The 144,179-nt window shown below is 38.8% G+C and overlaps 7 protein-coding genes across 10 annotated transcripts; 3 read left to right on the top strand and 4 right to left on the bottom strand.

Moving 5' to 3' along the window:
* Positions 1–14,443: 14,443 nt before the first annotated feature.
* On the bottom strand, positions 14,444–20,723 carry LOC103708512 (prefoldin subunit 3-like). Of its 2 annotated transcripts, none has more exons than XM_008793472.5 (6): positions 20,461–20,723; positions 18,026–18,083; positions 17,563–17,634; positions 15,081–15,200; positions 14,870–14,971; positions 14,444–14,715 (listed from the first exon to the last, which is right to left on the bottom strand). In XM_008793472.5, exons 1-6 carry the CDS (start codon positions 20,601–20,603, stop codon positions 14,644–14,646), a joined length of 567 nt encoding a protein of 188 aa, XP_008791694.2. In that variant the 5' UTR covers positions 20,604–20,723; the 3' UTR covers positions 14,444–14,643. The 2 variants fall into 2 exon arrangements, with proteins under 2 accessions (XP_008791694.2, XP_088573147.2); XM_088717021.2 differs by having other exon boundaries at positions 18,026–18,117; positions 20,461–20,691.
* Positions 20,724–30,877: 10,154 nt separating this feature from the next.
* Positions 30,878–32,122, bottom strand: LOC103708514 (transcription factor bHLH148-like). The gene is made up of 2 exons (XM_039124241.3): positions 31,992–32,122; positions 30,878–31,738 (listed from the first exon to the last, which is right to left on the bottom strand). Exon 2 carries the CDS (start codon positions 31,714–31,716, stop codon positions 31,132–31,134), a length of 585 nt encoding a protein of 194 aa, XP_038980169.1. The 5' UTR covers positions 31,717–31,738; positions 31,992–32,122; the 3' UTR covers positions 30,878–31,131.
* Positions 32,123–40,374: 8,252 nt separating this feature from the next.
* On the top strand, positions 40,375–53,293 carry SLD5 (DNA replication protein-like protein). Its single transcript, XM_008793474.4, has 7 exons — positions 40,375–40,628; positions 49,800–49,922; positions 50,015–50,094; positions 50,169–50,278; positions 51,416–51,491; positions 51,570–51,690; positions 53,129–53,293. The coding sequence occupies exons 1-6, from the start codon at positions 40,422–40,424 to the stop codon at positions 51,667–51,669; spliced, it is 696 nt and encodes a 231-aa protein (XP_008791696.3). The 5' UTR covers positions 40,375–40,421; the 3' UTR covers positions 51,670–51,690; positions 53,129–53,293.
* Positions 53,294–53,779: 486 nt separating this feature from the next.
* LOC103708516 (Protein phosphatase 2C family protein) lies at positions 53,780–62,696 on the bottom strand. Its single transcript, XM_008793475.6, has 4 exons — positions 62,223–62,696; positions 61,221–61,588; positions 57,789–58,025; positions 53,780–54,398 (listed from the first exon to the last, which is right to left on the bottom strand). The coding sequence occupies exons 1-4, from the start codon at positions 62,500–62,502 to the stop codon at positions 54,186–54,188; spliced, it is 1,098 nt and encodes a 365-aa protein (XP_008791697.3). The 5' UTR covers positions 62,503–62,696; the 3' UTR covers positions 53,780–54,185.
* Positions 62,697–73,817: 11,121 nt separating this feature from the next.
* LOC103721027 (uncharacterized) lies at positions 73,818–95,290 on the top strand. The gene is made up of 14 exons (XM_039124251.3): positions 73,818–74,237; positions 74,343–74,391; positions 74,501–74,650; positions 76,010–76,146; positions 76,229–76,298; positions 76,565–76,655; positions 76,784–76,853; positions 78,442–78,537; positions 80,079–80,178; positions 80,269–80,355; positions 80,808–80,899; positions 82,194–82,362; positions 87,244–87,299; positions 95,224–95,290. The coding sequence occupies exons 1-12, from the start codon at positions 74,037–74,039 to the stop codon at positions 82,359–82,361; spliced, it is 1,311 nt and encodes a 436-aa protein (XP_038980179.2). The 5' UTR covers positions 73,818–74,036; the 3' UTR covers position 82,362; positions 87,244–87,299; positions 95,224–95,290.
* LOC103721019 (uncharacterized) lies at positions 86,246–95,653 on the top strand. Its single transcript, XM_008811042.6, has 4 exons — positions 86,246–86,517; positions 87,244–87,299; positions 95,224–95,290; positions 95,365–95,653. The coding sequence occupies exons 1-4, from the start codon at positions 86,365–86,367 to the stop codon at positions 95,443–95,445; spliced, it is 357 nt and encodes a 118-aa protein (XP_008809264.1). The 5' UTR covers positions 86,246–86,364; the 3' UTR covers positions 95,446–95,653.
* A 1,525-nt stretch (positions 95,654–97,178) lies between these two features.
* Positions 97,179–142,196, bottom strand: LOC103721017 (uncharacterized). Of its 3 annotated transcripts, XM_008811041.6 has the most exons (14): positions 142,056–142,196; positions 141,542–141,959; positions 110,372–110,789; positions 109,545–110,202; positions 106,935–106,975; positions 104,309–104,377; positions 102,868–102,968; positions 99,701–99,779; positions 99,250–99,348; positions 99,098–99,166; positions 98,911–98,960; positions 98,721–98,802; positions 97,886–97,980; positions 97,179–97,795 (listed from the first exon to the last, which is right to left on the bottom strand). In XM_008811041.6, exons 2-14 carry the CDS (start codon positions 141,946–141,948, stop codon positions 97,651–97,653), a joined length of 2,313 nt encoding a protein of 770 aa, XP_008809263.3. In that variant the 5' UTR covers positions 141,949–141,959; positions 142,056–142,196; the 3' UTR covers positions 97,179–97,650. The 3 variants fall into 3 exon arrangements, with proteins under 3 accessions (XP_008809263.3, XP_088573146.2, XP_026665790.2); XM_088717020.2 differs by lacking the exon at positions 142,056–142,196 and having other exon boundaries at positions 141,535–141,670; XM_026809989.4 differs by lacking the exons at positions 141,542–141,959; positions 142,056–142,196 and adding an exon at positions 111,471–111,641.
* Between the last annotated feature and the right edge of the window lie 1,983 nt (positions 142,197–144,179).

The raw sequence follows: 144,179 nt of genomic DNA, 5'->3' as shown, positions 1-144,179 counted from the left end.
TGAGCATAATAAAAATGTTGTTTGCATGATATACATATATATGATACACAAGATTAATTCTTTATTCTGCTCTTTCATGTAAATTACTTGAGAATAACAAAAAGAGAGAGAGATAAAGAAAAGAAAATGAATATTATTCAAGAGGTGTAGAATCTAAGCAAAGGCAAATACTCCAATCTTAAGGAAAAGTAAAACAAGCATAATATATTTGGCACATTTGGAAGGGATAAAATCCATAATTAATTACACTTAAACAGGGAGAATTCGAAGCAAACATTTTAATCCTTCTATATTGCTCATCATAGGGATGGTGCCAATGGGGAGGCTAGTGGTAGTACCCGGCACTATTTGACCCAACTATTCGGTGTAGGGCATATTAGGGACGGCACAAGAGGGAGGCTAGTGGTAGTACCTCGTGCCCCTTCCCAACTCCACCGGATAGGGAGCAAATAGAATATAAAGCATAAGAAAGTTGAAAATGAAAGACAAAGTAAATGAAAATATATAAGAAGAATCAAGTCTAATTATTAGTCACTTGGAAACACACCATAAGGATGAAGTCAATGCAAGATGATATTTAAATAGGGGGAGTGTATTTGAAAAGAATTGACTTTGATCCTTGACATGCTTGTTATTATTATTTTAATGCATGACTTAACACTTAATATATTTTGCATATAGTATGATGTCTTGATTTATGGGTTCTCAATATTTTGTAATGTTTCATACTTGGACAATTTGATTGAATGCATGAATTGCTACATAACATCTTTTGTTTAGTTTTATTGAAAAGAAATTTCAGATTTGTCATTCACAATCATTGTTAAAATCTGAAAGCTAAATAAAATTGTAGAAAGGAGAAGAGAAGAATATCTCTATTTAGGAAAAATAAATTGATTTTGATCTATCTTTCTACTCGCCTAACTTTGATACATAATGTCCTAATACTTGTTAAAATATCCTTTATTTTGTATCGAAACTCAAAATTAAACACAAAGATTCTGAAAGTGCTTTAATGGTATTGAAATATGTATTTTTCAATCATAATAATTTAAGATGAGCCACAATGTGAAAGATACATATCTCAAATTATGACTTAAAAGGCCTCTATTGAAAATCTTTATGAAATTCAGAATTTGATTTTGTATAAAAGCTTAAACTCCATATGATTACTAAATAAAATGTTAATGTAAGAAAAACAGAATTTATTTTGATTGCTCCGATACGCATCCGAAACATATCTTTTCTTATCATTAAAATGTACCAATATTGGTCTAAATGATGTGTCTTTCAATGATCTTGATTGCAAGTAAATATTTTTAAAATATATGACTTTATTTTAATATTTAAAAATTTATTGAGTTTCATGTATACATTGCTGAAAAATTGTGATTAAGAAATTGAGTTCTATAAATACATATACTTCCATGATCATCTATATGTTTTTTCTCTCCTATATCATTAAAGACTTTCATCAATAGAGTGAATGATCTAAAAGAAAGAAAATGTAAATGCTTTTGAAAGAAACTAAGCTTCAAATGAATTACTTTTGATTAATATTTTCATACATTTTCTCTAAGATTAGGAGAAAGCATAACTTGTTCTTAAAAGATTAAAAAGAGTGATTACTATAAATTGTGAATATTTCTAGATCACTCTACATTCTTGATATCATAAAGTTTCAGCTCTATTCACGTTTATCATTAAAATCTGAAATTCGACAAAAGAAAAGAAAGATTAAAGAAGAATGCATCTTTTAAGGGGGAGCTTTAGATATTCAGTATCTTATCCTAAAGTCACTTCAATTTGATGCATACCTTACACTTTATGGATTGATTTTGATGAACCTCCTTATATTGCAAGACATGCTTTAATTACCTTGAGATGAGTTCTATAAAGGTTGTCTTATCTCAAACTTTGAGTCTTGTGAAAATAAGCTGAAACTTATAGAAAATATATTTTTGAGATTGACGATTTTATTGAACATTATCTTCAAATTTTAAAACTCTTAGATGGAATGATCAATTGAGGGGGAGAAAGAAAATTTCAGAAGGAGAGGTCTGATGGAACTTAATTGCATAAATTTATAAAGGAGAGAGAAAGAATACTAAATGAAAAGTGATCCTAATACTCTCCAATATGTATCATCTGAAATTTAAATCTGAAAACCTTTATGATACACCTTGAGGCGTGTTATTTGGTTAGTATATCTTATGCATAAATCATGAACCAAATTGCAAGTTGATCTTAAGAGCCTTTAACTTAATGACAAAGGGGGAGAATAACGTGTTGAATGGTCTTGAGTATCTCTTAGAAAATTTATTTTGAAATTCACTAATAAGTCCTAATTAGCTTGCTCTTTAGAACGTCAATTCTGTGCCAATTCATATTTTTATATATGTATCAAATTGTGCTTATTTTCTAAAGGAATAAAAGAACTTTGAAGACATTAAAAATTAATGATCCAACATGATGATATGTCTCTCAAATATATAAGTTTTGATCTTTTACTCTGAAAATTAACTAAAATTGCTCTCATGTTTGATAAAATACTTAATAGATTGGGCAAAAGGTCTTAAATGAACAAGCTTTCATACTTATTATTGAAGAGAGGTTAGATTTCCACTCGTGTTTTCTTTGAATATCATTTGTAGTACTTCTTGGATTAACCTAAGGAAGATTCCACCTACACTTGAATAGAAAACTATCTGTGGTATCAAATTAGAAAACTTCTTGAAATCACATTTAATGTGTTCTGTTCTGAAATTATCTTAATTGGCTCTGATCTGTGCTCATTAATCTGATTCCAATATTATTGCCTTGAGTTATATGATTCATATCCTTGCAATAATTTAACATTCAAATCAGAGTACAATAAGGAAAAGAAATATATGAGTATTCTGATCTTTGTGCTTAATGTTTCCCTATCTTTTTGATGTTGTCAAAAAGGGGGAGAAATATCTAAATATATGCTCATAATGCTTTATGTTTTGAATTGAATACAAATCAGCTGGAATTGACATATATTGATTATCTTAAGTGAGCATAATGCTTTATGTTTTGAATTGAATACAAATCAGCTGGAATTGACATATATTGATTATCTTAAGTTGATTAAATCTAAAGCATTATCATGAAGTATGTTTTTTAAATATATATGTTTTCTACTTCATGCAACTTTGCTATGTATTACTTCTAGAAACCAATATCTTTTATATTGCATATACTCCAAGTTTTGTCATCATCAAAAAGGGAGAGACTGATGACCCAAAGATTGATTCAAAGATTGATTTTGATGATCACAAAACCTTGAAGTATAAATACTAATGTTTGTGTTGCAAGGAGAAAGATATTTATTTTGCAAGGAACATAGCAAGTTGGAAGAATACAAGAAGGCCTCCAAAGTTCTCAAGAAAAGTTGGAAGAAAGCTACAATTCATTGGCCCAAGCTTCAAGTTCAAAGAATTCAAGTTGAAGGAGCAAATTCAAAGAAAAATTCAAAAGAATAGTCCTCGAGTCGACTCCTGGAAGTTTCGAGTCGACTCTGGCACTCTAGAGTTTCAAGGAACAGTGCTCGAGTCGACTCCGGGACTCTACGAGTCGACTCCGACTGAGAACAAACAAAAAGACAGAGAGTTGATTTTCTGCGCTACAGTGATCTCGAGTCGACTCCCAACTTCAGGAGTCGACTCCCAGCTACAGTGCCGGCAGACTACTATTCACAGATCAACTCCTGTTTCAGCCGAGTCGACTCCTACTTCAGCCGAGTCGACTCGAGCACGCTGGGAGGCATAACGGCTAGTTTTTTCTTGATTCCAACGGCTCTATTTTTGTCTCTAACGGCTAGATTTTTGTTGGGACTCCCTCTAAAACTATAAAATCAAGAGAAGAGCTAGGGGAGAAGGTATGGAAGTGGGAGAAAACATTTAGGGAAGAGATTTGAAAGAGATTACAAGGAAAATCTTCCATAAGCACAAAAGGGCCATTCAAAGTAAAATAGAGAGAAGAAGAGCATCCAAGTGAATCCCAAAGCTTCCTCTCCATCCGTGTGCTGCCTCGGAGATCCTCTACTTCGTGCAAAATCAGAAGAGGGGGCAAGTGAAGAAGAAGCCGAGTTCCTCCATCTACAAATTAGTTTGAGGGCTTCTTCTCTTTTCTTTACTTATTTACATTTGCTATATTTGCTTATTTGAGAAGCTTGTATTTGATTTAAACTCTTGTTCTAATATCTTGTAACTTGATTCAATCAAGGGATTGAATCAAGGGGTTAAGGTTTGTTGGTGAGCCAAAGGAAAAAACCAACGTTGTAAGGTTGTGGTTGGTGAGCCTTTGGGGAAAACCAACCGGGTTGATTGTGAACCCGGAAAACAATCATTGTAAGGTTGTGGTTGGTGAGCCTTTGGGAAAACCAACTGGGTTGGATTGTGAGCCCGTGAAAACAATCGGTTGGTTCTAGTCGGTGAGCCTGTGAAAACCGACCGAGTTCGTTGTGATCTCGCAAAACAACAAGTTGGGTTGTGAGCTTGTAAAACAACCGACTGTAATCTAAGGGATTATAGTGAAATTCTCAAGAGGTCTTGGGGAGTGGATGTAGGTGCTGGGGTGCACCGAACCACTATACATCTTTGTGTTTGTGATGCTTTATCTCTTGTATTTCATGCCTTCCATTCATGCTTGATTGTGTAATATCTCTAGATTTGTTTCTATAGAGTTATAAGTGATTTGCTTAGCTTCCACTCCATTCTTACCATACACATAGATTAAAATTGATCATACAACTATAAGTTAATGTTAGATCAATTGCACCCTAAAGCCATAGTATAATTGCTCTAGCTTAATCTTCCACTGCTTTACTTGTAATTGCCTAGAGCTTAAGTAAATAACATCTTATTATTCCGCTGCATTCTATTCAAAGTAAAAATTAGGGAACATAATTTTTAGAAAACCCAATTCACCCCCCCTCTTGGGTTGTCACCTTGGGCAACAGTTTCTACACCAAGAACACCATAAATAAAATAGGGTTGATAGAATCCTTGAAGAAATGAAAAAGACAATGTTGTATGATAGTCATCTACTTAAATGATTTCTGTTAAAAGCTATCATCATTGCTTGTCATACATATGGTTTCTATTAGAAAACTCCTTTTGATCTTCTGAAAAATAGAAAATAATATATTGTATATCTTTTATATTTTTCAGTCATACATGTCATGCTTGATATGTTCTTATGAAAATAATGTCAAATCTGATAAAACAAATATTTCTTTGGATATTATTCTTCAAGCAATGCATATAGAATATTCAATGAAAAGATACTAGTTGTAGAAATATCAATTCATACTATTCTTATTAAAACTAGATCCTTTATTGAGAATATAGTTTATCATTTTGATTCTATGTAACAATCTGAATTTTGATAGAAACAACTGTTTAAGATAATTTGATGAAAACTTAGCTAGCATGTCTTATTGATAGTTATCTTAAGCAAATAGAATCTAAACTAAATTGATTCTGAAAACAAGAAATTGATTTGACCTTGATGAATCTTCCTATTGCCTCACATGCTTGTTCTTGAACCATCTTGGTTAATGAAACTATCTCTTTAGTTCAAGTGACATGTGCTTGCTTATATTTAGGCAATCTCTTGAGTAAAGTAACTCAATATTCAATTATTGTCATATCTTATGTTGAGTCATGTTGTATGAATGTTTTGTATCTTGAAGCAACTAATGACTTTCTTTCAAGAAAGAAAAGGAGTTTGTTAATAATGCAGGATCCTTAAGCAAGAAAATGAGAGATTTCAACTTGAAGGACACCTCCACATAAGATACAATAAACATTCACATGCAAACAAGAGAAAGGACCTTCTTCAGCCAAACGTTCACACATAAGAAATCTAGTTTGATTTGAAGAATATAGAATGAATTGGTAATTTTAGATACCTCTCTGATAAATTAGCTGAGCAAAGTCAATAACTTAAATCTTATTGTGGCATGGTTAAAATCTTTAATTATTAATTTCTTGATATCATGTCTATATATGTATTAATTAACTTATGCTTTTAGAAATTGATTCATGGTTTGCTCAAACTAAAATGTTCCTTTGCCTATATCATAACCATGAAATACACAAGTATATGCTTAAAATGCTGATTTGAATTGACTTGTGAGAAGCTATGAATTCTTGAGCATAATGAAAATATTGTTTGCATGATATACATCTATATGATACATAAGATTATTTCTTTATTCTGCTCTTTCATGTAAATTACTTGAGAATAATAAAAAGAAAGAGAGATAAAGAAAAGAAAATGAACAATTATTCAAGGGAAGTAAAATCTAAGTAAAGGCAAATACTCCAATCTTTAGGAAAAGCAAAACAAGCATAATATATTTGGCACATTTATGAGACTAATATGAACATTCCTTTTGGAAGAGATAAAATCCGTAATTAATTACAGAAAAAATTTGAAGTGAACATTTTAACCCTTCTATATTGCTCATCATAGGGATGGTGCCAATGGGGAGGCTAGTGGTAGTACCCGGCACTATTTGACCCAACTATTCGGTGTAGGGCATATTAGGGACTGCACAAGAGGGAGGCTAGTGGTAGTACCTCGTGCCCCTTCCAACTCCACCGAATAGGGAGCAAATAGAGTATAGAGCATAGAAAAGTAAAACCAAAAGAAATGAAGATTAGAATATTCACTGAGTGGTTAAAGGAAGAAATTCAAAAATGAGGAAATGAATGACAAGATAAATGAAAGTATATAAAAAGCTTGTGAAAAGCCAAATGAAGTTTCGATCACTTGAAAACACACCTTAAGGATAAAAGCTTAAACTTAATTTAAAAATGCTTCTATCGTTGCATTTTTGTAACTTTCATTATATACTTCAATGATTGCATCATTTTGGAGAATAACTCAATATGATTTCTAGATAAAAACTACGGTTTAAGAAAAATAGAATTACTTTGGATACCTTGGTTGTTTGCTCCGATACGCATCTGAAACATATCATTTTTTTTATCTTATAAGTGTACTGAAATTGGTCTAAATGATGTGTTTTTCAATGATCTTGATTGCAAATAAATGGTTCTAAACATATGATATTATTTTGATATTAAAAAGATTTATGGTGCTTCATATATACATTGCTGAAAAACTATGACTAAGAAATTAATATTTTGAATATACACTCCTACATAATTAAATGCTTCTATCATTAAAAAGAAAAGCTATTTTTAAAAAGAGAGTTAATGATCCTAAAGCTTAGAATATTTTAACTCACTTCAATAATTCTTGTAGGAAAGAAAATGTAATTACTTTTGAAAGAAATTTGAGCTTCAAAAGAATTATTTTCTAATTAATATTTCCATACATATTCAAAAAAAAAATAAGAAGAAATATAATTTATTCTTGAAAGATTAAAAAGAGTGATTGCTATAAATTTTGAAAAATTCTAGATCACTCTACATTCTTGATATTATAGAAGAACAAAAAAAAAGGTTTGAAAGAAAATGCATCTTTTGAGGGGAAGCTTTAAATACTCAATCTCTTTATTGAAAATTATCTTCAAACTCTAAACTCTCAAATGGAATGATTAATTAAGGGGGAGAAAGAAAATTTCAGAGTGAGAGATCATATAGAACTTAATCGTATAAATTCGCATCTAAAGATGAGACAAAGAATACTAAATGTAAAGTGGTATTAAACTTTGTGCTTCATTGAATATCTTTTGAAAGTTGGATTTCCATCTGTATTCATCGGTAATCATTTATTTCTGAAAATTTAATTGAAAAGGATTCCATCTGTCTTAGTTTCGAAAATTTATCTTGGAATCTACTTATGAGTTCTTATTGGCTTGCACTTTAGTGTTTCAATCCTGAGCCAATTCATTTTAATTGATTTTGATGCTATGATCTTTAAAGGAGTAAAAGAAAGTTTTTAAGAGAGCTCTAAAAGAACTTTCAAAGCCTTGAATTTTATGTATCCTACACTGCATAAATTCATGTTTTGGTATCTATGCCCCAATACTTTTATATCATGAAAGAACTTTGAAGTCATTAAGAATTAAGGATTCAACATAATCTTATATTTTTCGAGTATATAAGTTTTGATCTTTATTTGCTCTTATACTATACTCTGAAAATTAATTAGATTGCTCTCATCTTGCTATATACTTAATATATATATATATATAAAGGTGTTGAATTTTCATTCGTGCCTTCTTTGAATATTATTCTTGATACTCCTTGAAATAATTTGAAAAAGATTCCATCTACACTTGATTTGAAAAAAAAAAAATCTTTGGAATCTACATTTAGAGATTTCTTTTGGCTCACATCTTAAATGTCTCATTTCTAAAGCCAAACACATAGAAATAAGAAATCATTTTATTAGGGATCATGTGCAAAATGGAAACATATGTATTGAGCATATATGTACTGAAAAAGAATTAGCTCACATATTCACAAAACTCTTAAGTGAAGATAGAGTCTGCAAGCTAAGGAGGAAATTAGGTATATGTGATCCTTTTTATTGAAGAGATATAAAAGGGAGCAAGCAGTCTCATGATACATTCCCCCCCATTTCTAAAAACCCATGAAACATGAGTCAAACTTGTAATCTATAGATTCCTTACTCATGTATCATTGTCCCAGAAAGAATTTGTAAGGATTGGAAGCAAGAAAAATTATTTGAGGCGAAAAGGAAGAGAAAGGAAAAATTTCTGAACTTGGGTCGACCCAACCCAAAATAGGGTCGACCCAACGTTGAGTCGACCCAACGTTGGGACCCTACTGTTAAAAGGGGGACCCGTGAGCTTTTTTAGGACACTGTTTACCCTTTGTCCTCTTCCGAAAACCTTATTCCCCACTCTCCAATCTCCTCCAATCATCTCCAAACACTAGATTACTTCACGATCTTGGAGAAATGGGACCCAAGAGAGCCGTAGCCAAGCGATCCGGGAGAGTCTCACGGATCCAACGTGCGGAAAGAGAAGCTACAGAGCCGACCTCCCCTCGCCATGTACACTAGGAGGATGAGGACTAGATCACAGCCATTAGATACTCCCTAGGCTGATATTAGCATTTCTGTTTAGAGCCTAGGATATGTATCTAGTTCTCATATGAATTTTGTGTTGATCATATATTTTGAACTTTGATTGAGGAACATTGCATTTGTTTTTGTTTTGGCATTATTTTACTAAAATGTTCCTATTTTGATCAATGAAGTTGAAATGGTTGTTAATTATTGTGTCTTTTCCCATGCACCTATTTGATGATAACAAAAAGGGGGAGAAGTAAAGAAAGAGTAATAAGAAGTTGAAGTAAAGAAAGAGAAATAACAAGGAGAAATAAGAAATTGTGAGAAAAGAGAAATTACTTGTAAAACAAATTGAAAATCATATAGGAAAGCATATACATTTAAGAGGGAGCAATTTGTAACAATGAAAATGATCAAATCTCAGAATTTGGCACATAGAATTTCAGAATTTGGCACGCACCTTTCACACCTCGATACATAACCTGAAACTCATGTTTTATCTCAAATTTTTGGAGTTTCATCTTTAATGAATTATAAATGAAAGGGGGAGCAATTCAAAAAGTCAAATTGGCAACATTTGAATGATATAGGGGGAGACTTCACTCTTATATTTTGAAAAGCTGAATTTCAGCAAGTTAAGCCCTTTTAAAACTAATTTTAAGATAAGTATCAATAGGCTCATACTCTATATTTTGTAATCATCAAAAAGGGGGAGATTGAGAATGATAGTGTTATTTTGATGATTAACAAGCAATAATCAAGAGTATGTTACAAGTTAATTCGATATTTCATTTATAAGTCTGTTACTCTCAGTATATTTGTATAAATGCATTTCATTGTTTATTTGGATGAATCTAACCTTGAGTTGCAGCAAAGTGTGGATTGAGTCGACCCCAAGGTTGATTGGGTCGACCCCGGCACATCAAGAAAGCATTTGGCACACTTCTGCAAAAATGGCACAGATGAACAGTAAGTTGGGTCGACCCAAGGAAAGCATGAGTCGACCCAAACCTTAAGCCTCTCAAAGACTCAGAAAAATGGTTCTCTGGAAATACTGAGAGGGTCGACCCAAAATGAAGTTGAGTCGACCCAAGCTTGAGTCGACCCAAACAGTGAGAGGGTCGACCCAAAGACAATGACAGAATACATGACAGAAAAGGTTCTCTGGAAACCCTAAGAGGGTCGACCCAAGTAAAAGTTGAGTCGACCCAACTGAACCTTGAGTCGACCCAAAGAAATGTTGAGTCGACCCAAGTGAAGGAAGGCTGAAATGCAAGGTTCTGTGGTTCTGAGAGGGCCGACCCAAGAAAAGTTTGAGCTGACCCAAATCTGATGAACAGTGGTTTGGGTCGACCCAAGAAAAGTTTGGGTCGACCCAAGCACGGGCAGAAGCATAACGGCTAGTTGTGCAGAAGTGCTTTTTGGACTCCCAACGGCTATAAACGGCTAGTTTCTTCAATCCAACGGTCAGGAAGGACTATTTGGAGGTTGGAGAAGTATTTAAGAGGGAGTATTCATCAGAGGAAGCTAGCTTTGGAAAAGACATCAAGTGCATTCAAGAGAGAACCCTAGCAAGGCAAGCTTCATCCAAGTGCTTCATTCAAGAGTCAAAAGAAAGTGGTTGAGCAGATTCAAAGAGTCATTAAGAGCTCCATCCACCCGTGAAGAGTGAAGCATCCTTGACAAAGAAGAGAGAAGTCATATCAAGCGACAACTATTCTCTAAACTCTTCTTTGTAGATTATATTGTTATATTTGCTCATCTAGGAGTTTAAATCTTCTTCCTTTGTTTGTTAAACTACTTGTAAAGGTTGGTTGGTTAGCCCGCAAAACCAACGGAATAGGTTGATTGGTGAACCCGGAAAACCAATTGTAAAGGTTCGTTGGTGAGCCCGTAAAACCAACATAGGTTCGTTGGTGAGCCCGTAAAACCAACATAGGTTGATTGGTGAACCCGGAAAACCAATTGTAAAGGTTCGTTGGTGAGCCCGTAAAACCAACATAGGTTCGTTGGTGAGCCCGCAAAACCAACATAGGTTTTTGGTGAACCCGGAAAACCAAAGTGTAAAGGTTTTTGGATTGTGAGCCCGAAAAACAATCCAACTGTAATCCGCGGGATTATAGTGAATTCCCAAGGAGAGCACCGAACCACTATACTTCTTGTTGTTTGCATTACGATTTGTTTAAATTCACTAACTCATCATTTAACACAAGTAAGATAGTTAAAATTAAAAGAAACCAATTCACCCCCCCCCCCCCCCCTCTTGGCTTGTCACCTTGGGCAACAGGTATTCATCATAACAATCGGCAAATACCGCCCAATCTCTCGCCACATAAAGGAGATGGTGCGTCGGCACCGGAACATCTCCTCAGACCCAACATGACCATACCTGGCAACCATAACCTAGCACCAAAGCCCTTGAGGCTCCAAAATGAAGCGTACCGCATGACGGGCAATGATGGCCTCGCACTTCGCCCGAAGAGACTGTACTCTGAGACCTCTCTCCTAGAGGGGCCAGCAAATACTCTCCCAGGCCACCAAATGCACCCCATACCCCCTCCTCCCCCCCCCCCCCCTTCCCTCAAGGAACCCCAAAGGAAGCTCTGGAGGAGCCGTTCAATCCTAACCAACACCGTCAATGGTATCACTGTGTTGGCCATGAGGTAAACGGGCATGAAGCTCAGCACAGACCTGACTAGGGTCAGTCTACCCATCATAGAGAGGGATGTAGCTCGCCACCCCTCTAGCCTGCTCTGAACCCGCTGCACAAGGCCAGAGCACTTGAAAACTTGCAGCCTCCTACCAGTAATAAGTACCCCTAGGTAGCTCCAAGCTCCCTCTTGCTCTGACATCTCGAGGATCCCCCTTATCTCCCTGCGAACGCCGCACTCCGTCCTAGGGCTAAACTTAATGGAAGACTTCAAAAGATTCACTCGCTGCCCGGATACTGCACAATATTCAGTCAGCACTCTTTTAAGAGCTCGTGCTTCCCTTGTCTGTGCCCTCACCACTAAAAGGAAGTCATCGGCGAAGAAAAGATGGGAAATAGGTCTGGCTCCTAGGGCAGAAGCATAGGCTACCAGGGCCCGAGTAGCAACAGTCGCTCGTAAAGTCCTAGACAGCACATCCGAGCACATAATAAACAAGAATGGGGATAAGGGACACCCCTCCTCAGCCCCATAGTAGAACGAAAGAAACGGGATGGCGTGTCATTATCAAAATAGAGAAACTAGGCCCTTGAACACATCCCATCACCCAGTCAATCCAGGTCCTATGGAAACCATAACTCTCCAGAGCGCGCCTTAGAAAACTCCATCGGATCCTATCGTAGGCTTGCTCCATATCCAACTTGATCTCCATCAAGCTTCGCCTCCTCGATGCCCTCCGGAGATCCCACATCATTTTCTGGGCGATCAAACTATTATCCAAGATATACCTTCCTCCCACAAACGCCCCCTGTTCTTGGCAAATAATAGCCGGCAACAGTGGCTTCACCCCTCCCACTAGAATTCTTGCCACAATCTTGTACAAAGTTATGCATAAGCTAATAGGCCTAAAGTGGCTCGGCTCGGCCGCATTCTGGCGCTTCGAAATCAAGGTAACATAGGTAGCCTTCCATCCCTCCGCCATCTTTGCCCGTTCAAAAAAAAACTGTATTGCATCAATCCCTGAACTCCAGATGATACTCCAGTATTTCCCGAAAAAAAAAGAGGAGGGAAGTTATCCGAACCCGAGGCCTTGTCTGCCTCTAGAGACCAAACCGCCTCTTGCACCTCCCTATCTAAAACAGGTCAAACCAGGGCTTCATTGTCCTCATCGCCTATTACCACCTCGGGTCTTGGGAGGCGACCAGTGCCAGCGGAATCACCCTCCTCCATCCATTTGGATCTAAAGAAGTCGAGTAACATCCCTCGGACAATCGACTCACCCTCCACCCACTGCCCCCCCCCCCCATCTCGCAAGGACCTAATCATACCTCTTTGCCTTTTAATTATAGTCGATTGGTGGAAGAAACTGGTGTTACGATCTCCTTCACTGGCCCATTGTATTCTGGACTTTTGTCTCAAAAAAACCTCTTGTTGTCGTAGAAGTGAGTGGCAAGCAGCAAGTAGTCCCCGCAATCCTACCATATCGGATCCCTATCCTACCACGCCACCCTGATCCTCCCTATCCTGCCCATCCCATTCACGGCGCGAGGCCTTGATTGGTTCCTTTGACAACTCAATCACTTTCGAAAACCGCCGCCGTAACAGTTCGTCCTCGGCTCCCAACGGCGAAGACGTAACCCAAGGGCCCGGTCTCCACCGAACCCCAGAATCCCCCCCACGGCCTGGGTGCACAGGGTTGTCGCCCTTAGCGATCCCCGCCGCCTGCTTCCCAAAGGAGGAGGAGGAAGATGCAATAGAAGCGTACGTACCTGCTTGCCGATCCATTGGGCGCATGGGCAGAGTTGGCCGCGACCCCCTCAACCTTCCACCACCACCTTCCGCAACCAGTCTGGGATACCATAGATAACGCACAACTGGGACGCCTCTAGGAAGTCTCATACACAGCCCCGAGACCACCTTCCACTGCCTCGTTCACCGCAAAATCCTCGCCGAGCAGTCGCGGCCCACCTCAACTAGCCGTTACCTCTTAGAGCACCACCGGGAAGTTAGCCGTTGAACTTGTCACACAATTGCCGGAGTTTCTCACACCAGCCGTTACCACCTCCTATTCGCATGGCTTTTGTGCAACTATTGCACTCCAATTTTTCCTTTCCAAAAACTAAAATTTGTGACATTTGTAGCAAAAATGAAAACGACAGTGCAAGAGAATATTTTTTTATAGAACTATATGGCCAACAATGCATATGCTCTAGGACAATGTGCTGAAGTCAATTTAAGGGTTGGAAGATGCACTAGATAGCCTCTATATACTTGGACTTGGAAATGAAAATTGCTGGCTGTAGGAACACCAAATTATTAGTTAGAATACCATGATAGAACCCTTGAAAAGTAGAAGTGTTCCAAGCAAAATGCCCACAGATAACACAGTCATATAATTGGAAATACTAGAACTAACAAAAGGAAAGAGCACGCCTTGTAATGGAGGAAAAATTAACATCTCATATCATACCAATCATCTGCCATGGCTAGATAAAGTCATGGTCTCAAACCGTGCAAGGGTAGTTGAGCCCAAATAAATACTAAGCTAGCCTTAATCCCAAACTAGTTGGGGTCAATTAAGCCTGAACAAGCACAATGATGCTTGCTATTATCCTTCATTGGTAAAGTTAGGGTCCACAGGATGAATGTGCCCTCCATCCTTGGAGCTCAGATGGCATTACATGTTGTGTTTCTCATATTTCTTTCTGATAGCAAACATTGACTGTAATCTGATGAAAGCATGCAGGAGATTCTTAAAACTTCGAATTGTGTATATCTCAGATTGACATAGACAATCAGCAGAAATTTTTTTAAGATGCAATTTCCTCACAACAACATAACCAAAACTAACAAAAAGAACCCGAATCCAAAACTGTGACAGGAAAGAAATGACCAACTAGATAACATAATCAATCAAGAGCCACTTCAATAACAAGGAGCTACTAGAAAATCAAGTTTCCTTTGCAGCTTGTCTACTCTTTCTCTGATGAACATCCCAGTTATACACTCGAGCGACGGTAACCTGCATAAACATAATTTCATATCATCACAAAATAATATGTAGAAATTGGTAAACAAAAATCAATGACATTTGTTTCTGCATAGATTCACTAGGGAGACAAGGAAGAAACATGAATTTATGAAAGAAAGAAGAAATATAATTGAACAGGTGCTACCTGAGTAATGGTCACTTGATCCCTCAAGAACTGCAAATCAGCAACAAGGACTTCTAAACTGGCTTTAGCATTTTCTAAGTTCTTTTGTAGAAGGGCCTTGGCCTTAAAGAAAACATAAGGGTCAGCACCAAACTAGGTTCTTTAATTCTAGATCTAAAAAGTCATAAAAATGCATGTGAATGGAACCATATACAAGATCCTTTGAACCAACCTCTTCACAAGAATACTCTAGCATGACATTTGCTCCCAACCAAAGGCACACTGAATCAGTATCCTCTATTCTTGCTCGTGAATAAATGCCCTCAGATACCTCAAAATCAGTAATCAATGCCTGCATAGAGCATTTAGGAGACCAATTGTATGAGATTAAGCTTCAAGTAATATATGAGTGATGAAAGGGTCATGAAATGAATACTTTGTCAACATATTGACGAGATTCTCATGTATCAAATAATCATGAGAAGTGACAGGAAATTGGTTAAATATAAGCAGCATTGTGTTTATGTTTCTTCATTTTTTTTTGCTACAACAGATAACTCACACAATTCTAGTGTGAATACCTTCAAAAAAGTCAAAAAGTAATAAGTCACGGAGCGCTCTAGGCAGCTCCGTCACACTAGTCTAGAGAACTCCCCAGAGTAATTTGCCACAAATGAAGCCATGTCTCTTTTTACTACATCAAGACAATCATGAGAACCAGGACACAATTATCATTTAATATTAAAAATATCTGGTCTTAAGGCTATGAATTAATATCAAGCCCATGACATTCCCAAGTTGGATAATAGAACTTAACAGATAATCATTAGAGGAAAGTGTCAATAATTATGGATGGCTCACTTCAAGAAAAGTATCTCGGTTGGCTCTTCAAATAATAAATCTTCTTTATGGAGGTTCATCGGGAGAGAAAGGATTTCTATTTACTTTGTGTAGCACACCCTTATCATAAAACACTCGTACGGACTGAAAGAACGAATTCCTCTCAGCCAACTCGAGCAGGCGGGTAGTGCGACCTTAGTGACCTAGATTCCTTCAAATATTTCGTACATTAATAAGCATGAAATGTCACACAGCTTTCCAATCACAGGATTCAGGGTGATGAAATTCTATTGTTCTCTTGATTCAGCCACTGGCAAATAGTCAAATATAGTGGAGAATTAGCCATTTACGGATAAGGAGTCAAGTTAATGATGCATTGAAGTCAAGGGTGATGCGGTTCAACATGAGAAGATATCCTGTAACATCTTGCACCAACAGTTTCAACCTTCCTATACATCATGGTACATCAGGTAGTGAAAATGCCACTTTAGGAACTGGTACTTTATGCCATCATTGAAGCTTCTTTGACCTCTATGTTCGTATCTTAAAAAAAGAAATAGTTTTTTTAACAAAAAAAGAAACTTAACATTAAGTTCAAAGAATAATATGATATGGTTACATTGCCTTTTGGTTTTTTAGCTTGGGATCATCACATTTGGTATGAGGATTGGGCCATGATCTAAAGCTTCATTTGAAAGAAAATGTTATCCTCCTACCAAGTTTCATGAACTAAAGTTTCATTTGGCATAACGATTGATCCAAAGTTACATGGACAAGTTTTAAATGGTAACTGAAGTTTGTATTTGGACATTTATATGCATCTGTTCATGATAAAGCAGTAAATAATGGAAAGTGTGCTAAATAAAATGTTTTGCTGCAATAGTTTGCTCTTCCAAGCATAAGGTATTTTCATTAAGTTCCACATAAATCATGTTTGCTAGCTTTTTTTTTCATTTATATCTTTTAATAACTCAATTCTTCAGGTCTAGACAGTTTCAGATTAAATCAGCCAATGTGAAATGACATGGCAGAAACATTTCATACCACAACTGGCCAATATGTACTTGGAGAACTGTACCTACAATGAACCTCCATGGATCACAAATTTAAAGATTCAGCAGATGTAAAACAAACTATAAAACAATCAACTGACATTTCAGGAGGATAAAATAAACAATAGGGTGCAGTGAGAGGTACGCTAGAATGCTCATATGACATGAAGTAAACATCCTACAAGTATCTTTGCCATCTCGGTACCGGACCCCATACCGGCAACATCCTGGTACAGTGTCGGTACGTCCTATATGGCGGTTGGTTTGCCGTACCAATACTCAATCTGGCCCCCATATTGCGTACTGGTTTGGTACCGGTATGGTACATCCGGTATGCACCGGTACCGATCAGTACAGCATACCACGATCTGTCTCACAAATTATAAACAGAAAAGAGCAATATCATGTCAAACAAAGATACAAACAGTCTGGACAGGCTTCCATAGAACATTCAACAATTGCAGGCAATGTATTGGCTTTTGTGTAAAATCACAACAACAACCCAAGTTGACAAAAGTATAAACCTATTACAAAATTAAGTCTATAAATGGATGTCAAATAAACAAGGATTCCTCTTGAAATGGATGCCATGATGGCATTTCACATAACATTGATGTTTTTGACAAACTTTTGAAATCAGATTATAAGAGAAGAGATTATTTCATTATGTGCAAATCAAATGCATCCTCATCCCAAAAAAAATAATATCAGCCAGAAACAGGCTTGATGATATAACAATTAAATTTTCTGGAATGCTTCCATCTCGACAACAGAATTCTAACATAAATATGGAAGAAAAAATTCAAAATTTCTGAAACGAACCTCACCAGTACCCTTCTTAGCTTGTAGAGTGGCGACAATATCTAAACACTTCTCAATATCAGGGATTTTAGCCTGTAGTAATAAAGGAAAGAAATCACTTCCAATTGTTGCACAGAAGTTTTCATCAAAATAAATCATCAATAAAGATGTCATGATGGGATTAAGTCACTTATTCCTGGCAAAGCCTCAACTCAGCTGGCTCTCAGTGACACCAAGAATAACAGAATTTTTTTTTATTTTGAAGAAAGTATTATCTGATGACCATCACAAATCATATATCTATATAATGGATTAACTTAAAGGTAAGTGCTGTCAATCTAAAAGATTAAGGGGAACCCTGAATTGAGCTTGCAAACATAAGATAAGTCACAAATGTTCCCACAGGTAAGCACAGTATAAGTTGATTCAAAGCATTCACATCAACAATTTTCATGTAGAAAGAAGCCAAAGAAGAGAAAAGCACCTGAAGATCCCTTTGCTGTGCTAGAAGTTTCATTTCCACAATCTTGTACTGCTGAAGCCTGGAGGGGGGGAAAAGGTTGTGAAAAAGCCAATCTAACGACATAATAAGGACATATCAGAGTATTGATTTATTCTTCATAATAAACCATGCATTGATCAAAGAAAGAAACAAGAAAAACATGAAAAGAATTATACTTTATTCAGAGAAATATTATTATAAATTTATAGCCTATCCTTTAAAATCTTGAGAGTTGATACTATAGTTAACTGAAGTTGTAATTACACATCGTTTAAAAAAGATTATGAAACTATGAAAGAAGCATGATTCTACCCCATAAGCATGCATTACCATTTACAGCTTTGCTTTGGAACTGTGGAAGACAAGATATATCTGAAACACAACTAAAATGTTATGTTTGGTATTAGGCAATGCTTTTTCTGCAGTATCTCAGATAAAAGATAGAAGTGTCATCTAAAAAGTCATAGCGGAAGAAAAAAAAAAAAAAACCAGATAGCAGAAAATCGGTTGAATACTCCAGAGGACAACTGAGATAACTTACTTCAAGCAGCATTTGCCACTTTTATCCATAATAATTTACTGCCAATTAAAAATGAAAGGAGAGGGGTTCCTCTGTGAAGATACCTGATCTAGAAAAAAAAATAAGCAAAAAAAAAAGATTATAGCGTTTTCTTTTTATCAGTAACTGTTTATGCCCATGCAGTTCTGAAATGTAGTGTAATATTGTTTTTGTTTTTCAGCACATCAACCATCTTAGGTGATACAGCAAAAGAAGGTTCCTATAAGTCAAACCAGGTTTCATGAACATAGAGGTATCTTTTATTAGGACATGGCACCAAAAAACCTTTGAATGTATGCACTAAAGACATTTCTTTTGGTGCACACTACAATTATAAACTCTATGAACAGTGATAATGAGGATCTTGCTTGCATTTAGCAAGCTTTTCAATCTTAGAGCTTTCACCCTTTCCATACATCATCCAAGTCCAACATGAAACAGCAGAAATTTGTAAGGAATAGTGTCCTTGCAGATTAAGGTTTGATATTTTAAGATGTCAGCAATTGTTGTAGTCAGCCCCCACTAGCCCCACTTCAATTGCTAATGTCCAACACTCTCCTAGGAATGCAACACCAACAATCAAAGTGCACCACATAGGTGTTCCATTGCAAGAAGGTATGAGATGTGGAAACCAAAACAAGCACAACAATGCAACACAGCAATTTACATGGTTCACCCACAAAGGACTATGTCCATAGGCAAGCCGGCAAGTGTGAATCCATTATCAAGATGAAGAGATTACATCAAGAGAGGTTTAACACTCCTTCTCTACAAGTAATGGTGAAACCTGCCCTCAACATCTTCTCACACCCATGCAAGAACAAGCACTGCTTCACAATACTCGCCCATAACCCCGAAAAATACAATGAAGGAATCCCAAGAACCTTGAGAGAAACCCTAAAAATTACCCCAGTTCCCAGCCAGTGGGAATTGGACTTGTCCATGTCCCACATGGGTTTTTCTTTCCCATAAATATGAAAATTTTATTCCTATGGGAAAGCTACTCTCCCATCTCTCTCCTTTAAAAAACTCCTACCAAACATAAGGCATTTCTCCATTTTCCCGTTCACCCCACTTTCCTCCCTCCTCTTCCTGTGAACCGCATGAGTCCTGAAAGTAATCCCTTCTAAAAGAGAGGAGAAAAACCTTGTAGAGAAACCCACACCCAAGTGTTTAAGACAACCCCTCTCCTTAGCTATCCAAAACTCTCCATACACTAAAGTTTGAAATCCGCATCACCAAGATTGCCCTTACAACAAATAATACGTACCAAACTTTAGCATATGAAGTGTATGTGGTGATTTCATATCGCCAAAATTTAAAGCAACACAAAATTTAAGTAAATAATGAGAGAGAAATCAGTGTTCCAAAACCCACCATTCAATCCCATATCAACAAACTTCCTCCATCATTTTCTTTTCCTTTGAGGATCTTGCTGCATCCTTTTACGGTAAGCCTAATTGAATATCATGCAGAAATAATGAAACTTGATAAAAACAACTTGCACGTCTCAGCATTCCATTTATCATTAGTGGAAATTAAAGCATTTACCTTATTGAGAAGAAATTTCCACCAAACACTGTCATACGAAAATAAACTTCTGAAATCCAGAATAACCAAGGAGAAACATAACAAGAACCACTCAAAGATTTAAGACAGATCAAAGAAAAGCAACAGAAGCTAGTTATCCAATCAGCTTAATAAGAAAGGAAAAACAGAGATTCTTAGAGAAATCCAAGACCAAGAACTTGTAAAACCTAGATCGAAAGATGTAAACCAACTTGATTCTTTAATGATTGAAGAGAAATCGATAGAGCAGATCGATCGGGGGAAGGATGAGGATTAGGAAAAGACGGACCTTTCTTGGAGGAAGGCGAGGGAGGAGTTGACATCGAGGCCGGATTGCTTGAGATAGGTCTCCACGTCATCCACGAAGGAAGCGGCCGGGATGCCCCTCCGCTCCGCGACGCCGGGGGAGGAGGAAGAAGTAGAAGCCGCCATTAACGAGGAGAAGAGGGGACAAGAGAGAGACGAACAAGTAATCGAGATGACTCGCCCAGTTCCTCTTAGGCCTCTCTCTCCCTCTCTCTCGGGTCTCGAGGGTTTCTTTCCCGAGAACTGGAAGCAGGGGACCGTGTGAGTCCGCTACGCGATAAAGAATTTTGTGGAAGCTATTTGTGATCAAGATCGGAAAATCTGGATCATTCGATCGGCGGTACCATGGTAATTAATTTGACATAGAGTCGGCGAAACGAATGGTAATACGCCGAGTTGATGTTAGACGAAAACAGCAGACTGTGAATCTAGGCCGTTCAATATGCGGTACAAATGGTTGGGCTTGAACGAAGTGCACTAGAGGCAATCACTCATGGCTGAGGTAGTTCCACGCATGCCTCATCTGAGTGGAGGCTTGTTCAGTTTTCATAAAGGAGCCCATCCTCGAGTTTTTTCAACATCAACTTCAATGAGTACATGTTAGATGGTGGCAAAAGGAGATATGCTGAAGTGCTGACTTCGTTATCAGAGATCTGAACTCCAGAGTAGTTATTGCTAGTGGGTACCAGATCTTCGACATCTCGATCTCGAAGGCTAAACTGAGAGTGACATGGGTCAGTTTGTGCTATGCTCGGCACATGGTGCGAGTTGGAGCAGTTATGTTTGAGGGTGATTCGGCTACAGTGATCGTTGGATCTAAAAAGGCACCAATGGTGTGGATGGCACCATGTTGTGGGTTAGAGCAGTTATACTTGAAGGTAATTTGGCTACAATGATCGTTGGATCCAGGAAGGCACCGACGGTGTGGGTGGCACCGTATTGCGGGTTAGAGCAGTTATGCTTGAGGGTGATTCAGCTACAGTGATCGTTGGATCGGAAGGCACTGATGGTGTGGATGGGTGCCACCCCTTGCTTCGAGATATTCGGGCCATGGTTAGTGGCAGTGTGACGTTCTAGGCCAAGCACGTTTACAGAGAGGCTAATAAGGCCGCGGACTGAGTGACCTTCTGTGTAGCCAATCACTCCGTGGGGGCCCTGTGGGTTGGAAAAAGAAACTGCTTAGAGTACTCCATAATTTACTATTTTTTGATTTTTTTTGGATATGTGTATTCGTACTAAAATCATTTAAATCATTAATTTTAGAAAAAAAAATGCCGTACAAATTTGTGCAAAGTCGCCTAATTTACATATTTATTTGCTTTAGATTAGCCGGCATCGCATGGATACTTCAGCAGTGAGTTTTTTTCCTTTTCTCAGAAGGTTTGATTTTTGCATGAAATATCTATTTTAGTTATTGATTTTGCAAGAATTTTTTTTTTATTTTTGCAAAGTAATACATCCCCTTTGTTCTGGATCTTTGTTCTGGATTGAGCAATAGTGCCCAGTTGCAGTATTACCCAGTTGCAATTAGCCCAATTACCTTGTGGGCCCACCCAACAAACGATCAACTGAGGAGGCCCAAATTGCTCACCACATCCCCCCGTCAGAGATTTTAAAGCATTTTCACAGATGGTGTTAGGGAGACCGACTCCATTGAGTTAATGAAGCATACAAAAAGAGTGGAAATGAATATAAGTGAGTCTTATAAGTGAGGCTTAATTTTGCTTATGAAACCTGATTTAAGTGTATGAGAGTGCTGAATGACCTAGCCCAAGTTGATGTAGTAGTAGTCTTTGCCAAGTCTGCGAATGGGTAGAGTTGAATCTAATCATCAAAATAACATATTCCAAACGATTATATCATTGCTATCTATCAGATCCAATTCTCTCAGGTCCATACCTTACCATGTTAAGATCTAGGAATACATATTTTTTTATTTCCAATGGTTGGCCTTAAGGTTGATACCTTGGTACATTTTTACCGAGTAACATTTATTTCATTGTGACTTGCACCCCTTTGCTCCCATACAAGCTCCAATTGGCGTCTCCTGTCGTTGGAACATATATAGAGTGATAATTGCTGATCTTTTTTTCTTTGTATATAGAGTTTATCAATGATCTGATTCTAAGACAGCTGCAAAGAGAGAGAGAGAGAGAGAGAGAGAGAGAGAGATCAAAGCTGACATTGCAATCCATGTAATATGAAATACATGGACTGTCTACATATTAACAAATTAAATATTAATGAAACATTTCCAGCTTGATATGAATGAAATGCAATATTACACATCTCTTTAAATACCACCTTACAAATTGGAACCGCAAAACCTACAGTAACAATGTCATGGAGACAAGAAAAATTATATATATATATATATGAAGAATAGAGTAGCAATTCTTGTCTGGGCTTCTGTAATTTCAAAAGAGGATTAGACGCCAGAATCCTCTGGTGACAGCACAGTAACCATGATCTGCATCACCTTCACTTGCATTTGTAGGCACATGATGTAGTCTGCTGCCTCACGAAGGAGCCCTTCAAGCCCCATGGACTCCGACGTCTCACCATTCGGCAGGAGACGTTGGAGCTTCCTGATCTTCCTCTCGATGCAGCTCGCGGGCTTTCTAGAACCTTCTAGAAGGACCCGTTTCTTCTTCCATATCATTTGCCTTCTCGCCCATGCAACGGTGCCGCCACCAATCCTCTCAGTCCTTGCCATCCTCTTCCTTCTTCTTAGTGCATGGCGCTGCATGGCTTTCATCAAGAGCGATCCAGTTTGCAACCGGTTTGCTCCAACCCACCTCGCGGTCATGCCATTGGAGTTGAGAGCTAAAAGGAGGGAATGCAGAGAGGCTACCATGGGTACAAGGTTTTGAATAAGGCTGTGTTTTCCTTTTCCAGAACCTTGGTTGCTAGGTGAGAGACAACAATGGCGTCAGAGAGAGAGATTTGGCTTTGGGAAGGGGAGAAGACCCTTGTATATATATATATATATATATATATATTGAGAACAAGGAGAAGTGACCCAAAAACACCATATGTGCATGGGACTGATCATAGCCATAGGGAAGGGGGGAGGAAGGTGGCATGAAAAGGGCTCACTTGTAGCAAAAGTCATGTTCTCCTAGCTCAATGCACATGCACCCACATGGTTCCTTCTTGCTTTCCACTCCTACCCCCTCTCCTAATCCTAGACTCTTCTCTTTCCCTTTCATTTTTCTCTTTTCTCCTCATTACAACACCCTGGATTATTCCTTCTCCCTTTCACATTCAGTGTATTGTGATGTGGACCTGGGTCTTCATACCACCACCATTCCAGCTCAAATAGAAGTGGCAAGAGGGTCCACTTTAGCAAGGTGGAACAAGGAGGGATGGCATGGTGGTTAGACAACTGGGCTTGTGTTTCCCCACAGGGAGCTCATTATAGCCTCCACTTAAAAGATATCTTATGCTTAGGCTTGCATGCTTGTCAATGCATGTAGCGACAAGGGAGTAGGAATACCATAACCTTCTTAGAATTGGGATAAGGATGGTAGGATTATGAGAAGGCACTCGTTTTAAGGGGAAGGATTACATTACAATGCGTGTCTGCCGGAGAGAGCTAGCATTGCATGCTTTGTAGACACGCAACTTCTGTCTTTGAATTGTTTAATGGGAAGAATGGAGGAGATCTAGCTATTGGAGTGATGGATTCACATGTGTTGTTTGACCTCATTTCGATTAGAGACTTAATAAATGCATGATTAAGCAAGCATCTTTGACAATTAACATTGGTTAGGTGGATAAATGCAAGGATATTTGATAATTTCCTTCCCACAAGATGCAGTTATTTACATGAAAAACAGTACTTGGTATCCATGTTCATACCAATATAAAGAATCTAATGATCAAAAGGTTTAACAATGCTTCTTAGCCACCATGTGCACTTGGTCCATGTTGCATGTGAAGGATAAGTGCCTAGGATCCATGTCAATAGACTATTCTATGGTTGTAACAAAAAGTGACACCTCAAGTTACATAAGATAGGCTCAATCATGACATCAACTGCACTATGTGGCAAAGCACAGTACCTCGCTATTAGGTCACATGGCCTAAGACTAAGTTGGCATCCTAATGATATATACTAGTTAGTAATTCTTAATTCCACGGCTAGTACCTTTAGAGCTGCCTTATTTCATCCCGCGAAGTTCTTTTGTTGGGTTTGTTGCAAGCAATGGATATCCTTAGACTTTGCGGGAAGAAGCATTTTTATTTTAAAAAATAGAGTAAATTACAAAAACTACCTTGAGATTAGAAGTAAATTACACTTACACTCAATAATATAAAAAACCTATACTTACCCTCCTGAGGTTTATTTTTATCCAATACTTCAGTCCATAACTTAACAGAATATTAATCAAATCGTTAACTTTTAATGAGACCCAAATGCCACGACAGAAAAATTTTTAAAAATAACAAAAATAACCTTTTAAAAATCTTCATGAGGTTTATGTTATCACACTCATATCCAATATTTATAAAAACCTATACTTACACCCACTTAAATTGATAATGCTAGAAAAACCATTTATTTATTGTAAAAAGTCAAAACCTCTATAAGAAAATAGGCTTTTCTTTTACTTTTCCGACTCTCAGAACTCTTCGAAGTATTACATTTCAAGAGTCTTCTTCTCTCCGAGATTAAGCGGCTAGGAGTTCATTTCCGCTTCACCACTCCACCACGAGTGTCCTTTCTCGACGAACAACCAACAACAAGCTCTCTTTTCAACCGACATCCGACGACGAGTATCTATTTGTCCAATATTGTAGACATGATTCTCTAACATTGTCGCTATGTATGAGAATTTCTATATCTATATATGGAGTTATAATAGCTCTAACAACCTATCATCAAAAGGATCCAACTAAATATGTGCATGAGAACTCTTCTTTTTGAAGGTTGCATCAGTTGCAGTTCTATAGTCTTGCTTGGACCATAAATAGGCTAGCTCAAGCGACAAACTCTAGATGATAGTTTCCTGCAACAATAAAGGCATCCACCTGCTTGAGAGATCTAGATTGTTTTTCTCTTGGCATATGGCTTTTTTCTGATAATTCATCAAGAGCAAACTCAGACCCATGGTGCCTTATGGTTGTGCTCCTCCTTGGGTGGATGTTATATCACTTAAGGTAAGAGTTTGGTCATTTTTTAAATTTTTTCTGATGCGGCATTTAGTCCCATTTAAGTTAATGGTTTGGCTAATATTCTGTTAAGTTATGGATTAAAGTGTTGGATAAAAACAAACCTCAGAAAGATAAGTGTAGATTTTTCAAACTATTGGATGTAAATATAATTTACTCCTAATCTTATGAGGCTTTTTTGTAATTTACTCATCATGTAGGGACAATTTTAATTTTTCATATAAGATAAATGGATTACTACTGTCGTTAATTTAACTGAGTGTAAATGTAGATTTTACAAATTAGTGGATATAAGTGTGTTAAACGTAAACCTCAAGAGGGTTTTTGTAATTTGCTCAAAAAATTATAAAGACACCTCTTCAAATTTGTATCGATTATACTTAGACACTAAAAGTTTAAGAAGTTTTAATTGGCCATCAAAACTTTACTTTTATTGCAATGTATTCCAGCTATCTATATGGATCCTCACACCACTAATGGAGTAAAAACAAAAACAAAATACCCTTGATTTAGAGAGGCCGGATGGTGGCTTTCAGGTGATTTCAAAGCGCACCATCCCTGAAATTCATCTACTCGCATAGATCTTGAAGCGCTTCATCCTCTATCATTCATCTACCTACATATATCTCAAAACCCTCTATTCTCCATCATCAGCCACTTGCACGAATCTCAAAGCACTCTACCCTTCACTATTCATCCGCTTGCACGGATCTTAGAGCACTCCATTTTTGTCATCTATTTGCGCACAGATCTCAAAGTGCTCCATCCTCGTTTATTTACTTGTACATATCTCAAAATATTTCATCTTCTGTTATTCGTCCGCTCATACAGATCTCAAAGTATTCTGTCCCTTGTCATTCATCTGCCTATACATATCTCAAATCGTTCCATCCTCTATCATCCATCCATCTACACAAATCTCAAAGCTCTCCATCTTATGTCATTTATCCACCTACACAAATCTCAAAGCTCTCCCTTTCAGTTCACGCCAAAACCAGAGTCCCTTGCTAAGTTAGTGCAAAGGGTATTTTTGAAATTTTACAAATGTTTAGTTATTAAGTGACCTCACATGATAACATTTTGTAATGAAAGTAGACGGCTTAACCATATTGCAATAAATTTGAAAGTTTGGTGGCTAATTGCTAATCGACCATTTTTAAACTTTTGAGTTCTAAATATAAATAGCCCAAACTTAAAGAAGTATCTCTATAATTTTTTTTTTATTTATTAAGATACGGAATACTCTCCCGCACATTTCTCCTACCAATGTTATTTTCCCAATATTCATATGCTCCCATCTAAACAAGGCAAAAAATTTCAACTATTTTAAAAACCAGTACTCCGATAATAAACAAAAGAACAAGGTCATTCTTATGAAAATCATACGGCAAGACAAAAAGAGGATAATGTCTAGAGAAGTGTCTTAAATGATCATTGATATATAATGGATTCAAACTCCACATCACCTAATCACACCTAATCACGAAGATGGTAGCTATCAAATAGGACGTATGACATGCAATGCTATGCCCTATTTGATTGCCATCTATCTTCGTGATCAGATGATATGGTAACCATCCAACATTGTACTGGCAAAATTTGAACCATATAGGATCCGAAAACGGCTCTTTCTTTTGCCATAAGAACAGTGACTTTTCAACATCTCATGGAAAATCATGACATCAGCTCAAAAGCCTAGATATAAACTACAAGAAACCTTATGGGATATCAGTGGTTGAAAAAATCAACAAGACACAAGTATTTGAATCATAAGGCAAATAGTTGCTCTCAAATATAAGGCAAATAATTCTCTTTAGGAGATGCCATGATGAATGATGGATTTAGTTATTCCAAAGCTATGTTACCAAAACCAAGCAACCAAACAAAAAGTCACTCAAGAGAAACATCAATGATGAGCACTATCACTAGTAGACACAGAAAATTCTGCCTCAAGGAGCAGTCAGCCACTAAATTATTGGCACTTTGGCTTTCTTCTTATGGGTATGAATGCTGTCTCATATTGGCCTATTCCTTCCCTCAGCAAGCCAAAGCATAATCATTTGTTTTGAGAGAGATCCAACCCTAATTTCTATCACAAACAACAGCATTTTCAACCTCTTCAGCACTAAAGATGGACCATGCATACCTATTTATCAGGAAAAGGTGACAGCTTCCACTGATGTACACATTGATTTCTTTCAGGAAAGCTATTTGAAATTTTGGTGCAAGAAGACTGATGGCCTTAGCTGCTGGATATTAACCATCCAGGAGAGCCCCTTACAACTACAAGGCTCAATCAATTCCCTAGAAGAGTAAAAATGCACTTCCTTAGACATGTGCCTTAGTTGAACAAATTGGGTAAAATTGGACTAGTGGATTATGCTCGAGTTACTCTTGTATTCCACTTCAGGTTGGTTCGGCTTCTTGGAGGGTGACCAAGAAATGGTGCCTAACTCTGCCAAAATGTCCTCCATGTTCAATTGCATTACATAACATTGCCGACTTTAGGCGGGCCATGCCCTAGAGTCCATTGATTTCGATCGATAGTAATGCATAGTTGGCTCTAGGTGGATCGTGTGCATCGAGACATGAAATTATGTTATTTTTTGCATGGTTGTTTTTGTGAAATCATGGTTTTCTCATTGTCGTCGATATGATGTGAGTGGCATGTGCAGAACCTCGCAATTGAGCATGGACTCCCTTAAGGCCTTGTCACTTCATAACTAAATGTTCCAATTAAGTGTATTGAAATGCTACCATAGTTCATCCAAAGTCATGATGATTGGATGCCTGATTTATTAATTGGAAACCTTAATTTCCTCAAAAGTTTATTCCTCTGAAAAACTAATTTCCTCTTGGTGGTTGCAAACATGTTTTGATTATGAGTCTAGATCCTCTCCAGTTTGGGTGAGGCTAGAGATCCACTCTCCTTATCACTGCTAGTGTTTTATCCAAGTTCTACATAGAACCCAATCAATCATGACCGTCAAAGAAGGCACAGATAATGATGATTGAATGATCAGACCTCTCCATTTCAATTCCAAACTGGAGAGAAATCCAACTATTTGACTAATCTCACAAAATTCCAACTAGCCAATGATATAACTGACACCATGATCGATAATTAATAAGCCTTCTTATGATTTGATGGTAAAATTTGACAAGAAAAATATAGAAGTATTTTCATCTTAGGAAGGTGACATCTTTTTTGTCCTAAGGATTAGATCTTTAATTGGATGCACGAAATAATGAAAATTGTTAGTAGAAATTGTTAGTAGATCTTAAATAAATTCACTTTACATGGGATGCTGATGAACATGCCGTAGACTTGGTTGATATCTACTACAATGAATGCATGTCAAAGGCTGGTTAAAGAAGCAAAAGGCTTCGATATTGGATTTATACCTAGCCAGTTTTAGAAAAGTGCTACAAATTAGAAAATAATTTTGGAGATTAATAGCTATAATGTCTAGATAGATTAGAAAGAATCGACATCAAGATCAGTCAGACATCGTATCCAATTAAGAGGCATATTGTAGAGACTATTTTTTATTCTTCCAATTATTTTTCAGATTTGCACCAAACCAAAATACTAGCATATTATGGAGAATATCCTTTATTTATCATTTGTAAAACTCTAATGTTAACACTTTTGTGGTCAGGTTCAAGAAGTCCCCCAAAATATCTAGCCATGGTAATGGGTATCAAATTTTTATTTATTTATTTTTGAATTCAAGAGTTTTTTATTGTTGCTTCTTCGATCTATTTTACTACTTTATTATTTGGTAGATCCTTTTTCTTACAGAGAAAAATCACAGTGACCACTAGGAGCAAACAATTAGATCTTATGCATGCAACTTATCATCTAATTTTATATGAAGACTATTTATTAAAAGACTTTTTTAAGTAAACTTGAAAAAAACAAAACTCTCACCTCTTGGAAGAAACATCACATACTAGCTCAACACATTTGATACCTTTGTTGAGTTTTGGCTTGAACATAGGATCAGGTCTCTCTCTCTCTCTCTCTGTAGTTGGTCTCCATTTTATTTTGAAGCTATTGCTCGTCCAATTTGGTATCCTTTGCCACTACGCTCTTACCATATGGAAGGATCTAATTCAAAGAATATGTGGTGCCCTATCATTTATTAATCGTGCACATCCATCCACGTGTAAAATCCAGCGGATCTAACGGCGGATGTCGGAGGCGCACCGGACAGGGTATCTCCCACCACGTCGGGTCTCAGCTGGGAGAATATTTAATCGTCAAATCGAGCAAGATCACACGTGGCTTGTCTCACCACCCCACTCATGTGCTGGTCCACCACCTACATGAGTATACCGACATCCTGTGTCCCATCAGGCCCTTCCACATCAAGCCATCGGACGGCCAGGAAATCCCAACAACAAGGCCTTCGTGTAGTTGTCTCGTCCAAAAGCTCACTTCCTCAAAACAAGGACAGAGAGATTTAATGATGATGTGTGAATTTCTTAGCCTGGTATAAATATCTAAAATCTCCTATATAAAATTAAACACATGCCCGCATGAACTTCCACATGATGATTGGTAAAAATATACATGCAACGCCTGGCTCCATAAGATATGATCGGAATGTAGCTATATGTTCCTCGAGTCCGAAATCGCCTATATCAAATCAAGAAGGAGAAGGGGATGGAGAGATTAGTTAGCCAGTGGGATGGTGTAATCTATATGTATATGGTTGTAGCTGTGTCATGATCTCAATCCAATTGGACCACATTCCTTCATATGAGATGAAGTTAATTAGTTATATTTTACTATAAGAAAAAAAAACATCTTATAGTCAGTTTTTTTTTTTGCCTTTTGTAATTCCTTTGTAAAACTTCCATCCTCTATGTCTGTAGAAAATGTTGACAACAATTAATCAGCCTAAGGAACAACATAATTAGAGACAACATATGGGGAAGAGTAGGCAACCAAAGAGAGTGGCCTCAGCCTGGTTTTGCTTCATAAAATCGGCAACTTCTCAGAAAATCCTGTAGTAGAGCAGCAGGCATAAAAGCACTGAACACGGCAATCTTTCCTGTTTAGCTGTGGAAACAATGAACAAAAGCAAATAAAAGTAGCTACCGAAATAAAGAAACTTATTAGACTCGAATTCAGATGGAGAAAATTAAACTTTAGACCCCAGAAAAATATAAGTAGATAAAATAGCATCCATGATCCAAGTAAGACTGCCGTATTGAATTTTTTTAGTCTCCGGGAAAATATATATATGCACGAAGGTATCGAATTACATTCGTCCTGAGTCTGTCTTAACTCAGGCCGCTCCCGGGCCGCGAGAAATCAAACCAAAGTGAGAAGTTAGGAGGGAAAAGAAAAAAAGAAAGAAAAACGCAATATACAATAAAATACAACGGAAGGAAAAAGATTAAACTAAGATAATTATGAAAAATAATAAAACGAAATAGGGAGAGCGCTCCGTACGCCGGCCGATCAGCTTGGGTGGTCGCCGACGAGCCGAGCCGATCGACCGGAACCGGAGAGCATCTCGGCTAGCTCGCTCATGGCTCGGACTTGCATCTGGAGAGCCGCGATATAATCCGAAGTCTCTTCTAGAAGCGTCGGAAACGACGCCTTCCGGCATCCCGGTACCAGTCGCCCCAGAACCCTCACCCTCCGCCGGATATCCGGCGCCGACGATCTCCTCCTCTCCGGCATCGCCAGCGCCGCAACCTTTCTCGGCCGGCTGGAGGCAGCGGCGACCCCTGGACGCCGGCGGGACTTGAGGCGGAGCGAGCGGCTGCCGGAGAGGATCGCGCGGCTCCACCGCGTCCGGCCCCTCGCCGCGGCCGCCGTCGCGCGGTCCGCCGCCTCCCGGACGGCCCGAGTCCGCAGCGGCGAGGCCGGCGACGTTCGGCGGAGGCGCCGGAGCGCTTCAAGGAGCTTGGACGAGTAGATCCGGCGCTCGGCGTCGGTCCGCCACCGTCGGGGCGGCGAGGGCGTGCCCTCGCTGCCGCTGCTCCCCCGCTTCCGCTTCCTCCCTCGTTCCTCCTTGACCTCGTGATTCCGGATCGGCATCGGATCCGAAGCCTGAAATCTCCTGCAAGAATCCAGAAAAACAAGCAGAATCCCTGAGAAAAACATCGACAATATATCCCAAGATCGAGAGCCAGAGATATAAATCGGATCAGCGAGGATTCAAAGCTTTCAGAGATCTCCGATTAGAAATCGCAAGCAAAGAGGTATCGATCTGATCAATCTCCCCCCAAGTGCTCCATTTTTTTAATGATTCACCAAAAGAAAGATTCGGATTAAAAGAAAGTAAAAGATAACAGAAAACTTGATCGTAATACCTCCCTGATTTCTTCGATCGACGAAAACGAAGAAATGGGTTTGAATAAAGAGAGGGTGGTATTAAACCCTCTCTCTCTCTCTCTCTCTCTCTCTCTCTCTTTCAAGGATGTTGCTTCCTTCCCCTTCCCCTCGGATTTATATATACCTCTTCACGTGCGTCGTCACAGGCCGCTTAGTTTTTTTTTGTTTATTATTAGTTATTTTCTTGATCAACCTAGCTTGGAGTCATGTTATTGTGCTGCTGCTCTTTGAGCGTAGCTAGGTATGTTTTAGTTGGATCACTTGTGGGGAGACCACAAAGTGGTGAAAGAATCAATTGGTGTTCCACCCCCTGCTTGATTCAATCTCGACGCCTTCGATGACAAACAGCGTATCTTGAATCGGACTTAAGTCGTTGTAAAAATGTAAAAAAAAATTTGCCGAGGTAGATCGATTTTAACGGCATGTCTCGAACCGGACTAAGTCATTGTAAAAATGTGAAATTTTTTTGCCAAGGTGGATCGATCTTTCCTATGTATTTGTCATAACTAGGTATCAAATTTTTAGTCTCTTGCACTGTAGATGTATAGGAAGTGATTATTTGCAAAACAATGCATTGAGAGGAGGCCACATGGGTTGCACTTCAATTAGGTGACAATGCCTGTCTTCAGCTCTATCCATTAGCAACCTTGTTGGAATCCATGAGCACCAAGGGGCTCCTCAAAAGTCATCATTTTGGACTCCAAAGTTGACCGGTTCAACTTGCATCTTCCTCGAGTTGATATTTATTGTTACCAAGTCAACTTTAACTCCAAAATTTCACAAAAAACATGATTGGATGGTTAAATATCTCATATACAAATAATTTTGATATTTCATCAAGGTAGAAATTAGAAATCGACAAGCATCCCTTAAAGCAAACACCCTCTTGCGCTTGGTCTTATTGCACATACATGGTCTTTATGCATTCAACTAAGCATGTAGAGGTAAATGAAGATAAAATCTTTTATTTGTTTGCTTGTAAATAAGAACAGCAACTATATATATTTGAATTATTAAAGAAGTATTGCTTATGGGTCCACTAATCACTGTCCTTGTTATGATTTATATCCATCAGAGTGATACTGCTAAAGCGCAGTAGTGTGGTAGATCTCAAATGTTGTAAAAGGATTCTCAAATGTAATTTGACCAACAAACTGATGGTCAGCTTACAGCAGTTCAAACACTGAAAAGATCACCTTCTATGATTGGATTTGACTTGCACCTGGTTATAGATCTGCAAACACATAGTAAATAAAAACGACCTGCACATGGTATGAAATATGCGTCATCTTCTTTCAAATTCTTGGCCATTGCAATTGAATGTGCAGTCCATATCAAGAAAGAGCTGTTTTCAGATTCAGACACAATGTTTGTGGATCTGTGTAACATCTAGCAGCTTTCAAGTGATATAGACATACAAACATTGGGACCAAAACTTTCGTCAAGATCTTGTTTCTAGGGTTTCGATGGTATCGATCTGTCCCCCATCGGGATATTTCGAAGAGCTAAAAATTCTAAAATGACTTAATGCCCCTCATTTCATCCCCAAGATTTTAATGCGCATTCATTTCTCTTCCACCTGGCTTTGATGCACTTATCACTTTCAGCTCATCTGGATTCTTGCAGCAAGGTGCGTGTCCATCATGGCAATCTTGGATGCAAAATGACAACCTAGATTGACAAGAAAGAAGAGGAGCCATAAGTATCAACTTTATGCCTTGGATGCACTGTAGCATTCAAGAATCTCATGCATGGACATCCATTTACCATTTTAATGGATATGTCAAAACTTGTAATCATGCAACCTCTACACACAAATCATCCTTATCCAAGTGGAGGCCTGCCCATAAATGGAGGAAACTATACTGCAATAGCAATAACATGTTCTAGCATGTGACATGCCTTGATGCAGCTAAGGACATGGAAGCCATGGGAGGTGCAGACTGATGGCTTCAGGTTATGTGGTCAGAATTAAACTCCTCTGTTCAGTGTCATGACTCATGATGCTTCCTTGCTTGTGCTTACACAATGGAATCGAACCCATCTCCTAAGGCCTCACTAATATTTGAGATGGGTTTCCCCCATTGCACACTAAATAAGCTATGTTAATATCTCTACTATCTTAAATTATAAGTTTCATCTCTCAAGTTAGTCATCTGTGGGTCTTTGTCATAAATACATTCTTTTTACCATATAGCTGTCTCGACACAATCAAATTGAACTCGAGATCACGTAGCCACCAGCGAAACATGAATAGAATAGTGAAGCCTTTCAATATATTGTATAAACATAGCAGAAATCATGATTTAAGTCCATCAATGTTTGAATTAGGTTAAATAGACAAACACTATAATAGGGTGACTGAGAGGCAAACTAGCTCTGTAGTTAGGGAACAGGATGCTCTATAAAAAAGTACACCGTACTCAATTATGTCTCCTCGACTATGTTCTATATGAAGGTAGATACTAAGACCAAGACATGTGGCCAGATGCATGAATGCAACTAGCCGTACATATACTGTACAAACACATGGTATCAACACAACATTATGGAACGGCTTTCTCTTTTTAAATTTTTTTCTTACCTTCAGAGATCAAAGCCACAATCAGATGCTGATTTCAGTGAAACTCTTGCATCATGTTACTTAGGCTAATTTCAGGGTTTCCTGGCAACTTTTCATGGACTGGTAGCATAGCTATTAGCTAATGACAATTAATTACAATCGGCGGTCGCTTAACATGCCATGCAAACAAAATGAAGACCGTACGAAGGATAGATTTATTGGTGGCATAGCTAATGATAAATAAATTAAACTAGCCCTTGCTTCGAATAGAAAGTTTCTACAGGCATTGCATTTTAGTTACTTATATATATATACACACCAAAGTCATATAGAATCTGAGCAATTCCAATAACTTGGTTACAAATCCTGCCCTAACTCATTTTTCAGCTGGTTTTTCTCTTATCCTAGTTTTCGAAAACATCGCAGCCAAAGCGAAACACCAAGAATAAGCTACTCAAGTTGATTGACTTTAGATTAGCCGATAAGCCTGTCTTCTTCTTCTTCTGCTCCATCCATGTACAAGCTTGTTCGAGTTTGCTAGCATTGGTGGGATCTAGAGGTCAGTTTGGTTTCGAATCTAAAGGTCGACTTAGCTTGATAAATCTCCGGCTCTCCTTTCATGATTGAAGTTTGTAGTTGTGGAGATCTACTTGAACCAAACAAAACAAGTATGGGTGACCAAAATCCAGCAGGCCATGAAAAAGATGGTAACCACAAATACAGCCAAAGTAGCAGGAAATTGCCAATCATGCATATATACATTGGTACAAACCTGCTAATAATTTGATTACACCTTTGCTCTCATTCCATGTGAAATTTTGCACGGTCCACATCAAGAAAGGGCTCTTTGTGCAACAAAACACTGAGCACACGGATCCATGCAAACAGAGCAGCGCTCGACCAATAAATGCAGACACAAGAAGAATGGGATGGAACATTTTCCCGGGATCTCCGGATGCATTAGCATCAGCTGTCCCCCAATCATATATTTTCTTTTTTAAAAAAAATGAGAATTATAAAACAACTAAAATACCATCTTATTTAAAATCATCATCTTTATCATAGATGTGGCAAAAACTAATCTTACTGAAGTTCGAAATCGGACCCAACCTTATATATTTTGGACTGGGTTTGGGACGAGAGTTTTTAAGTTAGGGTTGGTAGGATGATCGGACCTTTGAACTACTTTAGATCGGGTCGAATCATGATTTTGGATGACAATTTTTTGGATGACTAACCGTTTCTTGGTGCTAATTGTTTAGATCATTGTTGATAGATTGGGTTAGGCTTATTTGAAATTGAGTCCCATAAAATATATTAGATTAGACTCAAGAGGATGGCCTGAAATGATCTATTGAACGGTACAGGTCAAGAGATATTGATTCGATATTAGATCGGGTCGGGTAAAGATTTTGTACGTTGTTGTCATTAAGATTTTAGTATGAATTCACCTCCATTCGCTAACTCCGGCTGGGGACCCTATGGTTATGGAAACATTTCTACAGAAGTGAACGTATAGCTGGCATTATGGTAGTTGTGTCGGTTGCGAATGGGAATAATGCTACAAGGAGCTTGATATTACTTGAGAATTTTATCTTGCGATATAAGGTCGGTGACACTAATAGAAATTGATGCAGTACCAAGGGAAGGGTTGGCTTGATTCTTGAGTTAATTTCTAGTCCAATACTTGTGGACCTACACAACTTTTTGTGTGAATATAACTGGCAATACAAACCTACAAAAGGGATATGCCCTTGTCATTACTTTATTGGTCATCATGAATGATATGCTGTCGAATTCTAGGGGTCCATGAGAAGAGCCAGCTGGAGAGCATGAGAAGGTTAGACCTCCATGTTGTTTGCATGGGAGTCCATTGCATGCATATCCTAATCGTGACTGCATGACAACAACTTAGGTTGACATGGAAGAACAAAGAGATGTAGACATCCACTTCAGAAATCTCATGCATGGACATCTATCTTCCATCTATTGATATATCAAAATTTATAATCATAAAATCTCATCATGTTAATCATTTATGATAGCTACAATGCATTAATTATTCAATGCACATTGATCAAAGGTGCAGAGTGATGGCTTAAGGTGGTTATGTGATCAGTAAAACATAAACATTCCAATAATTAGATCATTGCAACTCATTTACATTCTAGCTATCATAGGACTAAGTTGTCTCACAAAGGGTTCTACTAGATGGTGAAGAAGAAGCAACACTTTTTGATGGGCAAGTTTCTAAGAAAACTGAGAGTGTTCACAGAAAAAGGAGATTATTATTTTTTTTTTCTATCTTGCTTTCTTCCTCTTTACTTGCTTTTGTAACTTCTATTTTTGATCTTTAATAAAGTTTTTTGGTGCTCCTTTGGAGCATCATGACCCCAAAAAAATCTAATTGTCATCTGATGAAAAGCCTGTGGTTCGAGCGGAGGTAGCAAAATTTTCCAGAGATTTCAGTGCAACATCTGCTATTCAAGTGCTTCTAGAAGAGGGTGGGAAGAAGAATATCTTCATGGTGGCTGACATAATTAATCAGCAACTAATGCTTTTATGATCAGCCCCTAACCCTAACTTGGGCTATTAATTAATATTAATTTGTCGGCGAAGTGATTCTGATTTTTGTTTTGCACCTCGAAGTATCCATGTTTAAATACTTTAACCAAATCATGATCATTTGCTCTCCATTGTTTTCAAAACACAGCGCCTGTTTAAGGACTAAAGCAGTAAGGTATCATAGTTTATCCTATAAGCATAGCAAATGAAGATCATGATTTAAGCCCGCCGACATTTGGATAATATTAAATAGATCAACAAGAAGTTGTCAAGGGAGGCAAAATGATGTGGTTAGGAAACAAGATGCTGCATCAGAAATCTACTTGTATGCCATTACTTGTCCTCAATCTTTTGAAGATTTAATACTGAGACTAATATATTTGCCTAGATGCATGAATTCAACTATCTGAGCTAATCTATCATGCAAAAACACTGTGTTAAGACCACAGTATGGAATTGCATTTTTTAAATGCAGCCGTCATAGCCAAAATCAGATACCAACATTGATTAATATGTGGCAGCTTGACTTCTTAGATTGAGTTATTATGCTAATACTGTGGTTCCTTGACAAGTTTCTCTTGGACTTTAACATAGTTGCTACCTCATGACTATTAATTATATTGGTGCTTGCTTGACATGTCATGGAAATATAATATATGGTGCACCGAGGATAGATTGATTAGCAGTGTAGCTAGTGATCAATTAATTGCAATTTGCTCTTGCTCAATATCCATGCAAGTGAGAAATAGGCCATGATATCGATAGACTTGTTAACTATATCCAGCAGTTGTAAATTGCAAGGACAAAACCCTCTGGAGATCATCTAGTAACAAAATTTTTTATGCTTTCCCATAAAATTCTGCAAATTTATTTTGATAAGATTAGAATTTTCATGTAACTAGTTATTAAAAGCAAGCTACATTGGTTAGGTTTTGAACAAGGGAAAGAGCCTTCTCTCTCTCTCTCTCTCAATATAATTTTGGTATACATGAAGCCTTCTCTCTTATTGCCCCTTCCACTTTGATATCTCCAAAACTATTTATCTTTCCTTTTTTTTATCCTCCAAAGAAACTATTCAATGCAACTAAAATGAGATCTTAAGCTGCCTATTTGTCCAACATCAAATGCCCCTAGAGCTCTTAAAATAGGGGTGAAAACGAGCTGAGCAACTCACAAACTACTCGAGCACGATTTGGATCTAGGCTCAACTCGACTCGACTCGACACTTACCAAGCCTTAGGTAACAAAATACTTTGCTCGAAGACTCACGAGCCTAATTGAATATATACATATTTAATAATAATATATTTTTATTTATAATATATATTATTATTTTAATATCTTTAAAACATAACATTATGCTATATTTTATTTTAACCATAATTTTTAATTATGACAAAGGCTTGAATTCGAGCTCAAACTTGAGCTCGAGCATGGCTTCATTGATATTCAAGTAAAGTCGAGCTAATCTTAAGTATTGCTTTATTTTGATCGAGTCGTGTCCGAGCTTGCATATTAAAGCTCGATCGATTTCGAGTCAAGTGTAGAGTCTGAATATTTTGAATCGAGTTGAGCTCAAATTTCTAGCTACTAAACTATGCTCGACTGGAAGAAAGGGTTCCCTTGCTTGTGCATTCCAGCTGAAGAAGAGCTGGCACCCACCTTTGGCTTTCCTAACAACCAGCAGAGTTCGGAGCCACATCCAAACAGAGGTCTATCCTGAAGACCAATAATTCACAGCCTATTTTAATCCATATCCAACTCATGCTCTGTTTTTCTAAATACTTTGACTTGCTATATGATCCGCATCATGGATAAGGGACACATTCAATGGACTTCGATATTAAATGCGATCACACGTGCGTCACGTCTTGTTCATGAATGGATCCAATGATCGCTTTGGCCATACATGTGAGTGCAGTGTTCATGCCCTACCCTATAAAGGAGACAACACAATGCCCTAATCATGCAATTGGACCATGTAACTTGGAACCACCGACATTATAGAAACACTAGTAAAATTTATTAATTAAATAAATAATAAAATCTAGAGTAAGGATTCCAATCTTCCACTCTTTTTGTTGATAGCCACAAGCTTTAGGTAAGAAATATTTATAGCATATGGGATGGAGAATTGTGGGGTTGGAGAACATTTTTTAATTATTTTGGAATGAATTATAAGTTGCAATTTAATTGTACGAGAATGCGGATTACATGCATCGAATACATTCGACGTGAAATGAGCCATATGAGATTTTGCTTCCCATCCTTTTTTTTCCCCCTGAAAAGAGAGGAAAATTGGGCATCAAAGTGTAGCTTCGATACATCGAAAAAGTTGCCCATCTTCAATAACCTTATCGATAACCCTTCTATAACTACTCTATTCATCGCTCTTGAGAGAACATCCATAGCCAAAATGAATAGAAATTGCAATAAGGGATCTCCTTTTTTATATAAGGGTGTAAATGGGTCGGATCGGATCGGATCATGAGTGACTCCGACCCAATTTGGTTTCTTGTTCGGATTCTAATTTTGGACCCAGACCTAACCTAATAAAAAAATCAGATCGGGCCAGGTCCACTGGTACAAACGGGTCATTCGGGTTGGTTTCATGTATAATCCAAACCCAACTCAGAAAATTCGGATCTGGTTCGGATCTGGGTGGGATCCGATTCGGGTCAACCCCTCTATGGCTTCAAAACTTGTTTGCACCCCAGTGGACCTAAATACTTTTATAGATCCGAATCGGATCAGGGCGGGTTGTATGATTAAAAATCCAAAATTACCCAAATTTCAAATAGGTCGGGTCGGATCGGATCAGATCTAAATTCAGTAAATCCATACTCGATCCAAAAATGGAACGGTTCCAATTTTAAAACCCAACCCGACCTCACGAGTTTTCCAAAGCGGGTTGGGTCGGATCGAGTCGGGTCACAAGCCAACCCAACTTATTTGCAGTCTTATTCTTGCACCACTATTGTAATGGTGCAATATTTGCAAAGAATAGCAATTGTTTGATCCATCTGGTCCCTCAGAAAATTTGAGCTTAGCATGCCATATGCTTGCAATAAGCCATAAAATTAGTTGTTATCATCAAGTTATCCAAGATAAGCCTCCACCAAATGCTGGAAAAAGGACGCTCATATCTTGTACGTTGGATGACGATCGTACGGCTCATATTGAAGAAATCAAGACACCATAATTCCCATGGGCGCGCCCTCTCCCGCCAAACATAAAAAAGCGCGCCAAAAGAACTCCACGGGGGTGAGAGGGAGAGGCGATGGCTTCGGGGTCGGGGTCGGGGTCGGGATCGGGATCGGGATCCGGGCGATGGAGCGAGGGTTTGGAGACGGAGGCGGCGATGGCGATGGAGACGACGGACGTGGAGCTGCTGAAGAGGGCGTGGCGGAACGAGAAGGCGGCGCCGGAGATCCTCCAGTTCGAGGCCGCCCTCGTCCTCCGCGCCCGGGAGCAGATTCAGCTCCTGGTAATCCTAACCCTAACCCTAATTCTCACTCTTCATGAATCTAATATCTTTTTTGTTAAACAATTGGGATCAGTTTCATTGTTGCGTGTAGATGGAAGTGATTTTCCCCAAATCGAAGGGAATTTTAGGGATTGCACGTGATTTGCTGTTACTTTTTGCATGAATTTTGGCTAAAGTTCTAATCTTGCATCCGTTTCGTTTCTGTTGAAGCTAGTTTTGGTGATGCATGCAGGAATCTGAAGGAATTATTTGGTGTTTGCTGTTATTTTCACTTAAATTTATTGTCTTGACGAGAAATTCAGACCTTTCTTGCTTCTCTTGAATATATTTTTGGAGATGCATGTAGATGGAAGAATTTTTTTCCTAAAAAGAAAGGATTTTTAGGATTTTCTGCGAACCAATTGCTTTTAAATTTATTGATTTCTTATTTTTTTAGAGATAGAATCTCACATCCTTTTTCTTTCTATTGAAATGGGTTTGACAGTGCAGCGAGATGGAGGAGATATTATTTCTGGGTTGTTGTTATTTTATCCCAAAGTTTTTTTCCAAAAATGAAATATTTCAGTCAATGCTGATTAATGTTTACCTCAAACTTCCCTATTTAGTGAGATACAGGGCATTCAATTGGATCTTGATCTCTTCTTTGGTGTGTTATACCATACCATCTTGCCTTGTCTGTTATTCATCTGCTTCAAAATTCACATCCTACTGCTTGATCTCTGTATTCCTTTCAAAGGGAATAAGGGGTTCATAATCCAATAAACCTTATGTAACAACCCAGGACCTCACTCAAAATGGCTAGCCGGAAGTTATTATTTGGGTTCCTTGATCTTGTATAAGTACCCAAGATCTACCCAGCGAATAACCGATGTGGGACTAAACACACGCCCGCACGGGTTCTCACATACTCCCCCCGTTTAAGCCCTGACGTCCTCGTCAGGCTAAGGGTTCATATCTATTCAAATCTAATCACAAATACCACGATTGGCACGTGGTCAGCCTCAATGGATCCGTGCTGCAGTGTTACCTAGTTCACATAGGTTATGAGCCGGGTCCGCTCCGATACCATTTGTAACAACTCGGGACCTCACCCAAAATAGCTAGCCGGAAGGTATTATTTGTGTTCCTTGATCCTGTATAAGTACCCAAGATCTACCCAGCGAATAACCGACGTGAGACTAAACACACGCCCGCACGGATCCTCACATACTCCCTCCGTTCAAGCCCTGACGTCCTCATCAGGCTAAAGGTTCATATCAATTCAAATCAAATCACAAACACCACGATTGGCCCATGGTCAGCCCCAAGGATTCATGCTGCAGTGTCCCCTAATCCACATAGGTTATGGGCCGGGTTCGCTCTGATACCATTTGTAACAACCTAGGACCTCACTCAAAATGGCTAGCCGGAAGTTATTATTTGGGTTCCTTGATCCTGTATAAGTACCCAAGATCTACCCAGCAAATAACCGATGTGGGACTAAACACACGCCCGCACGGGTTCTCACACCTTATGTGATATGAAGAATGATAGGCCCCAGCCGTGGAGAAGAGGAGGAAAACAATGGGAATGAAATATTTTATTCAAAGCCTCTCTTCGGGTGAGAGAAAACCCATGCACGTAGTACTCTCCTTCGGGTGATAGTGAACCCAAAACACCACTACTATTCTCACACCCCATTTCCCTCGCTCTCTCATTTATGGTCCCCTTTGATAACTGACTTAAGAAAGGATGGTTGTCACTTCGGCGTTTGCTTCCCACGTTGCATAGCTTCCGTTACTATTTTGTTTCCACGTTCCTTGGGTTGTGCATGGCTTTCGCGGGACGTGTTCCGCTTCCTCCGTCTTGCAACGGACCCTCCCGCTTCCAGCTTCATCGCAGCGAAGGAGCTCTCCATGTGCAGGGGAATCTTGCGCGGCGGATCGCGTGCTGGGAACCGGGTCCAGAGTCGCCATGTAGCGAGGGTTGGGTCTTCGAACTCGTTGCGGCCTCAAGGTTTACCTCAGGGAACCGTTCCTTCAACTGACCATAATCTTTCTAGGTAGCGTCCTCTTCCGAAAGCGAGCGCCATTTCACCAGGATTTTCTCTGTTAGCTTTCCACCTTTGTGAACCCATCGGTAGTCCTTGACAAGTTCGGGCTCCAGCATCAGGTTGCCATCCTCCCGTATCGGTGGCGGAGCAGTACAGCTAGCTTGTCCTTCTCCCAGTTTTTTTTTTGAGAAGTGATACATGGAATACCGGATGGACCCTGGTAGTCTCCGGCAACGCCAGTCGGTACACAACTGGCCCTATACGCTCGGTGATGCGGTAAGGTCCGAAGTACCTCTGCGCTAACTTCTAGTGAGCTCGGCGGAAGACCGTTTGTTGCCGGTACGGAGGGAGTTTTAAGAACATCCAGTCGCTTTCTTCAAAAGTAACTTCCCTCCGTCTTTTGTCCGCCTGCTGCTTCATACGGTTCTGCGCCTTCTCCAGATTACATTTCAATTCTTTCATCAACTGGTCGCAGTCGACCAAGTTTTTGTTGATCTCATCGACCGCTGAAATACCGTCCATATATCAAATGATTGACGGCGGGGGTTTCCCATATAACGCTTGAAACAGTGTCATCCTGGCAGTAGAATGGAAAGTGGTGTTGTACCAGTATTCCGCCCAAGCCAAATTGTGCTTCCACGTCTTTGGGAATTGACTGCACATGCATCAAAGGTATTGCTCCATGCACTTATTAACCACCTCAGTCTGGCCGTTAGACTGCAGGTGATAAGCCAATCTTATGTTGAGGGAGGTCTCCTGTAGTTTGAAGAACTCTCACCAGAAGGCGCTCACAAACACAGGATCCCGGTTACTAACAATCGACCTCGGCATCCCACGTAGGCGGGCCACTTGGTTCACGAAAAGCTCAGCTACTCCTTTAGCAGTATACGGATGAGATAGAGGCAAGAAGTGGGCGTATTTGGTCAGCCGATCGACGGTGACTAGTATCACATCTTTACCTCTTGACCATGGTAGCCCTTCGATGAAGTCCATTGAGATGTCTTTCCAGACTTGCGTAGGCATCGGAAGAGGTTGCAGTAACCTAGCCGGAGCTTGCGCTTCATATTTTTGTTGCTGGCAGACCACACACTTGGCCACAAACCTTTGGATGTCTTTTTTCATTAAGTCCCAGTGGAAGGCTTGGGAGATCCGTTTGTAGGTTCTTAGAGCTCCCAAATGTCCACCGATTCTTATGTTGTGAAACTCCTCCATCAACTTCACTCTTAATAGCGAGCCAAGAGGAATTAAAACCCGACCCTTATAATATAAAATTCCTCCTTTGGATTGGTAATTCTTCATGCTATCAGGATCGGACTGTAGTTGCTGATTTTTCCGTTGTAGATAGGGGTCTTCTCGGTGGGCAGTTCTGATTTCCTCCCAGATATCAAAGATGGGTAGACTGAGGGCATGTAGTGCTGCTCCTTCGGGTAGGCGCGATATGCGGCTATATTGTCTTTTTCTGGTTTGTAGACAATCTCATATTCATATTCCAGTAGTTTGGCCACCCATTTCTGCTGTTCCGGTGTACTTATTCGTTGTTCCAGAAAATGCCGGAGACTCTTCTGATCCGTGCGTATCTGGAACTTCCTTCCCAGCATATAGGGCCGCCACAACCGAACTGCCTCCATGATTGCCAGCATCTCCTTGGCATATGTCGACCACCCTTTCTTCGCTACTCCTAGTGCCTTGCTCATGTACGCTATGGGCTTTCCATTCTGTGTGAGAACCGCTCCTATCCCATGGTCTGAGGCGTCAGCTTCAATGACGAATGTCATTGAGAAATCCGGAATTGCGAGCACCGGGATTGTTATCATGGCTTGCTTGAGGTGATGGAAAGCTTGCTCGACTTGGGCATTCCAGTGGAACTGCCCCTTTTTTTAATAACGCGGTCAGTGGAGCGGCGATGATTCCATAATCCTTGACGAACTTTCGGTAATATCCCATTAATTTGAGAAATCCTCTGAATTCTGTCACAGAAGCTGGTCGTGGCCTTTCCTGTATAGCTTGAATTTTGGTGGTGTCTATCTGTACTCCATTGACCGACACAATATAGCCGAGATACTCAACTTGTGGTTGCCCAAACAAAAACTTGGAGGGTTTGAGGTAGAACTGATGTTCAACAAGGATCTTGAGGGTGGTGTCCAAATGAACTAAGTGTAATTCCCGAGTTGCGCTGTACACTAAGATGTCATCGAAGAAAACTAAAACGAATTTACGCAGGTACCTTTGGAAGATAGAGTTTATAGCTGCATAGAATGTTACCAGATATTCGAAGTGTCCATGGTGGGTGCGAAAGGCTGTCTTTGAGATATCTTCGGGATGAACGCGGATTTGGTGATAACCCGACCTGAGGTCGAGCTTGGAGAAGTATCGTGCTCCATGAAATTCATCGAGCATGTCATCAATGGTTGGAATGGGAAACTGGTCCTTGACGGTGGCAGCGTTGAGTGCTCGGTAGTCCGTGCAGAACCTCCAGGTGCCGTCTTTCTTCACTAGGAGCATCGAAGAAGAAAAAGAGCTCTGGCTCTCCCGGATGATCCCCGTTTCTAACATGTCGACTACCTGGCGCTCGATCTCATTCTTCTGATAGTAGGCATACCGGTAAGGCCGCACATTGATCGCCGAAGTTCCCTCTTGTAAGAAAATTTGGTGGACGAAAACTTGTTCCGGTGGCAGCCCTCGTGGTTCTTCAAATAGTGTTGAGTACTTGCTCAGCAACTCTTGGAGGTCTATGGGCTGTTCCTCCTCGAATGCTGAAGGCTGGAGGTTGCTCCCTCCCCGGACAAATATAGCAAATAGTTGGCCCCTTGTAATTTATCGTTGTACCTCCTGAGGATCTAGAGCTTGAGCACTTTTAGGTGACTGTCCAGATAGCTCGCACTCCCGGCCATCCCATCGGAATTTCATTGTCAGTTGCTTTCAGTCGCAGAGCACCGGGCCAAGCTTTGCTAGCCATTGGATGCCTAGAACGGCATCCAACCCCACCAATGGTAGAGGATAAAATGTTACCCAAAACTTCTTGCCTTGCAGCTCTACCTCCATCGATCGGAATCTCTCCTGGCATTGGAGCATTTCTCCGTTTGCAACTCGGACCCCGAACTTCTTCGTGGCGTCCACCGAAAGTTGGAGCAATCGGGCCATGCGATTGCTCAAGAAGCTATGGGTCGAACCACTATCAATGAAGATGGTTAATGGATATCCCCAGATGTGAGCTTTTACTCGCGTCGTCTTTGGCCTGCTCCACCCTGTTAACACATGTAGAGAGATCACTGGTTGCACGCCCTCTTCCGCCCGGTCCTCAGCGGCGTGCTCGACTTCGCCTTTGCTGGATCCATGCTCATCCTCCACGCGGTCGGCTTCAATCAGGTAGGCCTGAGGAATCTTGCACCGATGCCCAGGTGTGAATTTCTCGTTGCACTTGAAGCAGAGCCCATGTTTCCTTCGTTGCTACATCTCCTCCCATGAGATGCGTTAGATTGGCGCTGGGGCAGTAAGCCGTGGTGCTGGTGCAGTCGAGTTTGGTAGTCGCGGAACACCGGTTGCTTGCAGTGTGGCCCCTCAGCCTGCTTTCTGCTTCTACTCCGGCCTCTCCTCTCGTATTCGCGCAACCATAATGGCTTCTCGCAAGGACTGAGGTCGTCTCATGCGTACCTCCTTTGCGATCTTCTCCTTGAGTCCTCCGACAAAAGTGCCAATGAGCGTGTTCGGCGGCCACCCTCTGACGCGGTTAGCCAGCTTCTCGAACTGCTGCTGGTATTCTTTCACTGTTCCATGCTGCTGGATGCGCGATAGCTTCTCGTTAAAATTTAAATACTTGTTAGGCCCAAACTGAGCCAACAGTTCACGCTCGAACTCCCTCCAGGTGATCATGGCTCCCTCATCTTATATGTTCGACGTAGCCACTGCCACCAGTGGTTGGCCTCCTCGTCTAGGTAGTACGAAACCGTAGACACCCATCTGTGGGCTGGGATGCCCTGGCTATTGAAGTATTGTTCAGCTCGATCGAGCCATACAATGGGGTCATCCTCGGTAAACTATGGAAAGTCCATTCTTGGACGGCGTTGAACCTCTACAATTTCTTTCCTTCGCTCGAAGCCTCTTTCTCGAGGTGACGGTGGAAGTGACGCGGCCTGCTCAAGCGGTATTGGTGGCGGAACTGAGATCTAAAGGTGGTGAATGGCCTCCAAGACCTCCATAAAGCGCCCCTCCACTCTAGCCTCCATGCTGCGCAGCTCCTCCTGCATCGTGCACACCTCGGCTTCAAGGTGCTCTATGTCGGGTTACCCCCGCACGCGTTGCGACGATCGTAGCGGAAATACACGCGCGGGGTCGTTCATCACATGAACGTCCCAGGAAAGGTAGCATTCAAAATAAATTTTGAGTTCTTAACTCAAAAAATTATGAAATCTAAGAAAAGATTAAAATTAAAACTTGATTAATTTAAGAACTATAATAAAAGTAATAGTAAAGATCATATCTTTACCTTTGAGTGGGTAGATCTTGACCGCTATCTGATGATCGTGGAAATCGGATTCGCTTGAAGCCGCACAAGTGTCCGGCCTCTACGGGTATCCACACGAAGATCTGGATCGATCAAGGTTGTGATCTCACCGGGGTGCTAGCTCCCTTGCACAGATTCCTTTTGATGGTTGGAACTACTCTAAGCAATCAACTCTTGATTGCTTCCAAAAGGAGGAAGAAGGAGAAGGAGAAACGCTTTCTTCTTTTCTTGAAAGAAGGAAGGAGGGAAGAGAGGAACACCTTCCTGTCTATGTTTTCTTCCATGCGGCTGATGAAGAGGAGGAAGAAGACTCCAATCTTGCTTTCCTTTTCTTTTCCCTTGCGGATGGAAGAAGAAGAGAAGGAGGCCGCCAAGCATTAACCAAGAACCCTAGGGAGAGGAGGAGGGCCGCCAACAAACAAAAACTCAAGAGGGAGGCCGCCGGCCTCCCTTTTTATCCTTTTTTCATTAGTGTTGACTCCTAAAAATTAGGAGCCACGCCCCAATCTCCTCAAAGCCTAGGCGTGAGGCCTTCTCAAATTTTGGAGCCTCACGCCTAACCCTATTCAAGCCCAATTAATTAAGTCCAATTGATTCAATTTAATTGCAATCCAATTGCAATTATTCCTTCTTCAACTCACTAACTTTTAATGGATTAAACCAATTATCAATTAAATTGATAATCTTAATTTATTATGATTCCAAATCACAATTCAACCATCAGATCGATCAGATCCTCTATTGTGTGTGACCCCATAGGTTCTATTCTATCTGATAGTGAAATATATTGTGATCCCTATCACAATATCATTAAAACTTCTTTCAATGGGTTGGAACAATTCCAACTCTTCTCTTCGGGTTCACTGATCATCAAGTGAATTTCTTTGAGTCTCACAATCTCCCAGTGACACGTAGCAGCATGTTGTAGCTATTCAACAGAATGGAATAGATGAACTTTTAGGTGCAGTTAGTGTATGATACAGTCCCTCTTTCGTGGATTTCGACAGGATGGAGGTCATGGATAACTCGTCAAACCCCATCATCTGTAATATGTCAAGATTTATTCTACTCTAGTTCAAGATTGGAAAACTCTTTTTTCAAAAACTACCTTGGCCAAGGATTTACAAACTCAGTCTCATAAATCACATAGGATCTCTCCTAATCTATCAAGGTCGATAGATTCCATCTAGATGCATCCCTACCCTACAATGAACCTATTGCAGCCAATCTGCACCACAAGAACCCAGATAGATAGGACCCATGTTTATGTGCTCGTCAAACTAAAGCAACCTCATTGTGAATAGCTGAGGCATCGCAGGTCAAACGACTAGTTATACAACTGCAGCATCAAGTAAATCACTGACGAGTGGATAGACATCCAAGTGACTACTTGCTATGGTCACGCTCAGTACCCTTGTTCTCTAACAAGCACTTGCACAATTATTCCAGTATCCCCATATTGTGGACTTAAGACTCGTCCATCAAAGAAAGTGATTGTGCAATAATCTCAGCAGATCGATCACCGTCTTTGTGATGATCCATCGATCAGGAGCAATTCAGAAATTAACCACCAATGACACATGCCTCAAATTCTCAACTCTTGAAAATATGCGTCATCATCTTATTAATTCCTTGGACGATTCATGGACACATAAGAACATGAATGAAAAGAATGCCCAACTTAATAAATTCATAATTAGGTCAAGTACAAATTTATGTTCCAGAACAAAATAATGCGTCAGCCAAATTGGCTTCTAGGGCATACTGCTAACACTCTATTCTCTCCTTGTTCGACATAACCTGGCTCTGATACCAGATGATAGGCCCCAACCGTGGAGAAGAAGAGGAAAACAATGGGAATGAAATATTTTGTTCAAAGCCTCTCTTCGGGTGAGAGAAAACCCATGCACGTAGTACTCTCCTTCGGGTGAGAGTGAACCCAAAACACCACTACTATTCTCACACCCCATTTCCCTCTCTCTCTCATTTATGGTCCCCTTTGATAACTGACTTAAGAAAGAATAGTTGTCACTTCGGCGTTTGCTTCCCACGTTGCATAGCTTCCGTTACTATTTTGTTTCCCACGTTCCTTGAGTTGTGCATGGCTTTCGCTGAATGTGTTCCGCTTCCTCTGTCTTCGCAACGGACCCTCCCGCTTCTAGCTTCATCGCAGCGAAGGAGCTCTCCATGTGCAGGGGAATCTCGCGCGGTGGATCGCGTGCTGGGAACCGGGTCCAGAGCCGCCAGGTAGCGAGGGTTGGGTCTTCGAACTCGTTGCGGCCTGGTCGGCTGTCCAAGGTCGGCTGTCCGAGGTAGGCTGCCGAGGTCGGCATGGAGAGCTTATCAAAGAATCTCTACTTGTCATTCTATGTACATGGAATTTTAGGGTGGCTGAACTATAGCAATGTAGTTCGGGGCCTTTTTGTATAGCTTTTTGGTATAGCTTTTTTGTATAATGTCTTGCAATATTTGTGACAAAACTTGGGGCTGAGGAGATAGCAGAAACATAGTCGCCAAAGGTGCTCCTCTAATGTTGTTGTATTGCTTTTATACTGGAAATTCGTTATGACTGTTTTCTTTGGATATAAGGCTACTATTCTGCATTCAATTGAAAATTGGATGATGGACTTGAAATCAGGAAGAGACAGTGGAGGAATTCACAGAGAATGGAGTCGATGATCTTGTTGTGTCTCTTTACCAAATGGACTTGGACCGCACTCTATTCCTTCTGAGGTCGTATCTTCGAATCCGTTTGCAGAAGGTATACTAGCTGTCCTAGAGATTTTCATTTGTTCCTTGAGTTGATTTTTGTGTTTCAAGAGGGTCTATTATGGAATTCAAATATCTTTACAGATTGAGAAGTACATGATCCATATTTCAAAAACCAATCTCTGGAATCGGCTTTCTGAACAGGAGCAGAGATTTGCCAAAAGGTGGGAAAAAAGGACTTTTATCTCTAAAATATAGTATACTCTCAGTTGCTTTGAAGAAAATGTGGTTTTAGCAGGTGTACTGATATCATGGAAAAGCATCTTGAGCAGTCGGTACTGTCACGATTGCCTTATGGATATCAATCCATTTTGAAACAATCCATTTCAAGTGAAGAAGATGATATGGGTAACCTTTCTAACTTCTTGCACTTTATTAGCTATAATCATCTGAGTTCTTTTACTCTTGTTGTTTTTTTTCCCCTCTTATCTGCTACTCAAGCATTAATTTAATACTTTAATCATGCCCTTCTAATTGTGTATGTTAGGTGAGGTTTTCTTGATCTTACGGGGCTTTGAATTGGAAATCTAGTAACTGCCCAGTTGTTGTTTTGAATTGTTTCTCTTACAATATGTCAGTACTAAAAATACATGCATGCATAACTTCATCTGTTCACATTTAGTGGTGGGCATGTCTCAAGGTACTTCATGAAGAAAATCCATTTGTAACTATCCAAATTTTGCTAGCATTAGATGTTTAAATAAGCAAGCATCAGAGAATAGCTACTAAAAATCAATACCATAGTTATTACTTCCAAACTGATCGGATGAATATTTTGAATGTTCTATCAAATCCATATTTCAGCAATCAAATGACTTACAGGATTGCCCAAGTTCTTATATGAAAGTTAATCTTTTTGTCTCAAAACCACAAAGCATGGCTTGTTTGGAATTGATGGGAGGTAATTTCAGTATAGGTACTGAGGAGATCAAAATAAACCCACTATTACATTGGAACAGCTGTCATAATGGCGTCACATTTTGCTCCAGTTCCTTATTGATTAGCTAATTGTATTTGGCTGATCCAAAGCTTGTTTGCTTTCCTTTCTTTGCATGCAGGGCAAATAGTTGAAAAATGAAAGAAAATGCTGCTCTTGATACAACTATATTTACTATTTTTCTGCCTTAACCAAACAGTTCTCTGGTTATTCATTACTCAGATTAGTATATTGTGATCATTTTTCACAACTTACGCTCTAAGAAGCTTGTGAAAATAGCAGCACCATATGAAATCTGGTTAGTAAGCTCATGAGCACAACCTCTCATGGCGTTCTGAGTTCTGCTTCTGGTTATGTGCATTCATTTGACTATTTAAAGCCTGATGGAGCCAACTGATTTTTGATAATTCAATGCTGAGCTCATGATATGCAGTATGAACTATAATGGTGCTCCTACCATTAACCCCAAAAATGGGATCAAGTATATGCACTAATGCATTTTTCTTTTGGACATGCTGTTTAAGTGACCCTTGATTTTGTTTCTTCAGTCCCAGAACCCCAGCTAGACACCTTTGTTTTCTGCAAGACCAAGAGTGCAGTTGGAGCTTTCCAGCTTGATGACACGTAAGTGATTCTTAGCTTGCATTCTCTTTCTGATCTCTTTCAGCACTGTCTTCTCATCTAGCACTTTTTACCTTGTAGAGGGGATGAGATAGTTGACCTGGTTGCTGACGACCTGTATGTCCTTCGATACAAGTCTATAAAAGGTCTGGTGGAGGGTGGGCAAATTGACCTTGTGTGACTTGCTGCAAGGAAAAATGAGGTACAGCTTCTATCTGCATAATTAGAAAATGGATAACACATCTAGTGAGCCCTGTCATTTATTATAGTGCCCAACTATTCCCAATTTTTTCTGTATATATTGTCATATGAGCATTTTTGTGAAAGCTCCTCCATCATAGACCTTTGTGTCTCTGATTGCATTAATCTTGAATATCTCGGTTTGGTGGGAGTGAAAGTTTGTTACTCTGGAATTGGTTGCCTTTTTTATTTTTTTGCTAGGTTATTTGTTGCCTCAGGAGAATGATTATATTGGCTGCATGCCATGTTAAACATCTTGGAGGCAGCATCTACTAGTATTAAATGGTGTACTAGATGAATTGTTTGTCATGATTAGATCCAGTCATAAATTTGACAGTTTAGAAAAAAATGGTTATTGGAGGCATGACATTGCAAAAGATGTTTACAACCTGCCAAAAATTTTCAAATGATGATAAATATTAAAAATCAGAAAAAAGAGATGCAAGGAAAGTGCTGTTTTAATATATTATTACATTTGAAACCAGCATGCTGGTGGAATCTTTAACAATCAACAATATCCATAGACAATGAAGAGGATGTAATGAAATTATTATTCACATATTACTAATTCATCCCAACATGTCTTGGAGAGGCAATAACACTAAACAGCAGCAGTAGAAGCTAATATTATAGATCAATAATCTATGAGAGTGCATCCATAAGCTGGGATTATTTCATGAATTAAGTAAATAATTTCCAGATAATTCTTGTATAATTTTGTGAAATTTGTGAATTATCTTACTTTCTTTTGTGAATACTCTAATCGCTCAAGAGTATGATTGTTTATGATTAACCTATTGAAGAAAATGATTAACCTGAATTTCCTTGAAATGATTAACTTGAAAGCAAGCCCATTGCCTAGTCATGTTCTAGGCAATCCTGAGGTTCTTGAAAGGGCAGACTGGTGATGGATATGATCTTTGGCATTTTTTGCACAAAGTGGCTGTCCCGAAAATTAACTTGAAAGCAAGCATCAAAAAAAAAAAATAGGAGTTTTCCATTTTGGGGCTGTAAACATGCCTATATACATCGTTACCATGAGCAGGAAGGTGATGATGGAGGCAGAGAAATCATCAGCTGTTCCTTGAACCTATCCTATCAGTCATTCCTCAACACGTAGTTAATCTCTATACACGAGATTACACAAATACAGTACACTGGCACCTATACAGACTGTTGGCTTTTCTTTCTATTTTCACAGCATGCAGTTGAGGTCCAGTTTTCTTTCTAGGTTAGCATGAGAATAACAGATATCTTCTACATTATTAGCTGCATTCTGCCTGCAAGAAACTAACTGATGGGAAAACCAGTTTCACTTCATAATTAGGGGCACATTGACTATGGTTAACATTTTTTTTTGGTCAACTACTGTTAACTTATAGTATGTTTTCATTTTGCAGGAAAGCATATGAAGAGCATGTGATACCTGCATGCAATAAAGTCGAATGAGGATGATGGCAAACTTTCAAGAAGAGTCGGCCATGCGCTTGTACAATTTTAGTTGCTACTTGAAAACCAAAAGAAATGTTATCCAAATCCTTTAAAAGTTGATGGATTGTTCTTAAGAGTTGAGCTACCATTCACTCAATTACTCAAATCTGTTGTTTTTTTTCCTATGACTGCTGTTTTATTCATTAATTGGAGCTCATACCTGATGACGAGAGCTAATCAGCGCCTAGGATATGCCATTAAATTATCTGACATACTCTGCTGCTTGGAAAAGGCAATCTCTGATATACCATACAAGTTCTTACACTTTCAATTTCAAATGTTATCAGTGCAGATTTTATAAAGGTAAGAATACAGGATAAATAATCGAAATCAACAAAAGCTTGTTAAATACATCGATAGACATTCTAGCCAGCACCATCACGATCCCTCAGATTACCAGACTTTGAGCTGCAAGCAGTACAAGTTCAGTTCAGCTAGCAGCTTTGCACTGCCTCATAAGTTTTCATTCGCTCTCTGCCGACAGTAATAACCGCTGAGTTCCACGCATCAAGTATCCTGGCGCTTAGCATAGTGGCTTAAGTATATGCTGCAAATTTCTGTTTCTGAGTAGAATATAAAATGACTACATTTAACATTAGAGAAATGTGCAGATTACATGCCAAAATTTACCCCACAGATATCGTATTCTGGCTCCTGGTAAACAAGAATAAGTTCATTTTCCCCCGAAATGTACCATTTTGAGTCAATGAAACATAAAATGATGTCAGGAAAAATGTAGTTCTCTTATTAGAAAATGTCATAATTTATGAAAACTGTGATTTAACTCTACAGAGTGCTACACCAGAACTATGCTCCATGTACCTCCACAGCACTGAACCTTGCGAAAATTTGAAATCTCTTCAGCAATCAGTCCTGACTGAAACAATAATTTTCAGAATTGATCTTGTGGATCTCTGGGAGGGTATTATCATCCAGATTCTAGAATAACAGGTTCTTCATGCGTTATCAATCTTCCGAAGCACCTCTAACTGATAACAGAGGCCCGTATGCATGACCCTTAGTCATGAGATCATGATTCAGAAATATGACAACAACTGTTATGTCATCATGGAAGTGCCGACGAACCTTTTTGTCAATCCTCTTAAGATCCGAGTATCGCATCTCTCGTTTTCTCGCTGCTTCATGAAGAGCAGCTTTTATGAGTCTTTTGGCACTTCCCTGCATCAAGACAAGTTGCAATGACAAAACAGTAATGCAAATGAAGTACTACAATTTCAGATCATAGCCCAGAGCAGCATGGAAATGGATAAAGAATGTACAAAGATGAATTTTGATCTAATTGAACCATTACATTCAGAAACCCAATGAATCAGCATCACATCTATTTGTTGAACAAACAAACAAAACTAACATTAACTCTTCATTTTCTAGCAACCACTAGGGGTGTGAGGATCTGAAGATACAGGACAAGGGGGGATCCTCAATAACAACCTCAGGATAGGGGTATCAACAAGGCAAGTTTTAGTGCTGCCAGTTGGAAGAAATACATCACCTGCTCAGATAGAATCTACCAAATAGCCTAATCATTTTTTTTAATGGAAAAAATGCAACTAGATCTGGGAACTAGTCATACGTACCATTCTCAAAATAAATAAAATCAAATCAAATAAATCAACCATTGTGGATTGAACCGTTGAATGAGTTATTTCAATCATAAACCACATTAAAAGCTTACTTAAAATCAAGGTGGTCAAAGTGTCTTAGAGACTGGCAAGGTACAAACCCTTCTCAAGTGCCTGGGAGATGCCTAAACAATTAAATGGAATCCCTAGATATTGCAGTAAGACAGTGGAATGCTATTCTAGATAACTATGAAAAAATGCCAGTACAACACCCAAAAAATGACTCAGCCTTCACCGAGCTTTGAATGCAGGCCTGGAAATGGACAATCTCTGCAGAAGACTAAGAAAAAAGGCTTAACACAAAGCTTTAAATTGAAACTTCATTTGTTTGATGAGTTACATAGAGTCACAATCATAGTCTACTATGCCAGTACTAGGCACCGGACCGGTTGTCCTGGGGGACGGATCGGTATGGGCCCGCGTCGTGCCATGCCGGGCATATACCGACATAGTAGAGGAGGCGGGGGAGAGGGCGAACGGGAGAAAAGAAGAGAGAGAGGGGGGAGAGAGGAGGGTGTCGGAGGCTGTCGAAGGCCGGCGCCCGGGCAGGAGGCAGAGGCCGCGGCCGAATCCCCTGTCTTCGACGCTGGCTCTCCGCCACCCTCCCTCCCCGCTCCCTCTCCCTCCCTCCCTGCTCCCTCTCTTTTGCTCTCTTTCCTTCTCCTTCTCAACGATAATGGGTTTTATTTCCGTTGTCAGAACTGTCCCGATCCGCCGCTGAGATTGCTTGGTACAACCAGAACCGCCCAGTTTGGGAACCGCCCGGTTTGGGACAGTTCCGTTAAACCTGGTCACAATCATATTTTCTGATCCTTAGTGGTGTGAATTTTGCAAAAATAAAGTCAAGAACTACAGAATGGTATAATAAAATAGAATAATTCCAAAATAACAACTAAATATTAAAATGTCTAAACCCTTCATACTAAATTGATTGGCGATGATCCTGCTTATTTAAGCAAATAACCTCCAATTGGATTCCCATCGGAACATTTATAAACCCTCAAGCCATTCATCCATGAAATGCAAATCCGGGGGTGCTACACCTTAGACAATTCTTAACTTCAATGTTACAAAACAATGAGGTACCATTAAGACATTGAAAATGGATGAATATGTCGACTCCATAACAAACGTCAAGAAACCCAATCAGTTGGTTTCTCATAGTTTCACGACACATTCTATCTCACGATCAGGATAAACAGAAATTTGGACATAGGTTTTCCATTCTGCAACTGGTCTCAAGGAAAGCATTAGCTGGCCCTCAGGAAAACTTATCAATGCAGTCAACTGCTCCTTGCTAGCAAGTAAAGGCTTGTTGATTCAGAAAAAATTCAGTGTCTATGCATTGAAGAAAACAGAAATTTGTCACCATTGCCCAACCACCCATAAATCAGACGTAAAATCATTTATCTAAATCATCTGAATATGCTGTCTCTTCTGAACTAGTGGTCATCTCACCCAAATACAAATTTGGACATAGGTTTTCCATTCTGCAACTGGTCTCAAGGAAAGCATTAGCTGGCCCTCAGGAAAACTTATCAATGCAGTCAACTGCTCCTTGATAGCAGTAAAGGCTTGTTGATTAAGAAAAAACTCAGTGTCTATTCATTGAAGAAGACAGAAATTTGTCAACATTGCCCAACCACCCATAAATCAGACATAAAATCATTTATCTAAATCATATGAATATGCTGTCTCTTCTGAACTAGTAATCTCACCCAAATGCCAGCAGGCAGTTCTCTGTGTTTTTTTTTCCCCCTCAAAAATCAAAGACAGCAAGTCTAGAAGCACGCAATACAAAAATCTATGTACGGCTATGAATAGGATAAGAACTCCAATCAAGGAGAAGAATAAAGGATAATAACAGTCTCTGCAGGAGTTATAAATAATAAAAGTAATACATTAAAATTAAAGCAATTAGAGATAAATTAGAATTCTTTGATATCAGATACTTGGATGATATCCGAGCGTTACAAGTTTAGTGCTATGGCCCCTAATCATTCTGAAGCCACCAAATGCAAGCCACATAGTATATGAATCCAAATTATTTCTGAACATCATTGAAATTGTTCATCGTGCTTGACATATGTACTTTCCTAAATGCACAGAAGGGCAATCAGGAAAGATGGCTATTGAAATCATGGTAAAACAGTCAATATATCAAAATGCCCAGGTACCTGAAAGGATGCTGACACATTCAAGTTATGTTTCACACTCTAATGGAATTTGATGCATATCTTGCATTCATATTGTTTCAATTCCTTGTTAATGCCAATATATCTTGCTAGTAATACAGAAAAAGCTAACTTGCAATAAAATCTATGAAATCACAAATAATCTCAGCACTAAACAAAGGGATTTCATTTTTGTGGTCTGAACTAGTGAAGGATCCTGTCACCAACTGAATTCGGTATAACAGGATGTAAAATCAACTCCCGCAGAAACATCCTCAACTATCAATTTTCTCATATAGAAAACTAAATCTAAAATTAAACTGCAAACCCACCTTATAATCTGTGTACTTGGTATATTTATCCAGAAGATAATTTTCCAGTGGAACTAACACCCAGAGTTTCAAGAAACAATGCAAAAGTAACATAGAAGTCAACAAAATGTACCACAGAACTTCAAGTCTAAGCGGATTGTCTTCTGCATATCAGTCTACGTACATGCTATTAATCCATGCAACAATTCGTGTGAAGTTTAAAGCATATGATTATAGAAATATATAATCCCGTGAAACTGTGGGTATATGTGCATTTGTCCATGATCTATGGGCATAAAAAAATCCCAAGATTTTATCCTCAAGAAAGAGAGCTGCAATTGACGTGCTCCATAGAACGAGAAAAGCTAAAAGATTATAAAGAATTAATCAGCAAAATGAAAATGATGCCGTCAACAGTAAATAAAATGGTAGAAGTCTTACAGCATGAGGATGACTGTGAACAATATCAACAGCTTGCTGATTACTTAGGTGTTCCCATAGACCATCTGAAGCAAATATGACGAAGGAATCACTTGGTTGAAGATGATGAGAGATAATAGATGGATTCGCACTCAAGATAGGCATGTTCATGGGTTCAGAAATTCTGAACTTTGCATTGATTGGTTCCCTGTTATACTGGCCGTGTTTCATATATGCATCACCTATAGATCTAGAAACCTGCAATGCATCTAATAAAAGTATTGATCACATAATTTTCATAATTGAGAATGTATATCAAGGTTTGAAGTTAAAAAAAAATTGAACTTTGAACCAAAATCTTATTTTTTTACAAAACAGAACACCTATTGCATGAGACAGGCAGTCAAGCCATGACATGATTGAAATTTGAGTAAAAGAGGGATAAATATGCAAAATCTCCTTTCTATATTACTAACAAAACCACATCACACCCCAAAAGTATCAATGAGCAACCATGGGGTATCTTACGATCACTTGACAAAGCTTATATCCATTGACTACCACCCACACAAGATCATAATCAATGGGTTTGGAATTTACAAGTGGGAGGACAGAACAGTTCTACTGAAAAACTCCGTATGCAAAAAAAATGCCATATGGGGAACTCAAATTGTTAGAATACATGTTTATTAACCATCTAATACCTGGAGCCACCATGTTTTAAACATAAACAGTCAAAGCATCCAAATCAACATTTCTGAATGCTTTATTAAATAATGTGGCTACAGCAGTATAATAAGGATAACTTTGTCTTGATGTCAATAGCTACATGACTTGTTGGATAAAGATAAATTAACAAGAATACATGAATTTAAAGTTTGGATGTATAAATGAAACAGGTTCTAATAGGAAATGGCACACAGCTGGAAAATCTCTTAAGGGTGTAGATTCCTGCAGTTTTACCATATTTACAAGGGTGTCCATGCACTAGAAAGGTTTTGACTGATAGATGATTATGATTACAATTCTTCACATTGACAAGTCTAATTCAGGATTTGATGGATCGATGGTCTATAAAAATACTTCACATTAACAAATCTGATCCACATGACGAAATTACAAATGTGAGCTATATATTGCGTGATTCAAAAGCTAAAATGTCAACAGTATAAAATTTCCTCGTATATAAGAATTTTGTTGTATGGTATATAAACACAAAATACTGAGAGGGTTTCAAATTAGCTATAGCAGGAAAATAACTTCTATATAAGAAAATTCACTTATATGGTCACACTGCAGCTTGCTAAGTTGTAACTTGCACTGGACTGATGAACCAAAGCAGTCAAGTTGAACTTGAATTTTAATCTTAATGTACATAAAACATAAAAGATTTAATAATCTTATTTTATGATTCTACTATAGTTACCTTCTAGAAGGAAAAGGTATAGAATATTGGCGATTTTTTATTACAAGATGATGAAAAATCAGTGGCCCAAAGAAATGATGAATAACTGAAAACAATAACAACAGACTGTAAATTGCTTGAACACTCATAGCAAAAGAAACCATAGAGTGACCACATATCCTTGCAAATTGCAATCAAACATCGACATTTTCTTCCCCAACGTGATATTTCAAAGGTAGAAGATATCTTAAAAATCTAGCAGGATGCACTTTAGAGGTCTGAGGTAGATCACAGGGAGGTGTTTGGACTAGAGAGGGCAAATTATACTCTTATAGGTTGAGGTTGTTGGATTTCACCTGAAACCTTGCACCTAAGTTCGAATTAAGGCCAAAATGGAGGGTCAAATTTTAAAGGAGACCAATAAGTCTTCCCTTTGTTCCCCTTGCGGGAGTTGAGCTGCATGGTGATGATGTAGATGAATGAACTAAGAGATGGTGATGATGTAGATGTTATTTTATGCTTCCCTGTGATGGTTTTTCATGATTCTATGCACCAAGAGTGTTTGGGGTAAAAGATTCTAAAACCCTCTAGCTTATGAATTCTAGACTTTCTTATGATGAACCAACCACCTTGATAAGAAGGAGATAAAAATTGAAAGCATGTACATATTGTCGTATAAAAACTTATTGGAGTAATTATCTCATAAATAATGAGGTCTCTGATGTTCTTCATGCTATGTTCCATGGTTAATGAGCCTACTGGCTTAGGCATTTGTGTTGGATGATGGTATAAGGTGTATGTTAAAATCGGAAAGGTGATTAAAAAACTCAACAACCAGAAACATATGAATTCAATGTTTTCTTACATGAAAGGATGCAAGTCATGCCACCTGAGTAAGAAATGGAGCAAATTAATGCACTTAGCCACAACTTTGCAACTTAGAAAACAAATATAAACAAAAAATGCGATATTGTAAATAACAGGAAGAGACTTTGAATTTGGAGCTAATTGTCAACTTTGGAGATGTAAACCATGAACATTAAAAAATAAGCAAATGCAGATATATACCTGAATATCAAGTCAAACATTACAAGTCAAAAGAAGATTAAATGCAAAAAATAGGCTTTGTGTTTAGGAGTGGTTGGTCACAAGTTCATGTATTGAGATGTCATAATAGAAATTGTTAACTCGATATTCTTCTTGTGTGGTAGATGACCACCAGCAAAGTAGGGAGCCTGGTAAAAGCATGTGATATGGAAGTACGATATTGAACTTTGGAACTTCTACTTAGGTCATTCATGAGGGAATTGTAGAACAAGAGGGAAGCATTGATGAAGACTAGTTGTGTGGCACGTGCTAGGCATGCGAATAGGTTGTGATTGCTTCGGTAAACAAGGCACTAGGTTTCCACCCTAATGATTTCTCTACAAACACCACTTTTATGTTTTAGTGCCCTTAAAGAAGTAAATCCATGAGATAAATTAAAATAAAGGTCTGGGTATATGTATATATTACTTCCACTTAAAAATTTCCTGTGAATGAGAAAGTATAGATATAACCATTAATATTTATTTTTGGTGGAAGTTCAATGATTTTGATTCAATCTTGTGTTGGATGTACGGTTAAACATGATCTGCTATCTGATGAATATTGATAAAAGTAAACAAACAACTGAAGAAGTTAGAATGACATGTATATGAAAAAGCTAAAAGGCTAGCATCAAAGAGATCCTCAAATGGTGTAGTTCTCTTGAAGCATTAAAAAAAAAAAAAACTAGTGCTGCCCACAGAATTCCCCAGAAACATATGAATATATTTACAGGGTGTTGTCCTCTGAGACTGTGTCTCATAATTTAAATCCTTTTAACATTAACTAAAATGATCCTTTCAACATGTCATATATCTCCGTGTGACAAGCAACAGGAAATGACCTTGCAGGATGAGCAATGAGAGATTTGACTTTTAAGGCCATGTCAGACTAAATGTCGAAGTTGAAGATGTGGCATAAAGCATACTGTCATACGTTCACAGGAAATGTTTTTAATATACCTGAATTATGCCTTTGATTCTCCAAACTCCATGTTTAAAGACAACAATCTGTTGATCATCTGGGTGTTGAGCTTTGAGTTCCTGCCTCACATCCTCCATATTAGCATTGTGTTCAGTGGACAGCTGTATTGCAGCAATTTCACCTGTGTTACCGACCTTCTTCCCAAGAACTGCACGGGAATCACCTGAATTAGCCACATAGAGAGTCCTTTGGCTAATGACACCAACAAGACAGCATGACCCCGTGGTTGCCATATCCGGCCGAGAGTTCCACAGCTGGGAAACAAGTGCCATAAACCCTTCCTCTGTAGCTAGAAAGGCTCTTCGAATGCCATCAGATGTCACACCCTGTGGTCCGGATGAAATCTCTGCATAAACATAGCACCAAATGACTCCAACAAAGATTTTTCATAACCATATCCAATATCCAAACTTTACGTGCCATGAAGCGGCAAACAACGAAGCTAAAGCTCCCATACCAAATTAAATACATGGTACTTTGATGACGACAAACATTTTGATGACGGCAAACACTGCATGCAAGAAATGATCAGAAAAGGTAAAGAATCTACATTATTTAAGCACATTCAGCACAAACCGAACATCCACTCAACCTGAAAGCTTAGTCTCCTCCTTTTCAAGTTGAAACTTCGACTACATTAATAAAGTTTAACTCGAAAAATCAAAACGTTGACTTATACAATCCAACAGAAAACCCATATCTTCAAAAACTACTGATAATAATATATCTTTACAAATTTAAACTATCAAATCAGAAGTGCGATATAAACTAATTATCACGAATTATCACGAAAAGGAACGAACTTTACAAAGAAAAAGATAAATGGATCCATTCCATCAAAACTCCCGCAAACAAAACATTCCAAACAGAGACGTATAATTAAGTGAATTGACAAGAAGACAGGTCCATCAGGCGGTCGAATTCGAAGTATACACGTGGAAAAGTCCCCACTCCACGAGGAATCGAGGGAGAGAGTGTACCTCGGAAGTGGCGGAAGAGGTGATCGCAGACGTAGAGAGCCGCGTCGGGGCCGCCGTGGCCGTCATACACCCCGACGAAGGTACCGAAGGGCCCGGACTCGATCTGGCTCTGGTCCTCCAGCACCTGGTTGGCCTGCACGACGGCCATGGAGAACTCCCCCCCGGCGCACCTCCCCAAGTCCCGGTACCATAACAGCTCCTCCCTCCCGCCGCCGCCGTCACCGCCGCCGCCGCGGGGCCTCCAGCACGCGGACAGCAGCCTTATCAGCGGTCCCAGCATCCCACATCTCTCGCCGGAGACCGAGCCCCAACCCGAACCCAAGCCCTAGAGACGCAGAGAGGAGGAAGGAGGAAACCCTAACCCTAGAGAGAGATAGAGGAAGAGAAGGCTTCGATTTCTTGGCGTCGAGAGAGGGAATAGATGGTGGTGGGGTTCCTGGGAGAGAAGAAAGAGAGAGAGAGAGAGAGGGGCGTAGGATAAGCGGGGGGTGATCGCGGGCGCACGTTAAAGGAGAGAGGAAGGGAGGGCGGCTGTTTTTTTTATTTTTTCGAAAAGCTACAGATCACCGTACCGTCACCGCCCATGTAACCGTCCTATGTGGAAGTCGACCGAGGACTGGATCTCGGTGACCCCACCTAACTCCTACGTCCGTTATACTAGTCTTCGACAACCACGTAGGACGGTGTCATATTTGGTGATCGCCAGGTGTTTGGTAGCAGCAGTTTTGTTCTTTTGGGGGGCGAGAATTTGGTTTGTTGGGTGGAGCTTTCGATGTCCATACTGACCGACGCCATTTGCGTCACGTCCAACGTTTAGAGAGTCGGAAAAATGGACTTCGTCATTAGACCCAAGGGAGTATCTCTGTTGGTCCCACTTGTGGTGATGGTCTGGTTCTAGTTTGGAGTTTATGTTCTTGGTGTGGTTTTATTTGAGGGAGGGGGTTAGATTTGTATGTTCCTTGAGGGACCTGTGGATTGGACTGTCGGTTGGACTACATTTTGGAGGAAAAAACAAGACTAAGTCTTTGTAATCTTATAATTAATATTTTAGCCGTTTTGGAAGTTTCTGAATTCATGTGATAACCGACAAGCATTTTAATGATGTTTGTTATTAAGTAAAATAGCTAATGCTATTGGTTGATTTTTTTTCCACCACTTAAAAACTATAGGGTATTTATTTTGAGTCATTTTACAATTTAAATTAAAGTCTACATTGATTTTAAATTCGATAGAGATTTTGTCATAAAAATTCGATGTTAGTATTTCTTACAAAAAATAAGTCTCTCAAAACTATAAAAAATATTTATCATAACGATTATCACTCTATCCAAAATATTAATCTAAAAAAACTTTTGGATCATCCATTGAAAATTAGATTTAGCATGAATTCTTGATGTTGAAGGAAAACATGCCTTTACTTTAAATAAATAAAAAAGAAAAAGAAAGAAAGGAAAAAAAAGAAACATGCCTTCTTTCCTTGCTAAAAAAAGATATTTTTAGAACCTAACTTTATTCTATTCATGTCGGTATCAAATTGACATGATAGTATGTTTCTAAATATCAAGCCTAATATTTTAAAAATTATTTTGTTGCAATGACTTTAATTGACAATACTAACTAAAAGGACGTTAGTGAGTTCAAGCTGTAAATTGAAATCTTAACTTGGACACTCCAATAAATTCATAATAATGTTCAAATATAGATGCAAAAGTGAGAAATAAGTTAATAAAACAGTTCAAAACTATAAATTATGATAAAATTATTACAATCTTGAGAATAGCTGAATATAATAATACCAAATAACAGAGAATATAATTGGCATGATATACTAAGATTTAACATGGTTCATCCAAAATCTAAAATATATTCACTGAAGAGTGAGAAATTTACTTTAACATTTAGTGTGCAAGGCAATTACAAGTGTTCATCTAGAGAAAATGATGGAAAAAATAATACAAGATAATAATACACAGAAAAATTCTAAAGATATTCAAAAATATTTTAAGAAATAGAGGCTCATTGCATCGATACATCGCCAATTGCCCCATATTATCTGAGAGCCTAATATTTTTCAACTATTGTTACAACAGTTGCTCCAAGATCTAGCCCATCATAACAAAGTTTCATGAGATACAGTACTTGGTATACAAGACTCATGTTTAATCACATATTAGTCGAAGATTCCCTAGTAAGATCCACCACAACCCTAAGAATTTACAAACATATCAAATTCTATGATAATTTCTTCTTCTTCTCTCTCTCATCTACTTTTCTTGCCCGTATTCTATTCTACCTTACACAATTAAGGTCAATAACCTCTTCTCCACCTATTTAGACCGAAATTCCGAAGGACTTTCCATCCTATTTTAGCTAATACGGAATATCTCATTAGGCTTCTAAAACAATTGCACCACCTTTTTCTTTTTTTATTTTGGTGATCAGGAACATTGGGTCTTAGACTCGGTTTTTACGGTTTTCCAATAGTGGCAATAGGAGCCACTTTCCTAACAAAAAAAAAAAAATCTCCTAACATAACCCCCTAACTACACCTCAAACTCATGGGAATGCACTCTTTCATGGTTTTTCTTAGTTTCTCCAAAATTCTCATTAATCGGCACGCGTTTCTTACACAAATGTCCAAGTCAAGTCGCAGTTTCTGGTCACACCAATTCGGTCACATTAGAAATGGACTTTTAGCGCTTCTTTTTTCTATTTTGACGCGCTCTTTTGTCGGGATATAGATAAAGGAGAGGGAAAGGAGGCTGCTTGGAAGGGGCTTCGAAAGCGTGTTGAAAGGTAATGGAAAGTGACAAATTGGATCATGTCTCCTGCTTTGCCGAGATCAAATCTGGGCTGGTATTGGTTTGCCAAGTCCAAGAGCTTCTGAGAGCCCAATCTCAGCCCAAGAAGTGAAGCTCATTGAGCCAGAATTAATTGGAGTGCAATAACTAAGCAATCTTTATTAGCTGTTGGTGCAAATTCTTGATGGTTGTATAAACCGGATCCTATAATGAAATTAATACTTCTAACTCTACGAATTGAGCTAGTTCCAATTTGGATTTGCCGGCTACTAATTTCATGGCTTTTAAATTTGAGTTTTCATGCTCTAATAATAGTTCAGAATATGAGGCCTTAGCGATAGGGTTGTCTATCACTAAAGAAATGAAGATCAAAAAGTGAAAAGTGGTCGGTGGCTTTTGCTGGAAAGCAATTTCTCAAAAAGAAAAACTATTGTAACGGAGTATCATAGGTATATTTAGTTTGAATCCGATGCTCTAACCTACCCCCAGCCTTACTTGACTATTTTAGATCAACTGCTGCAACTACTTAAGTAGCTAGTTATCTCTTGCCCCATATGAAGTTTTGGGTTGTAACAGAATTTAGGTGAATGTGCCTCTTATTGGGCTACTCATGTTTACAGAGAGACCAACAGTACTGCGGATTAGGTGGCATTCTATGCAGCTCATCATTCCGAAGATTTTATCTGAGAAGACCACGTCTCTATCTCGTCTTTCTTGCAAGTTTTTTTACTTTCTGACTTTTTGGGCTACATCCACATCTGTTGTGTATGAATCACCGATGTACCAAAAAAATAAAAAAAGAAAGAAAAACCATGTTATCATAAATTATAAACCAAAATTGCTTGCAAACTCTAATCAGAGAGACTGGTTTGCCATTCAAAGCAGTTAACTTCTTAACAAAAAACAAACTGAAATCAATCATTTACTACAAAAAGGGAAACCATGAAGATATGTGGAAGCTCCCATCGATTGATGGATAAGCATAGGCCAGATCACCCATCATATATGGTAAGCCTTTGCAAGCTGGACGTGGCCTGACTCCATATTCCTCACGTACATATTCTAGTGTCTGAAACAATAGCAAAAGGATCAGGTTTTTTTCCTTCCAAACTTGTAGATAGAGAATTTGAGATTGCCAAAATAGCAAAGATAAAATCTTATATGGATGATGATGAGGGGCAAAATGGATCGTCCTGCTCAGAACAAGGGATCATCCCATTCGAACCGGACAGACTTCAGCACCGACCAGGCCAGACCTCGGTCCTGCTAAGAGCCAGTCCGATCTCGAACTTCGCCGAAGGCTCAGTCGATCTCGGCCGGATTTTTCCACTGCTACGACCTACAACAACCTCCTCTGATGCTTATAATGACATCCTGAGCCTGAGCTCAGAGCATCCTGCTGCATCGACTGAAAGCTAAAGAGCTCCTTCGACCGTAGGACTATACGACGACGCGCCCCGGCCTAGCTCGAGGCGCCCTTATGTTCGCCGACGCGCCCTGGCCGAGCTTGGGGCGCCCTTGTATTCACCGACACGCCCCAACCCGAGCTCGGGGCGCCCTTGATATTCGACGATGCGCCCCGGCCAAGTTCGGGGCGCCCTATCCAACATTGTGCCCCGACCCTTGAGCTCAGGGCACCCTACCGAGCAAACATAGAATCGAGGAGGCTAGGCCGACCTCAGCACCGGCTCAACCGACCTCACTAAACATATGTCGTGGCCCCAGAGCAAGCTTGACCTCAATGCCTGCTGGGCCAACCTTGCCGAATATATGATGTGACCTCTCATCGAGCTCGACTTTGCCCACGACCGCATCTACGTACGTGCCTGCGCCCGTATACGTGGTCGTACATTACAACTTCATCGCGCCATGTTTTGCTTGTTGGCCAACGACAACCAAGGACGATGCAATGCTGCTCCAGTCATACCCTACCACACCTATCAACGCCTTACCGTTCACAAGAACGGCCTACACCGTGCGCCTCAAGCAAGCTTTAGCTGCGTACCATCTAGCTAAAAGCCATCCGCTCCCATGATGTGGACGGGCCATACCTCCACCACATGGGCACCTCTACGGGGACTATAAATGACCCCATTAGGTAACGCCTAAGGGACTTTTGAACCAATTAAGATCCACTCTAACTTGAGCGTCAGAGGTAGGGGTGGCAATCAGGTCGGGTCAGACATAAACGGGTCAGGTCAGATGTTAAACGGGTCAGAAAAGTATAATACTGAACCTGACCTGTTTATTAAACAGGTCAGAAATTACAATCCGAACCCAACCTGTTTAATAAACAGCTAATCCGACCCGACCCATTTAACCTGTTTAATAAACAGGTCGACTAAACAGGTCGGGTTGGTTTATGCTTACCCATTTAACTAAATATTACTGTAAATGACCAGAAATAAAATACTCAAAATAAAAGAGGCCAATCTTTTTCGGAAGGGGCGCCGTGCTTGGTGCTTCCCTTGTCCTCCCCATTGGAAAGCTTATCGACGCTCCTCGGCCCACTATCGCCGTCATCCACCAGGGTTTCTTCCGGCAAGAGAGAGAGAGATGGGAGGTTCGACGAAGAGAGAGAGAGAGCGGTGGGGGGGTTGGGGACCTTAGGGTTCCGTTCGGCAAGAGAGAGATGTGGAGAGGTTAGGAGGGTTCGATGGAGAGAGAGAGAGAGAGAGGTGGGAGGGTTCGACGGAGGGAGAGAGATGGGGGTTGGGGCTTTGGCAAGAGAGAGAGGGTGCCTGCTGGTTTGAAATAAAGAGATTGAGAGAGATACGACTCACAGTTTCTCTTCCCTTCTTTTTAATTTCTCTGCTCCTTTTCTTTCGTCTTGCTCCTCAGCTCCATGGCAGCCGCGAGATTTCTTCTTCACCGCGGCTCTTTTGCCGTCACCCGCTGCCTTCTCCCAACCCATCCGCCGCTCCCCATCGTCGTCTCGTCCATGGCAGTGCGGCTGGTCCAGAACTATGAGATCGATCTCACCGAGTAGATGGAGACCATCCCCCGGATCGCAACGTAGATGGGCTTGCTCGGGTCCGAGCCATTGAAAACCTTGAGCTGTTGCGCCATTACCTCCATCGCAGTCCATGGGCTTGCTCGAGTCCTTGCCGCGGTTGCTATTGACAAGGAGGCGGAAGTAGTCAGCAAGGGGGAGGAGAGGGCGGAGGCGGAGGTCTGGAGGAGAGGGGGAGGAGAGGGCGGAGGCGAAGAATCCAGAGGAGAGGAGAGGAGAGACCGGGAGAGGAGAGGGGAGACTGGGAGAGGGTGATGACCCAAGGATTGATTTAAAGATTGATTTTGATGATCACAAAACCTTGAAGTATAATTACTAATGTTTGTGTTGCAAGAAGAAAGATATTTATTTTGCTAGAAACATAACAAGTTGGAAGAACACAAGAAGGCCTCCAAAGCTCTCAAGAAAAGTTGGAAGAAAGCTACAATTTATTGGCCCAAGTCTCAAGTTCAAAGGATTCAATTTAGAAGAGCAAGTTTTAAGAAAAATTCAAAGGAAAGGCACTCGAGTCGACTCCTACAGTTCCGAGTCGACTCCAAGGAGCAACAGACAGCCGAACAGAAAGATTCATCTCAGAACCTGTCAACGAGTCGACTCCTGAAGAGCGCGAGTCGACTCCGATGCTTGCCGAGTCGACTCCAGAGTAGAACGAGTCGACTCCAGGGAGTAACAGACAGAAAGACAGAAAAGATATTTTGGACCCTGAGAGGCGAGTCGACTCCTAAAGAACTCGAGTCGACTCCAATAGCTGGCAAGCTTCACTCCGAAGGAAAACAAGGCAAAAGTCAGAGAGCGATTTTCGACCCTGAGATTCGAGTCGACTCCTGTGGAACGCGAGTCAACTCCAATGGTTGGCAGGTCGACTCCAAAAAAGCGAGAGTCGACTCTCAGTGGAACACAAAGAAAAAGTCGGAGGGCAGTTTTCGGACTCTGAGATTCGAGTCGACTCCCAGACATCTCGAGTCGACTCCAAGGCAGCGCTACACCAAGATGGCAGAAGGCTGTGTTTCGGAAACTGAGAGTCGAGTCGACTCCGGAACAGTTCGAGTCGACTCCAAGACCAGACGAGCCAAAATACAGAGGATCAGTTTTCGGGCTCTGAGAGCCGAGTCGACTCCAAGAGAATCCGAGTCGACTCGAGGAAGAAAATCAGAAAGTATGTCCTCTGGATTCATGGGATGAGCCGACTCCGAAAATGCCAAGTCAGCTCCAGATGTTGGCGAGTCGACTCCGGGTTAAGTTGAGTCGACTCCCAGTCGAGGATGCACAATAATTCAAATTTGGAACAGTGGCCGAGTCGTCTCCAGTGAAGCACGAGTCGACTCCTGCAACAGGCGAGTCGACTGATCGTGCGAGTCGACTCCGATCCCAACGGTAATATTGTCAGGAGGTGCAGACTGTGTCCAACGGCTCTATTTTTGTCTCTAACGGCTAGATTCTTGTTTCCACGCCATCTAAAGCTATAAAAACAAGAGGAGAGCTAGGGGAGAAGGCATGGAAGTGGGAGAAAACATTTAGGAAAGAGATTACGAGGAAAATCTCCCATAAGCACAAAAAGGGCCATCCAAAGTGAAATAGAGAGAAGAAGAGCATCCAAGTGAATCCCAAAGCTTCCTCTCCATCCGTGTGCTGCCTCGGTGATCCTCTACTTCGTGCCAAATCAGAAGAGGGTCAAGTAAAGAAGAAGCCGAGCACCTTCATCTTCAAAACTCGTTTGAGGGCTTCTCTTTACTCTATTTGTTTATATTGTTATATTTGCTTGTTTAAGAAGCTTTGATTTGTTTTAAACCTTTATTTTAATATCTTGTAACTTGATTCAATCAAGGGATTGAATCAAGGGCTTAAGGTTTGTTGGTGAGCCAAAGGGAAAACCAACGGTGTTAGGTTTGTTGGTGAGCCTAGGATAAAACCAACGTGTAAGGGTTCGATTGTGATCCCGGAAAAACAATCGAGGTGGTTCTAGTCGGTGAGCCTGGGAAAACCGACCGAGTTCGTTGTGCGCTCGTAAAACAACAAGTTGGGTTGTGAGCTTGTAAAACAACCGGCTGTAATCTGTAGGATTATAGTGAAATTCTCAAGAGGTCTTGGGGAGTGGATGTAGGTGCTGGGGTGCACCGAACCACTATATGTTTGTTGTGTTTGTAATGCCTCTTGTCATTGTCTAACTAACACACTTACTTACTTAGATAAATTGCTTGCTTAACTCTTATCCGCGCATCCTTTAGTTGCAAGCATATTCAATCTAGTCACATTCTATACATCAAACTGTTGCTAAGTTTAACTTTCACTGTGCATCTATACAACTTAGCATAATTAATCAAAAACTTTTAGAAGTAGGTTAAAAGTTTTAAAAGACCCAATTCACCCCCCCTCTTGGGTTGTATCTACTGGGCAACAAGTGGTATCAGAGCAGGTGCTCAAATATTGTTTGTAGTCTTAACCGACTAGAGCCAAAGATCATGACAACTCAAATAGATAGTTTTCTAGGAGATGGACAATTAATTGATAGACCTCCACTATTTAATGGCATAAACTATACACATTGGAAAGCACGCATGAGCATTTTTATACAATCACTTGATTATAATTTATGGAGCATTATAGTCAATGGAACACACACAAACACTAGTCATAATGAGAAAATGGTTCAACAAAATTCAAAAGCCATGAACCTATTATATTGTGCATTAGATAGGAATGAGTTTAATTGCATATCTTCTTGCATGACTGCTAAAGAATATGGAATATGCTTGAAGACAAATATGAATGCACTAACAAATCTAAAACATCATGTGTAGAAGAAGAGCAGTATCATATTGCAAATTCATGTTTCATGGCACATGAGGTACATGCTGAAACTGAAAGCAATTTTACATTTGATGAACTTCACGATGCCTTTTCTGATTTGTATTTAAAATATAAAAAACTTGTTTGTAAGAACAAGAACTTGAAGAATGAAAATCAAATTCTAATAGATGAAAAACTGAAACTAACTAGTAAAACTGAAATCTTAATTAAAGAAAATCAAGAACTAAATCAGAAAAACCAACTTCTCACTGAAAGCCATGATAAACTTAAGAAAAATAATGAATTGCTTTCAGAAGATAACAAAAGATTAACTAAAGAAGTTGACAAATTAAAACCTGTTGTTGAAAGATTTACTTTGAGCTCTGAAAAGTTGAATCTAATGATAAATAATCAAAGAGCTGAATTTGATAATATTGGATTGGGATGTCAACCTTGGTACACCCAAAAATCTTTCAAGAATATGTTTGTTAAAACAGTTTCTAATCATTTTAAAATAGATTCTTATAATGCTGATAAACAGGAACAAATGTTATGCAAAATCTCTTCTGTTCCTAAATCTGTACATTACAAATCTGATAAACCTAAAAGGCAAAAACAGAAAACTGAAGGATTATCTACCACTCATGTTAAATCCATGTTTGTTAAATTTAATAAGAAGATGCAGAAATACACTTCCTGTAGTCCTAAAATCTGCAAGCCTATGGACAAAATAGCTATTAAGAAAATATGGGTTCCAAAAGGAACAATAATAGCTAACCTGCAAGGACCCAAAAGAGCTTGGGTTCCTAAGTTGAAAATCTAAATATTTTCTGCAGGTGTGTCTAGCACTCAAGGCTCCAACAAAAGATGTTAAATTGGACATTGGGTGCTCTAGACATATATTAAAGAATGAAACTTAAATGTAATCAAGAAAAATAATTAAAATAGAAGAAATAACTTCAAATTTCTCCATCTTTCTATATTATACTTTACTTATTGTTGGATAAGTTGCTAGATGATTAATCAATTTATTAAGAATAACTCTATGAATTCTCTATATGCTTGATTGAGAGCTTTTATCCATGGCATTATTGTTTATTGATCATAGATATGAAAATGTGTACGTGGTATGTCTTTAAATATTGCACTATAAATACCAAGATTAAAGAAACCACCTTTGGCATATAATATCAACTCATGCGAGTATGGATTTAATTTCAAAAGACTTTGGCATTGGCTTACTTAGAGTATCTTCTGAAAGGTCAAAGTTTGCTATGCATGTTAACTAAGGAAACAAACAAGAATCAATTTCTAAATCTAAAGATGTTGTTTCCATCACTGAGTTTTCAAAAGCTTACATTGGATTTGTTCTTGGCAAATAAAACTGAAGTATTTTCTGTATTTGCTAAATCCTGTAAAAGTGTTTCAAATGAAAAAGGTTTCCAAACTGTGAAGAGTATCATGACACAGTGTTGAAAACCAAAATCCTGATAAAGTTTATACAGAAATTAATTATTTCAGCACAAAGGACACCTTAAGTAAAATAGGGTTAATAGAATTCTTGAAGAAATGAAAAAGACAATTGTGTATGATAGTCATCTACTTAAATGATTTTTAAAAGCTATCATCACTGCTTGTCATACATATGATTTCTATTAGATCAATTTTTGATGAAAACTCCTTTTGATCTTCTGAAAAATTGAAAATGAACCATTGCATATCTTTCATATTTTTCAGTCATACACATTATGCTTGATATGCTCTTATGAAAATAATGCCAAATCTGATAAAGATATTTCTATCCTTGGATATCATTCATCAAGCAATGCATATAGAATATTCAATGAAAAGTTTTTAGTTGCAAAAATATCAAGTCATTTTATTCTCTATGAGACTAATGATTTATTATCAAGATACTAAAATTAGATTATATATGTATATGGTTAATCTTTTACATATAACAATCTGAAAACTTGTTAATAATTAGAACCAAATTGAGTTTTTCAGAAATGCACTCAATAAAGAAAAAATTGATAACTACTAAAAGACTAAATCAAGAAAAGATGAAATAGATCTTGATGAAATTCTTGCATGATTAGAAGTAAAGATCACTATTATCATCTGCTTGCTTTATGAGCTTTATATTCTGTCAAATGAATGTGTAGAATGCACTCCTATGTGGTTATTTCATTAAAAAGGAGATCTATGTTAAATAACCACCATATTTGAAAACACTCATTACAAATATGTTAAAGCAATATATAATTTGGAACAAGCATCAACAGCATGATACAAAAGCTTAAGCAACCTTTTTGATAGAAAGTAATAGTGATAAATCTTTGCATCAAAAAGAAGAATTTGTGATATCTTACTTGCTCAAAGTTTACATTGATGACATCATTTTTGGTTCTACTAATGAAGAGTTATATGAAGACTTTACTTAACTCATGCAAGGAGAGTTTGAAATACGTATGATGAATGAATTAACATCTTCTCTCAAACTCCAAATTAAGACAAACAGGAATGAGGTTCGAAATACTCGACTCTAAATTTAGAGGGAAGCACTAGGGGCAATCCAGCTCGACTCGATTCTAAATACTCGGGTTCGAAATGAGGTTCAAAATCGATCGAGCCTTCATATCTGAACTCGAGCTCAATTCGATGACAAAAGAAAAAAATACTCAAGATCGACTCGATAAGACTCGAATATCAGCCGAGATATACTTGAACTCGAGTTCGAGCTTAGATTCGAATCTCGGTCATAATTTACAACTATAGTAAAAAAAAAACATAATATTATATTTTAAAATATTAATTAATAATATATATTATAAATAAAATAATAATATTATTAATATATATATATATATATTTGATTAGACTTGCCAGCCTTTGAGTTGAGTATTTTGCTGTTCGAGCTTAACTTAAAAAATTGTTCGGGCTACTCGAGTCCAACTCAGATAACTGAGACAGCTGCTCAGCTCATTTGCATCCACAGGGAGCACGATGCTTCCGCAACAAAAAAAAAATAATAATGAAGAAGAACTTCCCAAGCCATTTACTAATGATGAATCTTTCTATGAACGGCCATCCATGGACTAAACATGGATCTTGATCCATATCAACCAATTTAACTGAATAAACGGCCGCTGCCAGCAAAATTCTGACATCCCAAATCCGCATTGGGAACTACCCAATCCATTTGCTTCCTCGATGCCTCCTCCCTTCTTCGCCTTTGCCGCTTCTCTTCCCTCCCCTTCTCTCCTCCCGCCCGATCACCGCCGGTCCCTCCGGACCATCAAAACCCTCGTGGAGTCCACCGCCGGGAGCCGCCCGGCCTCCGCCCTCCCACCTCCGATCGAATCCCTCCGCCGCGGCAATTGGGTCAAGCTCATCTGCGGCGCCAGCTTCGAGGTAAACCCACTTCAAAGATCCAATCTTTCTCCCCCTAAAAAAACCCTAGAAACCCTATTGAAGATTCTCCTTTCTTGGCTTCTTCTTACCCCTTTCCATCCATAGGATGCAGTCGATGTAAGGAATTTATCCCTCGTCTTCACTCTTGCTGGAGGTAATCTCACAAAACCCTAGCAAAACTTTGTATTTTGATTTGTTTATGGATTTGGTTTGGTCATATTTGAAGAAAGGAGGTGGTTTGATTGGCGGTGGGGATTTTGCAGTGGATTGTATCGATTGTGCCGCCGATGCATCTGTGGTGAATGCAGTGAACCAGGGGATTGATGCTGCAATGTCGATTGCTGCAGTACAGAGGCCGTGGGTGATGATTAGTGTCAATGATGACAAAGAAGACCTTCATTTCCGCAAAGCTGGTGAATTGCGAAGTCTTTTGATGCTTAATCCTAGTTTTCCTTTTATCTGTCCTGGATTTCATCCCGAAACCCCCTCCCCCTTTTAGCTATCTTTATTTCAATATTATGTTCCAGTGACATATTTAGATATTGTTTGATATTTAGGGAGTGAAGCTGCAATTTTTTATGGCAAATTCTGATGCCTCCATGGGTTATTGAATTTCTGAAAAAAATAGAATCTAATGAGCAGATGCTATCTGATTGTAGGAAGAGATAATTTTGTCCAAACATTTTATGAATTTTTTTCTCCTCCTGTGCTAAATGATACTCCTCTGAGAATATAAATAAATAATCATTCTTTACCTCCACTAGAGGGATCCATTATGCCCTCCATGGTCTATATCATCTTTTCGTCTTCAACATCTTCTCTCCTGGTTCTGTCTAACACTCGTGTTTACTATTGCACTAACACTCAAACTTTAAGTAAAATAAATCAATTGCATTTGAGGAGACAAAATTCGTTGTAGACACACTTTTTTATGTCTTATCTAGCTTATTAATTCTGATTCTCCTAAAACGAGTGATGTTCGAGCATATATGGTTTACAAAGGAGGTCCAATAATTTTAGGTCAGTGTTTAGTTGCTATTAGGTGGAATTATTGAGTCCTGGGTGGGGAAACCTTGTTTGAGGAATTATTTGTTTGATTTAGTGATCTTTTTACGTTAATTGTGGAAGGATGTTTACATCCATGAATTATCAGATAATATCATAAAATTTTCTTTCTTTTTCTTTTTCTCCCTTTCAGTAATATCGAAAATCAGGGCAGAGGACTAGCCCCTATTTCATATTGTGTTGAATTTCTTAAGCATTGAGCATTCCACCTTGATGCTTTCACTTGATCAAAGCATGGATTTGCCTAGATCAACCTCTTGAATCTTCACCTTAGACCTGAGTTTACTCTTAGATAATCTATTGATCTTAGTTGACTGTTCGAGTTTTATGGAGTCTTTTAACAATATCAGAAATGCACTAATAACACATAGTTTATCTTGTTAATTGTTTGGCTTATAAGGAGTCAGTTTTTGAGTTGGATGATATAGAGATTGTGAACAGAAATGGTTGCTAAGGTTGTCTTGAGTCCATATTTTCCATTGTCAGTTGTTCACTATCATCCCATTAGTTTCTTGCTCTCTCCTTTCCTATGTTTCATCTATTTTTATTTCTCTAACATCAACTTTCTTTCTTGTTCTTCTTTCCTTTGTGCATATTTTACCCCAATTTTCTCAAATATGCTATATAATAATCTATGCTTAATTATAACCATGAGATATTGAAAAAATAAATTACATATTCTAAGCCTCAAGTTTTCGCTCGTCCAGAATTTGACCCTGGGGATTGCCCACCTGATTGTGAAAGACCATGTGAAGTGGTTTGCCCAGCTAATGCAATATCATTGAAGAGGGTGACAATTGGAAATGAACTTGCAGGCAATGCTTATGCATCGGGTAAATTTCAGGTGTTGATATTTTGTGTCTTCGTTGCAATTTTTATCATTCTCCTTCTGCTATTGCTTTTTAGCTGACTTACGCCTTGTGCAGGGTGGAGTGATAACAGAACGCTGCTATGGGTGTGGGCGATGCTTTTCAGTTTGCCCCTATGACAAAATAAGTGGGTAGAGCCTATTTAGTCCTTTGTTTCCTTCAGAGACAATATTTCCTGGATGCTTATGCTTGATGCTATAGGACATACAAAGCATTTGTTAGATGTCTTGATAGAAAGATTGTTGCTTTCCTTCTGACATTTTGACTAAGTTCCATTTATGTACTCTATTATTATTGTTATTGCTATTGTTATTGTTATATCTTTTCTTTTGACATATTGCTATTTCTTTCTCATACCTCATAAAAAGTATAAATTTATTTAAATAATTCCAGGAGCTATGACATATGTTAGGGATCCTACTACTACTACTGAGCTTCTGAAGAGAAATGATGTGGATGCTATAGAGATACACACTAGCGGAAGGTAAAATTTTAGTCATTATTTTCTCATTTTTTAAAAAAGCCTTAAGAGGGAATTTGATTATTTTTATCTTGTTTTATTACCATTTTGATTATGTGTTTTAACTAATTTGATATTTAAAACTTTTATAGGTGCACTGATTTGTTCAATGAGCTTTGGAATAGATTGGGTGATTCAATTGACCATGTGAAGTTAGTAGCAGTAAGTTACTGCCTTAGTTTAATGAGTAATAATTTGTTTCTGGCAATGTATTCCAATTTGCCAAAAGGTAAGATGCAAATACAGTTTCTTTGAAATAAAAATTGCGACCATGGTCGGCCATGAGTCCCCACCTTGCAGCAATGCAATCACAAAAATGTTTTACTTGATAATTCCTTAAGCCATAGCAATACTACAGATCTAATTCATATTGATACTACAGCACTGCAATCCATAGTAATACAACTTCATTTCAAACTACAATCAAGACTTTTTATGCTTTATATGATCCAAGATTCTAACAAAATGCTAATTGGACAGGAACATTCTGTGAAAGAATTCTGGAATTTATAACCGTAAATTTTTAAAAGTTTTAAGGGTCGTGGTAAACTTGTTCATGCAAAACTTAGGAGGAAATTAGATGATCCATTTGATAGGACCCCTCAGCTTTACACCCTATGTCCCTATTTCAAATCCTAAACGTGTAGTATGATCTTACACATGATAAAAAGAGAACGGGAAGTAAATAGTAAGTCTTAATTGACAAGTTGTAAATGGATCCTAACTTCATAGATTAGGTGTAAAACATGATACCATGAGTGCAATGTGGCTGCTAGAGCATGTAGAGGTGTTATTACTTTCATTTTCAAGCATTTTTGAGTAGAAACTAAGTGGTAAAACCTATACGTGCCCATTTTTTGCTTGAGTTTATGCAATCATATTGGATAAAAAAACTTATTTTGTGGACACTTTTCTTAGCTTCTTCCCTTATGTGATGCCGTGCCATTCAAGCCCTGTAAGTGCAAATGCTGTAGATTGGTCAACAGTTCTTGGTGCTTATTTCAAGTTCAATTGTGCGAAAATTAGACAGCCAGGTGTCTCAACTTTGTACTGCAGAAAGTGTGCAAATGGTGCTGACTACCTTATTTATCCTTTCCTTTGATCTACTTTCCTTTCATCATTGCTCTTGCTTGTTTTAGCTACCCTTCCACATCACTTAAAATTGTATGGAAACAGCACGAACCACGATGCGTTGTACCATAGTAATCTCTCATTTCTTTGATTCATTGTATTTTGCTTATGCTCAGTTTGTCCTTCGTATCAACAATGCATTCTTCTCTTTGTATACTGTCAAAAGGCTTTCAGTGGCTTGTGGATGAGGGAATCTGGAAGAAAATACTGCAGAGGTCCAATTGGGTGATGAAGAAAGCCCTTTTGTAGAAACCCCTGCATAAGCAAGAAGCAGGGCAAATTTCTTTTCTTTTTTTCTGAAAACATCATACTTCTTCCATTTCCTTGTCTTCTTTATATGGCATTTTATATGTAATTTGGGTTTTATCTCTTAATTTTCAGTTGTGATGCTTGAACAATACTCTCATAAGTTCTAGTTCAAGTTATTAAGTGAATATGGATTCACAATTTATCTGGATGATTAGATTGTTCCATTTGAATCTTCTTTTAGGGCTGAGCCTGAACTCGATGTTAAAGAACAGATAGTGAAATTTATTCAAATGGGAAAGAAAATCACTTGACTTTTTCTGTATTTATTATGAACATACCCGGTATAATATTTTAAACTTTCATTTTGCAGGTTAGCTTGCCTGATGCAGGTGAATCAACTGTTGCTGTGATGAAAATGATATACTCAATAATGGAGTCTCATCTTCAGTGCTACAATTTATGGCAGGTCAGATCTTTGATAGCAAAATTGAATTCGATAATATTTATCAGTATTATTGATAACACATTTGGAAATATCTTCAATACTGTTAATACTTACCTCCAATGCAGAAGATTCTAATCAGATATATCAAAGGTTTAGGACTGGAGAAGTTAAGAGATGTTGAAATTGAAGATTTCTTTGCTGTCTATTAAGAAAAAAACACAAATGGCTTTAGAAGTTCTTATCATGGCTCATAATCTTTGCCTCAAACTTTAGAGTAAGATTGTACTTCTAGTTTGCTTTAGGCAATTTTAATTAGAAAAGAATGAATAGAATTACTGCCATATCCCTCATTTTCTTTCCTGTTTGGAAAAATAAAGGCATTTTCTTGGAAAAACTCTTTGTCTAGTTGAGGAGAACTGCTCTTCCCCATGGTAGTAAGGATGCAAACTAATTCGTCTCCTTGATATCTAACCCAAACCCAGACCCAGAAAGAACTGATCCAACCCAACCATAATGGGTCAGGTTGGTTCTAAATCTGGACTCCACTTATATATAGGGTTGCAATTGGACTTTTTTTTTTTTGGACCTGACACCAACACAATCCAATGTGGAATAATATGTGGACTAGAATGGGTAGGTAACTCCTTGATCCACCTCGATCCAACAATACCCAACCGAACCCATATAGGTAAATAACTGTATAGATAGACATATATTTAATCAATTTACATCAATGACTGATTTTGAGCTAACTAGAAAGCAAAAGGGTCAAGTGAAATTTCCTAATACTTATAGGGCAAATATATTATCATTTTAGTACCTAAATAACCATACCTAACTAATTTCTGTTGGTATCTTGAAGCTTTTTACCCCAGAATATACCCCAACCCTGAACCCAGCCCGAATGAAACCCCTAAAATATGTGGTTGGATTTGGATCTAAACTGGTCCAAGTGAACCCATTTTCTGCATTGGATCATAAAAATAACTGTTAAGATGGGATCGGATCTAGATGAAGCAAATCATGGACCCAACTTACCAACATGCAGTGGTACAAGGTGGTATGAGAGGCGAAGAGAGAAAAGAAAAGGAAGCCTAGAAACAGAAGAAATGAAGTAAAACGATTGGAGATTAAAAGAAAGGTAGTTTTTTTAAAAATATTTGCAAGATAGATGTCATTTAGCTATTTTTATATGCTTAATAATTATGTACAGACATGAAAATATGTCATGTAAACATGTGTGCCAAACATATTTCACACATTTGAAACACCTAAAGTAAGACATCTAATTGCCATTTTACTTCCATTCCCGTCATGTCCATTGTGCTCTGGCTGTTATCATTCTATTTGATCCAACAATGGTCATCAACATATCAATTTGTACTGATGTAGTTATAGATATTCATGCGTCTTTTCAGTTCTCAATTCATCAGTTGATGTTGAGCCTTTCTGCTTATCAATTCCCTAGGGGCGCTTAAGTTTGCTTATTTTCTTGTATGCATTTTGGTTCTCCTTATTTTAATTAATACACACCATTGTAAACATATGCTTTGTTGTCATAGTTGGATGGGCGGCCCATGAGTGGAGACATTGGTGGAGGTGCAACAAGAGAAGCAATTGCCTTTGCAGTTCATTTGGCTTCCACATTGGACAAGCCTCATGGTAGATATATGGCATAACATGTGTTGAATTAAGAGATATCTGATTACACCTTTTCTCCTAAGATTATTAATTTTGAATTTGACTCTGTAGGTTTTTACCAACTTGCTGGTGGCACTAATTCTCATACAATAAATCATTTAAAAAAAATGGGTCTTTTCCAGACAACTGCCATCTCTGGTAATCACTTTGGTTCTTCTAGAAGCTGACATACGTTATATGATTCTCATGAAATTTCTGATAAACTGCTATCAGGTGTTTGAGAAACGAACTGCATTTGTTACCAATTGTTAATGTTGGAATTTTGAGCAGTGATAAATGTTAGGATGCAAGTTTCTTATTGCTGCATGCTTTAAGCTTTTTTGTTGATGTTCTAGTCAATGATATCATTTGCAATCCCAAGGCTGTGGAACAGACCCAGCTTTTACCCATTGAATGATAAAACTAATGGACCACAGAGGAGGGTATTTTGCTTTGGCAAACTAAAAGAGAGCAAATATTCAAAATCTGATTAAGTTATTTATTCTAATTCTAACTTTTAGATGTAAGCAATAGCAGCAAGCAGATCATACACTTGCTGTCTTGATTGTGGAATGATGAACTAATTCTTTTGCTTTTTTTAATTTTTGCAGGGCACTCTTCAGATATAAGTGGTGCAGCTCAATCAACAGGTTCCGAACAAGCTTTGATTGGTGGAATAGCTTATGGCGGCTATGCGCGGAAGGTTTCATTTTCTTCTACTGAAAGCAATTTTTTTAAGCAAATTCTTCATAATTAAACCATTTGTTTTGCTAATTGATATTGAAGATAAACCTATTGCCGTTCATTATATATCTATTTTCCTGCAGTATTGTTTTTGGCTGTTGCATTGCTTCCTTTTCTTATAGCTACCTTTCTTTCTTGATAAGTTGATCTGGTAAACTAATGTTTAGATTGACAGAATTGCATTAATAAGATACAACAATTTGAGTGCCAAAAGCCTCTCCACTTTTTGAGGAAGATTTATGTTAATTTGTTGTTGGAAATTAAACACTCAAAGCTGACTTTTCCCAACAACTGTGAGGTTGTGTCTCAGGAAAGTGAAGTAATCTCTTCTTTAGATATAACGTACTTCTTAGGCACACCTGCCAAAACACATGATGAGTAACAATAAGTTATCTCCTCAATTTGATAGTGGAAGATCAGTGCCTTACTGCTTTTTATATTAATTATCAATGACTAAGCAATCAACTCAACTTCTGCAGTTCTGCTAGCAGCCAGATTTCTCTCACGAGGAGTGAACATATATTATCCAAAACAGACAGACATACAGTGGCTAAGCAGTAAGGAATAAAATTGGGTGTTCAGTTTTGAACTTTTAAAATATATTATCCATCTAATTAAGGATGACCTTAGGGGCCAAAGACGTGGGAAGAAAATTTGGTCATAAGCCAATGATCAAGCAAAACTCAAAATCCGAGCATGGTCTCCTTTGGCTCATTTTGATCTTTTGAGCTCTATTATTATCCTTATCTTTCCAAAGAACCGGAGTTTCTTGGTCAACAGTCTCAGCAAATATCATGTGTGGTGGCAGGATTATCTTAAGACTTTTTTTTATTGATCTGTGATTTTTAAAAAGATTAAAATGGTTTTAGATATGATTTGTGACTGGGGAAGGAGGTAAGATGATATCATGCCAGCATATATAAGGGGGGTGACTTGAAGTCCAAGTGCTCATTTAAATGTTCAACATTCAAAGGAGCTTTACGAACTGCAACTGACATGGAGACGTGTGGTAAAAAAAATGAGCTATAATAGCTGATTTTTAAACTTTTCATGGGCGAAATATTATGGGTTTATTTTGCTTATATATCCATGTGCTGTTACAGTTATATGTGTTTGCTTGTTATTCGACCATCTAATGTTGTACATATAATTTCAAGATCTGTTGAATTTTTTATTTGAAATACTAATCAGATGCACAGAGCTGCCTTTTCTAAAATTATACTTAAAAGTCCTGCTTTACCAATTTGCTGCAGATTGTTGGAAGAGTCTTGCACAAAATGCCAACCCAACATGGCCATGCGAAAATTGAAGATTATCCAGAGCATTTCTTGGAGGCACTTCAAGAAGCCTTAACATTGGTTGGGCCTGTGAAGTGCTACAGCATGCCTTTTGTTTTGCCTGAACAGATGATTTCTATGTGAGGTAAAAATCCGTGCCTGCGCATTTGAAGGGAAGTCTTATTAAAACATGATGCTCCCTGGCTATCATTTGTGCTTCTGTGGGTATTTATAGCTGTAAATCTACTTTTTAATTTAACATCATTTCACAAATCTAATACGTGCTCACTAGCTTACCATACTAATGCGGAGAACCCGTATGGAACTTCTTATTGCTTGGCACTAGCTTTGTAAACAAAAAACAGAAAATGCAAAATCTTTTTGCTACTGTAGTTCTTGAATAGTTTAGAATTTTAATATAAAATAATAATCCACACCTCTGTTACTGTTTCACTACTTTTATATATCAAAAACATGAAATGACATTGTTTACAATACCGCCATAGCATTTCTTATAAACATAATAAAATGAGTAACCATATGAGAATGTTACATTAAAATTCCATGAAGTTGCCCCTCTCACCGAAACCGTACATTTTCATGTGCCATTTTCACAATCATCCTCAATACATGGTTTTGACATTTTTGCTCTACACATTTTTAATCGCTGGATGAGTAGAACAACACATAAAATGCAATTTATGTACTTTACCCTAGATTTACTTTTAAATGAAAACATCATTAGAACAATTTCCATGTTTCTACTGGCCAAACAAATGGCTATTCCTGACAAGTAGAAGCCAACTCTCAGTTGAAACTTCAGTGCTAGCAAAAGAAAATGCATGGGAAAAGGGTCTTGGGATTACTAAAGGAGTCCAAATCCATGGCATCAAGTGTAAAATTTGTAAAAGTAGACAATGGCCAATTATGTTGTAAAAGTTCAGGACCACAAACAATTCATGGCAAGTATATGCATTCATTCCAAATAAAAAGATATCTATTACACATTTTGCAAAACATTACAGAAGATGAAAAATGAAAAAAAAAAAGAGAAAACTTTAATGCATTATTATTTCTCTTTTGCTATGGTTCCTGGTCGCATCCATCTTGTCCCGTTCTGCTATGCTTCCTGATCTCACAGGATAACTGGAAGAAGGATCTTCACTCCATTACTTCCTTTCTAGTCTGCGTACAGAACGATCTGTATAAACTGCAGGTGGTCACAACAAATTTGATCAAGTGTAAAAGGAAATGAGAAATCATCCACAATTCCCCACCATTATTTCTATTAAATGGAATCCTATTCCATTTCTCAAGTTTTTATTAACAAAACTATTCACACTATCCTATTCTTCTTAAATAATAATTATCAAAAAGTAGTTAAAGGATCATGTTAATACTGAATTTACCAGACGATGTTCTTATATCATTGCCAATGTTAGTTATATGTGTATTATTTCATACTTGCATGGAAATGCTTGTGGTTTAGGGTTCATTCCGCCAAGCGTGCATCGTTGGGGTTAAATTCTCCTTTTGTATGAACCCCCCAAAATATGTAAATAATGTTAAGGATCGGAATGGGTTTAATCAACTTATGGTGGGTCGGTAGTAAGGCTGTAAATGGGTCAGGTTGATCCGTGACCCAACCCGACCCATTTTGGAGGACCCGTGGGGCTGGATCGGGTCCTAAAATTGGACCCGTTTAATTTTTCGGATCGGATCCGGGTTTGCTGAATTCGGACCCGATCCGATCCGCTTCGATCTGAATTTGTAAAATTATTTGGACCCGCGGGGATACAAACATAAGTTCTAAAGTCCTCGATGGATTAATCCGACCCGGATCCGAATTTTTTTGGTTGGGTCCGGGTTATATGTGGACCCAACCTGAATGACCTGTTGGATCAAAAATTGTAGCGGTGAACTCGACCCAATCTTCTATCGAGTCAGATCTAGGTCCAAAATTAGGACCCGAATAAGAAATCGGATCGGGACCCCTTTGCACCCCTACTCGGTGGTACTTTTTTTTCTTTGAAAGTTGAAAGACGGAGGGAGAACCACCAATACTTTTTAGTTACTCATTCCATATTTTTGGGATGCATTATCAGAAAACAGAATCCAAAACCACTGCTTGCTAGAGTGGTGTGAAGTGTGATCTTGAGCACAAGTCCCTGTTCGTGGCTCAATTGTGCAGTCTAGTGAGTGTTTTTGAGTTTTTTCTCAACTAGCATTGCATGTAGCCTATTAGATAGTCATTTCTTGTGTGATGTGCATGTGTTGATTGATTGGATCATCAACATAATCCATTTGCTTTTTATAATACTTGTAAAGCCCATTTGTCTTTGTCCAAGCGATAAGTTTTTGGAAGTATAGGGCGTAATGAAGAAATCAATCGCATGACTAAAAAGTTTAAGAGGGATCCTTGCACCTACAAATTAAGTTTCCTACTCTAAGAATTAAGATAGTGGAAACGAATAGAAACGAAGTAATGCTTCAAAGCTCCCATTACACACACACACACACAAACAGTTCTTCAAAGTGTTTTTCATAGAAAGATGATTCAGTATCCCTAAAGACCAAAATAATCCGCTCCAGACCTTCTTGGCATCCTTGAATTTTCTTTATTCTCTTAACTCCATCATTTAGATTCTTTATTGAAGGTAGAAGATTTTTGGATAGTAGAGAAGGGCATCCAAACAAGCTCTTAGGTTTTACTTGCTGCCTCATTACTAGTCTAATATGGGTGTATATCATGTCTAGGTCCGGATCTTTATTTACACTGATATGTAGCAAGTTACTTTGAATATTCCTTGTGTGGTTGCTAAGACTGCATGTTACTAAAAATAACAGGATAATTTATTCCTAATCTACTTTATTTGAAGTAAATCACTCCATCTTGTAAGAAATAAATAACCCTAGAATTTGCTGGGCTAATGCGAAATAAATGGAATAAAAACAGTTATTCCCATTTTATTCTAGAACCAAAGACGTTCAAAGTTTCATCTATTTTGAAATGTTAGCAACTTGGAAGCCGTATGCCAAAAATCTTCATCCTTGTACTCCGTCTACATTCTTCTTTCAATAATAAAAACATATCATGGAGAGGCAAACAAACATAGCACATTGGCTGAAAACAGCAATGTAGATTACATATTTATGGCGTAATTACATCCATCTATGCTTCTTTTTTTTTCGCATCAATCTATATATATGTATGTACGTAGGAAGATAGAGAGAGAGAGAGAGGAAGAGAAAGACTTCGCTACACTCGATTGGATCTCCAACTCAGATTTAGTCAACTCTGAATTGGATGACGAGGGTTCCATATTGTATATTGCTTGCATGCAAAAGATCATGTGCTTTGGAGATTCCTAGCCCATGTATTAATAGGCCAAGAAAATTGGATAGTTTAGATAATACAAAATAGTCGTGTTTTTTTTTTTTTTTTTTCCGACCACTTGATGTAGGGAACTCCAAATATGTGTAAATGGTTTAAAGGTAGTAGGTCATATCTAGAGCTAGTCAAATACTGAGCTGGGATAGGTTCTACAATAAAAATTAGTCTTGATGCCTATGCCTAGATCTAGCCTGGCCCAATCTTGAAGCCAATCCTAGGTCGATCCACTGGTCCAACATCTGTTTGTATATGTATACATATGTGAGAATATTTAGTTTATTTACTATTTCATTATAATATATAACTAATTCATTATAGTATTTACTATTTATATATATTAATTCACATTATATATATATATATAAATTTTTGGGTTGGGTTGGATCATTTTTATAATTTTTCTAGACACAACTTTGCCGATGCCCATCCTATATTTTTATTGCTCAAGCTCGCAAAATTTTATGTTTTTCTGATCTCTTATTAACACCAATCATATTCAACTATTTTGATCATCAATTTAAAATTTTATCATCTAATTTAGATCTGATCGGTCCGAGTATACCCGATTGCAGCAATCTCTCACTCTATATATTCTGTCATGTATATTACTGTTCGGGGCTAGTTCTTGGCTAGGTCTATTTAGAGGTGTTTAGGTTTGAGTCCGGGTCTATCTAATCCCGAATCCGACCCGATCCGTTGGCCTTTTGCCCTTCTCCGGCTAAGGGAAGAAGCGATCTCAGAAGCGAAGGGGGAATGGAGGGCGGAGACGATGGTGGGGCGGCGGCGGCGGCGGCCGCGGCCGCGGCGTCCGTTGACTCGAAGGACTTACAGCAGCAGAGCAAAGCCCTCGACAAGCTCACCGACCGCGTCGAAGACCGCCAGCTCGATTCCAGCCGCGTCCAGAGTGTTAGGAGACACAAATCCTTTTCCTTTTTTCTCTCTTTTTTATATCTTGTTATCTCTGTACAATTTTAAAGATTAGAAATCTTCAAAGAAGGATTTTTTACGGCTTTAAATTCTGAATCGGGCATAAAGATCCTTTTTTTTTATAACGCCTCTTGCTTGGTTGTGAAGTTTGGTTGCTAGGGATGAGTTCTCATGTTAGCGATGGGTTTTTGATGTGGATTTTCTTAGGGAAAGATTTTCTTTGTGTTATCTAGGTTTTATTTCAAGAAAAAATGTTTCTTTTTTCTATCACAGTTGTCCAAAGGGCAATTTTTATTATTTTTATTTTGTGGGGTTGGGGGGGGGGGGGGGGGGGGGGGGGGTTCTATTCTCTAGCTAGATTATAGTATTTCTGATATCCTTTTGCAGAAAATGAATTCTTTGATCGTATTCTCGGTTAGGTTGTTATCCATGCGTTTGTACCTAAAGATCATTGCCTCCTGTGTAGATGAACAACGATCTTGGAGACACAGAATCACCTGGGATTTTGTCACTTCCTAGGATAATTGCGCCCCCATACACCCCCCCCCCCCCCCCCCCCCCCTCCCCGCTATTTATTAAAGATTGATTTTTAAGCTGGTGTGAGGATTCTGTTTTTCTTTATAAATATTTGAGCAAGATTAGATTGTTATTCACTTGCATTAATAAGTCCTTTCTTCAACTTGTCACGTTTTTGATATCATGCAGGCCATGGCAGCTCTTGCTTCATCGAAAGAAGCTGATTGGAATGCAATGAGAATGCGGTTAGTTGATATCTGTCAAATCCTTACCTGTTTAGTATCCTCAGATAGCACAGAAAAACTCTGTTGACATGGATCGTATGCCTTACTTCTTTGTGGTTCACATCTACACTTTATGTTAAAGTCATCTATGTGAAATTCTCACAAATTACAGCTACTTTGTCCCGGGTCTCTCTTTCCCTTAATTTTCCTAATGCAAGCTTTCTTTTGGGATTGTTGGATCCTCGTAACATATGTTATTCCACCGTACAGCTTTTACATTTTTATTAGTGCATTTATTACTGATGCATTCATTCTTTGTTACTTCATCTTAACGTTATGATATCTGGAATCCACCTTTTTAACTTCTATAGTTTTACAAGTTCTTTTTTTTTATTATGCAAGCTTTATTGATAGTCTTCTTTTTCTTCATGGGCCTGCCCCATGCTTTAGTTGTGATGGCTGCAATAACTTTATCATTTTAGTTTGTACATCTTCCAAGAAGCCAAAAATAAAAAGTTTTGGGTCAATGGTATCAATGAGTATCTCTCTAACTTCTGTCATATATATATTTGGAAAATCAGCAACTCTACCCATACATAGCATAAATGATATTGCCAAGAGAAACATATTACTATGATAGATGTTGATGTTTGTGCCAGTTTTATGTATATTCATACATTGTTTCTCATTGTTTAAATCTACAAGTTAGAAGAGCAATAAATCCAATTAGATCGAGTCACAAATATACCACGATTGGTCCATTGTCAGCCCCAAATTGGTCTGTGTTGCCATATCTCCTAATCGACATGTGATAAGCTACGTCGCTCCATAAGGGTGCCTAAGAAGAATCCTAAGTACGTGGGGTGAGTAGAAGCATGGGAAAGGAGCTGCATGCATGACGTGGCGAGGGGAGAGCTTTGCATGGAAAACGTGGGCTGGCTGTTGAGCTGTTGGGAGCTGGCCTGGTCAAGTGCCGAGACCTTCACAAAGCTAACGAATACGTGCAGTGAAGAATAAGTCTTACTAGCTGTTAGAGAGTGTTTTGGTTCTAGTTGTTATTGTTAGTAGGGTCCTTTATTTTCTAAGTATGATATCGAGTTTGTAGGCAAGGTTGTTATATTTTTTCTTATGTATATTTCCTACGTAGGAATGTAGAGGCAGGCAATTTTTTATCAAAGTACTTGAGGTTTGTCTCTCACCCGAAGAAAGCATTATCCAATTATCCATTTGTCATTTCCTAACTCTGATTGGGACCTATCAGTGGTATCAGAGCCAGGTTTCCAATGACAACCAACAAAGAAAGAATCGAGATGTTAGAGCAAGGGTTGGGTGGAATGCAAGATGATATGCAATGCATGGAGGTCGGAGTAGGAGATCGGCTGCAACACCTGGAGGACTCTCTTGAGGCGCTATCTGATGCAGTCCTCTCAACCAAAGGGTCCTCATCTTCTCATGCTCCTAAACGGGGAAACTATTCTCGTACGCATTATGAGGAGCCAGGATGTGGTCGGCCAAGCTTCACTCCTCGAGCAACCAAGATAAAGTTCCCACGCTATGCTGGAGATGACCCCACGGAGTGGTTCAATCGAGCGGCACAATTCATTGAGTTTCAAAGAACCGCCAATGACTTGAAGGTCTCACTTGCTTCATTTCACTTCGAAGGAGAAGCCAACCAATGGTGGCAGTGGTTGAGCAAGGCGTACAGAGAGGAGGCCCGAGCTATGACTTGGGAGGTGTTCACCGAGGAGCTATGGGCTCGTTTTGGACCCACAAACTGCGAGAAATTTGACGAGGCTTTATCGAGAGTTAAACAAAGCGGGACTTTGCACGACTACCAGAAGGAGTTTGAGAGACTGGGTAACCATGTGCAAGGTTGGACCCAAAAAGCTCTCGTGGGAACGTTCATGGGAGGTCTGAAGCCTGAGATATCTGAGGGCATTCGCATGTTCAAGCCCAAGACCCTGAAGGAGGCCATTAGTTTGGCGAGGATGAAGGATGAGCAACTCGCACGTCAACGACGATTCACGCGACCGCTACCAGCTCCAAGGATGCAGCTGGCCTCTCCTTCTGCGACTCAGACAAACCCAGCTTACCCAGTGAAGAGGCTGACTTGGGAGGAGATGCAGAAGAGGAGAGCTGACTTGGGAGGAGATGCAGAAGAGGAGAGCTCAAGGGCTCTATTTTAATTGTAACGAGAAGTTTATGGTGGGACACAAATGTCAAGGGCCACAACTGTTGCTGTTAGAAGCCAACAGCAGCACAGGCGAGATCATTTGTGAAGACATCACGGAGGAGCTACAAGGAGAGGCTGAAACCGAAGCACAACCCGAGCCTGAGATTTCGCTACATGCACTAACCGGATGGTCTACCTCACGCACCATGCGAGTCAAGGCTAGAGTCGGTCCCCATGAATTTATTGTGTTGATTGATAGTGGATCAACACATAATTTCATCAGCGAAAGGGTTGCCAATTTGCTCCGCTTACACGTTGTTCCAACAGAACTATTCACGGTGCGGGTAGCAAATGGGAACCGACTGAAGTGCCAAGGAAGATTTGAGAGAGTACGAATCAACCTCCAAGGTATACCGTTTACACTCACGCTCTATTCCCTGCCCCTTAGCGGGCTAGATCTCTGGGTGTACAATGGTTGGTAATGCTGGGGTCAATAGTTTGTAATTGGAAGCAAATGACCATGGAGTTCCAGTGGAAAATCAAGCAAGGAAGTTACAAGGTACAGATGGACAACCTATTCAAGCAGCATCACTGAAGGTAATTACAAAAGAATGCAAACAAGGGAGTTCGATGTTTGCTGTCTGCTTACAAGCGGTAGAAGAGGTACCTTCATCCAATATGCACCCAAATATGCTACAAGTCTTTGAAGCCTACGCAGATATTTTTAGTGAGCCAACCAAGTTACCTCCAGTCCGCGAAGTTGACCATCACATACCTCTCAAGGAAGGTACCGAGCCTATCAATGTTAGGCCCTACAAGTATGCCTATTTTCAAAGAGCTAAAATTGAAAAACAAGTTCAAGACATGCTTAAATTGGGGCTTATAAAATCTAGTACCGGTCTTTTTTCTTTCCTTGTGTTTTTAGTCAAGGAAAAGGATAGAACTTGGCGGTTCTATACTGACTATAGGGCCCTTAACGCGGTCACTATTAAAGATCGCTTTTCCATCCCAACAATTGATGACATGCTAGATGAACTCCATGGTGCCTCATATTTTACCAAACTAGACTTGAGGGTTGGTTACCGCCAGGTTCGGGTACATCCCCTGGCATTTCAAAAACAGCCTTTTGTACCTACAATGGTCACTATGAATATTTAGTCATGCCCTTTGGCTTGTGCAATGCCCCATCTACTTTCCAAGCTATTATTAATTCAATTTTTTGCCCTTATCTCCGAAAATTCATATTAGTTTTCTTTGATGATATTCTAGTTTATAGCCCCAATTGGGACATGCATCTTGAACATGTGAAGCAGGCTTTTGAAATTCTTAGGCAGCACCAATTTTTTATTAAGGCTAGCAAGTGTGCTTTTGGGCAACACGAATTGGTTTATCTTGGGCATATCGTGACACATCAAGGAGTAAAGGTGGATCAAGGCAAAATTGAGGCTATGATCAAATGGCCCTGTCCTACTAACATTTTCGAATTGCGTGGGTTTTTGGGACTTACAGGATATTATAGAAAAATTGTGCAGCATTATGGAGTGATAGCTCGTCCACTCACCAATCTCTTAAAGAAAAGCTAGTTCAAATGGAGTGAGGAAGCCGAAGCTGCCTTTCTTAAGCTCAAACAGGCCATGACCACCACGCCTACTCCAGCCATGCCCAATTTCAATGATTCTTTCACTATAGAAACGGATGCCTCAGGTGAAGGAATAGGCGCTATCCTTACCCAACAAGGCAAACCGATTGCGTTCATGAGTAAGGCTTTGGGAGTCTTAAAAAAATCGTGGTCTACGTACGCAAAGGAGATGCTGGCCATACTTGAAGCAATTCGCACTTGGCGGCCATATTTGCTTGGGAAGAAGTTTTTCATTCAGACGGATCAACGCAGCCTTAAGTATCTCTTGGAGCAATGCATTGTCACACCTGAACAACAAAAGTGGGTGGCCAAATTGCTCAGTTATGACTATGAGATTGTGTACCGCCGGGGACGCGAAAATTTTGCTGTTGATGCACTGTCTAGAGTACCTGGCAGTCCAATCCTTAACCAATTGTTTGTGCCGCAGGTTATTTTATGGGAGGATATTAAAGAGGCCGCCAAAGACCACCCATACATGGCCCATGTGACTCTCCTAGCGCAGACACAACCAAGAACCCCCTATACATGGAGGGATGGACTGGTATTTTACAAAAACAGAGTGGTGGTACTTCCCAACACTTCTCTCATCAACCAGTTGTTGCAGGAGTTCCATGACACCAAGATTGGAGGCCATTCGGGTGGACTAAGAACTTTCAAGCGCCTATCTCAACAGTTCTATTAGCCTTCCATGCATAAAGACCGTTCGAGACTATGTGGCGACTTGCGAAATTTGCCAGCGAACCAAGACAAAAACTCTGTCTCCAGCAGGACTCCTCCAACTGTTACCCATTTCGTGCTAAGTTTGGGACGACATTTCATTGGATTTTATTGAGGGACTCCCTTCATCCCACGGCAAGGACACCATTCTAGTGTTAGTGGATCGACTCAGTAAGTATGTTCATTTTTTGGCACTAGCTCATCCATTTACAGCGAAGATGGTGGTTGAGAAATTTGTTGACGGCATAGTCAAGCTCCACGGAATGCCAAAAACCATTAACAGCGACCGTGACCCCATCTTCATCAGCAAATTCTGGCATGAGTTCTTTAAGCTGTCAGGAACACAATTGAAGATGAGTTCGGCTTACCCCCCACAAACGGATGGGCAGACTGAGGTAGTAAACCGATGTGTCGAGCAATATATGCACTGCTTCGTCCACCAGCAACCACGCAAAAGCACCTTTTTACCATGGGCAGAATTTTGGTTTAACACCGCTTATCATGCGTCAACGGGGATGACTCCTTTTCAAGCTCTCTACGGCAGGTTACCTCCAACAATTCCATGGTACCCAGAGTGGCTCCTCCCCAGTTGATGAACTCGACCAGAAGCTTGTGGCACGAGATGAGTTGCTGCGGCAACTAAAACAGAATTTGAGTGTGGCTACAAATCGAATGAAGCAGGTGGCAGACCGAAAAAGAAGGGATGTGTCATTCGAAGGAGGAGATTTAGTCTTCCTTAAACTTCAACCTTATCATCAACACTCAGCCTACAAACGTGCTCACCAGGCAAGCCGATTCTATGGGCCTTATCAGGTTGAGAAACGAGTGGGGAATGTTGCCTATAAGTTAAAGCTTCCTGAAGGCACACGGGTGCATCCAGTCTTCCATGTGTCATTGCTTAAAAAAATGATTGGCGAAGGATCGACGGCAAGCACTGAATTGCCACCTATCACTGATGATGGAGCGGTTGTCTTGGAGTTTATTCTCGACACACATTGGGTTAAACGGGGGCCTAAGTTCATCGAGGAGAGTTTGGTCAAAAGGAAGCGGCTGCCAACTGAAGATGCTACGTGGGAAGATGTTGTGGAATTGGTGAATCAATTTCCTGGTGTGGACCTTGGGGACAAGGTTCCACCCGAAGAAGGGGGTAATGATAAGCTACGTCGCTCCATAAGGGTGCCTAACAAGAATCCTAAGTACGTGGGGTGAGTAGAAGCATGGGAAAGGAGCTGCATGCATGACGTGGCGAGGGGAGAGCTTTGCATGGAAAACGTGGGCTGGCTGTTGAGCTGTTGGGAGCTGGCCTGGTCAAGTGCCGAGACCTTCATGAAGCTAACGGATGCGTGCAGTGAAGAATAAGTCTTACTAGCTGTTAGAGAGTGTTTCGGTTCTAATTGTTACTGTTAGTAGGGTCCTTTAATTTCGAAGTATGATATCGAGTTTGTAGGCAAGGTTGTTATATTTTTTCTTATTTATATTTCCTATGTAGGAATGTAGAGGCAGGCAATTTTTAATCAAAGTACTTGAGGTTTGTCTCTCACCCGAAGAGAGCTTTATCTGTCTCTCACCCGAAGAGAGCTTTATCCAATTATCTATTTGTCATTTCCTAACTCTGATTGGGACCTATCAACATGGGCCATGGGTTGGCTTTGCTCTGTTTAGCATTTATAACGATCCATAAGCTCACCCGTAAAGCTTAGTCAGAAGTTATTATTCGGGTTTCTTGGCCGTATATAAGAGTCCAAGATCTCTCTAGTGCACAACAATATGAGACTAAACATATGCTTACACAAGTCCTCACAGCCGGTATGCCTAATGTTATAATCTTTGGTACATATTGATGCTTATCACTTCAAATATATGAGTACAAGTTGATGTACATTGATACTAACTGGCACAGATGCTACAAAGTTATGCACCCTTGTACCATGCTGAAAACCTGCAAGCATGATTCATGTTTTAGATCTATATGGTACGGATGGGAACTTTAGTCCTTGCTGGATTTTTTGTTGTTGCATGTTTTTCATTCATTATCTCCACATTGGAACTAATTCACTAGTTTATTAATGATATCATTGTATGTTTTTTCTAAATGTTGCTTGTCTTCTCTTCTGGTCATCTCTCCTACTATGATGCTAAATAGGCTAGTGATCTCACCGACATGTCCATCTTTATTTGTTAGTCTTTTAGAAGACTAGAAAAACCAAGAAACAATATGTCATTTGTTGTAGCAAAAAAACAAATGTCTGACTTCTCGTACTCACTATGTTCAACAAATATTACTAATTTTATTTCTTTGGGTAATATATAATATGATTATTGAAGTGTCAGTTAGATTGTTGGCAACCTTGTCTTTCAAGAGTGGATTAATCGTAATATTGTACCAAGGTTTTGGTGACTTCTTGTTGATATGGGTGTTTCTCTTCTATGAGTGAACCAAGCATTTTGAGATTAATATTATTGGTACCATCGTTGCCTTGCATCTTGCTTTTATTATTCTCCAAATCCTTAGCTTTCAAACTATTTCATGAAGCCCCAGAATCTCTAGCTCTTCACCTTCTAATAAGTCAAACTCTGTCCAACATCCAACACGAGTCTTGATGGAGTTGATGCAGCCAATGGCTGCAATGTGCAAAAAAAAAAAAAAAAAAAAAAAAAAATCTCTACCTCAGGCCTTTGCTTTCAATGACTGCAACGTGCAAAAAATTCTCTACCTTAAGTCTTTGCCTTCTATGATGTGAATCTGGCTAGTGATGTCACCATTACTTCATTTTCCTTGATCTTCCCTTATTAACTAACAAGAAGGAAGACCAGTAAACAGGCTAACAACATGCCTCCCAATTGAGTGCTGAAACATGGTAACTATGATATGGTACTGGTCCCATGGTTGCTTGGTTCTGATGACTGCTTGTTGGTTATGGATTTATTCTTCGCTACTTCCAATAATGACAATTAAGATGCCCTTTAGATTGCCGGCAACCTGGTCTTCCAATATTGAGCTAAGCTCCTTGTTTTGCAGATTTTTAATATAGCATTTCCCCTCTAAATAACCTTACTTTTACTAGGAAGCATACTGACATTGGGTATGCTGGCCTCAGTGTTTGACTGAAATGTTACTAGAATAATAGAATTTCAATTCTTTGATTTAGGAGCAAGTGTAGGCGAGATAAATTGAAAACAATTAATTTAGGCCCAGACTTATGTTCGTTCCCAGCCTACTGCTATTTAAACTGGAAGAATCTCCTCGCCAGATAAATTTGAGATACCTGAACAATTGAAGGTACAGATCATTCAATTTATACTGTCCTACCAGATTTGCAAAATGTGCCTGTATGGCCAGTCTTATTCACGGTGCACTGGGTAATTCTTCATAATATACCATGAATTCAGTCTAAACTGATGTAACTTGCTTTCAGGGAGAAGGAACTGGCTGCTGTCAAGATCAATCTGACCGATGTAGACATCATCGCCAATGAGCTTGAGGTGAAAACCTTTCCTTTCTCATTCTCACTTCTTAGCTGATGACCTTGCCAGTAATACCCCACCATTCTATGCAGTTGGACAAGAAAGTGGCAGAGAGAACACTGAGGGAGCACAAAGGCGATGCTGTTGCTGCCATTCGCTCTTTACTGCACTAGAAGTTTGCATGACACATTCCTTTGGTTCCATTTTTGTAATCACGCAATATGGTCAGGCAATCGGCTATAAATCCTGATATTTTAAATTTATATGGGAAAAGAACTAGTTTCTTGCTCCAGTATTTACTCCATTTTTTTTTGCACGAAACATCAATCTCTTGTACCGGGAAATATGAAGTGACTATATATTTTGTTTAGTTTCTCTGTACTTGTTGATTTCTGTCAAACTTCAAATTTTGGGGTTTGTTAGTTTCTATAGCTGAATCTGTTTTACTTGAAGCTCAGTCTAGATTCCATGTATTGGGGCTTAAGCCTATTCTCCTGATATTCTTGGACCTCTGACTGGATGTCTCAATTCTTGTCATTTATCTCTGATATGCCTATTCGAGTAGCTCGCAAGTTGGTAAACAGGTGCCTCCAAAGAAATTAATTTCAGAAATATGCCTGTATGCTCCATGAGACTTTTTTTTTTCAGATTTCTGCATGTACAACCTTATAACATGCCTAATTATGTATTTATCTCTGCAAAATTGCAATTTATACATTTATTCCTAGATCAAGTTCTTTTTATATATTTGTCCCTGTTATCACTCTCTATTAGAAAGCATCATTAAAGTGTTATTAAATTTATAAAATGGTATTTTTACCCTCATGGAACTAGCACTAAAAAATTAAAATATTTAGTGATAAATAGAAACAATGATTTATTTTACTTTTTGAAATTTTCCCTTTTTGACAAAATTTGACAAAACATATTCATCATTTTATTCGTTTAAAAATTTTCAAAGCTTTACTATTTACAATATTTGAAATATATTAATTTAAAATGTAGATCCAGGCAATTTCAAATTAACAATTAAAATAAAATTTATAGCTATATATATTTTTTCATTGATAAAAAGATAAAACTAAATATAGTTCATTTTGCTTATGGATAGCTTCAAATTTTTAATGCTAAACATATTAATTTTATTTTAAAATAACTAAAACATATCAATTTAAGTTATTTTAAATAATGAAGTTTGAAAATATTCAAATAAAAAAATAAAGTATATCTTTTTTTTGTGAAAGGAGAATATACATTTTTTATTAAAAAATGTAGGAAATAAAAAATTTCCTACATTTTATTAAAAAACCCATGTAAAATACGAAAAAACCATTTTCCCACAAATTGAATATTGTGGTATTTTTTTTACCGAAAATACCTTTAAGCTGTCCTGATTTCCTTAATATCTATTTTTAATAATTAATTTTAAACTATCAAAAATTAGTAAAATATAAAATTATGGTAATTTTAATATAAAAATATAATAATAACTATTAAAAAGTACCACAATATAAAAAAGTTGTATAACTACTAAAAATTCAACCCAATAAATATTTTTAATGCATATTTTTAAAAAAATTTAAATAGCTATTAAAAATTATGCATATGATGTTTTATAGATATTCTACACAACTTTATTAAAGGCGTGACAAATATTTTAAATAATTTTTCTAGAAAAGCAAATACTCAACCAAACATGCACTCTAAAAAGTGTTTCCTATGTCATTTTTTCATGATTATCCAAATATGTAAAAACTACTTTCTCAAGTATTATATATTCATACATCAATTTTTCAAAAAATACACTGGTGAAATAAAATTCTTCCCACGAATCAAACGAGTCCTAAAAATGCTGCTTGCAATCAATTAAACCTATTCTAGATAGCCCCAACAATGCACACATTACTATTCTTCCTCATGACAAATTCATGGAGGAAAGAAAAGAAAATTTAAAAATTGCAGTAAAGCTTGTACCATGCTATAATACAATATTTACGTAGGGCTCTGATGGATCTTCTTTACAAGCAGCCCAACCACCAAAACTCACTAGCCTAAGGCGTAACTTATGCGAAGATAATTTTTTTTTAAAAAGCCTCATCTCGTGTTATGGTTGATCCAAGGCAATTTTACAATTGGCTGATTAATTTTTCACAAAAAGTGACAGGTCAGCACAGCAATTCGGCAGTCACAGAGCTAGCTGCATGCTGCTTGATTAGAATGTACACAGCTGAGCTGTGCTCACTAATGAAGACAGTCCTGCAGCACTCATAGGATCTGTAGCTCACTGTAGTTGCATGCGATGATGGAATGAACAATGCTTCTCATTAGATCCATGGCTGATGCACGGACTGGCAAATAAATCTTTCAGTTTGATAACCTCATTCCTGAACACTCACTCTTGCATTACCCTGGTTAGTGTTGCTAGGTACAGAGCGTTGCACTTGAGATTGGACAGCATACTGCCTCTGCAAATCTTTAAATCTTTCTAGCAGCTCCTGGAAACTTGGCCGCAAGTTTGGTTCACTGTTTGCAGAAGTACAAAAAAGCAGGTAATTTTGAGAGAGAGAGAGAGAGCATCTGGGCAAATTTTGTTCATAGAAAAGGAAAGCAAACCTATGCCAACAACTCTCAATAATTGACACCCACTGTGGATCCAGGTCCTTCGGGAGCTCCAACCTTTGGTTCATAAAACCTACTGCTCCAATGACCTGGATGATGAAGTCATTCAAAAGGCAAAAGAATCAGAATTGCAATGTACAAGCCTTTAAACAAGGTCTAGGACCCTAACTTCTTAATTGAATTTATCCGGCAGCAATTGATTTCAAAACTATATGCAGGTCAAATTTGTTTCCCTAGAATTGCATGTTATGAATAAGAAAAACAGTTTAATATCGAAGTTAGCAAAATTGCAGCATATTTCTGCATGTTGCCTTACCATTCTAGGTGAAATCAGATGAAGATTATGTAATACAACATTACGACAAATTTTTGATTTGTCCTCTTTTAGATAGTGCTCTTTCAATCAACAATATATGGACAAGAACAAAGCCTGGATTTGTGATTTAGTCTAAATATTATAACAGTCAAAGATAAGAATTGAATGCAAAGTGAACCAGAGATGTAATCAGAATATAAGGAAGCATCTAGCCAATAGCATAGAAGAGGCATCTTAGATCAGCAAATATGCAATATGTTTTTTGTAATTATTCTGAAGATATCAATAAGCTCCCAAACAATGAAAAAAAACAAAAAGATACTGTACCAAGTCATGATTGATAGTAAATTATGATGTCAAATATGTAAAAATTTAGGGTGTATTCGTACATGCATTGTATGATTAATCCGTTAAAGCAAAAAAAAAAAAAAAAAAAATTCTTGTTAGTTGGATGAAAGTAAACGCAAGCTACTTGATATTAGGACAAATGGCAGAACTTCAGCAGGGAATTACCTGCACTGAATTGAGATTTTCCCAAGGAATCTTCTCGGTGACAAGTTCCCACAGTATTACCCCATAGCTATACACATCAGACCTGTTTTCCAGAAAAAAGAAAAAAAAGAGAAAAGAAAGACCCCGTTCAAGCAACAAGTGGAACATTGAACCAACGACATGCTAAGATAATATTGAGATCTCAACCTACTTTTCATCTGAAGGCTCATTTCGTAGAACTTCTGGAGCCATCCATTGTGGCTGAAAATAGGAAAATGGTCAGTTTTTAGCTTAAGATAAATAATTAGATGTCCAGAAGTTATCATTGGCTGATAATTAATTTGGTACCAAAGAAGACTCGAAATAACGAAACTAGTATGAGCTGTTTGTGCAAATACCGTTCCTTTCCCGGTTCTTGTTGTCAGATATGTTTCACGCTTCAGACGTGAAAGACCAAAATCCCCAACCTGTTCACCACAAACAAAGCAAAATGAGGATATAATATACATACGATGTGGTACACCTATATCTTTAAGAAGTAAAAACACACCTTCACAGTCCAATTCTTATCAACTAACAGATTTGATGACTTCAAATCACGATGAATAATAAGCGGGTTGCAATGATGAAGATAATTCATGCCCCTTGCCTGTTGAAGGATAAGAAAGAACATATTATAATCAATAATGGTTTGCAATTTCAAGCTACATAATTCATTGCAACATAAGCAAAATCAAACTGAAACTTCGAATGCCAAGGTGGCTTTGCTGCAAAAAAAAGACCTTTTTCATCCTCTTAACAAATCTATCTTCTAAATGTCTAGTTCAACACATGCAGTAGTCTGGGAAATGACCAAAGGAAAATAAAATTTTGGAGTGATAAGAATACCCTTTTCGAAGTTTAACAGTTTGATTCCTTGATCAATATTCTTAAACCAGATCTATAAATAGAATTAAATGTCAGTAAATCCTTTTCTAATCTATATATAAAAATATACTCACAATATCTAAAGCCATGTGAATGCGTCGTTTCCAATCCAATCTTTTGCTGTTTCTTTGAAGCAACCGAAACAAACTCCCACTGCATTTGGAATAGATATCAACCAAAGAGCAATAATGTAGAAACTTTTCTATTCAATCATAAGTTAGATACAGATAATAGCTGTCTTCTTGAAAATGAAGTCTATAACTGTAATCACCCAATCTACCATGTACATCTCAATGCTGAATTTCCAGACCATATCATCTGATGTAGCTACACTCTGAACTACTCTGAAGGTTTATACATGTGGGGTTAACAATGAATATTTATTGACCTTTTGTTATGCCAATCACTATTTAAATGGTTAATACTTATTTGTTCAATCAATAACTTTCACCTCGTGGGCTGCAGTTTGACGCAGTTACAATGAACATGCCATCTAAGTAGCCACACAAGTAAATGCAAATATCCTTACAAGGGTCAGTCCCCACGGCAAGTGAAAGTTTTTTTTTTTTTTTTTTTTGCAATTAGCATGCACAAGAATATTGCTTTTGATCACTTTGCAGCTAAAATGATAAGACCGAAACTGGGTGATACTGCTTGAGAATTGTGAAGATATTGTTTCTGTAGAGTTTAGGAGAAGAATAATTTTTCATGGATGATGATCGGACATCATGTCATGATGTGCCGAGGGCTATGAATCTTAGGAATTTACTTGATCTGGTTGTAGTCATTTCTGTAGTCAAGTTTTAGATTTTCTTCTATTTTTTGGTTAGTTTTAGCCTTTAGTGGGTCATTTGAAATCAAGGGCTCAGATCAAATGATCTCTGGTTTTATTTGATAGCTGTATGAACCAAATTACTGTATCAGTACAGTTCATGGCACTGTTTGCACTACAGTAACTGTGAGCCGCAACCATGCCATATGGGGGATAGTTTTGGGATTACAAAAGATTGTTAGGGTTTCCTTTTCTTTTAAGTTTGGGTCTTAGACATAATCAGCTTTTTCCCTCTTGTCGTGTGATTCTGCAACGACGGTGTGAGACCTTCAAACCCTAAATCTGGTTCCTACATCTTGGAGTCTGGTAGCATCTTTCCTATCCTTTCACTACTTGCTGCTACTTTCAGTTTTGCTTCTATTCATTATTTTCTGTGGCCTGGTTGCTCTGTTGTTACTGCTGTCAACTAAATCTGCAGTAGAACCATCTTAGACAATCATAGCTTGCAGATCTAATAACAAAGAAAGCTATTCCCTTGCCTTTTTGCCACCGCTAGCCATCTGTGTTAAGGCAAACAGCTACCTATCAGGGTCTATTTTCAGGTCAGATCAGGACTGTCATCACAGTACACCCTGTTCTAGTATTGCGGTGAGCCTAACAGCCTTCCATCACAACCCATGGTTAATCCCTGAAAAACCTTAACCTGCAGCCCCTAACACCACTTGCTTCTGAGATCCGTATTATTGCAAAAACAAATCTGCTGTTACCATCTTTGTTATTTCTCCTCCATATATCCTTATAAGCCACCAACTGACCCCTCTTTCCATCCAAAAACATGGCTGATTGCTTTGCTGCATTTAAAACTCTAAACTTGCTGCCAAACTGGAATTTCCAGCAACCTATAGATTTATGCCTTGCTTCCCTTGACCCTATTCCCTAGACCCTATAGGCCTATAGACCCCTGCCATCTACACTGTCCTCCATTGCAAGAGCTCAGTTATTATTCCACAAACACTATTGTGGATGGCTTGCAAAACAAGAACTTCAAGAGTGCTGAAGAAGACTAAGCTTGATCCTGAAAACTTGGCCTGATATCATGTTAGAAACATTCAGATGGTTGGAGCACCTCTTGAGCAATGAAGTTGCTTTTCATATTAAGGCAACTCCATAGACTTCCTTGACAGGCCTATCTTACATATATTTGTCTGTGCCTATGTCATATCATTGTGTTTCATTTGACTATTTGGTTCTTTTGTTCATTTAGGGTGAACAACTCCTTCACTCTATCAGAAGTTATCATCTTGTCCTTCATCTAGACTCTTTGCAAGTCTAAAGGAATTTTAAAGGGTTTGCTCATGGTTGCATGAGCTTAAACTGAACCTAACAAGGTAAACCTCCTTATCAACAAGTAGCCATACAAGTTTAATGGAAGGCCCCCCTCTTGCCTTATTTCCCTTAGCTAGGAATTCAGCACCGTTGTAGAGGGTCAATGCTTAGCTACCAGAAGCAGGTGAAGAAGCAGATTTGGATGATGGTATGGGGAAGTGAGTTTCTTAAGAGAAATGAATAAGGAACACAAAGGAATTGAGTATAGGATGAGTTTCTGGAGAAATTTGGAAGGAGGTTATCCACTGCAAGTTGAAGTTTCCTGCTGCTAACGATTGGCATCAAGCTTACAATCGACTATAAAACCTGCCTCACCCTTCCATGTAACCTTCTTAACTTAGAGTTTTGCTCTATAGCTGACCCCAGATTTGGCCATGAGTCAAGGACAAATGACAACAGTGATCTGTTTCAGGTTTTTTTTTTTTTTTCAGATTTTGGTTTAAGAGGGATAGGGGTGGGTGTCTGGGCTCTGTACCCAGCTTTAAATCGTGCATACACTGTTTTCAATTCAAATACTCGCTACTTCTTAAAACTTGTCAAAATGAAATATAATACAATTATGCTATACTACATTGATCTCTAGGAGATAAAGGTAAAAATTAAAACCATAATGACCTTGCTATATGAAAAGAGCTCAAAGTTATTTTGAACTGACCAATTTAGAATACCTATACTGGTTTCATGCTCATTACACAATAGATCTTAGGACAACTTCATAATAATATTAGAGTGGAAAGAAATTGGTTCAAATTATACTCATCAAAATAGATCCCTAATTAGAAACTTTAGGTAACCAGGACAAACTGCTTTACTTCACAACAGAGCTGTGATGAAGGGTTATCCATTTACCTAGACTCGGAACCTTTTCTAAAAGGAATAACAAATTTCATTTGTTAAGATAAAGACACGACCTGACACCTTCTGTTGCAACTAAATTTAAGTTCTGATTTATAAACAAGCTGAAGTGTCTTCTCAAACAGTCCCAAGTATATAGCTAACAGGAAAAAAAAATACCAAGCAATCCCAAAGATGGAGTTCAGGTTGTTTTCTTTTTGAAATTTATAGGTGAAGTGAAGAACAAACCGTGGAAGGAACTCTGTCACAATGCATAGTCTCTGAGGAGATGTAACTGCACCCATAAAGAGTAGTATATTTGGATGCCTTAGCCTCTTCATCAGCGATACCTTCACCCATAAAACTATATTTAGATGATACCAGCAACATGAGCTATTGGCTACTAAATTTTGAGATTTGAAGATGGTTTTAAAGCAAAATTATTCCACAACAATGCATATAATAGCTCGCCGTAACGGTGCTCACCGCTCCGTACCACGCCTACTGCTCTGTACTAGGCATACCATATTGTACTGTACTGGTACTGAACCGAGACTTGGTACGGAAAGGTGTATGGAGTCTCAGTATGCCAAACAGACCCCTGTACTAAGTATACTAATATCGTACCAACATGGGTACCAGTATGAAATCGGATACAAAGACGGCAAACCTTGCATGAAGCAATAAATGTAAATGGTTGATCATGGTCAATTTACTTATATCGTAGAAGGGGCATACAATCAATTCTCCATCCACCAAAAAATAGCATCATGTTCTTATAGAATTAAATTCATCTAAAACTTAAAAATAAAAATATTTTTAGAGCCTAATGTAAATACTCCTTGGAGGATTGATGTCTGATGAAGAGGAACCCTTATGGATAATGATCCAGATAGATTGTCCATGTTGAATTCAATAATACCCAGAGCTACAATGGCTGTGCTCTCACATTAATCTAACTTGAGATTCCACATGTCAGCTTTCTAGGTTAAAGCTCAAGTTTTCAATTTTCAAATTGCAAACTTTACATGTCTAAGATAAATGCAAATTATAAGTGAATCAATTTTTTTCATTTTGAAGGATACGAATCCTTCAAAGCTCTTTGTGATTGTATTATGTGAACTAGATAATGAAAATTATAGTTTCGTTATTTTATATTAGCACTTCTGGGGAAAAGAGAGAATGATAAACTGAGCCATCAAAAAAGAGTGGCTGCACAAAAGCCATCAACGACGATGAAAATTAATCTCAGCAGCTGAAAGTACAGGTAAAATCAAAAGCTATCAGAATCAGCAGATAGTTTTAATCTTCAAGGATGGAATACCGCTATGAACTGCTATAGATATGCTGGTAGACAGAAGTCTAAATTCCAACAGGCTTAGGCTTGAATCTGTAAAATTAACAAATCAATTCAGGTGTGATACTATCCTTCTCTTTGACATGCATTCACATGTAAGATGCACACAGGTGCAAGTAACGACATAGCAACTTCTTGAACAAATTGAGTATCTCTCTATTAGACGAATCACTTGTAACCCCTAAATGATTCATGTATCAATGTTATAACTTAAATAACATGCTAGAAGATGATGTTTTAAAACCAAGATTCAGCTTCTTAAATATGTCGAATCGTAAAGGTAATCACAGATCCTTATTCTTTGAGAGATGCAAGCTTAGTTTTGAAAGTTACCTCTTGTCTAAAGGAAAGTATGACTTCATCAGAATATTCCTGCTTTGAGAATACTTTAACGGCCACATCCTGCAATGAAATAAGATACTTTAGCTCCATAGTGTAAGGTTAACAACAATTCAACCAGTATAACTGCTTCATTGCAAGTCCATGTTACCCTTACATAGCACTAACAAGCATGAAGTATCTTTGATTGTAAGCCTGGCAATTTTGTTGCAAAATTAGATGGTGTGCACATTTTGTAGACGTCATTGATATATAACTAATTTCAACCAGTTTGATTGCATCCTGTCTTAAGCAAGGTCGGAGGAACCGGTACCGGGCACTGTACCGGTTCTTCGGCTGGACGACTCGGTACAGGCCGTAACGGGCCCGTACCGAGAGAGGGCACGCTGCTGGATCCGGAGAAGGAGAAGAGAGAGAGAGAGAGAGCAGGAAGAAAGGGAGGAGAGGTGGTGGACGCTGGCAGAGGCCACGGCAGCGAAACAGGGGAACAGGCCGCGGCTTCGGCTGTCGTCCGCTGCCTCTCCTCCCTCCCTCCCCCGCTCGCTCTCTCTTTCTCTTCTCCTTCTCCAGCTCTAGCAGCATTCCATTTTTACAGCCCAAACCGTACCGATGAGCCACCAGTAAGGCTCGAAACGGGCGGAACCGCCCGGTACGGCTCGAAACGGGCGGAACCGCCCGATTCGGGACGGTTCTGCCGACCATGGTCTTAAGTGAGTTCCTTTACATCTTTTCCATTTTGCCAACTAATCCTACATTCCAGCTCAAATGCTTAGAGTGGTTATAGGTCTACAAGTGAACCCTAGAGAGTCCTTATAGGCCTTAGTGAAACTAAAGAGACCTATGTCGAGAAAAAAGTTGGACGTCTAGGCTAATTAGGCAGTGAAATCTACAATCAGATGATTTGGTAGGGATGCTTCATATCACCGGCATCCAAGTTTATAAGCCCACGTTATTAGTCAACAACTGAGACGTTTGACAAAAGATGAAGAGCGAAAGGGCAATCTCTTAACATGTGAAAGAAAATTATGACAGACCAATCCATTCTTGTTAATCTTGCACTTGTGTGCATCTTTAACCCTCATTAAGGTACCTAAAAAGTCAGAGAAGCTGTAAGATACTTTCTTAACGGAGCCTACCAGCCTAACGTTCTTTTTTTTTCCTACAGGGTGTTTGGAGGGAGTGATGATCACTTAACATTTGGTTGCGAAGATTTGGAGTGTATGCAGGAGCAGAGCAGCAGAATTCTCAAAGAAATTATATATAAGGAAGCACCTGGAAAGTGAGTGAGGGAGCAAAGTTCTAAAGAGTTTCTAAAGCAAAGCACCGAAGTAGAAACTTCAGCTATTGATCTAAATAATATTTTGAGAGGTTGGGTCATGCTAGCCAGTTAATTCTATCCCATTTGAAGAGATTATGAAGGATGGGATCATTCGCAGGACTTACACTTGAGGTAGAAACCGAAGATAGGGTGAGATTTGGAAAGGAATAGTGATTCTACACAGCTGGAAGCAAGAGATTGGATGATGCAATGTCTAACACCAAAAAAAAAAAGGTTGTCAATTTTAGGGGATAGGGTTTTCTGTATTTATGGAGAAAATCTAGATTTGATGTCGGAGCAATGGTTGATTTCATCCTGACTTTTAACTTTTCTCTAAGTATGCAAGAGAAAGTTCGTCTTGGCTTTTGACATTTTATCTTTAACGAAGACATATATACTATTGAAGGATGCTAGAGCTCATCATTGTGAAATCCTATCTTGTCTTGACTGATCAGTGCAGTTCATATTCAAAACATTTTGTATGACAGGAAAAAATTTGCTCGGCAATCCTGTACTAACGTATGAAACTATATATGCAAGCATGCATTGGTATAAGACATATACCATAAAGTTCATTCCAAATGGTCCTATGGAAAATTGCCATTTTAGACTGACACCTGTACTACGATTGCTTAATCAAGTAGAACCGTGTATAAGCTATCTGAAAGGGTTGGGATCATTTTTGTTTTAACTCCAAGAAAGGCCATATGGTGATAAAGACAGACACAACCCTAGCTTATTGTGTATGTGACTATGTGTTATAGCCAATACATGATCAATAGGTTGCTTGAATGTATTCTTCCAATCTTATCTTAAGGTATGCATGCAACTCCCAGTATGGAATCACACTCATAAGGCATCAGTCCTATATATGTATATATATATGTGTATATATATATATATATATGTATATGTGTATATATATATGTGTGTATATATATATATGTATATGTGTATGTATATATATGTATATGTGTATGTATATATATATGTATATGTGTATGTATATATATGTATATGTGTATGTATATATATGTATATGTGTATGTATATGTGTGTGTATGTATATGTGTATGTGTGTGTGTGTGTATATATATATACACGTGTGTGTGTGTGTGTGTATATATACGTGTGTGTGTGTGTGTGTGTATATATGTACGTATGTATATATATATATGTATGTATTTATGTATATATGTCTATATATATATGTGTATATATATATGTGTATATATATACGGGATGGACTGCGCTCCTCACAAGAGAATCCTCATTCAGTGAAAAGCAATACAATAAACATACCGAGCCATACCACAGAGCATGATATACAGTTCCACAAGAACCTGTGAAAGCAGAAAAACAGAACAAGTATAAGATAACAAAACCATAAGCATGCAAAGCATATGGCAATATCTTCTAAGAAATCTTGAGACAGTAGTCTTCATCAGTAATCTATTTTAAAGTTAGTTGTATTGTAATCATTCAACATGATTAGGGAAGAAGGAAACCTGCACCTGTCCGCTTACCTGAAATATCTAAAAGCTCAATGCAAAATGATGTTCCTATCTAGATAATGATAGTTCTTAAGAGATCTTTCATCATTTGACACTCCACAAGGGCCAAGATTCTAGCATAATGATGAAAAGATAAACTGGCAGATGGTATAACATCACATGATCCCCTTTTTTTCCTTCTTTTCATTTAAAACAAATCCAAAAATTATATGGCACCAGTTTTTTATTTTTTGTGAGAGCCAAAATTAATTATAATTAAAGAACTTGAAGAAATCAAGCAAAGTGGAAAGCAATTAAACTTCCTCAAAGCATTCATGAAAAACATAAATTATATATAAAAAAAGATTCTCAAAGAGGGCAGATATGCAATCTAGGGACCAAGTAAACAGCCGGTATGGATTCCACCAGAACCAAGTCTACTATATATTGCTAAATGTAAAGTTCTTTCACAAATAAATTAAAGCCCTGTGAAACAAAGGATTTTGCTGAAAATGTACAACATACATAAAACAGTTTACCAGCCATATCATCGGCGCATATTGACAAAAAAACAAAGAAAAGTAGATTAAAAAGAAACCAGCAGCAGAGGATATGAAATCTGTAAACTCGGATCTAACACTATTAAATCCTTCAAACACAATTTCAATCAAGGAAGCAAGAAAGTTTATTAGATAAATAAGGACATACAAAGCTCAAAAATGCTAAAGTTGGCCAAATTCCTCCTATTAACAAACCTCCACAACCTAATTCTTCCTTTTACCCATGTCTGCATGTTTGTTGTGTGGGGGCTGTGGAGAAAGGGGGTCATGATATTCATCTTATAGGAGGAGCAAAAAGTAATGAAAGCAAGCACCACCAAAACTTCTTCAAATATCTTTTGGGCTTCAGTAACTAGCCCCAGATGGCATCCGAAATTTGAGAAAATTCATCAGATGTGACTATGTGAATGCCTTCCACAACATCATCCATTTTACTTCGGAGTATGATATTCTAAAACCTTCTTCAAAATGACACACTGGATCACTGATTCAATTTGTATAATGAAAAAACTGCAGAACATAAATTTCATACTCCTGGATTAGGGGGTCTTTGGTTATCATGGTAGAGTAAAATTCCAGTTGAAAAGCCAAGAACCTGACTGCCTCTTCACTAAATATCCACTCTTCAGCATGTACTTCTTGTTCCCTCTAGCAAGAGAATGACAAACATAGGCATGCAATAGAAATCCTAAGATGAAGTAATTAATTATTAACATAACAGACTACAATTAACTTCCAGCAGTCGTTCAGATTTTGACTTTCACACTGGACCAAAATCCATAGCTCCAAGCTTTCATAGAAATCAAATTGCTTAAAACAAGAAGCTCAATGAGAACTTTTGAATTAATTAAAAAAAGCACAGAGTCATCACCTTTATGCAAAATTCTGTGACAAAATAAAAGTTACAAAAGTCATTATAAAGCGTGATAACTGATAACACAATAAAAAGTTAAACAAAATATATGTAAGCCAAAACTCTATTGCAGGACTTCAGAATATAAAGCTTGAGAAAGTACCATAGAAATTGTGTTTCAGAAAATCTGTAATTGTATAGAGAAATTGCCAGGTACTGGTACCTTATGGAGCAGGTTTGATTAATCAGGCAGATGTCCAGGACTAGCTGGCTGACAATTGGGAAAAAGTCGATATCAAAACATGAAAATTAACCATGAACCAGCTTCCACATACACACAAACATATGTTTTTATGCATGTAACATATGTGTGTGTATGTATAACCCAAGAACCTACTAACCAAATATAAGCAAACAATACATCAAGGATACTCAATCTATCTGTACAGGCAGTGAAGCAAGGTTCGCCGTCTCGATATCAGACCCCATAGGTGTCACACTAGCACAGTATTGGTATGGTACAGTATAAATTTTTTTTGGCATAACAAATATCAGTACGCCACCCGTACTGGCTACCAGTGCGGAACCAGTATGGTACGCCCCGAACCACTCGGTACGGGCCGGTACGGCATATCTTGCAGTGAAGTGCTTATCAATTATAAAAGAGGCTAAGCAGGTAATGCCAATATTGCTTCTGAAATTATTCTAAGAAATAATAGTAAGAACAAAAAGCAATGGAATGAATATAAGATACAAGTGACAGAAGAATCGCAAATCCATTGTAAAATATCGACGGCCATAAGTTACCATCACAAAGTACATTTTTGCTCGCAACCATAATAAAGAGACCACAAGAATAAAGAAAGCAACAGCTAAAATACGTATCTAGGATCATAAAACAAGAGAGGAACGCTTGTTGCAATCATCTATTGCATGATTTCTGGTTAAACTAATAGTGCTCAAAGAAATAAATGCCGTTGTTTTCATGATAGGGGAAGATAACTACCTTGACCTATTTGTTCTCCAATTGTGAGGTCTTCCCATAAGATCTCATAGTCTAAGCAGTCAGTATCCATATCCGCTTTGTGAATAGCACTGCTATTGGTACTTCCACTGCTGCTAACACTACTTGTACTGTTAACATTGAAAGAGGACCCGGATCCTGAAACCTCATTATTGCCAGTTCTGTTGCTTTCAATCACTTGGCTTTCTGGCTTTACACTAGATTCAAAAGCCCTTTGATGAGTCAAGCTAGTTTCCTGATCACCGTGCACCCATGGCCAGACAAAGCGATTCTTCACATCCGCACCATCATACTCATACCCTTTCCAGGGCCATGATATCCCCTTCTTAGCTAACAATGCCTCTGCCTTCGAGCTTATGATCTTATGAAACCCTGTCTTTCCTTCAACCTCTTCATTATTACCTTTAGTTACTTTTCCAGGAGATTTTTCCTCCGTGGCCGCAGAAGAAGATGTACATAAGGCATAAGGTGGTATGTCACCTCTCGGTGAGCTAACTCCACTTGAAGTAGCATCCTCCTTGTGCTCTGATGAAACAGCATCGTGGTCAGAATATTGGCTCTCTCCATTCCCACATTCACGTTCCATACTGCTTTCACCTGTCCTTATCCGAGAACGAACTTTGTTTGTGACCTTAGTAGCCTGTTTGGCATTGCAAAAAATTAAGAAAGAATACACTAGAAAAGATAAATTCACAATATATTCCAGATTTCTCTAATTATGAAATACATCGCCAGATGCTTTTATGACATATACTACATTCTACCACCTTCCTTCTAGTTGCATGAAATTGTAATAGAAATTAACTTACCAGATTGGTTATTTTGGATGCAATAGCAGCTTGGAAAGGTTGCTCAGAATCAGAACTGCCTTTACTTGTTAAACTGATTCTAGTCTGACTTGCCGTACTCCGGACAGTTGATTGGGGTTTTGTACAGCTTGGAGGGGATGTCGTCTCCTGAAAGCACCGTGAATCACTTGACACACAAATGATGCCAACCAAACTACCATCATCATCATAAAAAGGTGTGTTTGTGGCAATAGCTAAAAATTGCTCTCCTGACTTGTTCTTGACAGGGAATTTGCCTGTCCAGCTCTCCCCCATGGTTATACGTTGGATTATGTTGCTTGCAATGTTGAAATTACAGGCATCAACCAGTAGCTCAATGGCATCCTGACCAATGGCTTCTGATGCAGGATAACCATAAAGATGTTCTGCAAACTGGTTCCTACATGAAATGATATGATCAGTTACGGCTAGTGTGCAGGCTAATAGCAACAGGGGCAAAGAGTGGAACAAATAGCCCTCATTTCTCATTTTTTAAAGAAAAAGGATTCTGTGTGTTGCTGATCAAACTATAGCCGTAACATTAAATTACTAGCAACAGTAAAGCAGAATTTCTGCATATTAGTAAACCTACAGAACGCCATCAAAAGAATGATTATATATATATATATATATATATATATATTGATAAAAGCACCCATGGCCATAAAGAAAATCAGCAGCAGATAGAGCATAAAACATATTAGAAAACAAACAATCAGGGTCAAAAAGACCAAAAAGAATATGCCAAGATCTTAGCCATTAATACTGTTGGAAAACTAAACAGAAACTAATGCTGCAATGCATCCTCATGATATCTTTTTCATGTGAAAGAACCACGCAATATTCTTGATTTCAGAACTTCTTAACAGAAAGCAAGACAAAATGAGCTAGCTAACAATTAGGTCATCAATCGGTGGCATTCTTGGAACAAAATTCCATGTTGATCTATTTTATTGATAGCCAACATGTCTTGAAGAGTGTGAAGAACCATGTAACCAATCTTGAAAGGTCCCTAAACAACTAATCAACCACAATTTTATCTACATCCAGTAACTGTTCAACATCAAAATTCTCTACTGACCAGTTGATTGTCATGTTTTCTGCCATATAATATCACCAATTCTTATCCCCTGCAATTAAAAAATAGCTTGTGTCAGTGCCTCTCATACATTAAAAAATGAGACTTTTGGATTTGAGTATTCAAGGAAGACACCATCTCACTTTTTTCTCCAAAATACCTTTGATGAAAACCACTAATGCCTTACCAAACACTTATCGTTCACTATCTTATCCTGCTAAAAACTGCCCACGATATACTCCAAAATTGATCCTTTCTTAGGATCCACAAATCCCCGAATCAAGGCATATAGTTTCATGTAACCGCCTAAAACAGAAATCACCAGAAAGGCAAGATTTGTAATGTGTAACACAAGAAAAAGGTAACAGAAAACTCATGGAAAGAAGAAAAGCTAACGATCAGTTAGATTCATTTTTTATTTGAGAATGTTACTATGCATAAATCAAGATTTCAATTAGATCAACATCCCTGTTAATGGACCACATTCAAAAATCTTATTTACTGTCATACTAAAAAAATGGGCGATAATTAACCAAATCAAACCATTGACCTGATATTTCTTAAAATATAATAATGGCTGTTATAACAAGCACTTCTAACCATTATAACAGGAAGTAATGAAAAGGCAATAGATTAATGTGCCATCATAAATTTTTAACGTATACTGATTTTGCAAAATTATAGAAAATCCAAAAGGATAATTGTCCATTCTAAAGCAATATCCTGTACATAACTTTATCTCTTTTATAAAAAATTTTCATTACAATTGTTTATATAATTTATATATGAATAAAAATAATGTCAACCTTTTAAACCAACATCTAATGCATGTGATCAAATACTATTCTTATACAGATAAAGATAAGCATCCACATAAATTTACTTGCACATGGTTTACCACTCCTCTCTCAACAAAATCTCGAAGCCATCGCTCGCCTCAAATGAATTATATATTATACCTTGTCTTTGTATTAAGTGCAACTTCATTAAGAAGACAGTGGAGGCTGACTATGTCCACTGCATATCCAAAAGCAATAATATTTTTGAAGAAACAACTAAGAAGCAGCAGCAGAGACAATGACTTTGTATTGTCCAGTTTTCTCTACCAAAACACTATATCTACACAAAAGTAAAGGTATATAGCTAGTGAGATGAAAACATACTTAGACGTGAAGTTTTTGCTCCAAACAAGTTTATCTGCTTCGCCTTTATTAAAGAGACAAAAACATGCCATCAATTTAATATAATCCCCAAGAACTTCGCATGCAAACAATTATTCACTCCTTCTAGAGGGAAAATGGTGGGCCATTATGAGCTTCCAACCTCCAAAACCAACCTACCTTTTTTAAAATATGGCACTTGCACCATCATATGCACACCCCTTTGCTCCTTTGACGGATTTGAACTCACAGCCACCCAAATTAATTTCTCATGCTTTCCGTAACTCCCATCCATTTATTATGACCAATCTCCATCATTAAGCGCCATTATCACTCTATTAGCAGAGCTATAGCGGGAGTTCTATCGTCCAAATTCCCAAATAGGAACCTCATAACACCTATCCCTTCGAATTGCACCACTAACTGTTTCCTGGTAAATAAATCAATATCCAATAAGCCTTAACCCAACTATTTGCTTGTTGAATGCATAAATCATTTATTGTCATTCCTTTTTTCAAGGCAATATTTATGGTCACTGTACACTTGTCCAAAAAGTGACATCGCCACTGCCATATAACCAAAACTCCAGAGTGGAGGGCATTTTTGAAGCTCCACATATCCATATTTTCAAATCCATGGATACATCACACACAGCATAAAACAGAGTTTGAATCATGATTTATTGTCATGTAACATCTCGTGAATAAAGGATAGAAGCAACAGGAAAAGCCTATAAGTTCTTGCTAGTGTGAGACAATCAGTAAATTTTTTAATCATATACTGAATGGTAAAGAAGATCAAGAAAAGATGATAACATTGAAAACGGGCTAGGTAAAATGACAATTCAAATTCTGGAAAAAATGCACAGATCACAACCTTTAAGTATATGATTCAGGAATTGACATAGGTTGGAAGTGTATCTTCATCAAGGTTTTAGGTCATGGCAAGATGGGGGACTCCCGGCCATTCAGTCCGTTCATATGAGAAAATGGGACCAGGAAAGGGACATCCACATGGGGAAGAAGATGAAAGAGGAAAGAAAGAAAGAAAGGAAAGAAGAAGGAAAAGGAAAGAAAGGAAGGAAGAGAAGAAGAAAAAGAAAGGAAGGAAAGAACAAAGGAAGGGGAAAAAAGAAAAAAAAAAGGAAAGGAAGGGAGAAAAAAAAGGAAGAAAGAAAGAAATGAATGAAGGAAAAAGAAAAAAAGAAGAAAAAGGAAAGAGAGGAAGAAAAAAAGAAGAAAAATAAATAAATGAGAAAGAAAGAAAGAAAAAAAGAAGAAGGGGAAAGAGATGAAAGGTACCTACCAAGACACTCGACCGAGACGGCAACTAGGACAAGCTGTCCCCTTCCGTGGAGAAATTGGGACACCATGGTATTTAAAACCTTGAGCTTCATATTTGTGAAGATTGAAGATCATCAAAACAAACAGAATCATTTTTCTTTCCTTTTTCTCTAATATTTCCGAGGCCCAAATTATCATAGTTAATTATATTATTCACTCAAACTTTATTAGCTATAGTAATTACTAGTTACGGTAGCCTTACCCAAGGCCAAGGTAACCTTCTTTTATCAGCTAATAAGGAGAAGATATCAGCTGCTAAGAGTTCAACAATGATACATCCACCTCTAATAAGATACACAATATAAGGTATGACGCATATGCCTAATATATGCTGCTTTAAGTATGGCACATTTACTCCAAAACAAAGATGTAACTTCCATCTACACAAAACATATCAGCCAATGGCCAGCATGGCACAACATGTATCATACCATGCCATTTTAGCAAACCAGCTGTTCCATGCTGAAACACAAGAGAGCAAGAAAGAGAAGAAAAAAGCCTTTTCTTAATTAGAAATACTAAAAATAATACATGCCTGTCAACCTTTGCCAAGTGTGTTACTGGTTCGGCATGGTACATGCCAGCCAGCAAGGTAGGAAGTTAAAACCATGCTCCAAATTATTGCTCCCATATACACTGGAGTGTCCTTAAGAGCATAAGCTTCACAATCAAAGCACAGAAAAAATGAAGAATAAATGAAACAAAAGAATCCCCGAAAGGTGATAGCTTATTTCTTCACCAAGAAACAAGGTGACCGCTGAAATTAGATCAGCTATTTGACTTAACTCAGTTAAGGCCATGAATTTAATTTAGCTATTATCAACAAGCTGATGGTATAGGGAACATTTTAGAGGTGTCTAAACACTCACTAGAGTTGTCATTCATAAATTTTTGTTTTTTGGAAGGGAATAAGAGGGGAAAATCCCAAGTTTTTCATTTTTTTTTCATAAGTCATTCCATGCTAGTCTCAACTTAAGATCACTCCAAAAAGTGGATTAACTGACTCACTCACCAGTTGCATGGCAATTGTAACTATTCACTGTATATTGTATGAATAACATACTCAACTTGCCTAACACTGTGACCTTTAAACTTCTTGTATGACGTAGCTATCATGTAGAGTAAATGCATGACCACGAATGCTATGGTTTCAGTCATGACTTTTGATGGCATCCGTAAAAAGTGGCAACATCTGACTGGACCCGCAGAAATGACCTAAGCATATCTAATTTGCATGTCTCAGATTACCATAACAGCTAGATATGATTTAAGGTCAAACAACCCATAATTCACCATTACGGGTATAACTGCAAAGTGCTCATTCTCCTTAGCCATGATCTACAGCCCATGAGTAGTTAAAACCAACGTATCAAACTGTGTATAATGTCGAGTGTGTGGGTCAAGTGGGTCATGTCAATGACACTGTACAAAATGAAGTTTACAAATATATACAAATGAGAGGGAGGTGACAAAATTAGCTTGTGTATATATATATATATATATATATATATATATATCAAGAAACAATGACCATCTAACAGCTAAAGCATGATGTGGTTAAGTCTACCGCATAACAATGTTAGTAGATCAAACACATTTTCAACTCTAAACTGGAAACATGCAGATAATGGTAGGTTTAAGTGTAGATTCAGAGCATTCAACTACACTCATGTATATCTATATCAAGAAACAATGACCATCTAACAGCTAAAGCATGATGTGGTTAAGTCTACCGCATAACAATGTTAGTAGATCAAACACATTTTCAACTCTAAACTGGAAACATGCAGATAATGGTAGGTTTATGTGTAGATTCGGAGCATTTAACTGCACTCATGCATGAACTACATGCATATTCATACAAATAAAAGACTAACTATTCTTGGTATAAGAATGAGATAGGAACAAGTTTTTAATAGAAATCATATGAGGAGGTATACGTGTTAGAAGTATGCCCTAGAAGCCAATATGGCAGATGCATTGTATTAATTCTAGGACATAACAACTGTACTTGATCATTTTATTCATCAATAAAATTGGGTCTTCTTTTCATTAATGTTATTATGTGTTCATGAATCGTCCTAGGAATTAATGAGATAATAACACATATTCTCAAGAGTTGAGAATTTAAGACATGTCTCATTAGGTAATTCCTGAACTGCTCCTGATCGAAGGATCATCACGAAGGACGGTGATCGATCCGATAAGATTAGTGCACAGATCACTTTTCTTGATGGACGAGTCTTAAGTCCAACATGTGGCAACACTGGGATGATTGTGCAAGTGCTTGTTAAAGAACAAAGATACTGAGCGTGACCAAAGCAAGAAGTCACTTGGATGTCTATCCACTCGTCGGTGACTTACTTGATGCTGCAGTTGTATGACTAGTACTTAGACCTGTGATGCCTCAGCTAATCACGGTGAGGTTGCTGTAGTTTGACGAGCACATAAACATTTGCCCTAATGGTCCTTGTGGTGCAGCTTAGCTGCGGTAAGTTCACTGTCGGATTAGGGCTGCATCTAGATGGGAACCTTGATAGATTAGGAGAGATCCTATGTGATTTATGAGACTAAGTTCGAAAGACCTTGGCCAGAGCAGTTCTAGAAAAGGAGTTTTCCACTCTCGAACTTGAGTCAAATAAATCCGACATAAGACAAACAATGGGGTTTGACGAGTTATCTATAACCTCCGTCATGTCGGGATCCATGATAGAGGGACAGGCATCCGCCCCTCCTCACACACGCACCAAGAAAGGAGGGGCGTCCGCCCCTCCTTTCCTTTCATGGTCTCCACGCCATGTGGAGGGGTGGATCTCCTCCTCCTCCTGGTTCACGCGGATTGCCACATGGCATGAGCACATCTCTTGGATTCTCTTCAAACTCTTTTAAGTAAAGGTTGTGATAGAATTAAGGGGTGTTGCAGATTTTGGATGGATGAATCAAGGAGTGATTGATCTCTGAAATTATTTCTTGTTTGTATGGGCATGAGATGCCTATTTAAAGGGCCTTGGCATGAAGCATAAGAGTATTGAAGCCCCTTTGCTGCCGCCATCCTCTCCCTCCTTCTTCCCTTTGGCGTGAGCAAGAGAGAAAGAAGAAGAGCCGCCGTCTTCTTCTTCCTCCCCTTCGACGTTCGTCGTCTTCCTTCTTCTTCCTCTCAAAGTAATCAAGGAGTTGATTAAAAGAGAGGAATTCAACCATCAAAGGTGATCTCTGCAAGGGAGCTAGCACCCCGGTGAGATCTTGGAGCATTTGTACCTCGTGTGGATACCTGTAGAAGTCGGACGCTTGTGCGGCTTCAAGAGAACCAGAAAACCTACGATCATTAGACAGCGGTGAAGTTCTACCCACTCAAAGGTAAAGATTAAGTGTTTATAAATTCTATACAATTAGGAATTGTAGTAGATCTGAAATTAATCTAGTCTTTTAATTTTAATCTTTCCTTTAGATTTCATAAATCTGGGATAGAGAACTTTAGAAAATTTTTGAAATCTATGTTTCCTAGAACGTTCATGAGATGAACAACCCCGCGCGTGTCTTTCCGCTGCGATCGTCGCAACGCGTGCGGGGGTAATCCGACAGTGGTATCAGAGCTGCGTTTAAGAAATTTAAATTAAGATTAATAGGCATGATTAGGATTTAATTTAGATCTGAAATTTTTATATGCTTGCTGAAATTTTAGCATGCAGATTTTTTTTTAAATCTTGATCTTGCACGTTGTTTTAATTAAAACAATGAGATTGCAAATAATAAAAACATGTCTTGCATGATCATAATTTCAGTTGATAGCATATCTAAATTTTTTAGATCGGAAATTAGATGCATGAGATGCATCTAATGGAATCAAAATTCAGAATTCACGTGAGAAGAGTCGACCCCAAGCATGCTCGAGTCGACTCCAATCCTATTCGAGTCGACCCCAAGCATACTCGAGTCGACTCCAAGACTAGCTGAGTCGACCCAAACACACTCGAGTCGACTCCAAGACTAATCGGGTCGACTCCAAGCATACTCGAGTCGACTCCAATTCTATTCGAGTCGACCCCAAGTATACTCGAATCGACTCCAAGAGACTCAGGAGCTCTCGGGTTAACTGAAGTCCACCCGAGTCGACTCTACGTCAACTCGAGTCGACTCAAAGTTAACTCGAGTCGACTCCAAGCATACATGAGTCGATCCCTGTTTGAGGATGTGTTTAAAATGTATGCATGAGATGTATGTATTAGTTAAACAGAATTTATTTGCATGAGATGTAAATAAAATTCTTAAACAATAGAACATTTACATAAGATGTAAACTGAAACAATTATGTCATTTACAAAAGATGTAATCACATAATCTATAAAAGAGTTTCATATTTACATAGGATGTAAACTTGAACCAATGTGACATTTGCATAAGATGTAATAATATAACATTTGGTTTGGGATAGATTATTACATTAGATGTAAATCCTTTGAGACCTAAAACCTCCTCAATCAGTCGAAAGTGAACGATATATTGAGCTAGCCATATTTGATTAATTGATCTAATTGGTGTCTAGGAAAGCATTAAAGATGGTTACTTAATTAGGACCTTACTCTCTGAGTAAGGGGAGCCTCCCACCTGCTTACCTGGCCAATTGATCGATTATCTCCTATGAATAGCTCAAAGTTGGAATCACTAAGACTAGATTACCCAATATTAAGTCTAGAGGTCTTCCACCATAGTAGAGTTGCTAAGATCTTTCCGGCGTTGATTTGTCTCGGCTGGACACAGCGGGCAAGTTGCATCGGGGGACTGGATCTTTCTATTGGCATGAGATGTTGTAGGGTAGAGGTGGGGTTGAGTACCAATAACTGTTAGGTGAGGGCTCAATGACGACTTTACTTCTGCGGGAATTACAGTGGATCTGACTTAACCAAGGAACGGGACCAATAACTATTAGGTGAGGTTCTTATGACTTGGAGACCAAGTAGGCTACAACTTGCTTGAGAGGCATTGTACAAAGAGTTGTACACTCATCGTTTATGTGTCACCAATAACTGTTAGGTGAGGTGGCATATAAATTGATAGGACCATAGCACCCCATTTGAAACCTAGAGTCGCAGATTTCTGTATCCTTACCAGAAGAGTGTGAGAGATTCGAGAAATAGTGGAAGGATTTGATCCTGTTTTGTTTTAAAAGGTCCCTAAAACAAATAAAAATTCAAGTACAAAATTCTAATTAGAATCTTTACTCTCTGCAGATAAAATGTCAGCCTCTAATCCTTTGACCCGCATCCTTGAGAACAACCGATTAACCAGACCCAATAAGGATTGGCTCCGCAACTTGAAGATTGTTTTGAGTTGTGAGAAATTAGGGTATGTGCTAGACCATGACATCCTTGTGTTACCAACCCGTCCGACTGCTGAACAGCGTAAGACACATGCCAAGTGGACGGACGACGACAATAAAGTTAGGTGCTACATAATGGCATCTATGTCCAATGAACTATAATGCCAGCATAAGAACATGAGGACTGCCAGGGACATTGCGTCACCTACAAGAGTTGTATGGTGAGCAGAGTCGCACAGCTCGGTTTGAAGTGTCCAAGAGGCTCTTCAAGACCAAGATGCGCGAAGGGCAGTCTGTCCATGATCATGGTCTGACCATGATAAAGGACTTGGAAGAGTTTGAGAAGCTCGGCATGAACATGCATAATGAATTGCAAACTGATTTGATCCTGCAATCCCTTCCTTCTTCATATGGGCAGTTTATTGTAAACTACCACATGAACAAGATTGAAAGCACCAAACTTGAATTGTTAAATATATTGGTAACAACTGAGGGAGCCTTGAAGAGTTCAAGGAGCATAGTGAACGCTGCCGAGTTGACTTCTACTTTCAAGAGAAAGTCTGCTTGAAAGAAGAAATCTGCAAAGAAGCAGAAGACCGAGAATAAGCCAAAGAAGGATGTCCAAAGAAAAAGACCGCAGACAAGGAAAAGTGTTTTCATTGCAACGAAGACGGTCATTGGAAGAGGAACTGTCCTATCTACATGGGGAGCATAAAGAGCAAGAAGGGTGACACGCCTTCTGAAGGTATGTCAGATATGCTCATTATTGAAACTAATCTAACGGTTTCTTCTACTTCCAGTTGGGTTATAGATTCTGGTTCTAGTGCTCACTTGTGCACTACTATGCAGGATCTAAAGGAAAGTAGAAGGCTTACGGAAGGTGCGATAACCCTCCGGGTTAGCAATGGAGCAAAAGTTGCTGCTGTTGCTGTGGGCACCTACCCTCTGCGAATGCCGTCTAGATTTAGTTTGATACTTAGGGACTGTTATTTTGTACATGTTGCTAGCAGAAAATTGATTTCTGTATCTTTTCTAGCATAGAAAGATTTTGAATTCAAATTGGCACCTCAGGTTTGGTCATATAGGAGAAGACAGAATAAACAAATTGGAGAAACATGGGCTTCTAGGCTCATTAACTTCCGAGTTATATCCGATTTATGAATCCTGCCTTCAAGAAAAAATGGCCAAATTACCCTTTGTAGGACACGGGAGAGATCCACTGAAATACTTACCCTAGTACACACTGATGTGTGCGGCCCATTCGATGTGCAAGCTAGAAAAGGTTATTCTTACTTCATAACATTTACCAATGATTGTTTTCGGTATGGGTATGTGTATCTTATGAAACACAAGTCTGAAACTTTTGAAAAGTTCAAAGAGTTCAGATCTGAAGTAGAAAAACAAACAGAAAAACTCATTAAGGTTCTTCGATCAGATCGAGAAGGCTAACACCTTAGGAGAGAGTTCCGAGATTATCTCAAAGAAAATGGTATAGTTTCACAATGGACCCCTCCTTGTACACCTCAACTCAACGGAGTGTCAGAGAGGAGGAATCGGACCCTATTGGATATGGTCAGGTCCATGATGAGCTTCACTGATTTACCCTTATTTCTTTGAGGAGATGCCCTACTTTCAGCAATATACATATTGAATAGAGTTCCCTCTAAATCTGTTCCTACCATACTGATGAGAGCACAAAAGTGCGATCTACATATCACCTAAATTAGTGCTATTGTTAACTGATAATGATAAATTCACCGGTTTAATATTATATTTTCGTTTGGTACAGGTTATTACAAATTAAAGTTTAAATGCGCATTTGGTACAGATTGCGCAGGCCCAATCCTACCATGACCTGGTCGAACACATTTGCCCCCGAGTGATTCCCCACATTGTGCTAGCCATCCCACGGTTCATCATCAGCATCACGTCTTCAACACGTTGCAATGTCCCAGCATCCGCGCTGTCCATCGGATTACCTTTCGTTTCAGCTCCCGGCATCCCATTCGCATGCACCTTCCAAATTAGCATCTTCATCTTCAGCCTTCAATCCCAACGCCTCAAGCCATGTCATCCTCTATTTTTTGCCATCAAGGAGCCACCAACCGTCCATTCCAAAATGTTCTCCTCCACTTCCGTGATCCAACCTCCCACGTCCATCTTCCACGGATCAACATCTTCCATCTTCAACGCCCACAGCATCCCGTGGCATATTCCATCCCAGCATCCCATCTCCCGCTTCATCACCGGCATCTTCCCAAGTCCGTGATCCCAGCACCCATCATCCGGATCCACCGTCCTGAATCCCGCGATCCGTCCGTACCTCTAGCCGTAGCAACCTTCCATTCCAGCACGTCTCCGTATGCTAGCCCAGCTGCCATTCTGAGTGATTCCAAGCTCCATTCCAAATCATCCCGTGGCCAAAGAAGGAAGTCCACGTTCCCAGCGTCCGTTTGCAGCTCCTCCGCCTCTGCTTCCGCCCGTGATGCATCCGGATCCAATCTTAGCCATCTGTGAGCCAGCGATCAGCTCCCTCCGGCTTCATCCGTCCGCGTTCACAGAGCGGATTAGCGCCCAATCGTCTCCACGAATCAAGCATCTCGTGCCAGCCACCGTGCCAGCAACCACCGCATCCCAATCCTCCGCGCCTTCCGTATCAGCCGTCCGGCGATCCCGCGTCCGTGGTCCAAAGAAGGAAATCGTCCGAAGCAATCCTTCCAGCATCCCGTGAGATCAGGTGTGAGCCGGGGGAGAGTTGGCTATATAAAGAGGGGAAGACGAGGAGGGAGGTGTGCGGGGTGGAGGCTAAGAACCAGGGAGGGAGGTGTTCGGTTGAAGAAGAGGGGAGGAGAGGTTCGGTTGGGGGAGAGAAGAAAGAAAGAAAACAGAGCATCCTCTCTTTTGGAAGAAAGAGAAATAAAAAAATATAGCCACCGAGCATGCCACAGAGGAGTTTTCTAATTTCTTTTATTTCTTCCTTTATTTTTATGTTTTATTTTGTAGAAGGAGGAGGCACTAGGCTTCCAAACTTCATTTTATTTTTTTTGTAATTGTCCTTTTATGCAATCCATAAATTTATTTTTATGCAACCTATGTTCTAAGTTTCAATTTTCTTAAACACTGTTTTCATCCATGCCTAAGTTTTCCTCTGAATAGTTAAATATTTCATTAAATATATAAATGCTTTTCGAATCTATACTTGTCTTTTAGTTAATCTCAAATAGAAAATATTTTCTGGTAGACTAGAGAATCAGTCAACATCCCCGACGTAATGATTTTTTTTTGTTATTCAAAAATCAATTTTGAATCCGAGTGAACGTTTTAATTTTTATGCAACTCCAATCGCCTCCCTGTGGATCGACCTCTTACGACCACTATTCTTCGAGTAGAAAAGGTAAGAGTATAATTAAATTAAACTTTGTTTGTCGGTTCTAACAACGATCTGTTTAGCGTATTTTTAGGTAAACAGGAACTGGACAACAAAATTTTGGCGTCGTTACCGGGGAGGCAAATTGAGAAGCAATAACGATCACGAAGATCAAATCAAATTTTGGATGCCCGGAGTGAACACACTCCGGTAGTAAGTTTTTGTTTATTTCTATTAATTTTTCTTGTTTTGATTATTTTTAGTTAATAATTTCGTAGTTATTAAATTCTGAAATTTGAAATTCGAAATTTAAAATTTTGAAAAAAAATCAAATTCAAAAAAAATAAAAAAATCCAAAAATATTAAAATTCAAAAATTTAGATTCAAAATTTGAATTCTGAAATTCGAAATTTGAAATATAAAAAAAAGTTAAAAAAAATTAATTAAATTAAAAATAAAAAAATAAAAAAATTATTATTAAAATTGTTAGTAATTGATAGGGTGCAATCCCCCGAGGTTATCATGCCTCTATTGGGGCTCCTCACGGAGTAATCTCCAGAGCTTATTCAACGGGCATTCGGAGATTGACTAACGCATAAGAATTAGTTTTTAGTTTACATTCAAGTTATTCCTATATATATAACATAAAATTTAAAAAAAATAAATATATATATATAAAAAAATTGCTTGCTCATTTAATCAGTACAACCTAATGACATTGCATAAACTTTAAAAAAAATCATTGATTATTTGCTGCATTTAGTATTAAGCATTTGCATAAAATAATTTAAGGCAAAACCCATTAAAAAGATAAGGTCGGAAAATCATTACCTGTCCTTAGCCCAAAAATCACCACCTTGCATACATATCCTAAGCCAAATTAAATTAAAATCAATTAGACGTTTGCCTTAGGATTTTCGAGCTCAATTAGGCTCTTGGAAAGAAGCGGCTGAAAGCCACTCCAGTGAGAATTTAGTAATTGGTGATGTCTATGAAAGTTTTACAATAGTAAGAACTGTTACGGGTATTGTGGTATCGGTGTATCCCTTCTGGCACCACCACACATCCCGGAACTTTCCTGATCACTGGTTACTGGATCGCTTAACTGGTAAGCTCAAGCTTAATCTGAAATGGAGATTAGGAGCTGTCTAATCTAGAGAGAATTTCAGAAACTTTTTAACCTGATAAATCTCTGTGCAACTAGATTTAAGAAGCTACTAAACCTCACTTAATTCTAAGACTAATAGGGTCAAATTTTTGTGTGGTGTTGGTTGTGGTCATCTATGTCTAGCCCTTATTTTCTCTTAGGATTTCGTTCATTTTAGGAGTCAAATCTAATGAATTGTTGATAATGTATGCATGGTAGAAGGTCATTAAGGGGTAAGTTAACACCATTTGATCCTGAGATTGATAGAACTTTTCATCACAATCAGCGAATTGTAAGCCAACCGTCAATCTCTACAATGGGTGAACATATTAGAACTTTGAATGAGTTGTTCGCACCCGCATCCACTAGTCCCCCTACTTGCATAGTATTACCAATTAATAATGCAGTCCAATTCGAGATTCCGGCTGCAACAATAAACATGTTACCCAAATTTCATGGGTTTGAGAGTGAACAACCGTATATTCATCTAAACAAATTTTTGACAATCTATCAAACGTTTAGAAATCAAAACTTAGATGAATAAGGTATTAAATTAAGGTTGTTTCCCATGACTTTAGATGATCGTGCCGCTGCATGGTTGTATTCTCTTGCTTCTAATTCCATCGCATCATGGGAACAACTATCTAGGAAGTTCATGGCTAAGTTCTATCCCATGGTAAAGACTGAAAAAATTAAGGATGCCATTAGAACTTTTAGAGGAAAATCTAAGGAGGAATTTTTCCAACTTTGGGAAAGATTCCATGATCTTTTGGTCAAGTGCCCGCACCATGGGCTTGACAAGGCTGATCTAGTACATTTCTTTTACAAAGGATTACCTCCAGCACATAGGAACATGATTGAATCCATGCATAAGGGTAGGTTCATGAACTAAACCCCTGATCAAGCCTGAGTTCCTTGTGGACTTAGCTGAAAATGCTCAAAATTGGAGTAGCTACGGTCAGGAGGTAGATAGAGATGATTATGGGTCTAGAGAACCAAGTACCTACGGAATAAAAACAGACCCAGAACTCAAGAATGTTATGTCCAATCTGGTGAATGGGGTGAACAATCTAAGCAAAAAGTTGGATGCTTTTACTGTTTCCACTAACTCGAACTCACACAAAGAGTCAAATCCCATTATGAAAGTGGAACACGAGCCACAAGGCTTATGTATCTTGTGTAACAGTTCTGAGCATCTAGTGGAGTGTTGTCCTAGTTTACCCAACATTAAGGCTGAGCAGGCAAATGCTCTTAATTTATATAATGCCTTTAAGAAACCCATTCCCAATTCATTCAGCCCAGTCTACCACCCTGATAATAGGTTCCACCCAAATTTCTCATACAAGCAAAATGAACCTATTCAGCATCAAGGTGGTCCACCAGGTTTTTAGAAGAATTTTTCCAGGATAGGTCCATTACAAATAAACCAATCATTGGCACCACCTATTCCTACTTATAGTACCCCTATCCCTCAGCAAACTACATCATTAGAAGCCATGATGGCTAACATGATGAAGCAGCAATAAGACTTCATCCAACAGCAACAACAGACCAACATGGCTCAAACCCAGACTAACCAATTTCATGCGCAAGCGATTGAGGTTAGTCTGAGCCAAATAGCTAACTCTCTAAGGGATAGGAAGAGAGGTGAATTGCCCAGTCAACCAGTGCCTAACCCTAGAAAGCAACAGAATCAAGGGCCGAGAGGCCAGTTTCAGATTGATTCTAATGGAAACCCTACCCATGAAGTACAGGCAATTACCACTTTACGGTCTGGCAAGCAAGTGGACAACAAAGTCCAACTTCCTGCACAAGAAAAAGAAGAAAAGCAGAAACCGAACCCCACTCAGAAAAAGACATAAGAACAGGGAACACAAGGAATAGAGGAGAAACCAATAGAGACGTACACACCCAAGGCTCCCTTTCCTAGTAGACTACAATACTCAAAGAAAAAATCTCAGTACGATGAAATCATGGAAGTCTTTAAAAATGTCCAAATAAATTTACCCTTCCTAGATGCCATCAGACAGATCCCCTCCACTACAAAATTCTTAAAAGACCTAACCACGGTGAAAAGGAAAACCAGTATTCCTAGGCAAGCTGTGATGGCGACACAAGCCGCAACTCTTATTCAACAACAGATTGCCCCAAAATACAAGGACCCTGGTTGCCCCACTGTTGAAATTAAAATAGGAGAAACCATCATTCGGAGAGCTCTCCTAGATTTAGGAGCTAGTGTGAACCTGTTACCTATTCTATTTACACAGAGTTGGGTTTGGGGGAATTAAAACCCACAAACATCACTCTTTCGTTAGCAGATAGGACTGTAAAGTACCCCAAAGGAATTATGGAGGATGTGATTGTAAAACTTAATGAGTTCTACTATCCTGTGGATTTTGTAATCCTTGAAACTGAACCAGTAAAAAATCCAGAAAGTCACATCCCGGTAATCCTAGGTAGACCATTTTTGGCCACTACAAATGCTGTGATTAGTTGCCGAAATGGAATAATGACTCTAGCCTTTGGGAACATGACTGTCCAGCTCAATATTTTTCACAGTAGTAGTCAGTCAACTGAGATGGACGATTTGGAAGAAATTCACATTATTGAGAACATAATTAGCAGTTCTTTTGAAGAGTCGAGTTATTCTGATCCATTAGAAAGATGTTTGGCTAATTTCGGTCAATATTGTGAATCAAGTCAGGAGGTTAATGCATTGTTGATTCCATTCCTGTGATGGATACTAGCAGATGGGCCACCAAGTTTGAATCATTGCCTATTTCGGAATCTCAGCTAGTGCCATCCAATGTCAAGCCTCCCCAGCTAGAACTTAAAGACCTTCCCGAGAACTTAAAGTATGCATTTCTTGGAGACAACAAGACCTTACCTGTTATAATTGCATCGAATCTGACTAAAGAACAGGAAGAGAAGTTGTTAAGTATCCTTCGGAAGAATCAGGAAGCTATCGGTTGGTCTATAGCTGATATTAAAGGGATTAGTCCTTCTGTGGTCCAATATAAAATCCATCTAGAAGAAGATGCAAAAATCTCTAGAGAACCACAAAGGCGACTTAATCCAATCATGAAGGACGTAGTTCGAGCCGAGGTCATCAAGCTTTTAGATGCAGGGATTATATATCCTATTTCTGATAGTCAGTGGGTAAGCCCAGTTCAAGTTGTACCCAAAAAGTCTGGCATCACTGTGGTAAAAAATGATCACAATGAGTTAGTCCCTACTCGAGTCCAAACTGGATGGCGAGTGTGCATCGACTACAGAAAGCTGAACGCCATGACTAGGAAAGACCACTTCCCACTATCCTTCATTGACCAAATGTTAGAACGTCTAGCTAGCCACTCTCATTACTGTTTTCTTAATGGTTATTCTGGATATAACCAAGTTCCAATTGCACGTGAGGATCAAGAGAAAACCATATTCGCCTATCCTTATGGCACTTTTGCCTATCGTCGCATGCCTTTTGGGTTATGCAATGCACCGGCTACATTCCAGCGGTGTATGATGAGTATTTTCTCCGACATGGTGGAGAAATTTTTAGAAGTTTTCATGGATGATTTTTCTGTATTTGGATCCAATTTTGATGAATGTCTACACCACTTGACACTTGTTGTAGAACGCTGTAAAGAGAAAAACTTAGTTCTTAACTGGGAGAAGTGTCATTTCATGGTAGAATCAGGTATTGTTTTAGGACACATTGTGTCACAAAGGGGAATTGAGGTGGATAAGGCCAAAATAGAATTAATTGCTAAATTGCCACCTTCCAAGACTATTAGGAAAATTCGATCATTTTCAGGGCATGCAGGTTTTTACCGTCGCTTTATTAAGGATTTCAGCAAAATATCAAAATCCTTATGTGATTTGTTGGCCAAAGATGCTATTTTTAATTTTTTGCCAACTTGTATAACTGTTTTCGAAAGACTAAAGTCTGAACTAACCTCAGCACGCATCATAAGATCCCCTGATTGGAATCTACCATTTGAAATTATGTGTGATGCATCTGATTATGCAATAGGTGCCGTCCTAGGTCAGCGAGTGGGGAAGCTTCCCCATGTGATTCATTATGCGAGCAAAACTATGAATGATGCCCAACTCAACTATTCTACCACTGAAAAAGAGTTGTAGGCTGTTGTCTTTGCTCTTGACAAATTTCGTCCCTATCTGATAGGATCCAAGGTCTTTGTTTATTCTGATCATGCCGCCCTTAAGTACCTTCTCACTAAGAAGGATGCTAAGGCAAGGCTCATTCGTTGGATCCTATTGCTCCAAGAATTTGATCTCGAAATTCGAGATTAAAAGAGATCTGAAAATGTAGTAGCTGACCACTTGTCCAGACTGATTGTTGAGTCATCTGCAGAATCATTACCTGTATCCGAAACTTTTTCGGATGAACAACTAATGATGATTTTCCATACCAATGTTTCATGGTATGCTGACATAGTCAACTACCTCGTTACTGAACAAATGCCCAGCTCTTGGACCAAACAGGAGCAATTTCGCTTCCTAGCTCGTGTGAAGTGGTATTTTTGGGATGAACCATACCTATTTAAATATTGCCCTGATCAGATCATCCGACGGTGTATCCCTGAATACGAACAAAGGAAAGTCCTTTCCTTTTGTCATGACCACGCTTGTGGTGGTCATTTCAGTGGTAAAAAAAACGACTGCAAAGGTTTTGCAGTGCGGATTCTATTGGCCCACACTATTTCATGACTCACACGAGTATTGCAAAGCATGTGACCGATGTCAAAGACTAGGAAAAATTTCAAGAAAAAATGAGATGCCCCTGAACCCTATCTTAATTATAGAAATCTTCGATGTTTGGGGTATTGATTTTATGGGTCCTTTTCCTATGTCGTTTGGGCATCAGTACATTCTTGTGACAGTTGACTATATATCAAAATAGATTGAGGCTATCGCGTGTAAGACCAATGATCACAAAGTGGTGAACAAGTTCCTTAAAGAATCTATCTTGCTCGTTTTGGCACCCCTCGTGCTATCATTAGTGATGGGGGGAAACATTTTTGTAATAAAATTTTTAAATTCCTTATGAGAAAGTACAACATTAATCACAAGGTCAGTACACCATATTATCCACAAACAAGTGGACAAGTCGAAATTTCCAATCGGAAAATCAAGACCATCCTTGAAAAAATTGTTAATACATCTCGGAAGGATTGGTCTCTTAGGCTAACAGATGCACTATGGGCATATCGGACGGCTTACAAAACACCAATTGGAATGTCTCCACTCTGTTAGGCATGATGACAGTCTACGTCATGTTGACTTTTGCTGGAAAGCATCCACTCGGCCTGATTCCCCAGTCTAGACCGCTACCACTGATGGCAGACTAATCGCTCAATATGAAAACAATCAAGAAGCGAGGACAGAATCTTTGATCTCTGTTTTCGAACCCGAGACCTTATAGAACTGTCTATGGCAAGGCCTGCCATTTACCTGTCGAGTTAGAGCACAAGGCCTATTGGGCGATTAAAAATTTAAATTTCGATCTTGACAAAGCAGGAGAACATAGGAAACTTCAACTCGATGAGCTTGAAGAAATTAGAAACGATGCTTACGAGTGTGCCAAGAAGTACAAAGATCGCATGAAGATCATGCATGATAAAATGATAAAATGATCATTCGTAAGGAATTTCACCAAGGACAAAAAGTCCTTCTATATGATTCTCGATTACATCTATTCCCTGAAAAACTTAAATCTTGCTGGACTGGCCCATACACGGTAGAGAAAGTGCATCCGCATGGTGCAGTAGTAATATGCAATACCAAGGATGGTAGATCCTTTTAAGTCAATGGACATCGTTTAAAACCATACCTTGAGTATCTGAGTCCAGAAGTTGAGGAGACACTTCTGACCGACCCTGTCTATCATGAATGAATTAGAATTGTCTGGCTGAAAACATAAAACTTAGCGCTCTTGGGAGGCAACCCAACATGTTAATATTATATATAAAAAAAATAAATAAATAATAATAATAATAATAATAATAATTCAATAAATTACTAACATGCAGGTTTGGGGGTTTTTACCCCAATTGTCAATTTACCTACCAATGTCAGGTAACTTCTCCTCTGTCCTATTACTGCTTTAAAATTTCTTTAACATTGGGGACAATATTAGATTTAGGTATGGGGGTGAGAATATTTTTGATTTTTCTACCTTAAAAAAAATAAAAATAAAAATAAAAAAGATTTAAAAAAAAAAGGGGGATTTCAAATTTTTAACTCAAATTCTAATCTTTTTGGCCGTATAAACTAGGAATTGCTTTGACAATAGCTTTGAGTTAAATAATATGATAGTAGTTCTAGCTTGAGTTTTCGTCCCACCTATCCTCTACTAATATGATAGAAGATGATTTAGCACCTACACGTAAGCACATAAATAGTGGGGTGTCTTTGGAGCCTAGTTGACTAATTTAGCTTTGGAGCCTAGTTGACTTGAGTTATTAAGCCTGTTAGGGTGTCTTTACACCTAATGCCCTGAGCCATCTGGATCGGGAGTTATTGGCCTAACACTCGCTACATGGGTTAGCTAGAAAGCTTAATAAGGCTAGATATTGCACAAGTCATTCTTCTTAGCATTCAATCTGATTGAAAAAAAATAATAAAATAAATAATAAAATAAATAAAAATAAAAAAAATAAAAATTAATAAATCTAGGATGTTCTTTACCAGCTAACTCTAGAAATCTTGAAAATTGAAGTGATCATGTTGGAAGTAAGTGAAAGCCATTCATTTATATAATACTATCTTGCACCTCACTACATTCTTGACTTGTTAGCAGACAGATAGGATGTAATGAAACTTGAGTTAGACTCTGCTTAAATATGATAGCAACAAGTCTCTATGGTCCTTGCAATTCTAGTTTCATACAGTAATACTTATTCAAATTTCGAGTTAAAAATTGGAAATCCCTGACTGATGAAGTTTGTGGATAACTTCACTGTAAACCCTCACGAGACAACACTCGTCCACTAGGATAACCTAGGGGTTTAAAGGCTTGTCGCACATGCTAAGTGCAATCGTGATTCCCTACGAAAATGGGTACATATCTTAGTTTTGTGTATTTAGCTTCAATTAAAAAAAAAAAAGAAAAAGCTATAAGTTAGACTACATCTTTTTGTGCCCTCATTTAATCGCTTGCTTGTTAATTGCTAGAGACTAGCAATAAACTAGTTGGGGGGTGCGATGAGAGCACAAAAGTGCGATCTACATATCACCTAAATTAGTGCTATTATTAACTGATAATGATAAATTCACCAGTTTAATATTATATTTTCGTTTGGTACAGGTTATTACAAATTAAAGTTTAAATGCGCATTTGGTACAGATTGCGCAGGCCCAATCCTACCATAACCTGGTCGAACACATTTGCCCCCAAGTGATTCCCCACATTGTGCTAGCCATCCCACGGTTCATCATCAGCATCACGTCTTCAACACGTTGCGATGTCCCAGCATCCGCACCGTCCATCGGATTACCTTCCGTTTCAGCTCCCGGCATCCCGTCCGCATGCACCTTCCAAATTAGCATCTTCATCTTCAGCCTTCAATCCCAACGCCTCAAGCCACGTCATCCTCTGTTTCTTTCCATCAAGGAGCCACCAACCGTCCATTCCAAAAAGTTCTCCTCCACTTCCGTGATCCAACCTCCCACGTCCATCTTCCACGGATCAACATCTTCAACGCCCACAGCATCCCGTGGCATATTCCATCCCAGCGTCCCATCTCCCGTTTCATCCTCGGCATCTTCCCAAGTCCGTGATCCCAGCACCCATCATCCGGATCCACCGTCCGGAATCCCGCGATCCGTCCGCACCTCCAGCCGTAGCAACCTTCCATTCCAGCATGTCTCCGCATGCCAGCCCAGCTGCCATTCTGAGCGATTCCAAGCTCCATTCTAAATCATCCCGTGGCCAAAGAAGGAAGTCCACGTTCCCAGCGTCCGTTTGCAGCTCCTCCGCCTCTGCTTCCGCCCGTGACGCATCCGGATCCAATCCCAGCCGTCCGTGAGCCAGCGATCAGCTCCCTCCAGCTTCATCTGTCCGCGTTCACAGAGCGGATTAGCGCCCAATTGTCTCCACGAATCAAGCATTCCGTGCCAGCCACCGTCCCAGCAACCACCGCATCCCAATCCTCCGCGCCTTCCGTATCAGCCGTCTGGCGATCCTGCGTCCGTGGTCCAAAGAAGGAAGTCGTCCGAAGCAATCCTTCCAGCATCCCGTGAGATCAGGTGTGAGCCGGGGGAGAGTTGGCTATATAAAGAGGGGAAGACGAGGAGGGAGGTGTGCGGGGTGGAGGCTAAGAACCAGGGAGGAGGGAGGTGTTCGGTTGAAGAAGAGGGGAGGAGAGGGTTCGGTTGGGGGAGAGAAGAAAGAAAGAAAACAGAGCATCCTCTGTTTTGGAAGAAAGAGAAATAAAAAAAATATAGCCACCGAGCATGCCACAGAGGAGTTTTCTAATTTCTTTTATTTCTTCATTTGTTTTTATGCTTTATTTTGTAGGAGGCACTAGGCTTCCAAACTTCATTTTATTTTTTTTGTAATTGTCCTTTTATGCAATCCATAAATTTATTTTTATGCACTCTATGTTCTAAGTTTCAATTTTCTTAACCACTGTTTTCATCCATGCCCAAGTTTTCCTCTGAATAGTTAAATATTTCATTAAATATATAAATGCTTTTCAAATCTATACCTGCCTTTTAGTTAATCTCAAATAGAAAACATTTTCTGATAGACCAGAGAATCAGTCAACATCCCTGACGTAATGTTTTTCTTTTGTTATTCAAAAATCAATTTTGAATCCGAGTGAACGTTTTAATTTTTATGCAACTCCAATCGCCTCCCTGTGGATCGACCTCTTACGACCACTATTCTTCGAGTAGAAAAGGTAAGAGTATAATTAAATTAAACTTTGTTTGTCGGTTCTAACAACGATCTGTTTAGCGTATTTTTAGGTAAACAGGAACTGGACAACACACACCGTATGAGATATGGCATGGTAAGAAGCTAAGTCTTGGTCATCTCAAGATTTGGGGATGTCCAGCCCACGTCAAGCGACAACAGGCGCACAAGTTAGAGGCTAGGACAATTAGTGCTTGTTTTATAGAATATCTTAAAGAGTCATTAGGATACAATTTTTACGTCCCAGACGATCACAAAGTGTTTGTGAGCCGACATGCTGTCTTCTTGGAAAAACAGTTTATCCTTGATAGAGGCAGTGGGAGGAAAATTAAGCTCGAAGAGAAAGTCTCTGAAAAGCAACGGGCCACTCTCCCAGTAGAACCTATTCATATAGAGCCAGTACATGTAGAACCTCCTTCATCTCGTAGATCTAGTAAGATTTCTCATCCTACTGAAAGATACTTAGGTATGCTTACAGAGGAAGTAGAGGAAGTGTTCCTCATGGGAAATAGAGATCATAATAAAGATCCCAATACCTACGACGAGGCGATGTTAGACATCGATTCCAAGAAATGGCTGGAAGCAATGAAGTCAGAGATAGACTCCATGCACTCCAACCAAGTCTGGACCTTAATAGATCCGCCAGAAGGTATAGTTCCGATTGGGTGTAAATGGATCTACAAGAGAAAATTAAGTTCGGATGGCAAGGTAGAGACCTATAAAGCTAGGCTAGTGGGGAAAGGTTATAGTCAGCGCGAAAGCATTGACTATCAGAAAACCTTTTCACCTGTAGCCATGCTGAAGTCCATTCGAACATTGCTTGCCATTGCAGCATTTCATGATTATGAAATCTGGCAGATGGATGTGAAAACTGCTTTCTTAAATGGATATCTTGAGGAAGATATCTATATGAAGCAGCCTCAAGGTTTCACTTTCAGTGATGGAGATCACAAGGTCTGCAAACTGCAAAGATCCATTTATGGACTAAAGCAAGCATCTCGAAGTTGGAACACTCGTTTTAATGATGTAATCAAATCGTTTGATTTCATAAAAAACGAAGAGGAACCTTGTGTATATAAGAAGGTTAGTGGGAGGGCTATCATATTCCTCATCTTGTACGTGGATGATATTCTCCTAATAGGGAATGATATTTCCATGCTAACTTCGGTCAAGGTATGGTTGTCTAAGAAATTCTCCATGAAAGACTTAGAGGAAGCATCCTATATTTTGGGGATTAAGGTCTATAGAGATAGATCTAAAAGAATCCTTGGCCTGTCACAAAAAATGTACATAGAGGAAGTACTGAAGAGGTTCAGTATGGAAAATTCTAAGAGGAGATTGTTACCCCTTAGGCATGGGATTAATCTCTCCAAGAAGATGTGCCACAAAACATCTGAAGAGATTGAACGAATGAGCAAGATCCCTTATGCTTCGGCTATAGGGAGCCTCATGTATGCCATGCTATGTACACGACCTGATATAGCACATGTTGTGAGTGTCGCGAGCAGATATCAGTCGAATCCAGGCGAAAAGCACTGGATAGCTGTGAAGAACATTCTTAAGTACTTGAGAAGGACTAAGGATATGTTCTTGCTTTTTGTAGGAGGATCTGAGTTAAAGGTAGAAGGATACACAGATTCAGACTTTATGACTGACCCTGATGATAGAAAGTCTACATCAGGATATGTGTTCTTGAGCAATAGTGGATCGATAAATTGGAAAAGTTCCAAACCGATCATTATAGATTCTACCATGGAAGCTGAATATATTGCCGCATCGAAAGCTGCAAAGGAAGCATTCTGGTACAAGAAATTTGTTGAAGAGTTAGGCATGATGTCATCAGATGCCATTACACTCTACTGCGACAATAATGGCGCCATAGTACTAGCTAAGGAGCCGAGGTTTCACCAGAAGTCCAAGCACATAGAGCGACGATATCATCTGATACGCGACTACCTCGAAAAGAAATATGCAAAGGTACAAAAAGTAGACTCCACGGACAATATGGCGGACCCGCTCACTAAGCAGCTGAGTCAGCAAAAGACGGAAGCACATCTTGAGAAGATGGGGCTAAGATACATGTCTAATTGGCTTTAGTGCAAGTGGGAGATTGTTAGAAGTATGCCCTAGAAGCCAATATGGCAGACGCATTGTATTAATTCTAGGACATAACAACTGTACTTGATCATTTTATTCATCAATAAAATTGGATCTTCTTTTCATTCATGTTATTATGTGTCCATGAATCGTCCTAAGAATTAATGAGATAATAACACATATTCTCAAGAGTTGAGAATTTAAGACATGTATCATTATGTAATTCCTGAACTACTCCTGATTGAAGGATCATCACGAAGGACGGTGATCGATCCGATAAGATTAGTGCACAGATCACTTTTCTTGATAGACGAGTCTTAAGTCCACAGTGTGGCGACACTGGGGTGATTGTGCAAGTGCTTGTTAGAGAACAAGGGTACTGGGCGTGACAAAAGCAAGAAGTCACTTGGATGTCTATCCACTCATCAGTGACTTACTTGATGTTGCAGTTGTATGACTAGTGCTTAGACTTGCGATGCCTCAGCTAATCACGGTGAGGTTGCTGTTGTTTCACATAAACATTGGCCCTAAGGATTCTTGTGGTGCAGATTGGCTACGGTAGATTCACTGTCGGATTAGGGCTGCATCTAGATGGGATCTATCAACCTTGATAAATTAGGAGAGATCCTATGTGATTTATGATACTAAGTTCGGAAGACCTTGGCCAGGGCAGTTCTGAAAAAGGAGTTTTCCAATCTCGAACTTGAGTCAAATAAATCCGACATAAGACAGACGATGGGGTTTGACGAGTTATCCATAACCTCCGTCATGTCGGGATCCATGATAAAGGTATTGTATCATACGCTAACTGCACCTAGAGGTTCATACCTTCCATTATGCTGGGTTGTCACTATATGCTGCTAGGTGTCACTAGTGGATTGTGAGACTCGAAGGCATTTATTTGGTGATCAGTGAACCCTAAGAGTAGAGTTGAAATCGTTTCAACCCATTGAAAGGAGTTTCGATGATATTATGATAGAGATCATAATATATCTCACTACCAGACAGAATAGAACCTACAGGGTCCCACATATTAGAGGTTTTGATCGTTCCGAAGCTTGGATTACGATTTGGAATCGAAATTAAAATTGATTATCAATTTGATTTAACCCGCTAAGAGTTAGTGAGTTAAAGAAGAAGGAATTGCAATTGGATTGCAATTTAATTGATTTAATTGGACCTAATTAAATTAGGCTTAACCTTATTGGATAAGGATGGAAAGGCCTAATTAATTAGAACTTCTTATTAGATAAGGAACTTAATTCATGAAGTCCAATTCAAGTCCTAATTGGATTAGGATTCATATAAATCAATTTGGAGGACACATTGGGTTCTAATTGGATTAGAATTCAATTGGTCAGGTGGGACCATGTAAATCCTAATTGGATTAGGAGACCCACGCATGGAAGGAAGGGAGGGAACCCTCCCTCCATGCGTGTGGAGCAAAGAAGGAAAGAGGAAGGGGCGTCCGCCCCTCCTTCTCACACGCACCAAGAAAGGAGAGGCGTCAGCCCCTCCTTTCCTTTCATGGTCTCCACGCCATGTGGAGGGGTGGATCTCCTCCTCCTCCTGGTTCACGCGGATTGCCAGATGGTATGAGCACATCCCTTAGATTCTCTTCAAACTCTTTTAAGTAAGGGTTGTGATAGAATTAAGTAAGGGGTGTTGCAGATTCTGGAGGGATGAATCAAGGAGTGATTGATCTCTGAAATTATTCCTTGTTCGTACGGGCATGAGATGCCTATTTAAAGGGCCCTTGCGTGAAGCATAAGAGTATTGAAGCCCCTCTGTTGCTGCCACCCTCTCCATCCTTCTTCCCTTTGGCGTGAGCAAGAGAGAAAGAAGAAGAAGAGTCGTCTTCTTCTTCCTCCCCTTTGACGTTCGTCGTCTTCCTTCTTCTTCCTCTCAAAGTAATCAAGGAGTTGATTAAAAGAGAGGAATTCAGCCATCAAAGGTGATATCTGCAAGGAAGCTAGCACCCCGGTGAGATCTTGGAGCAATCTGTACCTCGTGTAGATACCTGTAGAGGCCGGACGCTTGTGCGGCTTCAAGAGAACCAGAAATCCTATGATCATCAGACAGTGGTGAAGTTCTACCCACTCAAAGATAAAGATTAGGTCTTTATAAATTCTATACAATTAAGAATTGTAATAAATCTAAAATTAATCTAGTCTTTTAATTTTAATCTTTCCTTTAGATTTCATAAATCTGAGTTAGAGAACTCTAGAAAATTTTTGAAATCTACGTTTCCTAGAACGTTCATGAGATGAACAACTCCGCACATGTCTTTCCGTTGCGATCGTCACAACGCGTGCGAGGGTAATCCGACAATACGCTGACTTTTTTGGTAATGACAATTAAAGAGTTGGAAATGCAAGTAGTTTAGAATAAGAATGAGATAGAATCAAAACAAATAGGCATCATTTGGGGGATGAACAGTAACTACTTTTGGTTAAAAATAAATTAAAAATGAAATTGAATCAAAACAAATTAAAAGAATTTGGGAATCAATTTCTTGAATAAGTATGTTGCACAAAAAATGACTAATTATAAATTTATGGGGATGAATGCATGAAGCTTAGGCTTACAAGTACATTGGAGATCAATGAGTAGGTCAAAATTATCTAACTACCAAGCATGACAACCCTAGGAAGCACTGGTGCTTAAAATCACATGCCATGTCCTTATCTAATTCACATTGGATACTTCTTGGATACATGTCTAATACTTGTATTTAGTATCGCGCTTTTCAAAATTGAAAAAAAAAACTCTGGATACTTCTCGGATATATGTCAGATACTTCCCCATAAGTCTAACAATAAGGGAGAAGGTCAATTTTGTAGTCTATGATATTATTATTAAAATATTAACTTATTAAGTATGGACTTTAGTCTATAGATCGAAGGATGAGTAAATGATGAACTAGTAAAAGTTGATGCTATCGTAAAGAAATGGACTGTGTTATCTTCATAACCTACTATGCTTTATAGATACTTTTTTTACTGACACATATACATGTATTTCTCTCTCTCTCTGTGTGTGTATATATAAATGTAATATGTATATATTAACTGCATAGTATCTGATTCTCCCAAGATTTGCTATGCCAGCTATCCATATCATATTGTATCCGTATCCCTTATCCATGTTCATGTGCCGAAGATAAGCAGACTTCTGAAAAATGGGCATCACCTCTTCCAATATTTGGAAGGGATCGTGGTGCTAGTAACACCATTGACTCCACATGATGGTGTTGATGATGGTGCTACAACTTAAATCAAGATCAATTTCTTTTTGACTTCAAGAGTTAAAGCCCATCTCTAGGCATCAGCCAGGTCTCTCTCTCGCTCTCTCTCTCTCATTCTGTTCTTTTTTCTACTTGCTTTCTCTTTGTTATAGCTTACTGCCTTGCTATAGACAGGGCCAATTAGCTTGGATAAATTTGTTGAAGGCTACTCATGACAGCACATTTGGGTAAATTCACATATAGCCATTTGGCTTCCTGTATGATGAATAACAATTGGTTATGCATGGATAGATACTTGGTTCACTGCATAATGACTGGGCTATGCTCAAATAGCCTAATGATTCTCTGTCTAACCACTACAGGTTAGAAATATTAGCTCATATATACTCCCCCCTCCCACCGAACCCTGCTGACATAAAATACAATGGTTCCACACAAAAACTATTTTTGTTCTGGTAATGATTATCAAGAACCTGTGATGAATTCCCTTTTTCAAAGAACTGAAATATTTGTTTATGTATATGCTATGGACACTATAAGATATTAAGCTTCCATATATAATTGGTAATTGCGTATGCACATCCATTACATTAATCATATTGCTAACGTTAATGTCTTAGACTTATATTGTCTATTCAATAATCGAAAGAGCCTTTTCTTACTCTTCCTTATCCCCCAACTAATGTCCTAGTTAACAATAGCTCAGGCTATATGCTGTTCAATTGTTCAGCCAAGAATTGGCTTCCATTAGTCAGAAAAGAACTATTTGAGTGGTTAGTAGAAAGAAAAACTTATGATGATGTTTATATTTGCCAAATTTCTATCTATGGTATTGGAACACTATTCCTGGTAAAATAATTTATTAGATAAAAAATATCTATCTATTATGATAGGAACTCAGGGTGGTAAGACTCCATTTCAATTGACTCCACAATTTGATAAATTCCAAAACTATCCTGACTCCCCGCATAAAATAACTCCACCTCTCTTCAGTTTTTCCCTCTTCCATCCATGAGACACCATTGCAGGACTCACAAGATAACACTCTGTATTGCCAATATCTCTCTACTCCATACCTCATGTGGGTCCAATTCATAGTGGGAACTCTTTTTTTCCTCATGCCACATGTGCTAACCCTCTTGATCCTGGACCTTAAGCACCATGTTTCCCTTCTTCTATCATGCTTACTAGATTTTGGCTGTGGCATCAATCTAAATTATCAGATTCAAAAAAAAAAAAATCAACAAAAAAGCACCTTACACACCCCCCTCTTTCGTTTCCATGACTACATGCATGACACATGCAAGACGCTAGTCATCATATATTTTCTCTAGTTAAAAATTATTTAACAATCTCATTTTCAGGTGATCTATTCTTCCTCATGGCAATGCTCTTGACTGGCAGCTTTCCAACTTATATTCAATAGATTTGACCATCTTGTAAAGTGTTTTCTTCTTCTTCTTTTTATTTTGAGGAGGAGGAGGGGGGGGGAGTTTTTACCATCCCTAATATGAACCTGCTAGAAATAATTTTGCCTAGCATATTCATGCAGATCACCAATGTGTTGATTCATTAGGATGAACATTAAGATCAAATGAGTTGCAAGGTTCCTTGGTGATCGATGCCAGATATGCACGACCATTTCCATTCCAACAACAGCCTGCTAATCAACTAGAATACTTTCTTCCATTTACGTTCCCTATCTTCCTATATTTGAATCCTTGATGGTTGTATTCTCTAAAAGGAATGAAAAGATAATCATTCTTTAGAATTCGAATCATGTAAAAGCTTCTCAGTCGGATTTAAGGGTATAGCTGGAGCATGTTAACATATTGGAATCAAATCATCAAGAAAGTGATTTAGAAAGTCCACATAGCTTCAAATTGACCAGTTGAATTTCTTCTTGCCTATATTTTCATTTGCACTGATAAAAACACCCCACATCATGAATTAATTGAAGTTAACCCATTGTAGACAGCCTTGCTCAAACCTATCATATAACACATTATGGAAAATTCACAAGACCCTGAATTGAACAGCCAAGATTGTTCCTGTCCTAACTTTGAAGCCTGCTATTAAGTATTATTCACTACACATTATCCAGGTTTTTAAGACGAGATCTGGGTCATCTTCATGGATGGTCAATATGGAGATGAGCCAAGAAGTAAGAACTTACTCTGTGTCAAGTGAAATTGAAGGTCAAGAAAATTTGGAAAGTCTCAAATTATTCTGATATCTCAGCCAACATATAGGATAACATAGAGATTAACTGCTGCATTACGACATTATTTTTAATATATAACATTAAAAGAACCAATTTAACACATAAAATACTGATTAAATCATAGAAAATATATACATATCATATCTGCCATTATCTTAGTATGGAGAGGTATCTATGAGCCTGGCTAATAAGGGCTGAGAATTTAGATAATATTGTACTGGTAAGGGACAGATACTAGTACAGACTAGAAAATGATATCTCAGCTAAGATGAAAACTTGCTCATATTCATCATCCTACTCAAACACATTGACTCCAACAAAAGGGAGGCCAAAAAGGGCAAGCATGTCCCTACAACTTCAAAACAAACACATTTAAGTATGATAAAATTTTCGAGAAAAGATACATGTTTCCATCCATTTTCTAGAACTCACTTCGAGGGTTAATATTCTCATCTTACAACCCAAAATTGCCAATCCACCAAGACTATGCATTCTTAATTTTAGTTTCAAGATAAATAATGGATCCCTACTGATATATCTTGCATTTAGGAACTAACCCAATTCTTGCATATTGACATATTTATCTAACTGCAACAAAGCTAAAAATAACAAACACCACGCTATAATGTACAATATGGCTGACCATCAGAAGTAAGACATGTATGAACAGATCGCTGATCCATGGTTCGTGACTAGGGCTGCCCTGATGCATGCTAATTGTTTCAGTAGACTTATGGCAATAGCAACAATGCGAAGAATCCAGGGAATCCTGATGCTTAAAAAATACAGAGGACCAGCCCCGTTGACTCCCTGGTAGGATACCAGGGAAGCTTCGCCGACTGTTGAACTGCAACAATGACTTCTATGCCTCAAATCTCAAAAAATCAGCAGTAAATCCTTCCTCAACTATCAACCAAAATTTGAAGAAATCATCTTGAAGCCTCAGTAAGCATCTCATACCATTGATCCTTACCAAAAATGGCAATATAGTGAAAGATTCACTGCAATCCATCACATCCAAAACTTCATGTCATCCACTAAAAGATAAAGGAAAAACTTTTACCAAATCCTAGATAAGGAGCTATAAAAGGCCTCAATGCCCTAAAGGAAATCAAAAGCTAACAACAATGTCAAGGAAAACCAACAGAACACCAGAAAAAGTCAGAGACAAAAGAGAGAACAAGTGAATCAAACATCCAAACGGAACAAGCAAGGAAGCAGAATTCTCACAACCGACCAGTAGATTATCCGGCCTTCAAGATTGAAGATATGCACCGACTGCCCCATTGATTGCAATACATTCAGGTACTGCCTTTCGGACAGCCCGGAGCCAGCCTGCAGCTCCCCATGCCCTCCTCCCTTCGAGGCGTCGCCAGGCTCCCGGCTCTCTCGTTGCAACCTCGACGAGTGCCCCAACGAGGCCGACCCCCGCCGCCACGCCCGCCGGCCGCTCCACTCGCTCCGCCGCCTCGACGGCGTCGCCCCAGAGCGCTGCGGCGACACCGAGTGGGACCGCCGGCGGTCCCCCCCGCCCCCGCCGCCGCCCTCGCTCGGCATCAGCTTCGACATCTCCTGCTTCAACAGCGCGTGCCCCACCTCCAGCTCTTGGACCTTCTTCAAGAGCTCCTCCGCCGGCGTCCCCATGGCCAAGAATGCTTCATAGGAGGAGCGGAAGACGGACAGGAAAGCAATCCGACAAAAAAGCTTAATGAATTCTTCTCGAGGGAATGGAGAAAAGATGGACTATTTACCTCAAAGGTGGCTCCTTTTTTCCTCTCTATCTCTAGAGAGAATGGAGAACAATAGAAGAGAAGGGGGATTTTAAGCTCAAAGTAGCCTCCTCTACTTCTTTTTCCTCTTTATTTCCCTCTTTCTCTCTCTCTCTCTCTCTCTCTCTCTCTCTCTGTGATCTCTACCTTTCTTTCTGTGGGCGGTTTCTTGCGTGGGAGGAGTCTCTGTAAGCTTTTATTTCATTTTTTTATTATTATTACATGGTGATTGCAGCCTCTTGTGAAGCTTTTACTCGACTCTCCTCCTCCTCCCGTTGGCGGCGGTGTTAATATTATATGTGGGTGCAGGCGGGGTTAGGTTTTATTTGAGAGTTTGAGGCCACATCTTTTCGTCAAAGATCACACTCCACACTTCTTCCCTGTCCTCTCTGAAATTGACCGTTGTGGCCTTTCAACATATATTTTTGGATGAATTATTTTACTATAAAAATAAGAAAATATTATTTTTTTCGAAAATTATATAAAAATATATAATTTTTTGTTGTTTTTTTAATTACTATATGTAACTTAAAAAAAATTGTAATTACTTTTTGGATTTTTTTCATGAATATCCTTCTAAAAATTTAAATTTGCATAAATATCTTCTTAAAATTTATATTTTATTCTGTGCCTCATAAAACAATGTTTTTTCACAAATACCTCTAATATAACGATTTTTTTAACATCATTAATAAAACTATAAGTATTTTAATTAAAAATAAAATAAAATTTTGAAATTATTTTTTTTTCTATCATGATGTTAGATTGTTTGGGTATATATAAAAAAATAATAAAATAATAAAATAAGTGTTTTATGAAGAGGTAGATGTAAATATTAATTTTGAAAAGATATTCATAAAAATTTTAATATTTAGGAGGATATTTATTCTAAAAAATTTTATTTTTTATCAAGGATGATTGTGCATGGATTAAACTCATGACTACAACAACGTTGTCCGCTAAATAAAGGCTACCTAAACGCCGAGATATTCCCAAGGCAACCGTTTCCGAGATCTTCTTGGGGAAAAAAGAGTGTCATTAATTTGAAGTTGATGACTACTAAATTAGTTTAATTAAAGTTTGTATCCATTTTGATGGATATTGAAGTTGTTAACAAATTGTGGGTAGTGCTAAGTCTGACTTGTACTCAAGTATTTGATGTTTGGCACTTGTTAAAGCAATCATGTGAAAGATCCTGCTAGACTCGTTTCAAAGTCTGGGCATATGAGGCAGGTATCTCCAAATCCTGCAGACGCATTTTGAATAAAAAACAAAACCGAAAAATGATCTGAGCGGCGCGTGTGCAGGCTCCGAAACCGGACAATATCTGGCAGGAGAGCTCCATTTTTCTCTCTCATGTGGCCCTCACGTGGACAATGGATGCCTTACGTACCCCGCGCAGGCAGGGGCGTGACATTTGGTATCAGAGTCGAGGACGATTCTAATCTGAAAGTGGGTGAATGAAAGATCTCACATCGGCTAGACTCGTTTCAAAGCCTAGGCATATGAGGCGGGTGTCTCCAAATTCTGCATATGCATTTTGGGTGAAAAACAAAATCCGGAAGGGGTCTAAGTGGTGCGCGTGCGCGTGCGGGCTCCGGAACCGGACAATATATGGCAGGAGAGCCCCATGTTCCCCCCTCATGTAGCCCCTACGTGAGCACTGGGTACCTCATGTGCCTGCGCTGATGGAGGCGTGACATCATGCATGCATGAAATAAATAATATTATATGTTAGAGTGGTTAAATATTGAAATAATAAATATTCTATCCATTATACAAAAAAATTGTTTAGCAATATTTCATTATTTTATGCATGCAGATGTGGCAAATGGATGAGCATGTTACCTCACCACGGCTTATTGATTGAGTAGTAATACTAGCTGCACTTCAAAATGTGCTCCAAGTTGAAGTATTCCACTTTTTTGGAGCTGTTAAATCTTTAATTGTAGTTTGACTAGCATTCTTATTTTAATTATGGGGAGATCAGGTTAAATTCTCTTCTTTTTTAAGAAAAAAAAACACTTGATTTGTTAATAAGAAGTCAGTGTTACTAATATAAATCAAGTTTTAGGCATTGACATAGAACATAAGTTAGTGTAGCAT

This window comes from Phoenix dactylifera, chromosome 2 (assembly GCF_051530095.1).
Source record: "Phoenix dactylifera cultivar Ajwa chromosome 2, Ajwa_hap1_PhDact_Kaust_v1.1, whole genome shotgun sequence".
Classification (NCBI taxonomy): Eukaryota; Viridiplantae; Streptophyta; class Magnoliopsida; order Arecales; family Arecaceae; genus Phoenix; species Phoenix dactylifera.
Note: the sequence above shows the minus strand (reverse complement) of the source record. Positions and strands in the feature narration are given on the sequence as shown.

Coding starts and splice junctions, on each gene's coding strand:
- LOC103708512 (XM_008793472.5), bottom strand. CDS start 20,603: ATGGCGGCTTCTACTTCTTCCTCCTCCCCCGGCGTCGCGGAGCGGAGG. Junction 15,201..17,562: donor CTAAGAAGGGTACTGGTGAG/GTTCGTTTCAGA, acceptor TGCTCTATGCAG/GCATTGATTACTGATTTTGA. Junction 14,716..14,869: donor ATCAAGTGACCATTACTCAG/GTAGCACCTGTT, acceptor ATGTTTATGCAG/GTTACCGTCGCTCGAGTGTA.
- LOC103708514 (XM_039124241.3), bottom strand. CDS start 31,716: ATGCCGATCCGGAATCACGAGGTCAAGGAGGAACGAGGGAGGAAGCGG.
- SLD5 (XM_008793474.4), top strand. CDS start 40,422: ATGGCTTCGGGGTCGGGGTCGGGGTCGGGATCGGGATCGGGATCCGGG. Junction 49,923..50,014: donor TTCGAATCCGTTTGCAGAAG/GTATACTAGCTG, acceptor ATATCTTTACAG/ATTGAGAAGTACATGATCCA. Junction 51,492..51,569: donor GCTTTCCAGCTTGATGACAC/GTAAGTGATTCT, acceptor TTTACCTTGTAG/AGGGGATGAGATAGTTGACC.
- LOC103708516 (XM_008793475.6), bottom strand. CDS start 62,502: ATGCTGGGACCGCTGATAAGGCTGCTGTCCGCGTGCTGGAGGCCCCGC. Junction 61,589..62,222: donor CCTCTTCCGCCACTTCCGAG/GTACACTCTCTC, acceptor ATGTTTATGCAG/AGATTTCATCCGGACCACAG. Junction 58,026..61,220: donor GAATCAAAGGCATAATTCAG/GTATATTAAAAA, acceptor GATGCATTGCAG/GTTTCTAGATCTATAGGTGA.
- LOC103721027 (XM_039124251.3), top strand. CDS start 74,037: ATGCCTCCTCCCTTCTTCGCCTTTGCCGCTTCTCTTCCCTCCCCTTCT. Junction 76,854..78,441: donor ACCATGTGAAGTTAGTAGCA/GTAAGTTACTGC, acceptor TTCATTTTGCAG/GTTAGCTTGCCTGATGCAGG. Junction 80,179..80,268: donor CACATTGGACAAGCCTCATG/GTAGATATATGG, acceptor TTGACTCTGTAG/GTTTTTACCAACTTGCTGGT.
- LOC103721019 (XM_008811042.6), top strand. CDS start 86,365: ATGGAGGGCGGAGACGATGGTGGGGCGGCGGCGGCGGCGGCCGCGGCC. Junction 86,518..87,243: donor ATTCCAGCCGCGTCCAGAGT/GTTAGGAGACAC, acceptor GATATCATGCAG/GCCATGGCAGCTCTTGCTTC. Junction 87,300..95,223: donor TGGAATGCAATGAGAATGCG/GTTAGTTGATAT, acceptor ACTTGCTTTCAG/GGAGAAGGAACTGGCTGCTG.
- LOC103721017 (XM_008811041.6), bottom strand. CDS start 141,948: ATGGGGACGCCGGCGGAGGAGCTCTTGAAGAAGGTCCAAGAGCTGGAG. Junction 106,976..109,544: donor TGGAGAACAAATAGGTCAAG/GTAGTTATCTTC, acceptor CTGCTTTCACAG/GTTCTTGTGGAACTGTATAT. Junction 97,981..98,720: donor AAAATCTCAATTCAGTGCAG/GTAATTCCCTGC, acceptor TTCATCATCCAG/GTCATTGGAGCAGTAGGTTT.